The sequence below is a fragment of the Pyrus communis genome, chromosome 14 (assembly GCF_963583255.1).
Source record: "Pyrus communis chromosome 14, drPyrComm1.1, whole genome shotgun sequence".
In the NCBI taxonomy this organism is placed as follows: domain Eukaryota; kingdom Viridiplantae; phylum Streptophyta; class Magnoliopsida; order Rosales; family Rosaceae; genus Pyrus; species Pyrus communis.
The window spans coordinates 3755959-3900137 of NC_084816.1; the positions used below are offsets into that span (position 1 = coordinate 3755959).

The 144179-nt window shown below is 37.5% G+C and overlaps 9 protein-coding genes, 1 non-coding gene and 3 pseudogenes across 11 annotated transcripts; 6 read left to right on the forward strand and 7 right to left on the reverse strand.

The window, feature by feature from the left end:
- Positions 1-32125: 32125 nt before the first annotated feature.
- Positions 32126-35593, forward strand: LOC137714789 (cation/H(+) antiporter 24-like). The gene is made up of 3 exons (XM_068453925.1): positions 32126-32434; positions 32691-33698; positions 34219-35593. The coding sequence occupies exons 1-3, from the start codon at positions 32126-32128 to the stop codon at positions 35437-35439; spliced, it is 2538 nt and encodes an 845-aa protein (XP_068310026.1). The 3' UTR covers positions 35440-35593.
- A 1968-nt stretch (positions 35594-37561) lies between these two features.
- On the forward strand, positions 37562-39289 carry LOC137715961 (SWR1 complex subunit 6-like). Its single transcript, XM_068455330.1, has 4 exons — positions 37562-37969; positions 38064-38163; positions 38659-38765; positions 38853-39289. Exons 1-4 carry the CDS (start codon positions 37865-37867, stop codon positions 39054-39056), a joined length of 516 nt encoding a protein of 171 aa, XP_068311431.1. The 5' UTR covers positions 37562-37864; the 3' UTR covers positions 39057-39289.
- A 123-nt stretch (positions 39290-39412) lies between these two features.
- LOC137715960 (laccase-3-like) lies at positions 39413-42552 on the reverse strand. Of its 2 annotated transcripts, XM_068455329.1 has the most exons (5): positions 42221-42552; positions 41975-42126; positions 41354-41727; positions 40318-41271; positions 39413-40229 (listed from the first exon to the last, which is right to left on the reverse strand). In XM_068455329.1, the coding sequence occupies exons 1-5, from the start codon at positions 42317-42319 to the stop codon at positions 40099-40101; spliced, it is 1710 nt and encodes a 569-aa protein (XP_068311430.1). In that variant the 5' UTR covers positions 42320-42552; the 3' UTR covers positions 39413-40098. The 2 variants fall into 2 exon arrangements, with proteins under 2 accessions (XP_068311430.1, XP_068311429.1); XM_068455328.1 differs by having other exon boundaries at positions 39413-41271.
- Positions 42553-44579: 2027 nt separating this feature from the next.
- LOC137716344 (N-terminal acetyltransferase B complex auxiliary subunit NAA25-like) lies at positions 44580-53080 on the reverse strand. Its single transcript, XM_068455782.1, has 19 exons — positions 52783-53080; positions 52529-52685; positions 52288-52406; positions 52136-52210; positions 51809-51902; positions 51586-51704; positions 50591-50661; positions 49953-50094; positions 49620-49795; positions 49149-49351; positions 48156-48286; positions 47927-48003; positions 47467-47541; positions 47101-47293; positions 46819-46938; positions 46601-46739; positions 46236-46276; positions 45814-46068; positions 44580-45656 (listed from the first exon to the last, which is right to left on the reverse strand). Exons 1-19 carry the CDS (start codon positions 52927-52929, stop codon positions 44961-44963), a joined length of 3030 nt encoding a protein of 1009 aa, XP_068311883.1. The 5' UTR covers positions 52930-53080; the 3' UTR covers positions 44580-44960.
- A 3826-nt stretch (positions 53081-56906) lies between these two features.
- On the forward strand, positions 56907-60500 carry LOC137715430 (sorting nexin 2B-like). The gene is made up of 5 exons (XM_068454764.1): positions 56907-58080; positions 58164-58373; positions 58539-58799; positions 59869-59955; positions 60161-60500. Exons 1-5 carry the CDS (start codon positions 56962-56964, stop codon positions 60239-60241), a joined length of 1758 nt encoding a protein of 585 aa, XP_068310865.1. The 5' UTR covers positions 56907-56961; the 3' UTR covers positions 60242-60500.
- Positions 60501-61005: 505 nt separating this feature from the next.
- LOC137715431 (PRA1 family protein B2-like) lies at positions 61006-62228 on the reverse strand. Its single transcript, XM_068454765.1, has one exon. The coding sequence runs from the start codon at positions 62117-62119 to the stop codon at positions 61226-61228; it is 894 nt and encodes a 297-aa protein (XP_068310866.1). The 5' UTR covers positions 62120-62228; the 3' UTR covers positions 61006-61225.
- Positions 62229-63384: 1156 nt separating this feature from the next.
- On the forward strand, positions 63385-65703 carry LOC137715197 (exocyst complex component EXO70B1-like). Its single transcript, XM_068454438.1, has one exon. The coding sequence runs from the start codon at positions 63657-63659 to the stop codon at positions 65568-65570; it is 1914 nt and encodes a 637-aa protein (XP_068310539.1). The 5' UTR covers positions 63385-63656; the 3' UTR covers positions 65571-65703.
- Positions 65704-65837: 134 nt separating this feature from the next.
- Positions 65838-82268, reverse strand: LOC137715676 (GDSL esterase/lipase At1g58430-like; annotated as a pseudogene).
- A 6985-nt stretch (positions 82269-89253) lies between these two features.
- On the forward strand, positions 89254-89372 carry LOC137716635 (5S ribosomal RNA). The gene has a single exon (XR_011065702.1). It is a non-coding gene; the product is annotated as a 5S ribosomal RNA (ribosomal RNA).
- A 3878-nt stretch (positions 89373-93250) lies between these two features.
- On the reverse strand, positions 93251-98004 carry LOC137715097 (cation/H(+) antiporter 15-like; annotated as a pseudogene).
- A 12948-nt stretch (positions 98005-110952) lies between these two features.
- On the reverse strand, positions 110953-114762 carry LOC137715677 (cation/H(+) antiporter 4-like). Its single transcript, XM_068455011.1, has 3 exons — positions 114635-114762; positions 112366-113311; positions 110953-112065 (listed from the first exon to the last, which is right to left on the reverse strand). The coding sequence occupies exons 1-3, from the start codon at positions 114760-114762 to the stop codon at positions 110953-110955; spliced, it is 2187 nt and encodes a 728-aa protein (XP_068311112.1).
- A 4941-nt stretch (positions 114763-119703) lies between these two features.
- On the reverse strand, positions 119704-122672 carry LOC137715328 (probable WRKY transcription factor 26). Its single transcript, XM_068454615.1, has 5 exons — positions 122139-122672; positions 121638-121820; positions 120877-121463; positions 120511-120675; positions 119704-120363 (listed from the first exon to the last, which is right to left on the reverse strand). The coding sequence occupies exons 1-5, from the start codon at positions 122472-122474 to the stop codon at positions 119919-119921; spliced, it is 1716 nt and encodes a 571-aa protein (XP_068310716.1). The 5' UTR covers positions 122475-122672; the 3' UTR covers positions 119704-119918.
- An 18136-nt stretch (positions 122673-140808) lies between these two features.
- LOC137715678 (phenylalanine N-monooxygenase CYP79D16-like) overlaps positions 140809-144179 on the forward strand; it is a 5582-nt pseudogene continuing 2211 nt past the window's right edge.

Here is a 144179-nt window from a genome sequence, read left to right on the forward strand (position 1 = left end):
AGATAGGAAACAGAGAAGAAGACACAGGGAGGGAAACATGGGAGAGATGGAAGGAATGGGGGCGTGGGCCCCACTTGGTGCACAGCCCAAGGACAAAAGACAAAAACAATTTATCCCTATAAACGTGAGATTACTAAAACGCCCTTTACGAACATAAGTCCGTAAAATCTCCATCGTAACTCTGAATTCGAATATGCTTGTGCCTATATGTTCGTATCGTCGAGTACTTAGAGAATATGGTAAAATAGCAACTCGTACGCATCCCAAAAAGGCGGTCAACGAAAGTCAACAGTCTCGCCTCTAGGGACATTTTTGTTAATCCACTCTTTTAAAATTAATAAAATTGTAAAAGTATGGACGGGTTGTCACACAACAAGTCAACTTCTACTAACATAAGAGCATTTCCACTTGGGTTCAAATTGACATTTTTCAATTTGCTATATTTGCCCCCAAACCAACAAAATTGGCTCTAGCAGTGTAAAAAATGGAAGACAGTTGATGCGCTCCACCATGCCTGACTCCTTGCTTGGTGGATCTCAGCCTGACCAACTGCCAACGGACAGTGGTGACGTGGCTTGTTGGATTTCAAATGGTGTTAGTATCCAACAGTTTATATTACCATCTTGTGTACCAATCACACTGAAAAATCTCTCATGTAGCCTCTTTTTTCTCTCTTTCCTCATGAGACCTCTCTCTCCATGTTTTCTCTCTATCTCCTCTCTTTCTTTCTCTCATTTTTCAAGTGACCTCTTTTTTTCTTGGGAGTTTTAACAAAAAACCCATGATACTGTTCACTTTAACGAAAAACCACAATTTTACACTACAAAGTCAATCCTGGTACTATTCACTTTACCCTTTATTTTGTCCTTATTATTAAAACTCAAAATTTTCAAACTATTTTCATTAGTTTTCTTTTTTTTCTTCCCTTATCTAGGGGTGGGCACGGTGCGGTTCGGTGCGGTTCCACCCCTAAATTGGAACCGGAACCGAAATATATTAACGGTTCGATTCGGTGCGGTTCCACTTAAATTTATGACTAGAACATTACGGTTCGGTCTACACCGGTTCCGATTCGGTTCTTGCCGGTTTACGGTTCCTAATAATAAATTATTTGAACACCAAATCATTATGCATTCAAATACATCTTCTAAAACTGATTACATAAAGTTGCATACAACACATCTTTTTTAATGCAAATGTCTTTGGTAGTGGCACCAAGTCAACAAAAAGAGACAACTAAAATACATATGCACTGGTCAATCAGTCAACAAACAAAAAAATGATGAAACAAATTGCAAGTTTTCAGACTTCAGAGAGCAAGCAAGAAGCAGCAGCTCCTGTACACAATTTTTCAACCTATTTTTCAACCTATTATACCATGACATGTGTGTGTATATATAATTTATTTATTTATTATTAATAAAACGGTTCGGTTCGGTTCGGCCGGTTCTTGGTCATTCGAAACCAGAACCGGAACCGGTTTGAACGGTTTGGTTCGGTTTTTCACTCAAAGTTGACTTTTCCGGTCAACACAGTTTTTTTCGGTTTTTTTTCTTACGGTTCGATGCGATTTTGCGGTTTGGCGGTTTTTATGCCCACCCCTACCCTTATCAAATTTATCTCTCCTCTTTCACCTAGCCTTCTTAATTTCTCTCTCCACTCTCACATGTGAGTCAACTTTATTTTATAAAGCTTGACTAATTCTCAAATGTTAAATATTTTAGATACTGAAACCTCAACTAATATTTTAAAAAGAATGATTGTTTTCCAAAAAATATATAGAAATAGTGACTATTTCTCAATAAATATTTTTAAAATAGTGATTATTTCTCAACAAATATAAATATTTTTAAAATAATAATTTTTTCTCAATAAATATTTTTAAAATAGTGATTGTTTCTTAATAAATAAATAAAAAGTTTATGGAATGAAGATAAAAACAAACATACAATATATTGTTATGTACTTAACATGTAAATTATGTACTTAACATGTAAATAAAGGGAGGGTGATGTGATAAAAGAGAAAATTTTCATCACACATACCCAATTATTTATATAGTGACATGTGGTGTATCATCCCGTGTATTGGTCACACTGAAAAACCTCTCCTCACAATAAGCTAGCAATAATGTGGTTTAAATTCGTTTTTGACGAGAATCAATGTTCATTTTATCTTAACTATTAAATAAAGTTATTTGAATGCTTTAGGTTAAAAATTAAAGTTTCGAAGTTTTTTTATTATTTTTTCTTTATTTTTTATACAACAAGAATCCATCATTTTGTGTGAATAGTGTTTTTAATAAATATATTTACACAACTTTTAGGTTGTATTTTATTTTATTATGTATTAAAAAAATATTAGTGAATAATTGTCGCATCCCGGCCCGGGGCGGATCACTTCCTGGGCCCGCTCCACCATCGTAGCACGATATTGTCTGCTTTGGGCTTACCATTCCCTCACGGTTTTGTTTTTGAGAACTCATGAGCAACTTCCCAGTGGGTCACCCACCATGGGATTGCTTTAGCCCCCTTCTCGCTTAACTTCGGAGTTCCTACAGAACCCGAAGCCAGTGAGCTCCCAAAAGGCCTCGTGCTAGGTAGGGATGTGAATATACATTTAAGGATCACTCCCATGGGCGATGTGGGATGTCACAATCCACCCCCCTTAGGGGCCCGACGTCCTCGTCGGCACATTTCCGGCCAGGGATTGGCTTTGATACCAATTTGTCCCATCTCGGCCTAGGGCGGATCACTTCCCGGGCTCGCTCCACCACCGTAGCACGATATTGTCCGCTTTGGGCTTACCATTCCCTCACGGTTTTGTTTTTGGGAACTCACGAGCAACTTCCCAGTGGGTCACCCATCATGGGATTGCTCTAGCCCCCTTCTCGCTTAACTTCGGAGTTCCTACGGAATCCAAAGCCAGTGAGCTCCCAAAAGGCCTCGTGCTAGGTAGGGATGTGAATATACATTTAAGGATCACTCCCCTGGACGATACGGGATGTCACAATAATAATTGTCATGACAATGAAAAATGAGCGAAGTTACACAAAAGCAATTACTTTTCATAGTGAATAGTAACTAACATTGTTATCTCCTTGCCTGGACAATGGAAAACAGGTGGAAGTGCTGTAATGCATATTATTGGGTACGGAAATTTGGTCCTAACTAATTAGACCAGAAAATTATCGGTAAAAAAAATAGGACTTAAAACTCTCTAATATTTATTACATATAAATTATGTGTTGAATTTTCACATTCTAACGAAACAACTGATGTTGTCCTCATAGAAGATCCTCATTGAACTAGCCACTAAAAATGTGGATGTTGGCCTAGATTCCCAAATCATTATTGTTAGTTTCTTTCTTTCATTCGAAAAGAAGGAACTCAAAATTGTAACCGCTCTTCAACAAAGTATTGTAACAAAATATGACTAATTTAGTAATTATATAATATTAATTCTTTTTCTAAATAATTTTGGTTCAAAATAGTATTGTAATTAAATTAAAAACGATTGCAATTAACAAATTATTGGTTATGAGTCACATCAATCGAAAGTATACACTAGTGGGTGACAAATATAATCAAAGGAAAAAAAAGATATTGGTTTCAGCTATTGAGTGGGGTGAGGGCCATATTGGTGGTGGTGAATTACCCACACGTGGACTACTTAATATAGGTGAACAGATTTTTCAGTGTGATTAGCACACGAAATGTTACATCACGTGTTATTATACAAATAATAAGATATGTGTGTTAAAAAATTAATTACTTAAAAAATAAAATTACTCATAACTTACATAAAAATACGTGATATACCACTTATATTAATAAAAAATTTATGATATAACTGTGTTCTTTTGATATTCAAAATACTAGAAATATGCAGAATGGCTAGCTAGCTTTGATGTGACAAACGCAGACAATTACAAATGGGCGGGCTGCCAGGGTCTGCCGACTAAAGTTAGTCAAACCCTTTTTAAGAATAAAATGCTTTGTTAATCCTATACACTGCGCATGACGCCCTGCTACGTGTAAAGGTCCAGCCTCCAGCCAGACCTTTCCATATTTGCTGCCTATCTGCACCATGAACGATAGTTCGTCCAATCTTGAATCTAAAGTTGACGATGCTTCCATTTGTAAATAACCAAGATAAACTAATTCATATACACATTGACAACATGTGCCGATGTGGTAAGTGCGTCGTGCCATTTGTCAAAAAAGTGAAGTTTGACAATTATAACAAATTCATTGATAACTATTTCGTCTTATTTTTTTTTGGATATTGAGGAGAAATGCATGGATGAAAAGAAGGATATAGAGAGTGCGAGAGTGATCGATTTAAAATGTAGAAGAAATATATAAGGAAATACACACAAAATAAAAAAAAAGAAAAAGAAAAATTATTTTAAATTGTTTTTACTTTCAAAATTTTATTTTTTATTCATTCTTTGTTTATTTCTTCCTCTCTCTCTCGTTTTTCTTTATTTCTCATTTTTAATATACTTTTCTTATATATTAGGCACCCAAAAACTATATAAAAAGACTAAAACATAAAAAAATTATCAAACGAATGTTTAAAAAAATAAGAGATATAATACCAAAATTATTGCTTAAAAGACACCTCAAACCTCAGTAATGCTTGACACTATCCACACAATTTGAAGTTGCTTTCTATAGAAGGTTCTTAAACCACACTCAAACTATATATTCATGCACTCCGAGCCTGGCCTAAAATTTTAACTTATGTATACCAATCATAAAATAGTGTTCAAATTTTCTAGCACTTGAGAAATAAAGATCTCCATTACAATCAAAATTTCTAGCACACCGAGTAGAAGCCTAGAAGGTAGAGAGACAATTTGCTTCCCCACATGAGAGTAACACGTCAAAATGATTAGTTCAAGTAGTGATGCTCCATGTTTTTATAATCCATTTAGATCCAGAAGCTATGAGATAACTAATATGAGTATATGAAACAAAACCGAGGAATATTGCCGAATTAGAACGAATGTGACCTCTATACACACCCAAATTAAGGAGAATATAATTAGCTAACACATTTGATTTCAATAGGAGCTTTTCAAATTGACGCTATTTAAGTTGTGAGTTAATTGTCGTGGTGCAGTTGTCATACGTACACCATTTTTTTTTATTATATACAAGATATATAAAGAAATAAAGAATCAAACACCAAATCTCAAATGCTAGTGCGCGTAAATGCTCTTAATAAACTTGAACTACAAAACATCATTCGTATACCAGGTCTAATTTATAATTAGAATACAATTTCTATTAATGATAATTATGATATAAATTATTGTATGTGGTGAACATCTATAGATGTATATAGGTAAATTCAAATATATGAGTGCAACAACCGGATGTGTATGGCCAAGTGCAACGTCCATGCATTGTGGATCTTGTAGGCGTAGGTGGCGTCGTAGTAGAACTAATTAAACATGACAACATTTTATTGCCTCTGCACACATCACACACATCACATGCAAGTGAATCTGTCATACTGTTTCATGGGCTCATTAGATTTTACTTTCCCCCGAAATCCCTTTCCCTAGAGTGCTAATAATCGAGAGTTCCAATTTCTGTAAATAATTGTATTTGGCCACTTAAATATGAGATGAGTAGGAGTTTTTATTCAATTTTTTATAGTCAATTTATAGAACTTTATATTTATGTTTTATATTAGTTATATTATAAATTACTTTGCGAAGAAAGTTAAGCTTTCATTATTAACCAATTGGCAATATGGGAGAAACTGAACTCGTTATAAGCACATGCAAGGCCTCTTGTTTCTCCATTGAGCATATGCAAGGTCGCTCATTTCTCCATTAAGGGATTGATGTTGTCAATACGTTCCCTCAAAGTGGTAAATTTTCAGGTTTAGTACGTGGACAACACTAATCGGAGATTGATACTGTCAACATGCCCCCTCAAGTGTACGTGAACAACACAAATCGAATGACGTGGAACACGTGTGGCCGTTGGCTTCGCATGTGGGCAACATGTTCTGATACTATGAAGAGAGTTGAGGTTCCACCATAAAAACCAATTGGCCATTTGGGGAGTAATCAAACTACTTATAAGCACATGCAGTGTCTCTCATTTTTTTTGATGTGGGATTGATACTCTCCACATATTGTAAAGATTATTTTTATAATACATTAATTGAAACTAAGGTCATTTTATCAACCTACTATAGCAAATAGATAGATGATTCGTAATACTATAGTTCACTGCCTAAATGAATCTTTCATTTACTTGCTACAATTAATTGACTAAATAATCTTAATTGTAATTCATTTTTTACGCAAATAATTTTTATATAGTAATAACCTGCATAAAATTTAATTTGTAAATAGACTACAAATAATTTTGAGTAGGAACCTAAGTTGCCAAATATTCTTTTGTGAATGAAAACTGAATCGATCCGCATGCATGAGTGGGGTCATTAAGGTCATTGGCCAATCAGACTGCGCACAATTCGTCGAGGAGGAAAAAGAAGAACCAGAAACAGCTTTATAGTTCTTTACAAGAGAAGAATAAAGAAAACATAAAATTTCAGGTACAATTGAATGGCAATTGATTATGCAGGTCAGAGGGTATTAGGGCCAGTCATGTCCTTTTAGGCAGCAGAGAGCCAAGAAAGTTGAAAGAAATTCACTTTTGAGAAAGAAGCTAAAGAAAAAAAGGCTTGGGTTGATGGGTTCGCGAGCCAAGAGTGTTTAGGGTTTAGAGAATATGGGGGACCTGATTCTGTAACTGTCAAAATTGAGCAAATTAACCTGCAACAGGCACTGAAAAAGAAGAAAAAAGAAAGACAGAGATGAGAGAAGAACAACTAATTATATGATAAGGTACACTGTTATTGTGTCGTTTGATGTTATGTAAGTCATTCTCTAGTAATAGAGGGTTTATTGAGTACTCTTTTCTCTATAGTCTCTATTGAGTCTATTATTTACTCTACAAAATAGCTTAAATGACATAAATACACTGTTAATGACGTCTCATGTCAATAAAACTTTTTATGTGTTTTCATTTGATTGCCATGAGTTGTTACCTTAACAAACCCATTAAGTGCTTTTATACTTCCTGACCCAGTGGGGTTCATGTGGTGTGGTAGGTGTAGTGGTGGTGGCCTTCTGGGTGCAAGTGCCGGGACGTCCCACAGAGCCACAGATAGCAGATTTACAGAGGCAAAGAATAAACTGGCCCCATTGCAGTATGCACACCTCTCGTCTTATAATCCAATGTTTACCACAAGACTTGTCACATGGAAGTTTTCCCTCTTTTTTTCCCCTAACCTAAAGACTGTTCTTCCTCATGAGATGGGATGCAGAGCTTAGAATAATTGATTCATTTCCCGGAGGAATTTTCCCCAGCTCTTCAAGAAATATCAAATATAGATTATATACTAAAACAAAGTTAATGGGTAGACATATTATTGAGTAAATTACCTTATGATGGACAGAAGTAGGATGAAATATCTCTGCAAGTCTATTTTTAATAAAAAAAATATGGATTGTCGTAGCAAAACCATCTGGCCTTCTATTTTTTTCAAAAAAAAAAGAAAAAAAAAAAGAAGAAAAACATATTGTTGAGGGGGACGAATGCCCCTTTACTTGACCGAAACTAAATTAAGTGAAGACAATCGGTCGACCCATAACATTTATTTATACATATCTCATGCTCACTCTTATTTAAACACTATTATACTAATAACAATATATGTTAGATAATTAGAAAAACGAACACTATTTAATTGAATTTTTTTAACATGGTAGTGTTACGTTATGAATATATTGTGACATCACGCGAGTTAGAATCACACTAAATTTTTCAAGAGAAATGCTTCCCCCCCCTCCCCCTCCCCTCTCTCTCCACCCCAAGGATGAAGAGGAATTCATCTTCAAAACATTTTGTGCTCGATTCACATAATTTCATGCTTATGATTAAAATCGTTTATATTCTAAAACATCATGTAAAGATCATCCTTGTAAAAAAATAATTAAAACTAAGGTTGTTTAGTCAATCAATTATAACAAATAGATAGACAATTCGTAATACTTACCAATACTGACTATACTTTTATACAATTCGATGACTAAATGATTTCATTTTTTTACTGCAGGAATAAACTTTACATAATAGTTTATTATATAATGATTCAGATAACAAACGTAAAGTTTAGTGACTTGACTACAAAGTGTTTTGAAGCGAAAGGCTTTTTAGCCAAAATGGTCCATGAGATTTGCATAACTCATGGACCATTTTGGCTAAAAAGCCGAAACGAAATTCTTCCTTATCATTAACAAGCCTAACATTTCTCAAATTTGTATCCAACCCAACAGGATCCTCTCTAGATCCTTTTGGTGAGGATCTTAGGAATCTGTGAATCGCGTCCATTCATCGTATATCGTACAGTCAGTTTTTGTCAAGTATTGTTTATGTTTAGTTTTGGAATAAAAATATTTAAAATGATTTCTGACCGTACGATGTAATATGAACAGACACGATTTACGAATCCACAAGATCCTTCCAAAGAAGATCCGGCAAGGATAGAGACTCGTATCCAACTTAATCACCTAACCCTAATGATAAAATCCCTTTTGGGATCCTCTCCCTGATTCTGTGGTGCCATTGTTGCCAGGCTGCCACGCACATACAAAATTAAATATACAAATCCCCCTACAAAGGGTTCCTCAGTTCCCCTCCAATCCCCTAGCTCTTTTAAAAAGTGGAGAAAGTATTATTTCACAAATTTTATATGCATTATAAATATTATCCTTTCAAGGGGACATGCTCCACCAAATATAGTAATTTTTCTTTTTAGTAGTAAAAAACTTTGTGTTATATTTTGTCTCTAAGAGAAATGTGAAAAGAAAAGGAGTAAAGCAGAATCTTAGAATGGTAAAAGTCCCCTGAGATAATCATATCGATAGATCGCAATTTAAAACAGAAAAAAATGTCAATAAGGTGTTGAAGCACTTAAACTTGAGGTAATTGCTGGATTTTGAAAACGGGTCTTTCATTTTGGTAGCTCTTAGTGGGATGGAATATTTTTGCTCGTCATCACTGTTAAATGATGGTGATGCTCACTACTTTATATCACTGTTGGATGAGTTTAAATTTCAAGATCTATGTAGTATATACACACAAATCTCAAAATTTAAACTCATCAAATAATAATAAATAGGGTAATGAACAAAAATATGTCTTTAGTGGGACTGCAATGCAAGAGAATGACTTTATGTTGCCGACTTAGACTGTAGAGCTAATTGGGTTTATTAATTAACTCATGATGATTACGAGTAAGTAGGGGGTTCCAAAAGTATAAATTTTCTCACATGTGATGTTAGGATAGTGAAGTGCAGTCATTTGACCAGTTGATACAATGGTTGAACCCACTCACAAGTTAAATTAATTCTTAAGCTATCAAGTAATCAATCAATACCTCAATAATTCATATTTCTTTTTTTATAAAAGCGACAATTGGGAGGGGATATTGAATTTAAGTCCTCGAGTACATAAGTAAAGATTTTCTTAGTCAATTGAGTTATGCACAAGTTCCATGCTAATTTTATTTTCTTATTTACAGCTAAACCTTGTACAATTCATCCTTCTCAAACTAAACAAAATACCTAATCATAGCAAGTGGTCTAGTGGTAAGGGCATCGACTGCGGCTTCTCAATAACAAAAAAATATGGGAGGTCTCAAGTTTGATGTTCTGATGGTGAGTCTGCTTGACTGTGGCCACTGACATGGTGAAATTCCTCGTAGCTTCTCAAGGCCTGGAAGGGGTGGATAACCCCCATAGCTTCTCAAGGCCTGGAAGTGGTGGATAACCGTGGCTTGCCACCAATTGTCCATTTAAATAAAATAAAATAAATACCTAGTGAAATAAGTTAACTAGGAACTAGATTTTGAGTTATAATTTAAGACAAAGTACTCTTAAACATATACTTAGAAGAATCCTGAGAATCTTTATCCTTGGGGGAGGTAAGGGTTCTTGTAATGCATGAGTTATAATCCTAGATTTTAGGCCTTGAAGAGTGCTTGTAATATGATATATTTAATTTGTACAAAATTGATTTGAAGGAATAAAACTATTTGTACCCTTGCAAATAATCATGTATATATCATCTCACTAATAGCAAAAAGACATATCCACATGAGAGATGCAACTCAATCGGCTAGTCATTTTCAAAATATGTTACTCACTTATATTAGAGATGGAATACTAATGGTCAGTTGAGAGTGTACAAATATCGTATATTCATACACACACACACACACACACACATATGGGATGGTACTTGCTAGGTCTTGTCGCATTGCGACCTTCGCCAAGAGAATTGGAGTTTACTTAGGGCAAAGTTGCTAAACAAAGGTTAATTAGTATGTATTGTACCAGAACCTTATAACATCCCAGCATTGAGGATGAGTATAGTAGTCGGCAGCGTATAAAGTAACAACAAATAAAGCACTGTCATGTCAAACCAACAAAATTACACACAAAATAAAAATCATAATTATATATTAAAATAAACCGTCCCTCCACACAAACTCTCTCGTTTTACTTAGTCTAAGCTCTTCGTGTTCCAATAGAAGCAACTCTCAGGTCTCTACCCCTCTTATAAATACACCCTGTTTCCTCACTTTTCTAATACACCCACCAACAGATGAGCTCTCCCTCTCCATCTCTTGTTCAGATTTTGAAGGGATCTGGCCTTTGATTCCACTATAGCCTTGATTAGGGTTTCTTGAAATGAATGGAGGCTTTTAATTTGATGGTAGAATTATTAAAGTAAGGGAGGATCTGTAAAGCTCAGGAGGGATAGCGCCAGATGAATTAACCAAGATTCTAAGCAATTAAGCGTTTATTTCGTCATCATCTGGCGCTATCCATCCTGAGTTTCATGGCTTCTTCTTACTAATCTCTATCACTCGTGGCTGCTTTTTACTCACCTCTGCAGAGTACGTATAACTTTCCCTTGGTGTTTATCGTTATCTGTTCTCATTCTCTCTGCCATGGAAGGTTCTAGCTAGCTTTCATCCTTTGATTTAAGACTTGTTTAAGGATAAGGGATTTTGCGATTCTGGGATTTTATCCATCGATCTGAGAAAGAACTATATATATTAGTCGTGATTTTTTGTTTTCATTCTCCATCTTCCCCTCCTCACTTTCTTTCTTTTTTATTGATAATTATTTCTCTTTCTTCTGTTCTTGCTCTAGATTCATAGGTTTATTAGTTTCTTTGATGCTAAATTTCATTAAGTACTATCACTAATATTTCTTTGAACTCTGGGGGTTAGTTCGTCTAACTCTGATGTTCTCAAATCCCATCGAATATTATGATCTTATCATTTATGTTTCTCTGGCAGATTTGACCCGAACCCTAGCCATCTGTAAGAATAAGCTAACCTTTTTTAGATGTGGAACCTATATTGTTTAATTATAATCATTGATGCTTTGATATAAATCACTATGAAGGTTGCTCAATTTTCAACACGATTACGCCCTTTGGGGTCTGCCAACTTTTAGTGGTGCGTCTGAAACCCTAGTCTTCTCTAGAAGAAGCCTGGACGCCTTGTGAGTTGTGATGAGAACTAGGGTTTCGTGGTTTGACTGAAACTTTCTGCGAGGCAGCTTTTTCAACAACGGAGAGGTTAGTAAATAATAACTGCGAACGTTGACTCTCAACTTCCCTTGAGCCATTTTTTTTTTTATTCGAAACACAATATGTATTTATTAAAATACATCATTTGACAAGTTTTCAAGATGTAAACATATATTTCTCGAGAGTCACAATCTCGTCCCTTAACAAAGGGGAGAAAATTAGCAATTCATTGCTGTTGCTATTGCAAACGAGATGATGATGGTGAACTTGACTTCCTTCATACGTAATTCAAATTCTTTTATGTGAATTATTTGTTCCCTGTATTTCTCCTGTTCTATGTGCAATGTTAATCATCTGGTTGGCCATTAATAACCACGTGTACGGACGGGATGGATTGTTTTGGGGTTGCTGAGAAACTTGATATAACTTTAGGGTACAAAGTGTGTCCTGATATTTGGGGACAAAGGAACCAATTTACCAGCCATATTTTGATCTCCAATTGTTATTGCTTTTACAAATGATGACGGGAGATTTTCATCTTCGGAGAAGATAATATGTGATCAAGGATTGTGCTTCAACAGGACCCCAACCACCAGCTTTGTGCTACAGCCTGGACTGTTTACCTTTTTCTCCTCACCTCTTCGTAAAATATATATAATGGTTAATCAAGTAATTAAAAGATTTAAATGGTTAAAATATCCAGGATGTACCTTTGGTTCTTTAGCTTTACATGGTTAACTGGTGAAACCATCAAACTAGCTAGGGGTTTGTTTATTCAATTGGCCTAAAAATGTGTTTCAATAAAAGATAATCCTTGAAATATACAAGCGATATTACGTGCTACTTTAAGTTAGATTAAAAAGAAATAGGAGATTAGAAAGAAAGAGGATTTGAACTCAAAACCTAATATATTGAAGGGAAAAAAGAACTTATTTACCAAAGCAATCCAGCATTGACCCTTGAGATACGAGGAAGAAGAGAATGAGAAGACGCACTCTAACCGGGAAAATAAAATCCTCCACAACAGCAGCTGCAAAGATAAAAGCGACAGTATTTTTTAAATTTTTTCTAAGGTTAGATTCCCAAATAGTTATATATAATGGAGCCTAATCAAAATTATAAAAGGATGCTTTATGAATTATGAGACTCATCATTAACAAATCAAAGTATATATCTCCTTGCTAATCAGCAAGTCCATGACAAACAACAGCATTAGCTTCTTGCATGTTCAAGAGCAAATGTAAGATATGTAGTACTACTTGGACGAGTGAAGAATTACTTCTTGAGGTTTTAGGTTGTAAATATTTAAAAATGCCCAAACATATAAACAGAAGTAGTTCTAAATTAACCAAACAAACTATATAGCTATGTACTGGTGGTCCAATTTTGAGAGCAGAGTACTGGAACATATATTAATAGTAATTCGATTGATGGGCAGAATTTTTGTTCCTTTAATTTGTACCCTGATAATGCACCAATACACCTGCCATACATTAATAGTTCCTCTTCGGTTTATCAGTTTTCACGTGCAGGATGCAGCGTAGTAACATAAGAGATAAAACAGTGTCATGTAGTATTAATTCCTTCTTTCTGATGAAATCAGACAAAGTTAGCTGGGATAACTTATAGGTATTGTACATAGGTTTCACCGTTTCAGCTGCCCAGCAGCCATGCATATAGGTTATGGGTTGGGCCTCGATTTTGTGGTCTATTGCACTAATGGTTAACGACTTCGAATTAATCTCACCGTACTCGAGCTCGAACCCTCCATTCATATTAATTCCACTGCACTCAGGCTCATACACTCTCACATCACTCAATACAGTTTAGATTAGAATTCGATTTTGAAGTAAAAATAAATAAAATTGAATTCCAAAAGGAATTATATTTTCACGCGTCCAGTAATTTTTTTTGTTCTTGGAATTTAATATTGGGATGACTTCTCTCCTAATCGTTTCCTTCTTATAATGTTACTAAAGCATATAATATTGTCATTGATGAAGATCCTATGGTCATGATTTAGTGTTAGTTTTTTTCTTTGCAATTGAAATTAATATTTGTATTAAAAAAAGGTTTCTTTTAAATTAAGCTCTAACGATTTTTAGGGAATTTTAGTTTTAGGTCAATCAAAAATTACAATATTGATCATATTTATTATAATTAGAATAGGGTAATGTTAGGTAGACCAAATTTGTTAACCAAATTATATGGTTGTTGATGATTGAACTATTATTTAAATGTTGATTAACGTGCTTATTTCATATCGGTGACATATCATTTGATATTAATAAGAGGTCAATGGACTTCTCAAGTTTCCTAATGCACCTCAATTAAACACAAATTACATATTAATGCCAAGACTTGTACGCAACCCCTTTCTCATATTTTTGATATTTTGAAATAGGTCAACCCGAACTCAGTCACTGTCGTGCAATTTCTATTCTACAATTTTGTAGATTCATAATCTACGTTGCTCTGTTTTATTATAATCAAATTCATCACATATTATACTTTAATCATTTTGAGAATTTGTACTTTTATGTTTTTTTCTCATTCAGTTGTGTGGGTGGTGCATCATGTTTTACTAGTAACAACTAGAAGATGAGCACACACTCTGTGTATGTGAACAATTTGATGAGCGCAAATTGTATACTTATTTTATCCCGAAAATTACATTTACTTGTCATTTGTATTTTTATGGCTAAAATAACATGATGGAGAAATATGTCATAACTCTTTGATCTTTAAAGCTAGTCAAGTGAGACTGGTACTTATTTTAAATGGCCATTTATCTAGTGCTCTAATTATTTAACCATTTGTTCATTTGAAATATTAAAAGCCAAGACCACCATGTGCTAATTGATTTCAATGTGAATTGGATGCAAGATGAGAAATATAGAAGAACATGTGGCCACAAAACTCACGAAAGGTTGCTCTTATCGTTTCATCTACATAGAAGAGAGGAAAAAAAAAAAAAACACTGCTGCTATCTTATTAATTTCTAAGGAGCAATCAACAACAAGTAAAAGGCACGAGATTATGTATTTCTTCATTGAGAAATAAATAGAGGTGTGTAAATGCACAAAGTGGCCATCTAGGAATTCAATTGCCATCTCTTCCTTTACTGTTAACAATAAATTGATGTTAAGTATACGTTGGTTACGGAGAATGAAAGAAGGAAGTTAAGGGGAAAGACAAAAGAAACCAAAAGGAACAGCTGGAGTTCAATTGGCATTAATTTGGAGATAATTGGGGCTGCTCATTATGGAAGAAATGAATGAAAGAGGGAAGAAGAAAAGGAAGAATAAGACATGCAGAAGAAGGAAGCAAAAGTGGGCAAGACAAAGAAGGAAAAAACGGGTGATTAATATAGTTAATTGGCTTGTCGTTGTTCATTAAAGCAAGAGAAAAATAAGAGGAATTAAAGGGAGGCAAACTGATCATCATTCAGCAAGAAAAGAAAAGGAGAAAAAGGTTGCGGCAGGTAGAGATCAAGGGGAAGAAGGCAATGGCAAAGCAAGAGATTTTCAAGCTTTTGTAAACTTAATTTTCTTTTAATTTTATGAACTCAATAATATTTCCGATTATGTTCCGGAACTAATTTCTTTTCGCTAGGGCTACAATGTAGCCTAACTATGAATTCTTAATTTCTTAGTTTAATTATTTATGAAGTTTCATTCACTTTGAGTATCATTTTGTTGTGCTTATGAGCTTGATTTTAATCTTGGTAATTGGCCACCACTTTGGTTTGAGTTGAGTGTATTTGATGCGAGTCAACACAGATACCATGTTGTTAATTCGGTTTTAGCATCTTGCAAATGGTACCTTGAATTCCTTGATGTATATGCCATACACTAGGTTTCATGTCTCTTAAGTAGTTCTCAAATCGTTAATGAACTCGTGTGTGTTTAGTAATCTAGATGCCATAGATTGTTAGCACATATGAGTATACATAGTAATCTAGATGCTATGGATACTATATGAATTAGAAGAACTAGACCGTCAATTTGGATGATTACTCATTAATAATTAACTGTAGAAATTGAGTTGGATTGGTTATGGTAAATCGGATGCTCTACTGTCTTTCGCAATTGATTTATAATTTGATTTCTTTGTTGTTCTTGTCATTTATTTAAGCTCATTTGATTTTTGTTTACGTTTACAATTTCAAAGTTCTTTCTCAAATCATCAATTTTTCCATTTCAATCTTAGTTGGAACAATCTTGTGCTTGCCTACTATACTACTTAACGATTCGTACACTTGCGAGCATTAAAATTTGGACTTGATTGGGTTGATTTCGGTTAATCTAATTTTGGCAACATGTTTTTGGCGCCGTTGCTGGGGATTGAATTAATTCTATTTCTAACTTATTTTTATTGTTATTTGTTTTGATTTTAATTTTTGTTTTTGCTTTCTTTTCTTTTCAGGTACTTTTTGAAGTTTATGCACGGTCACCGTACTCGAAGTTTAGAGGTTGTACCGTACGATTCAGAAATTGAGAGAACCTTTCGACACCTACGGAGAGCACACACAATGCCACAAGGACCAACTGCGGAAATAGCTCTCCCTAATCTAAATGAGAACCAAATGTTGATATGCAAATTAGGATCTACGGTGACAACCTCTCTTTCATGCATAGTTCGTCCGCAAATTGTTGCCAACAATTTCGAGTTGAAGCCATCATTTATTCAAATGATGTTGTCATTTTATGGCTTGTCAACCGAAGATCCTAATTTGCATATCAATGAGTTTTTAGAGATTTGTGACACTCTTAACATCCATAATGTGATGGATGAAGTCATTAGATTACGTTTGTTCCTGTTCTCACTGAAAGACAAGGCGAAGACTTGGCTCCAATCCCTTCCATCCAACTCGATCACAACTTGGAATGACTTGGCAAGCAAATTTTTGCAAAAAATCTTCCCTCATTCCAAGACTGCTAAGTTAAGGAATGACATTATGACTTTTGCTCAATTCCATGGTGAGCCTTTTTATGAGAGTTTGGAGCAATTTAGAGATTTGTTGTTGAAGTGCCCACACCATGGTCTACCGGAATGGCTACAATTTCAGAATTTCTATCAAGGTTTAAGCACTGATAACAAGAGGATGATAGATGCTGCTAGTGGGGGTGCTCTAATGACAAAGACCGTTAATGAAGCTTCTGCACTATTCAGTACGTTGACGGCTAATTCTCAAAAGTTGGGGTACCGATAGAGAATTATCGAAGAAGGCCGAAGTACATGAGATTGACACCATGTCGGCTAAAAAGTTTGATAATTTGATGACTATTAAATTTGTGAAATCATTTAACGTTGTTTGTGAAATTTGTGCAGGTATACATTCAAGTATCATGTGTCCCATGAGCAATTATTTTCCAGAGTTTATTCAAGAACAAGCCAATCAAGTGAACAACTTCAATCGCCAATAGTTTGATCCATTTTCAGACAAATATAATTCTGGTTGGAATCATCATCCAAATTTTTCTTGGAAGAACAATCAACAGAATCACATGAACCCACCTATGCCATTCCAGAACAATGAAGCCAAAAAGAATTCCATGGAAGATATGATGGCTCAATTGGCTCAAACTACCAACACTCTTACTCAGAACACCAACAATTTCATGCAAGCAACTGAAACTTCTCTACAAAATCAACAAGCATCCATACACCAGCTAGAGAAGCAAGTTGGTCAAATTGCCAATGTGATGGTTGAAAGAGAGAGAAGGGCAAATTTCCAAGTCAAACTGAGATCAATCCCAAAAACCAAGAGCAAATCAAGGCCATCACACTCTGGAGTGGGAAAATTGTAGAGAAAAAGAGTGAAGGAAAAATGGACTCGGTTGAAAAATTGGTAACTGGCATCACTGAACCGCAAGAGGAAGAACGAGTACATGAGAAATTTTTTTCTCCACCTATTCTGTATCCTCAACGGTTACAAAAGGCTAAGAAAGATTAACACTTTTCTGATATATTTTATTTGTTTAAAAAAGTGAATATTAACATTCCTTTGCTTGATGCAGTGAAACAAATCTCGAGCTATGCAAAATTTTTTAAGGACGTATGCACCAAGAAGAGGAGATTCGCTAAACATGAGACGATGATGTTATTTGAAGAATGTAATGCGGTGTTACAAAAGAAATTGCCACCTAAGTTGAAAGATCCAGAGAGTTTCACTATTCCTTGCACAATTGGAAATACTTATTTTGATAAATCTTTGTGTGATTTGGGTGAAGTATTAATCTAATGCATTTCTCTATCTTTAAACAATTAGGTTTGGGAGAGATGAAACCAACATCAGTTTGTTTGCAACTTGCAGATCAATCTGTCACATACCCAAGAAGAATTATTGAAGATGTGTTGGTTCGGGTTGACAAGTTAATTCTCCCTGTAGATTTTGTGGTTCTTGATATGGAAGAAGATTGTGAAATCCCGATTATCCTAGTGGCCACTGTGGATACTGTAATTGAAGATCGAAAGGGCCGAGTCACATTGCGTGTACAAGGAGAGCATGTGGTGTTTAAAGTTTTTAAAGCTATTAAGTGTTTGAATGAGGCAGAGTGTTTTGAAGTCGATGTTTTGAACAAGGAGGTGAATGTGGATGTCAAATCCGATGCTACCAATTCTGCACCTCTACTCACTGATCTTGCTTAAACTGTTATGTAGTCCGGTTGAAGACTATAAATTTAGCGCTTTTTGGAGGCAACCCAAATTTTCTGTTCTTTTATTTTTCCTTTGTTTCCTTTTATTTTTTGTCATTTTATTTAGCTTTGAATTTTGTTTCTCTCTTGCTCGGCTACTGATCATTTCCTTTTACCCTTTGTTTTTGTGGGTTCATGTTGCTGCCATTCAACACAAGTTAGAACTCTGAAACATCGAAGTTTGGGGGTGATAATTTCTTTGGAAATTGCATTTACGAGTTGGAACACAATGACTGCCATGTGGGGCATAAACTAGGGAAGTGTCTTACTCCTAATGCTTTTCCTCGTTCATGTCATTTTCTTTTTATTATTTCATGTGTTGAAAGACATTAGGGACAATGTCTAGTTTAAGTTGGAGGGATAGCTTGTGATGCAAAGTTCATATTTTCCAATCGAAATTGAGATGGGATGCTACTGTTTTTGGCTTGCTCTAATGTATACTTTCTCAAAATTTTTGAATTCCATATCCTTTCTTTTAATAGCCAATAACCCTTATCCCCATTACAACCTGACAAAAGACCTTTTGATCCAAGGAATTACTTGAAATTGACACCGAACTAGGTTGATAAGCAAGCATATAGCGGCATGTTTAATGAGATCATTAGAGTGAAATACATAACCCAGAAATATGTGTGAATGAGTGTATGCCCTGTGAGAAGGTCACTTGTTTGCATATGATGATTTTAATAAGCTTGGAATTGCATTGGCATGGCTATTACACACACTACACTACAAGGATGATTGAAAGGTTTCGGCTAACACTTGGAATATGGTTGATTCACTTGCTTTGTGCTTACGAAAATTCTTGATTATTATGAACTCTTGATTGAGATTCTTTAAGATCATAGGAGGAAGCTAACATTTTCCATGCTATTACTTTTCATGTTTTTCATTCTTTTGCTTAGGGACTAGCAAAATGTAAGTTTGGGGGTATTTGATGAGCACAAATTGTATACTAATTTTATCCCGAATTACATTTACTTGTGATATATTGAATTTAAATGTAAGGAATTACATGTCATTTGTATTTTTATGGCTAAAATAACATGATGGAGAAATATATCATAACTCTTTTATCTTTAAAGCTAGTCAAGTAAGTTTGGTACGTATTTTAAATGGCCATTTATCTAGTGCTCTAACTATTTAACCATTTGTTCTTTTGAAATATTAAAAGCCAAGGCCACCATGTGCTAATTGATTTCAATGTGATTGGATGCAAGATGAGAAATATAGAAGAACATGTGGCCACAAAGCTCACGAAAGGTTGCTCTTATCGTTTCATCTGCATAGAAGAGAGAAAAAGAAAGAAAAAAAACTGATGCTATCTTATTAATTTCTAAGGAGCAATCATGTAATATCCCGAAAATATTAAGTGGATTTTGGTCCATTATGATCTTTTACTTGAGACCAACCTTTGGAAGAAAAAAAAAATATAACAGAACTTCCATTTCGTCTAGTTTCCCAAGTAATAAAATAATTTTTAAAGGATTGTGCCAATGTTTGTCGGATTAGGTAGATTTTTGTATCCTAATGTCACGGGCCATATGTTACAAACAAAGAAAACGCCCAAGACATCATATATCTAAGCCCATAAAGCCTTGTCTTCATAGAAGCTTCCGGAACCTCCCGGAAAAATCAAGAACATGGCGGAGCGTTCAAGATAATCTAGGGCATTCCGGAACAATCCACACAAGTGTACAAATTCAAGCCTCACCTAGAACAATCTAGATTAGGCAAGTTGTATCTAGAACTATTCTAGATATTTTTGGATGTAAGTAGGGAATTCTAGAACCCTCCATTGAGGAGGTTACTTAGGCCTATAAATAGGAGGCAAGGCCATTTGGCCAAAGCATCCAAGAATTGTAAGCAATTGTAAAGTTCTCCTAAGTTTCAATACAAAGCTTCCTTTCTCCCATCTTCTAAGTGATCTTAGCATTCTCCAAGCTATCTTAGCTTTCTTTGTGATTCAATCCGGGGAAGCGAGGCTTCAAAGGCTTACTTAGCTTGTTCATCGAGGTATTCAAGTCTAAGTGCCGCACGGGCGGAAGGCTTAAAGAGTCATCCCGTGACAGCTGGTATCAGAGCCTTGTTCGTGAATCACTTGAAGGAAAGTAGGATATGGCAAGTGGAGAGATGGTGTCCGGAGTCTCTGATCCAAGGGAGCGTACTGCCGAGGTCCAAGACGTTGCCAAGAGCAAGCCAAAGTTAAAGGACTTGCAAGCATCGATGGAGACCATGGAGGAGCGACTCGAGAAGGTGGAACGAACCATACTCGAGTTCGATACTCGACTTGATGAGGACGTTGTCGACAAGGAGGAAATCCAAACCATGGTGGACGATGGTAAGGATGAACTGCGTGGCTTGGTGGAAGGGCTACGAGATGAGCTCCTTGGTGCCCTCAATACCATGGCAGACAAGATGTGGAGGGAAGTCCAGGTTCACCTTGACAACATAGAGGCAAAGCTTGTGGCGCTTCAAGAAGAGATAAAAGACACAAGGGAACTTAAGGGAGATGTGGCATTTTGTAAAGAAGCAGTTGTGAAGCAATTCGTGCAAGGGCCGAGGGAAATCAAGGCGTTGGACTCCAAGGTAATCGACTCCTTTAAACCCAAATCCTATAATGGGAAAATGGAAGCAAAGGAGCTCGACACATTCGTGTGGAACGTGGAGCGATACTTCAAGTACCTGAAGCTTGAAGATGACGAGTCCAAAATCGCAACGACAACCATGTTCTTAGCTGACAATGCCCTTATGTGGTGGCGTCGCCGGAGCATGGAGATTGAACAAGGTACGTTCTCCCTCACCACTTGGGATGAATTTAAGAAAGATCTTATGTTGCACTTCTATCCCCAAAATGCCAAGTACGAAGCCAAGGAGAAACTAAGGTGGCTCAAGCAAACGGGGAGCATCAAAGACTATGTCAACACCTTCGTGAGTTTGTTATTCGAGGTGCCCAACATGTTGGAGGAAGACAAGCTCATGTACTTCATGAGTGGACTGCAAAATTGGGCAAAACTCGAACTACAAAGGAGACACGTGCAAACATTGTCTGATGCCATTGCCGCCGCCGAATCCTTGATTGAGTTCAGATCAAGCCACCAAGGTGATTCCAAGTCCACGGGGAAGAGGGGTAACCATGAGAAAAGTGGGGGAGCACATAAGCCGAAGGATAAGGCTGAGACAAGCAAAGGGGTTGAGACAAGCAAACCGAAGGAGAAGAAAGCCGATAAGCATGACAAAGGCAAGGGTAAGTCTTGGCAACCCACTTGTTACTTATGCAACGGCCCTCACATGATGCGAGATTGCCCACAAAAGAACGCCCTTAAGGCCATAGCTTTCAAGGAGGACAAGGCCGAGGAGAGTAACGATGCAAGGATGGGATGCATCCGTCTGCTGAATGCCATCAAAACAACCCTTCCACAACCTAAGGCTCAAGTTGAGGGAGGATCATTGTTCGTCGACGTCAAGACTGGTGACAAGACGACGCGTGTGTTGGTGGACACGGGAGCAACCCACAACTTCATGACGTCGGAGGAAGCCACAAGGCTTGGCCTCCGAGTCACGAAGGAGCCCGGTAGCGTGAAGACGGTAAATTCCGCTGCCACCCCCATTGTCGGAATTGCGCGCAATGTACAAGTAGACATTGGCGCATGGAAGGGAAAGATCGACTTCACCATAGTCAAGATGGACGACTATGGCGTAGTCATTGGGTTAGAGTTCATGGACAAGGTACGAGCCTTTCCCATTCACTTCTACAATATTTTCTGTATCTTGGACGACGGAAGACAACCTTGCCTGGTGCCATTGGAGAGGCAAGCCAAGAAGTGTACCCAGCACTTGTCGGCAATGCAATTTGCCAAGTCCTGGAAGAAAGGCGAGGCCACATTTCTTGCAACCCTAATGTTGAATGAAGGGGAGGAGAAGTACGGGCCTTTGCCGAAACAAGTGGAAGCCGTCCTTATGGAGTTTGCGGATGTGATGCCTAAGGAACTGCCAAAGAAGTTGCCACCAAGGAGAGAGGTCGACCATGCGATTGAGTTGAAGCCTGGTGCTAAGCCTCCATCCAAATCACCTTATAGGATGTCGCCACCCGAGTTGGAGGAATTGAGGAAGCAACTCAACGAGCTACTTGATGCTGGCTACATCCAACCCTCCAAGTCCCCATATGGTGCACCCGTCTTGTTCCAACGCAAGAAAGAAGGTAGCCTAAGGTTGTGCATCGACTATAGAGCATTGAACAAGATTACCATCAAGAACAAGTACCCACTTCCGTTGATCGCCGACTTATTCGATCAACTTGGTGAAGCAAGGTATTTCACAAAGTTAGATCTTCGATCGGGATACTACCAAGTGAGGATAGCCCTTGGAGATGAATCGAAGACGGCGATGGTGACCAGATATGGATCGTTCGAGTATAAAGTCATGTCATTTGGTCTGACCAATGCCCCTGCAACATTCTGCACATTGATGAACAAGGTATTCCATCCTTATCTTGACAAGTTTGTCGTGGTTTACATTGATGATATCGTTATCTATAGCAAGACATTGGAGGAGCACGTCAAGCACTTGCACATAGTGTTCAAGACCCTTCGGGAGCATGAACTCTATGTCAAGAAGGAGAAATGCTCCTTTGCCACAAAAGAAGTAGAATTTCTTGGCCATAAGATAAAGGAGGGGAAACTTATGATGGAAAAGGGCAAGATCAAGGCCATTCAAGAGTGGGAACCGCCGACCAAGGTACCAACACTACGATCCTTTCTGGGGCTAGCCAACTACTATCGGAGATTCATTAAAGGGTATTCAGCCATAGCGGCACCCTTAACAGACCTTCTTAAGAAGAACAAGGCATGGGAATGGACGGACCGGTGTCAAGAGGCCTTTGAGAGGTTGAAGAAGGCCCTAATGGAGGAGCCTGTACTAAGGTTACCCGACCTTAGTAAACCCTTCGAGTTGCACACCGATGCTTCCGACTTTGCCATAGGAGGAGTGTTGATGCAAGAGGGACATCCGATAGCCTATGAAAGTCGCAAGCTAAACAATGCCGAGAAGAGGTACACGACCCATGAAAAGGAAATGACCGCCATCGTCCATTGCCTTAGAGTTTGGAGGCATTACTTGCTTGGTACTCCCTTCATCATCAAGACGGACAACGTTGCCACTAGCTACTTTCAAACCCAACAAAAGCTCACACCTAAGCAAGCAAGGTGGCAAGAGTTCTTGGCGGAGTTTGATTACAAGCTAGAGTACAAGCAAGGAAAGGAGAACGTGGTGGCAGATGCTCTAAGTAGACGAGTAGAGTTAATGGCTACGGTACTCAAGCCGCAAAGCCATCTCTTGGGCCGTGTCCGAGAAGGTTTATCACATGACGTCCAAGCCAAGAACATTGTGGAATTTGTCAAGGATGGGAAGACAAGAAGGTTTTGGCTTGAGGACGGCTTGCTATACACCAAGGGCAAGCGGATCTACGTCCCAAAGTGGGGAAGCTTAAGGAAAGAAATCCTGAAGGAGTGCCATGACTCAATGTGGGCAGGACATCCTGGCACTCACCGCACGTTGGCTTTGGTGAGCGATGCTTATTATTGGCCACAAATGCGGGATGATGTAGATTCCTACGTGAAGACTTGTCTTGTGTGCCAACAAGACAAAGTGGAACAAAGGCAACCGGGAGGACTGTTGGAACCGCTTCCCACCCCATCAAGACCATGGGAGTGTTTAACCATGGATTTCATCACACATCTGCCCAAGTCTGATGGATGTGGATCTATCTTCGTCGTGGTCGATAGATTCACCAAGTATGCCACTTTCATACCCGCACCGGTGGAGTGCACAGCCGAAGTAGGTGCACGCTTGTTTCTAAAGCACGTGGTGAAGTATTGGGGTGTTCCGAGGAGCATAGTCAGTGATCGAGATGCTCGCTTCACGGGTGGATTTTGGAAGGAGCTCTTCAAGCTACTTGGCTCAAAATTAGACTTTTCCACCGCTTTTCATCCCCAAACTGATGGACAAACGGAGCGGGTTAATGCATTATTAGAGACTTATTTGCGGCACTATGTTAGTGCCAATCAACGAGATTGGGCTAAGTTACTTGATGTTGCCCAATTCTCTTATAACTTGCAACGTTCGGAGTCGACGGGGAAAAGTCCGTTCGAGTTGGCTATAGGGCAACAACCCTTGACCCCGAACACGGTCGTGACTGGCTACACGGGGAATAGTCCAGCCGCTTTCAAAACTGCTAAGGAGTGGCAATTAGCCCACGAACTTGCTCGAGCTCATTTGGAGAAGGCTTCAAAGAAGATGAAGAAATGGGCGGATCGTAAGCGAAGGAATGTGGAGTTCCAAACCGGCGACCAAGTCTTTGTGAAGCTTAATGCGTCTCAGCACAAGAGTACTCGTGGCTTGCACAAGAGCTTGTTGCGGAAATATGAGGGACCATTCCCTATCATCAAGAAGGTTGGCAAAGCCGCTTATGTCGTGGAACTCCCACCCCGTCTCAAGTTTCACCCGGTGTTCCATGTGAGCAACTTGAAGCCTTATCATGCAGACAATGAGGAACCAAGCCGAGGTGAGTCTCATCGAGCACCCCCTTTGATGACGGAGGCATTTGACAAAGAAGTGGAGAGCATTGAAGCCAAACGTGTCGTGGTGCGACCAAGACAACCAAAGCATGTGGAGTACTTTGTCAAATGGAAAGGGCTACCATACTCCGAAGCAACATGGGAGAAGGAGACGTCCTTATGGCAATATAAGGACCTGATTAATACATTCGAGAGGCAAGAGTCGACGAGGACGTCGACGGCTTAAGTGGGGGAGGATGTCACGGGCCATATGTTACAAACAAAGAAAACGCCCAAGACATCATATATCTAAGCCCATAAAGCCTTGTCTTCATAGAAGCTTCCGGAACCTCCCGGAAAAATCAAGAACATGGCGGAGCGTTCAAGATAATCTAGGGCATTCCGGAACAATCCACACAAGTGTACAAATTCAAGCCTCACCTAGAACAATCTAGATTAGGCAAGTTGTATCTAGAACTATTCTAGATATTTTTGGATGTAAGTAGGGAATTCTAGAACCCTCCATTGAGGAGGTTACTTAGGCCTATAAATAGGAGGCAAGGCCATTTGGCCAAAGCATCCAAGAATTGTAAGCAATTGTAAAGTTCTCCTAAGTTTCAATACAAAGCTTCCTTTCTCCCATCTTCTAAGTGATCTTAGCATTCTCCAAGCTATTTTAGCTTTCTTTGTGATTCAATCCGGGGAAGCGAGGCTTCAAAGGCTTACTTAGCTTGTTCATCGAGGTATTCAAGTCTAAGTGTCGCACGGGCGGAAGGCTTAAAGAGTCATCCCGTGACACTAAGAACATGTGGTGTATCCATAGAAAAAAAAAAAAGGAAAAAAAAAAAGGGATGCTTACGTGGGTAAGAAAGGATAAAAGGGGAATGAGGTTTCTAGAGAACTCTCTCTCTTCTTGCTCTTCTCCAGCTGAAGGAGATGAAGTGATTCATCTCTTTTAGCTCTTAATTTGCCAAAAAGAAAATTTGAGGAGGAATTAGTTTTCTTTTTCTCTATTTGTGAAGATTAGGTCAAGTGAGAATCCTTCCTTTGTCTCCATTAGAGGTATCTATTTCTTACCTCTATTTGATATTTGGTTTGATAACCCATGAATTAGTTTGGGTGGGAGTAGGAAACATGAAAGTATCATATTGCATGTTATAGTTTTAGAGATGAACACCAAGTGCTTGATTAAAGTCCCTAATTAACCTTGAATTAGGGTATGTTGTCTGGTATTTTGTATGAACAGTGTGTGATGATTTTTCTTACTTATAGATAAGGAAGAGAAGAACAAGGTGACTACTGAACAAGTCGACGAACACCATGGGAGTTGAATATCAAGAAATTGTGTCGAGGTAGGGGAATTTTCAACCATAAAAATATTTAGATTTTCCATTCTTACTTGATAAAGAATTGTTGGCATTTGAGCACTATTTCAACCTTACTTTAATGTTTTCCATTATTGATTATGTGAAAGAAGTGAAACAAATGTTTTTCTATGGGTTGATTTCTAATGATTTTAATTTTCTTCCTACAACTTTGGGGAAGTTTAAAATGATTTGAAGGGCTGTCAAGATTTCGTTATTAATGTGCATGCCTTTTATGTTACTCATTATGAGATTTTGAAGCATGTTGAGATGAATGTTTGATTTTGAAAGTAGATGGAAAGTGGTATAATACCTATGCTGTTGAGAATGTTGAGAAATGTATGAATGGGCACAATGACCCATGAAATTGTTAGATTATGAGCACAATGACCCAATGTTCCCTGGAGAAAGCTCCATGTGTGGGTTGTAAGAATGAGTTATCAATGTGACAAATATGTGTGGTATATATGTTGGCCAGGTATATTACGATTCTTTCCAATCTGCTAATCACTTGTTTGGGATAAAAGAGAAACTTTGTGATCAGTTGTGCTATTGTTTCTTTTAATGACAATGGCTCTATTGTCTTTATGATGAAAGAAATGTTTTTGAACTGTGTGTTGTACCGTGTTGTTATCAAAACTGCTTATGCCTTGAAACTTTGGTTTTCCTACCGTCTGTTACTTCCAAGCATTTTAGAGTATAATTCCATTGTCGGATTACATAGTGGTGGATATAAACTGCTTCGAATCACTGTTATCATTTTTCGGCATGCACTAGAAATTTTAAATGACTACGGACTTACCGAAAAACCCCTACTGGGCATTTTATGCTCACCCGTTTTTCTAAAAATGTATTTTTCAGGTGGTGTAGGGTTAACTAACTAGGTTTCGAGTTGCAGCTCTATTCTGGACTAGTAGAAGGGAGTCCAGACGTATCTTTTGGGTGAGTTGCCAAAGTATTTGTATAGTTAATCTTAGACTGTAAATGATCTTTTTGTGGCGTTGTAGACTAAGAAAGGGTAGGCCAAAACGGGTTAGTGTCTCTACTTACCTGGGCAATGAAAATCATGTGTATATATAATTACCTATCTTTTGGCTTGTATAAATTATGCTCATGTACATTTTCATCAAATGACTTGAACACGTTTTTCTTGTATGAAACCTTGAAGGTCTTTTGTGAACTTATTATAGTCTGTAAGGCTTAATGAATTGCCTTTGGAGAATCACTATGAACTGGGTTATGTTTAAAATTGTGGGTGATTATCTACTATCTAGGTGACATTTTGAAAATTTTAAATTTGTACCCTTTGGAACATATTCAGCTTTATTTCCAAAGTGACTTGGTGCTGCTAAAACTGTTTTTTAGAAAAACAGCAGCATGCTTGTTTTAGATTTAACTTTTTCCTAGACTTCCCCAACTCAAAAATCAATGAAATTTTAAAAAAACTTAGTTTTATGTGTCTATTTTGGATCTGGAAATTTTCACACTTTTTGGTTGAACGAGTTATTTTTGGTGAATTTTATGGTTCAGATCGTCTTTGCAGTTTGTATTACCACAAGAAGTCTTTAACTCTATTTCTTTAAGTTAGCTTTGTAGTTTTGGATTAATGTATTTGTTGAGTTTATATTTTCATTGACAAAATCTTAAGCTAATATTGTTTTACACCCTTAAACAACCACTTTGTTCTATTTATTTCTCTTAATCTCACACCTCAAGTTTTGGGGTGTGACAAATCAACAGCAAGTAAAAGGCACGAGATTATCTATTTCTTCATTGAGAAATAAATGGAGGTGTGTAAATCCACAAAGTGGCCATCAAGGAATTCAATTGTCATCTATTCCTTTACTATCAACAATAAATCGATGTCAAGTATTTGTCGGTTATGGAGAATGAAAGAAGGAAGTTAAGGGGAAAGACAAAAGAAACCAAAAGGAACAGATGGAGTTCAATTGGCATTAATTTGGAGATAATTCGGGCTGTTCATTATGGAAGAAATGAATGAAAGAGGGAAGAAGAAAAGGAAGAATAAGACAAGCAGAAGAAGGAAGCAAAAGTGGCAAGACAAAGAAGGAAAAAACTGCAGATTAATATAGTTAATTGGCTGGTCATTGTTCATTAAAGAAAGCGAAAAAGAAGAGGCATTAAAGGGAGGCAAACTGAACATCATTCAACAAGAAAAGAAAAGGAGAAAAAGGTTGCGGCAGGTAGAGATCAAGGGGAAGAAGGCAGCAGCAAAGCAAGAGATTTTCAAGCTTTTCTAAACTTAATTTTCTTTTAATTTTATGAATTCAATAATATTTCTGATTATGTTCCGAAACTGATTTCTTTTCGCTAGGGCTACGATGTAGCCTTACTATGAATTCTTAATTTCTCAGTTTAACTATTTATGAAGTTTCATTCACTTTGAGTATTATTTTGCTGTGCTTATGAGCTTGATTTTAATCTTGGTGATTGGCCACCACTTTGGTTTGAGTTGAGTGTATTTGATGCGAGTTAACACTGATGCCATGTTGTTAATTTGGTTTTATCGTATTGCAAATGGTACCATGAATTCCTTGATGTAAATGTCATACACTAGGTTTCATGTGGTCTCTTAAGTAGTTCTCAAATCGTTAATGAACTCGTGTGTGTCTAGTAATCTAGATGCCATAGATTGTTAGCACATATGAGTATACATATAGTAATCTAGATGCCATGGATACTATATGAATTAGAGGAACTAGACCATCAATTTGGATGATTACTCATTAATAATTAACTGTAGGAATTGAGTTGGATTGGTTATGGTAAATCGGATGCTCTACTGTCTTTCGCAATTGATTTATAATTTGATTTCTTTGTTGTTCTTGTCATTTATTTAAGCTCATTTGATTTTTGTTTATGTTTACAATTTCAAATTTCTTTCTCAAATCATCAATTTTTCCATTTCAATTCAAGTGCAATACAAATTAAGTTAGATAATTAGAATTATTTCAATCTTAGTTGGAACAATCTTGTGCTTGCCTACTATACTACTTAACGATTCGTACACTTACAAGCATTAAAATTTGGACTTAATTGGGTTGATTTCGGTTAATCTAATTTTGGCAACACAATTTCATTTAATTTTTTTGTTTTTGATTAAGGAGTGTGATTAGTTTTTAATTTTTTTAAAAAGAGTATGGGACAATAATGATGAGGCAGTTTCTCTTAATAAGGGCATATTTTTTTCTTAATATAGGGTAAAATAGGGATATGATTGTTATTTTCTCAAAAGGTACATAATTACTATTTTGTTCTCCTTATGTAAACGTTGTGTATCACATGTGACGATAAAATAGGAAAAATAGAAATATGATTGTCATTTTCTCAAAAGGTTGACAAAGAGAATTTTCTTAATAATAAAAAATAATTGATGTTTTGTCTTATGAGGGTAAAATAGGAATATGATTGTCATTTAAAAAAAATAAGGGTAAAATAGGAAAAATAGGGATATGATTGTCATTTTCTCAAAAGATACAAAATTACTGTTTTGCCCTCCTCATGTTAATATTGTGTATCAAAAGTGAGGGCAAAATAGAAACAAATGGGATAAAAATTTGACAAGAGGGGTTCTCTTAATAGAATAGATAGGAACAAACAACTGCCAAGAATGACAAATACTTTAAAAATAAAATAATCAATAAAAGTTATCCAACTTACCAAGCTAATAAAAACAAGAAGAAACAAATTCAATTTTCAATTTTTCATTAAACCAAATGTTCCATAAAAATTCATTCTATAATTCTATCAAATGACTAATTTAACCATGGAACTGCACTGCAGATTCTGCATTGGAAAATGGATACTGCAATGTAGAACGCATAAATTACAACAAAAGATTACTCCTGAACTGAGTGGGAGCCTAGCGGCTAGCAAGGACAACTTTAAAGCCAACCTCAACTCAAATCTGGGGTTGTCTCGCATACTTGAGAGAGAGAACCAAGCCGTCCCATCTCTCTCTCTCTTTCAGTTTTCTTCTACTCCAAATTTTCAAGTGGCAATTTCCAAATGCCCAATTCCAAGTTTCTTTACTAGTTTGAAAAACACAATCTTTCTTTCATATTGAAAATTCAATGACCAATTTACACCAATTAACACCAAACCCACAAAACCAAAACAAAAAGAAATCAAACTTTCTTGGGCATTGGTTCGCAAAATTTCCTAAAGAAAAAAAAAGTCAAATGGAAGCTGAAGACGGGCAGATACATACCGTAGGGAAGGTACGTGGGGGTCAGTGAGTGAAGAGTGTTTTTATTATTGGAAATCCTTTTCTTGAAGCTCATAGGAATCACGTGATCGTAACTGATCATCGTACACCGTACGATAAAAAATTATTTCAAAATTTAAAATTTAAAATTACATATAAATAGTACCTAACGAAAACTAACTGCACGATATACGATAAACGGTCACGATCACGAGATCCCTAGAATCCCCAGGAAAATGATCCCGCGAGAATCCTTTTCCTTTATTATTATTAAGGGGATGAGAGGATTCGAACCTATTATAATAATTTAGTAGAGGGAGAGTTTCGAACCTGTGATGCATGATTGGAAACCAACATCATATCGATTATGATATTGAACCACATGTGGCTGAAGAGTACGTAAACCTATGAAGCGCCGATACTTTAGTTTGGTCACGTATCCTGTATCCTATACTCTATCAAATAGATACTTGTTAAATTCTCATCGGGTACATATTATGGTCAACAAATACAAATTTGACTTCACTTTTGGGATACAAGTATATGGCTTTTAGCTAGGATCCTTTTTCAGATGAGAAACTAAGAGGAGAAAGTAATATAAAACAGAGATTTAATTGAAAGTTGATTAATCGAAGAGCGTGCCTCTATTTGAAACAATGAATATAACTCGCAATTCTTCTTTTGTATGTAAGGAAGTTTAGATTTCCAACTTTTCTTCTTCAACAAATCAAATGAACTAGAATTTGGATATTTTCATGTTAAAATATGTTTCAATTTATATATTTTTATTGTTGTATCCATGGCATATCGTATCCTTTAGAGATTTTTTATAGTACCGTGTTGTGTCATATCGTATCACCATCCATGCTTCATAGATGTGAATCATCACTTGGGGACGCCAAGTGTGGGGTTCCATCCAGAGCTTGGAACCCTAGAAAAGCTTCAGAAAATTGACGATGCCCCGCAAGGCTTTCTGGAACAACCGTTTCGATAAGCAGCGCAACTCTGACATACATGGATGGAAAACAGGTACCTTGAGGCTTGGCCAAAACCCTAATCTGAAACGTTAGGGGTGAAAAATCAAGAAATGTGCAATTGGTTATGGTGTACAGCTTTTAGATTAGGAGAGGCAAGTAAGGGCCTGAAAATATTTTGTTGATTAAAAAGAACTAAAATATGTTTTGACACATGCCTAATTATTAAAGTTTTCATTGATTTTTATGCTGAAAAATCGTAAAATGATTTTGTGATTGAAACAATTTTAGATATTAGGATTATTATTTTTTTGTTTGTTAAAATAAAACTACATAAAAAGGATTCTATTCTTTGCTCCGCTCATGTTTAAATGGTTTATTTCAACATTTTTATATCAATTTTTAAATAGAATTGTAGAGGTAACATTTGAACTAGTAAGGAAATGGATAATATTGTGTTCCCACAGGGAATGCACAAACTATCGACAACCTCACAAACTATATGTTTTTTGTTGGCAACCTCTCAAACTCATGAACTTCTATCCCTTATTAACGCATGTCCACACCCCTCTTTGCCTTTCCTCTCTCTCTCTCTCTCTCTCTCTCTCTCTCTCTCACTCTCTCAACATTTGCATGGTTAGGGTTTCCAGTCACTTCTTTTCATGGTTAGGGAATTCCCATTTTACCATCTCCCAACCCCTTGGGATGGAAGTTCAAACAGATTTCAGGCGTCCTTGAAAGCTCAGTCCGACAATGGATCCATAAATCTCAACAATGTTTACCCTTCAATTATTATTTCATGTGGAAAGGCTCGAGAGGCAGGCTCCTTCAGCTTACTTTATGGTCAAAATCCATTGAAAAATTCATTCACACTTTTGTTGTTAGAGTTTGCATTGGTCATCATCCTCACTCGTATCCTCCGTGTTCTTCTCAAGCCATTCAAACAACCCAGAATTGTCTCAGAAGTCATTGTACGTTCCTCTTGTCCCTAAGAGATCTTGCATATTAATTTGTTACTACATATATGCATATACAAAAATGTTCATGCACGCACTCTCTGAGCATTCAAAGCTTTGATTCGAATGCCCAAAGAGTCATCTGCAGTCTAACCTTCATGTATGTGTGCATATATACATATATATCATTCTAAAGTTCATATATTCTTAGCTAGGTTTGTATGGAATTCACCATTTTGGTATTACAATTGACTTGATTAAGTTTGTTTAGGGTGGTATATTCATTGGACCGTCAATTTTAGGCCGCAGCGAAAAATTTACCTCAATTATGTTCCCCAAAAATTCACAATTCATAGTGAAAAATATTGGAGCAATTGGATTCACTTACTATTTTTTCTTGTCCGGAGTGAAAATGGACATTTCCCTAGTGAAAAAGGCAAATAAGAAACAATTGTACATAGCATTTGCTGGAGTGCTCCTCCCTTTCATACTTATATCAATTGTTGCATTCACTTTGCGCAAGTCCATGGACAAAGAACTAGCTAGAATTTCTTCACTCGGATTCATTTCCTCCGGCTTGGCCCTACCATTGTTTCCAATCATCCACTCCATCCTCAAAGAGCTCAACCTTCTGAGCTCGGAGATCGGACGACTGGCATTGTCGATATCGGTGATAAGCGATGCAATGGGAGTTGGTGTAATGATTGTATTTGAGGCAGCTAAGCAAGGTGAGGGCAACCACCTGGCTGTGTTATGGTACTTGATTTCTTTGGTTGTTTATCTGGCCTTCATTGTGTTTGTGATAAGAAGAAGTTTGGTGAGAATTGCTGAGACCACCCCAGAGGGGCAGCCAGTGAACCAAGGGTATGTGGTGATGATTTTTTTGGGGGTTTTAGTGATGGGGGGTTTGGCTGACATAACCGGGATCGCGATCGCAAACGGTGCATTCTGGTTGGGTTTGGCGATCCCGGATGGCCCTCCGCTTGGATCAACAATTGTGGAGAGGAGTGAGATGGTTATAGTGGATGTTTTGATGCCATTTTCTTTTGCATTGGTTGGTCTTTCTGTGGATGTGAATGCCATGAGCTCTGCTGGTTGGTCAAGCTTGAGTCCCATGTTTGCCATCACTCTGACTGCCTATGTGGCTAAGTTGCTTGGAACCCTAATCACTTCTGCCTTCTTTGAGTTGCCACTCAGAGATGGTGTTACGCTCAGCTTCATGATGATCCTAAAAGGTCAAGTGGAGATAGTGGTTTTTCTCCATTGGATGGACAAAAAGGTAAACGTCATTGGCATACATATGAAAGAAATGTTAAATGGACTTATAGAAAGTATGAGGATCATGTTACATGGCAGTTAATTTGTACTTCTTGCAGTATACGACATTGTTAATAAACACAGTAACTGCTATAGTAGACGGTAAAAAAAATATGACTGTGATCTTCCATTAATTGCATAAAGTTTCTTAGATTTGTTGCCAAGACATTTTATACCTAATAAGTACGTGTGTGTGTAGTCTCTTGACAACTGTTAATGTTATTGAGAGACACTTCAAAAGAATCAAACTAGAGAAAACTTCTTACGTATCATTTTGGTGTTTTTAACTATAATCGAGTTTTGATGAGCTTATTTGTGAAGCGCCTACTATTTCTTCATGTACCGGCTTGTGCTTATATCTAAACTACATTGCTTTTGAATTTAGGGTGTAGCATTTTTACTTTTCCTAGAAATCATAAATGAAACATATTTCTCCTCATCCGAACTCATTTGCTAGCTGTTTTGTGTGTGTATATGCACAGATAATGGGGATTCCGGGGTTTACAATGATGGTGCTATCCCTCACTACAATGACTGCAATATCCACACCCTTGATCAGCATCCTCTATGATCCAACTAGGCCATACATGGTCCATAAACGGAGAACCATCCAGCACACTCCTCAGGCAGACGCAGAACTTCGCATAGTCCTATGTATATATGATGAAGATAGCACAGGTTCCCTCATCAACCTTCTTGAGATTTCCAATCCAACTCTAAGCACCCGGTTCATAATCTTTTCTCTCCGTCTCATCGATCTTGTTGGCCGGGCTTCACCTGTGCTTATAGACCACGAAAAGCAAGAAGAGCATGATTCAAAATATGCAGTTTGTCACACAATCCACAATGTCTTGCAGCAATACCAAGAAACCAAAGGTGAGTGTGTTAGGCTCCATCCCTTCACAGCTGTAGTGCCAAATAGAACAATGTACCAAGACATTTGTGACCTAGCTCTTGTGAAAAATGCCACAATCATAATCTTGCCTTTTCACAAGGAGTGTTTGGATACTGTTGGACAACAATTAACAGGAATTGTGAGGCATGGGGTTGGATCTGTCAATTCAAATGTGTTGGCCCATGCACCTTGCTCAGTTGGAGTTCTGGTTGACAAGGTTCGTGTTAGACATAACCAACTGGCAGTTAGGAACAGGGAGCTACATTTTGCCGTGCTATTTTTGGGCGGAGCGGATTCTAGGGAGGCATTGTGTTATGCAGATAGGATGGCCGGGAACTTAAACGTGTCGCTGACTGTGATTCGGTTTCTTTCGCATAATTTTGTAGGTGATGATGAGATGGAGAAGAAGTTGGATGATGGCGCTGTGACGTGGTTTTGGGTGAAGAATGAGAGGAATGAGAGGGTGATTTATAGAGAAATGACGGTTAGGAATGGGGAAGAGACAATCTCAGCCATTCAATCAGTGAATGATGATACTGAAAATAATTATGACCTTTGGATTGTGGGGAGGAAACAAGGGATCAATCCTGTGCTTGTATCTGGGCTCTCATATTGGAGGGAAAATGATGAGTTGGGAATAATTGGGGACTATATTTCCTCTCTTGATTTTTGTTGTACTGCTTCTGTGTTAGTGGTACAGCAGCAGATTTTGAGAGGGCAAGGGTCAGATGGTACAAGTGGAAGGTTTGCATGTAGCCCTAGCCCTACTCAGAAGGTGAAGGATTTGTTGATTTCATGGTGTAGTTAACCAGAGTTTGGTATTTCATAAACCAGTGTATGTATTGCTAGCTAGGTAAAGGCTTTGAAAAATGGCATTTGAAGAGAAATAGGGAATTGCAACGAGCTGAGGTAGAATTAATAGAGTTTAGGTGATTGAATAAAATCCCACATGATGCTGCATGTTTGAATCGTATAAAATATGTAGAAAATTCTAAATATATATACATATATAGGTAATACCATTTACATACATGTGATTCATGTAAAAGCTTAAAATTATGTCATATAAACTTCCATAAAAAATAAGAAACTTGTTATTGGCACTCCAAAATTCTCATCGTGCACACCAAAATTTCTATATTTAAAAAAAGAAAGTACACTTGTAAGAAGTGCAAAATGAATTTTTGGAAAGCCAATAACAATTCTAAAATTAAAGAGCAAATTAACTCCACATATTCAAAAGAAATTTGATAAACCCTGTGGACTAACAGCAGTAAAATGAAACTTAATTTTGTTGCATCAAGATGAGTGGACTCATGAATTATATTCTTCATGGTCAGAATATATATATGATTAAACAAAGTGCCCTGTTGGATAATTAGTAGAGCCATTCAAAGAAAAAAGCAATTAACTTCTTTGGTCCTAATTACAAATCTATTAGCATATGTAGGCTTTGATTAAAAGGTTAATAGTTACCCAAATGTTCCAGTTGCAATATATAATAATGCATGGAATATCTACGAAGTTTCTAATAAATCCAAAGTTCGTTTCTTTCTCTTCCTCCGTTTTCCTGCCCAAACACAGAAAAACGATAATCTTAATTAAACTCACGATCTCAAGAGGTCGAAACCATGTTGAATAACAGTTTCAAAAAGAAAGGATTTAGACGTAAATACTGATAGGAATAACAAAAGGATTAAGACGCAAATTTGCTGTCGAGAAGAGAGAACGACAACTCAGGAAACGCAATACTAGGTGACCCCACGAGTCTCAAAGGGGTATTTTTGTCTTTGTGTGAGCTGAAAAAAATAAGGGATAAGACCAGTAAAAATGGGGACAAAATTGTGAAAACACTATGTTTATGAACAGTAACTCTTTGATTGGGTTTTATGTAGAATGTGAAAAATTGAAAGCGCATAAAGAGAGAGAGAAAACACAATTGAGGGTAAAGTTAGGAAACTTACGAGAGGGATTTCAAAAGAGGTGCAAGGAGGAAGAAATCAGTGCGGCGGATTGAAGCTCGAAGCTTGGTTCATGTGCTGTTTTTTCTCAAGTCGAGGGCGTAGTGAAAGAGAAAGTTTGCACGTGAAAACAGTAGAGGAATAGAGAGGCTGATAAACAAATTTGATGTCGAGAAGAGAGAATGAAAGCTCAAGAAACGCAATACTAGTTGACCCTACAAGTCTCGAAGGGGTATTTTCGTCAATTCAATATGTGAGTTGAAAAAAAAAAATTGACGGAGAAGAACAAGAAAAATGGGGGCAAAATCATCAAAACACTGTGTTTATGAACAGTAACTCTTCGATTGGGTTTTAGTATGTATATAATTTGCATGTATACATAGTGATGTAACATACACTATTACATGTCCAGATACTTCATATCATGTACTCATTTTATATTCTACTTCAACTCAAAACATAAACATAATTAAGCATTTATTCTCGACTCTCTGACAAAGTTAATCATCTTCACTACAAAAGAAATTCTTATTAGCACTTCATAAAAGTCATATCTTATGTTCATTTCTAATGTTTCCATAGGGGAAGGGCTACACTTTAACAACTGCGCCATAAATTTTTTAAAGTACCAATAATTGTTAGTATAATTAAAAAGAGATTCAAATGAAACTATGAACTTTATGATGGAAGTCATCTTGTATTTTGTTTATTTTGCACCTACGTTGGGGATTAATGCTGGTAACCTCTTAAGCTATAACTACCTTGTAATGTCAAAAAGAAATTTTGATTCTGAGTGTGCTAATCAAATCTTTGGGTGAATAATTACTTGGATTTGCAAAATTGGGCTCATTTTACCAATTCCAAGGTCCATTTACAAATCAAAACAAAGAAATTACTTTCTATTGGAGTCCAAGCCCAAATCTCTCACTTCCTTCCACGCACTCTCCTCCTCCAGGACCCCCCACTCGCTACAAGTTCCTCCATTGTTGTGCTCTCTCTCTCCCTCTCTCTCTCTCTCTCTCTCATATTCTAGCTGATACAATTGTCTCTGTTTTATCTGATATGTTTCGCTAATTGAGCGACTACCCAAATCTTAATTTCATAAAAGACGACGACTTTTAGCTGAACCACTCGCAGTGAGCTCCAGATTAATCCGACCCAGAAAGGTTTTTCTCATTCCAACCTTGCTTTCTTGATCGAAAGCCATCGCTGTCGATTTTTCAGCACCAGAATTTTCGTAAAGAAAACTCCTTTCAACTTGTTCCTGCAGCAATGGACGACGATGGGTCCAACCCATTGCGCCGAATGTCGAGTCGAACTCGAAAGGTTGCTTCGAAAATGACTGCTGCCCTCCAGAGCAGTGACAACCGCACGCAGGTAACGTATATGTATTTTATAATATTTTGGTGATTTTTTTCTGTGAATTTGCATAAGTTTATTAGTGTTGATGGGTTATGCTGGTTGGTTTTAGGCTGCCCTTGCTCGGCTTGAAGCTTTGGAAAATGATAATGCTGGTTTGGAGACGGTAGAAGTTAACGACGATGATGAAGCTTCTCTTGACGATGATGATGGTAATTTTTTAATGCAACTTCTCTTTTTCCTCTCTGTTCTTGTTGGTTTTTTCATTTTCCTATTTGTTTTCGAAAAGAAGTTATTATCTTGTATTCGGCAGTGGGATTTAGACTCTCTTGAATGATTTTGCATCTGAAACCGAAGTGCATTGTGATTTCAATGTAGGCATTTTAAGATTATGTGGTTGGGAAATGCTTATTAAGTAATTAGTTATGGTGTATAAGTATGGCCATCAAATGGTATGTAAGGACGGAAGATATTTGTGATCAACCTCTCTCCCCCTCTCTCCCCCTCTCTCTCATCACTTGAAGTTATTTCAGTAAGTGGTCAATCAAAGGCAATTGTAGGTTAGGTAGTCTTACTGGGATTTTGTTGTTCTGTTCCAGTCGAATTTGGTTAAGGTAATAAGTTAATAACTAAACGTTTAGGAAATTCCTTCTGCAATTATTGATGGAATGAAGGATAAGAAGTAACAATTTGAACTGCTGCTGCAGTGTTTATAACAAAGAAGCAGTCTAAGGGTACCAAACGTAAAACCCGGCAGGCAAAAGCTCTTGAGGCCAAGAAGGCCCCAAGAACATTCCTTGAGCTTCTACATGAGGTAACAGGGATTTTGCTACACGTATTCTTTTAGGATTTGAACTGCCTTGATGTGTCTTTCGTTACATAATTTTTCTCATGGAAACAGGCAAATCTCGACTCCTTGCCTCCTCATGTTCCTTCCTATCTGAAGGCAGCAGTGGGACCACCAAGCTCTACCTCCCGCCGCCATTTCTGCACTGTTTGTGGTTCTGCTGCCACCTACACATGTGTGAGGTGTGGGGTGCGCTTCTGCTCGGGTCGTTGCCAGAATATACACAATGATACTCGATGTTTGAAGTTTGTTGCCTGATTGGTGAGTGGTTTTAACCAACACATGCAGCTTTAGTGAACTGGATGCTGATTCATGTTGATAATCCATAACTATCGTTTCTATGTTGTTAGTAGTTACCGTAATCTTGTTTACATTGACGTTTTGGTTTTAGTCTCCCTGAGAAGTAGGTGTACCATTGTTTACGCTAACATTTTGTTCTAAGGCAAGCGGTTCTGAAAAGAAAAAAAGAAAGAAAAAACCATATTTATCCAGTTGTGGTTAATTGAATTTTTTTCTCTTGCAATCGAAGAAATTGCATCTCCTCACTAAATACCATATGCTTTGCATATCATGCGTCTTTCCTGCTTTTTTCTTTTTATTGTTTGATAATAGATTATGGAGGATTAGTCAACTTGGTTGTGATCTTCATGTTAGGAGTTGAGTTTGCTGTAAGAGTTGCAGTAGTTTATTTCTATAACGGTTTTATGTAGACTGGACAGTGCACCCTTTGGGGAAGTTGGCACCATCTCACAACATATAAGCTAGGTTTATCTCAAGTCATGTTTCCTTCATATATTGAGCTATCAACTCATTATCTGAAAGCCGGTGTTGAGAGCATGAATCCCGCATCGGGAAAAGAAGGGACCTTGCATGTGCTCATAAGTAATTGGGCTACTCCCCATACTATCTTTTGGTTTTATGGTGGAACCTCAACTTCTTCAGCCGGACTGAATAAGATATGTATTCTAAACTGTTCAAATCTAATATTCCTTTACTTGAATTTGGGAACAAATCATAACATGACAACGTAGCTGCTTGTTGGAGCACTGTCCAACTCTTGACTCGATACTGGAAAAGAAATCATAATGGGAACTCATTGACAAATTCAACCTAATAAAACGACAACAACAAAGCCTTATCCCAGTAAGTGAGGTCGGCTGTATAAATCCTAGAACATCATTGCGCTTGGTTTTGCGCCAAATTCAACCTAATACTTAATAATCTAAGAATGCAAGAGAACAACAAATCTTTGAATTTCAATAGTGAAATCCAACTACTAGTGTGATCTTCTGCTGATAATTTAGCATCGTGGTAGATCTGCTGGAGGAGGAATTACAGACTGTAGTGGTCCGTTTCCGTTCTCGACTAGAAAAGCCATTGCCAAACCCAGGAAGAGATGTGCATCTAAGTGACAATGCATCAACCAGACACCTATTTGGATTAAGAAGTGAAAAAAACATCAAAATAGTGTACAAAAATAAGTTAGAAGAAAGCTTATGATACGAGATTAGCATCTTACCTGGATTATCAGCCTTAAATCGAATAGCTACCCATCCTCCTGGAGGTGTTCCAATGGTATTCCTCTGTGGCGGGTCAACGAGGTTGAATTTCGCTGGATCTGTTCTGGGGTTGTAGTTTCCAAATCCTGATCCAATCACGTAGAAATGGTACCCATGAAGATGCATAGGGTGGTCCTCAGTTGTCACAATACTGGTGTCCTGAAGCACTATTTGTACATTAGCGTCATACTTCAATTTGTAGAGCTTAGTTCCACGACGAGGTGACCATAGTCCCCGGGGCACATTTCCGGTATAGTTGAATTGCACAGGAGGAACAGGTGGAAAGTCTGTGGTGAAGACACCAGGTACACCACTGTAGGCGGCTTGCATTAAGGAGGTGCTTCTTGGGAATACAAAGGAAACATTGTTCATGCTAGCTGCAAAGCGGGTGTTATTTGGTCCTTGACACCGAGGGCTGTTAGGAACTGTGCAATTATTCAGTCCTAAACCCACAATGAAATACAGGTTCTCGTCAATCTGCATGGGGACTTTGACCTGGGATGGGCTCTTTAGCTGAGCAGTGAATGCAGTAGAAGTTGCTGTGTCGTTGTAAGCTGGCAATCTAGGCAATAGTGGTGCTAAAGGTTTGCCATTCTTTGAACAAGCAGCATTCTTGTACTCAAGGATAGCAGTGGTGGTGGTATTGTCGAAGGGTGCATTCTGGGCAGTCTGATAGGCACGAGCAGCCACGTAGTAGCGAGCTGGGGGCTGATCAGCAGTAACCAGAACATCGGTTGTTTGGCCAGGCCCTAGCATGATAACTCTGGTTGTGAAAGGTTTTGTGTAAGCTGCGTCAGCGCTCACAACAGTCAGTTGGTGGTTGGCAACAGTAAAGAAGAGTTCTTGATTGAGTGCAGAGTTGACGACTCTCAGGAGAAGTGACTCGCCCGATTCAACTGGAATTCGAATGGTTTCTGCATTGCCATGTTTCCTTATGTCAACACATTGTACATCATTTTATTTTTGCGTATTTAAGCAAAGTGGATTTTAGCAAACCTTGTTTGGAACATCTGTAAAGATCACCAGGCTGGCCATTAATGGTGTATGCATCAGAGACATTAGGTGCTCCTCCTGTGAAAGCCGCAAGCCTTTGGACATCAAGGGGGTTTCGATCAAACCATTCCCCAAGAAGAAGGGGAACTTCTTGTTTCGGCATTGAGAAGGGGTAGGGAGAACCCAATCTAGGGTAGATGATGAGGGCTCCGTAGACAGTGGCTCTAAGCCATCTGCTGTGAGCATGCCACCACAAAGTGCCCTCTTGGTCTGTGATTGTGAACCTGTATGTATAAGTAGCTCCTGGCTGGATAGGGCACTGTGTGACGTATTCAGGACCATCAGCCCATGGATTTCTCTGCTGCTTCAGTCCATGCCTGCAAGATATAGAACAATAAGCATTGTAAAAACTTGGGGCGAACACTAGACAGACATACAGACATTAAGCAGTGCATAAACCACGGTTTAGTGCCCTGTCTTGATACGATATTGATCGTTAGAGCATTGTTCTCCTGAGTTCTCTAAAACGCGCCAAACTCTCTTTGTTTGTCAGATATAGGTTGGACCAGAGCCTCATTAGCAGCGGAAAATTCAAAAGAATCGTAAACTATGATGAAAGAATACCAGTGGATGGTGATATTGTATTTTGCTCTGTTGGTAACTTGGACGGCAACGGAATCTCCATTTCTGACTTCCAAAGTTGGTCCCGGGAACTGACCATTCACTGTGATTGTGGTGTGGGTTCTGCACAGCCTCCTCACTGGCTTTGCTTCAACCTATTTCGAAATTTCCACACACAAATCGAAGGCGTTATGAATACGAATATACAAATATGAAGATGACTGTGTATACGAATGAATGAATACGTACTATGAATTCATGGAAGTGATCTTCTGCAGCAGAGAAAGAAGCTAAGAAAGTGAGGAAGGCAAGAAGGCCAAGCAGAAGGGTAAATGTGGAAGCCTCCATTGCTTTGTGAATTAACTTGTAGTAGCAGCAGTAGTGATGGTGTGAGCTTAGACTTGTGAGGGAGGACCTATTTATATATTTCTGGATTTAGCGGGAAAGGGAAAAACAAATTATCAATATAATTTTTTTTAATTTTATATTTGGAGGGATTGCCCATGTAAATTAGGTTTGTAGGTCAAATTGGACACTTAAGATCTTTGGGACATATTAGTCCAACCATAAAGGGAATTGGTTCACCCACTATGCCCTCTTCAACCAAGTTTGAAACAAATGGAGACTCTATGCTTTGAGCATGTCAATTCCTTGTGACTCTCAAGGGATAGAGAGTTATGCTTTACTTGATGTGAACAATCGAAAAGCTCGATGATCGGAAAATGTTAACTATTGACCGTCAAGTGTACCTTTATGCCATACCTTAAATTTAGACCATTTATTTAGATTGACGGAAACAAACAACGTAATATGCTAGACTGTATGTAATATGAGAAATGATCATTGTCGTTCCTGTTTCATCATCTCCATGCATGGAGAGTGAATCACACTACCACTTGTCCATCATCTATCTTGCCTTGTGGACCAAGACACTTTCAAGCATTCTAAATTTTCTCATTCACCCAATTTTTTTGTATTTTTCTTGTATTGTTCAAACCTATAAATTATATAGGGAGAGTTAAAGGGAGGGGTTGAATTTTGGGTTGATTTGGTAGGGAGGAAGAAGAAGAAAGGAATAATTTTTGTTGCATTAGTTGACTAATTTTTTAAGTTATGAAATTCATGCAACAAAATTCCACCTTTGGAATTCCATCCATGGACATAACAAGTTTCTTACCCTTATCACCTCCACCATCTTCGCTCAATAATTTCAATCCTCCTGCTTAATTATTCGAACCCATATTTCTTTTTTATTTTTAAATTATTATTATTAAGGAGAGTCACTTGAGGTGGTTTGGACACATGAATCGAAGACATACAGATGCTCCAGTTAGAAGATGCAGTTGTGAGATGAAGGCTCATGACAAAAGGGGTCGATGAAGTCCTAGGAAGACATTGAATGACATTTTAAGAAAAGATATAGAGTAATTGGAGCTAATGGACGACATCACCCTATCTATTAGGATATTGGACCACATGTGATTCGAATCCATATTTCGTATCTCCATAAAATTTCCCAAAATGTATTCTACGGATGATTACCGTACAAAACAAAAGGGTTGAACAAGATACCTCGAAGTGTCACTCATTAGCTGAAAACCCTTGTTCTTCTTGAGTAAACCATTGATTAGTGTGGCTAATCCCATGTTTATTAAAACTAAGATTTGTTACTTAACCCACAAGGATTAAAAGTAATCAGTTCCGAAAGCAAAGTAGGATCACAGTAACACCCTTGAACAGCTTCACGAAGTTTGGATATTTCTTTGATGATTTCTCTTTCAAAGTGTTTAGTGTTTGTTTAAACATTATTCAAGGCACTAATTAGCATGATGAGTAGTTAATCTTGTGTATTTCTTAATGATTTGAAATGAAGTAGGTTCTCTCCGGAGTTTATTGTAGCAGAGAGGATCTCCGTCTTGGATGCTCCCAGCCAATTAGAAAAATTTAGAAGAGATATATTAGGTAGCCTGCCAACTGACTTTGGAGCAATCAAATCATCTATGATTTTTTCGGTTCCTAATCCTAATCTTAGAAACTTAGACTATGACATGACAAATAATACATTTTACTCATGTTGCTATTCATTGTCGTTCATGGGATTTGAACTCACAGCCTCCAAAGTTTAAATCGGAATGCCGTTAGACTGAAGACATGTTTGAAAATGTTTTTATAATGGGAATTTTTATTAGCATATCAAAAATTTCGTTAGACAATCCAAACTTTCTATAATTATAAAAAAAAAATACACTTGTGAGGAATGTAGACTAAAATTTTTAGAGTGTTAATAACAATTCCCTTTATAATAACTAAAAACGCTTTCAAATCTTCAAAACGCTTCTAACCATGTTTGGCGTAAAAAGTTAAAAGTGCTTATGGGTTCAATAAAGCACTTGACAAGCGCTCGAACTGGAAGCACCTACTATACCTTCAAAGTGCTTTTTCAAGAAGCGCTTGCACTTATATTAAAAATTGCGATATACTTTTAATGGAAGCACTTTTACAGAAGTACGTCAAAGAATAAGTGCTTTTATAAAATAAAAAAATAAAAAATAAAAAAACAGTTCCAAACGAGCCCTAATCACATGGGGCAACATGAACCAAAGAACTAATACTTTGATCAAATCCATTTCACAAAAAAATTGACAAATTATGAGAGAAAAAAATACCAGACAACAAAAATTGGAAGATACAGTGTCCAAAATTTTGTGCCCAAAAAAATATTACTGAAGTTACAAGCCTGTGCCAACTCTCAAACACACTGAGGAACAAGTAAAGAAAAAACTGTTGTTGTACACTGCCGAACAAGAAAATAACGGCACAACTGTTAACAGAACCACCGCTGGCGTAAACAGCTAAAAAAAATATAAAAAAAACAGTATAAAAGTTTTACTGACAAGGGAAACGCGAGTCTCCTTCGATCTCTTGCCTTGCTGGATCACGAAAAATTGGACAGCACATGAATCATCATAGTAACTTTGACAATCGTTCTTCAGACTTGAGCTATCTGCTGTTTCAATGTCTGCAACACCTTTAGTTTGGATCCACAGATCCTTAGAAACTCAGACAGCACCGTACATTTCCCAGTTATTAGCTTCCGTGCAACATCAGGAGGACTCCAAGACTTCAATGCTCGGGAAATTCTATCACCGACCTCTGTGTCATCTACGGATGAGATATAAGTTTCTAGGATATGGAAAACCTGCCCAGGGCCTTCATTCTGTCCTTTATTCTGCAAAGAGGAGAGTAAAGTGTCTAAACTTTCATCCTCTGGCCTGTTGATCTGTTCTCTTAACCATTTCATAACTTTTTCCAGAGTATTACACAGAGACTGGACAGAATCCCGCATATGGGACAGACTAGAATGATCCACAACTCCAGTTTTCTTCTTCTTCTTTCCAGACGGATGAGATGACCGAGTACAAGATTGAATTACAAGAGCGTGCCAGGCCAAAGGTTCTGTAACCAACTGAACCAGAAGTGGAACATCAACCCAGGGAGAGCTAATTAGAGTCTCCATCGAGCTAACTTTCTCCGAAACATACTTCTCCAACAGCGAATCCACACAGTGCCATGCTAGAGACAGACCTGCATCACCATTTGCTTGCCCAATTTCATGGGAACTCAAGTTCCATGCATTCAGAAACACAGAAAAATTTATCCAGTCAATCAAGTCCGCACCAAAGACCTGCAATAAAAGTTAATTTATCGAGTCAATCAATGTCGTCTGATACATTGTTAACATATGGGTGCTCTCACCATTATGCATGTGGGTGTAAATCTTCGCAGGAAGAAGAACATAATGCCAAAATGAGTATAGAATAAAATTGGTGTCGCAATACTACCTCAAATGACTTTAGGCCACTAGAGACCCCCAAAACCGCTTCTATAGCATCATTTAGTGTGAATCCCAACATTTTTGCATAGCGCTCAAGCAAACCCTTAAGTTCTGAGGGGACTTTAGAGCCAGATGTCGTTCCATTGGCCTCGAGATTTTCTTTGAGTGAAGTTGAAGCATTCTGTATGGACAAATAAATCATCCGAGGGAGAAGAGACTTCCTCTCGATAACTCTCCTTACATTTGCTTCCCTTTCTTTCACCTAAATTTGGTACAATCAGAAAAAAAGATAAGAAAAAAAAAATTGTATTATAGAAGGCAAAGAAAAAACTCAAAAAAGTAAGTAGGGTGTCATTGACACAGGGTAACTTCATGGAATAAACTTCTCCAAATCACATAAAATCCATTGTACAAGACAGAATTTCATACCGAGTTCTCTTTTGGACAATAGGATACTCCTTCAAAAGGACCTGATACCATTGATAAATCTCAAGTCAGTTCTAGAAACTATTATCAGGCAAAGACAAGACCAAAAACAAGACCATGGTATCAAGAGCATGAACATATATATTGATAGATACTAATGCTCTACTCTTCAAAGATTGAACAAGAATCAGGCAATAGAATTAAGATTGGCGAAATAAAAATTGCCCTTAGTTCTGTGACTCCAACACTTAATACATTCCAGTTATGCAATGTATCAAAAGGCCAACAATTGTTGCTCAAATTTTTTTTGTAGCAAATTTGTAATGACTAATAAATAAAGCTGGAGACATGGCCCATGTGATACTGACCTAAAAGATAGTTTCTTTCTGCAGTTGGTGTCCACCATGGACGGGACTGCAAATCTTCATTGAAGGTCAACGATTTGGATCCAATCTCATTAGAGAGTTCAACAAAGTGAACACCGCATTTCAAGCTCTCAAGAACAGTCTACAAAAAATGAACACAAACATGTTAGCTATCATATGAAAGTACATGCATCCAATGAAAAATTGCAAACAAAAGTTACCTCTTCATCATCAATTGTATCTGCATTCTGCTTTAACTGTAGAATGGGTCCTTCAACCTTCGCCACTAGATACTGATTGGATTGTTGTAGTCTTTCTTTAAACTGGATAAATTCAATTACCTGGAATGAAAAATAGTTTATCATAATCAAAAGTCTAAATTTTGATAAGGCAGTATCTATAGAGAGAGAGAGAGAGAGAGAGAGGAGAGAGAAGTGTATCATGTGTTATTAAGAACAAGGTAGTGAAATAAAGAAATGCATAATGATAAATACATTACGTACTTTTGAGTAATTTCTATGACGATAGGCAAGAAATGTAAGGTCTGCTGATTCTCTTAAGTGGTCATCCATAAACTTGAGATAATCCTTTAGCAGATTATTTAGATCTGCCCATAGGGGAGACACCAACATCTGGGGTAAAATATGGTGTGAAACAGTTTCCATCAAGATATTTTTCACATCCAATGATCGGAACCTAAACAAGAACAAAACAGAAGGAGGCACTGACACAAATTTAGTAAATGTAACATAAACAATAAAGCCCAGTCATAGCCACTAATCAGCAAGTGATTGGCATGGCATAACTGGACCAACAACAACAATCTTCGGCATAATAAGTTCAAGGTTACAAGATTAATTGTTATTTACCACTCATAAGCTAACGAAAGGGCACCTAAGTGGGAATATAAGTGCAGCAACAATATCTTGTACTCCCATACATATCTGCAAAACAAACCAAATTAATAATGTTACATAAGCAGATAGAATAAAGATTCCTATGGATACAATAATGCAAAATATTCTCCACGGATAAAAAACCATGCACAATTCAATTAACAAGGTAATAAGATCTAAAGCAAATTATCGTGTTGATTAAGCACATTAAGCCATAAAGCTAAGAAAATGCATTAAGACTCCGTTTGCTCAACTGGAAACAAAATCTTGTACTGACATACACATTGGTACCATAGTGATTACGATGCTATATGTGACAGAAGATCAAGAAAAGAAGAAAATAAAAATTCGACTTGATGCCATGGTGCACAACATCAAGTTAAAAATAATAATACCCATAATAATGATACTAAAAATAACAGTGGACCCTCACTTCCGAATGGTTAAGCCGAATTCCAATACCATAATTGCTTCAAAATAGTAGCCGAAATTCCTTGTACGCCAAAATAACTATACCAAAACCAGAATGGGTGTGAGACCAGCCTCAATAAGAGTATATTAATAATAAAAAAACTTAAAAACTGAAAATTGGCTTTAGTAAAACAAGCCAAGAAATGCGTCAAGTCACTACAGAAGAATACGTTTGTAGATGTATGACATACCTGAATCAACGCATTGCATGCCATTGAGAGCAGCTCCTCACCATGCATACTCTCTTGTGAATCCAAGTCCTTCGAAAGTGGAAGGTTTTGACAATACATCTCCACCATCTGCAAAGCAGATCCCTCAAGTTCTGAAGAAAAATGGCCAAAATTAATATTGTATGACTCAAAGGACAGCTTAATAACATGTTTTTATTGTTACACTCATGGTAGATGCAACAAGTATACAAAAACTAAAGAAAAAAAGGACACCAAGCCAACATTCAAGAAGAGCTACACTTGACTAGGCACCACCAACCAACTGAAAACTAAATGATGTGCACACAGCCTGTGAAGATTAACACTTACTGAAAGCCTCCCACAAACTGCATCCCACTAAGGAAATAAACAACACTTAAGGGCTTAAGAATACCCTGTGGAAAGCCAACACTCTTGCCTCCTCTAAATTAACATCAAACATACAACTGCAACTCATCACCCATCCTGTCCTATCTACTACTTTTCATCTGTTACTGCTCACAGAAAAATAAGACCATTGAATGTGACAAATGGACTTGGTCATATAATATGCAAGCCCTACATCCATGCTATTTGCAATCTGGAAAAAGTTTGTGAAAAGAACACTCTACGAAGACTCCCCACATCATAAATCATCGCAAAACTTGGTCTAAGGCCCATAACCATCATAAATCATCGCAAAACTTGGTCTAAGGCCCATAAATCATCACAAATGGACTTGGTCATATAATATGCAAGCCCTACATCCATGCTATTTGCAATCTGGAAAAAGTTTGTGAAAAGAACACTCTACGAAGACTCCCCACATCATAAATCATCGCAAAACTTGGTCTAAGGCCCATAACCAATCTCATCGAACATCAACTTAGAGAAATAATACCACCACTTTCAGATACGACTTATAAGAGGTATTCCTTAGGCACGTCATAAAATGAAGTTGAAGAAAATCAACAGATACAAGATTAAGAGTCGCACCACCCACAGGAAGTTTGAATGTGTTCCCTATCAATTCTTGAAATTTAAAGAGTGTTATTGACTGCCCAAGAACTTTTGTTGGAACAGCTGAAATGGAGTGAGAGCTTTCCTTTAACTTCCCCAGCAATTGTGCCTTCTTATCAGGCGTTAAAACTTCAAGAAACATCTCGACATCATAAGTGAAGCAGGCCAAGTGACCACACCTGAGGTTGACAGTAAATCAAACAACCAATTTGAAACTGTAGTTTTATAAATTTGGTTACAATGAAGTACATATCATTATCAGCACCCCTACATTTGAAAACAAAATGACTGCAGCTTTATAAATTTTGCCAGGTCATTAAAGTTAATAAATTTTTCAGAAGTGAACAAACTTCATCCTTCTAACCACATAATGAACAACACAAGGAATACATAAATAGCACACTCAAAAGTGAAAACTGTAGAGAAGATGGGAAATTCGTAATATACCTTAGAAAGTACTGGACTAGAGACTCCATTAACTTCTCAGCATCCCCTTTGCCATGTAAGTGCCTCCTCCTTTCAATTTCAATATTTGCCAAGTATGGAGACCTTAGAAAATTATCACCGATGTTTTCTAGTAACTTCTGTACAAAATCCGATGCATTTGACATGCGAGAATCAAACTGCAATCCAATAAGCAAAAATCAAATTATAAAGAAAACATTGGCTCTGCTAGAAATATGGAACAGACAAAATATAACACAGAAATAGAAAGTCAAATTAACTAAGGACAAACATGAACCACTCAACTCTCTAATAGCAAAAAAAATAAGTTTGTACCACTTCATCTCCCAAGTTTAAAATCTTGCACTCAATGAATTTTGGAGGATGAAATGGATCTGTGTTGGCCATATTGCACCAATTGCTGTCATCCTCCAGCAAACAACCGAGGTAATGTAGGAAACAATCCCAATCATCAGGACTGCCAGATGAAAGAAACAATACTAATAGTCAAAATCTCTGTAATGAAAATAAAGTGAACCGAAAGACAGAAAAGGCACATCAAAGGCCCTGGATAAAAACAGGCAATCAATACTTGAATAACTTATCCTTCAGGATACTTAAGTTCACTGTGCAGATAATGTGCCAAATATCAATAAATACTACTGTGAAATATATATGGAAAAGGCTTTCTTAAAAGAAAATATGGACAGGGTACTGATCCAGAAGGCATAAAAATCAGAACAAATAAAAGGGAAGGGGTATTGCCTAGCATGTCTTGGATGCTGCTAAGAAGCATCACTAACTTGAATGGAGGGCATCAAAACCCCCTCAATTACTTGAAATAAAGACAACATCAATATGAAGTTATGAACATATCCCATATAGACCATACGATTAAAGGCAGTCAAGAACAAACTAGTCTTGCTAATACTTGAAGATTATTTTCATAATGAAAAAAGTTGTCACAAGCATACCATAATTCTAGGATTTTTTGAAATATGCTGGCAGCAGCAGTGTAGTCACCTGCCCGAGCATGAAGCCTTCCCTGTCAACTTAAAGTCAAAGTGGACAAGTTGATAAGAAAAGCAAACAAGTGGCAAAGAACCATTCAAGCTAGTAAATACAGGAGTTAAAAGTTTTGACCCAACAAAAGAGACTCAAACAAAGTAAAATAATTATATGCAGTCGTATATCCTATATCGAGGCTTTCATTTGTATGCAAATGAGTTATTTCTTTAGATAAAACTAATTTATTCATCTATTCATAACTAACCTTATTAACTAATTCCTAGGGAAAGCAAAACTTGTTTAGCAGTTTAATTTTCACAAGCATTATATATTATTTCAAAGCAATGTTATCCGTCTGTCTTCCTTGAAAAGAAACAAAGGACAAAGGGAAACAAAATGTGTTTTCCATAGAAGCTTCAATATCAACAAACAATAAGCTGATGAATTGCAAATCTCAGTACTGAAAAACAGCAAAAATAAACTCTAATCCAATCTAATCAGAATAAGATGACTGATACCATTGCAACAAACCAAAAGGATGCTTTTGGACGACTTTTTCCAGCACAACTTCTTATTCAAATTGAGTTTGATATCTTTTTGTATTTGCACGGAACATATCTTGTTTCAAGATTCATCCACTATAATTCTAATTTATTGGATAAATTGAATTCAATAATAGACGCAAGTTGGCAAACAGGCACACCGGTTCATCTTTGTTACCAATTTGATATGTGATCTCAACCTCTGAATTCTCAATGCGTTTTTCTAATCATTTTCAAATTGAGTCGTTTTACTTTTTTTATTTCTTTTTCTAGTTAAAACTATTCCTAAACAAAAGAAAAAAAAACTGACAAAGACACGTGGAAACATCTGTGAGTACATAACATAGACATTTAGATTCAAATCCGAGCAGTAGATTACTAATGGCAGAGCCTCAAGAAATGAAAGCTTTAGAAAGTACCTGTATGCGTAGCTTATCAACTTCAATCATCAAAAGCGATCCTAACTTTCCAGAGAGAATTTCCAGAGCATCCCCATATTTGGCTTGTTGTTCCAATATGGAAACATAGACCATAAGAGCTGAAGCCAAGTACAAACTTTTAGCACATGAATTTGAGTTGTCCACCAACATAAAATTACGATTCAACATAGACCATGACAAGTAGTGAAAAAAAAATGTGTACCTTCAGGCTCATGCAAGCTGTGGGAGGCAACGTGTTTCTTAATCAAACCTTCGGCTAAAGCTAATAGCTTCTCACTCCCATTGCCACAAAATACCTAACAAAAATTCAAGCCCATAACATAAGCAAATGCATAACGAATTTTTCTTTCATGTTTTCCCATTTGGTCAACGAGAATCAAATTTGTATACATGTAATGAGAATTCGAGTAGAAAGATCATAGTTTTAATAGGAAACAAAACAAATTATGCTCCGTGCTTGAAAAGGTTTGTCACACTGATAATCCTTTCTACAATACACAAAAAATGGCGCAAAGAAAGCCGGTGTTACCTGTAACTGGATGCTACACACTGCCCATAGCAAAAACCTCTCCTCCCCAACAAGCTTGTACATTTTTATAGCTGTCTGATACAAACATATATAATGATAAATTACACAAAAACAAAAGATACAACGACGAGGGTAAGTAGAGAAAAAGAAACCTGTTGCTGCTTTACAAACGAGTATTCGCGAACATAGCAGTTGAAGAGGCCCATCATGAGCTCCAAATTGTTGGAAATTTTTCCGCAAGCGTATTCGTAACAGCTCGTAGCCATTTCCACTGGTTTTACAAACAAAACAGATAAGAAATTCGGCAATGTGTGCATTCTGTGTTGCCACAAGAGATTCAAGAAAGGTAAAATGTGTATATATATATATATATATATATATATATATACTGACAGTGATCGAGCCGTTGGAAGACGATTTGCAAGGTGCTGAGAGTGAGATCGTCCATCAAAACGGAGTCGTTTGAGTGCAGAAGCTCCTTGGCGTTCAGGCAGACCGACAATGCCTCGTCGGATTTCCCCATCCTATCCAAGACGAGAGCTTTAAGCGCCTGCGAAGTGAAAAAGCCGCCGAGAAAGTTAGCGGATTTACGAAAATACAAAGAGCAAAACGACGTCGGATAAGAAGAGGGGGGAGCGAGAAATTACCAGGCAGTAGGGCGAATTGGGGTACTTGGAGAGGAGGCCGGTGACAAGCTTGAGAGCGGTCTTGAATTGGCGAGAATCGATGGCGTCCCAAATGGGTCGGACCCGGCGCTCCGGTATGCCTCCGGCCAACCCGAACTTGGACGCCATTGGAGGTCTGGCTTTTTGGGGTTAGTGAGATTGGATTGAAGAGAGGGAGAGAGGGAGAGGGAGAGAGAGAGAGAGAGTTTGGACACTTGTGCGCGCTACTTTGAAGCTTTGGAAACGCCCAACGAGTAAGACGCGAAGTATAGAAAGTAAACGAAAACCTAATCCGAGTGTTTGGATGCGGTGTTAGTGGAGTCAAAGGTCATAAAATTATCCGAATCGGATCCATCCTGCTTAGGATCCGAGTACTGTTCTCCCGTTTCGATGTTTTATTCTTAGGTAAATTACATTTTCATATCTCAAGTTTTGGTTCTATTTCAATTTCCTTACAACATTTTTAAAACATTTCACTTTCATACCTTAAGTACTATTTTATTTCAAAATAATACATCTGTTACATTTTTCATTCATTAATTCGTTAAATGCTGACGTGGATGCCACATATATGTCAAGTAGCTGTCAAATGTCTGTCACGTGGCAAAAATAATAATTTTTAAATTTAAAAAAAAAACCTGAATTTTTACCAAAAAAAAAATAAAAAATTGAAACACTAGCGACCCACATCTGCAAGAAGAAGAAGAGGGAGGAAGAAAGAAAGAAAGAAAAAACCCCCAAAATCCCACCCAAGCCACCCCTCCCAAAAATCCCCTATATCATCGCCGGCATAACCATAAAAAAGAAAATTAAAAAAGCGTGAGCCGTTATTAAAACATTATAAAGTTGATGATTACCACCAAGAATTTCCCTAAAAAGAAGACCCGGCTTCTTCTTCTTTCTTTTACGAATCCGGCAAGCGAAAATTGTCACATCCCGCCTTCCCTCGCAGTGATATTGTCCGCTTTGGCATTCTGGGCCTGGACTAGGTCGCAGACACCCAGCTACCGCACGGATTTGTTTTTGCAGGCCGCAGCCCCAAAAGGCCTCACTGAAAGGTACATGTGGGCATGGACATATAAGGCTCAAGATCGACCCTCGTGTGGCCGATGTGGGATACTACAATCCACCCCCCTTAGGGAGCCCGACGTCCTCGTCGGCACACACGAACCAACACGAGTCCGGCTCTGATACCAAATTGTCACATCCCGCCTTCCCTCGCAGTGATATTGTCCGCTTTGGCATTCTGGGCCTGGACTAGGTCGCAGACACCCAGCTACCGCACGGATTTGTTTTTGCAGGTCGCAGCCCCAAAAGGCCTCACTGAAAGGTACATGTGGGCATGGACATATAAGGCTCAAGATCGACCCTCGTGTGGCCGATGTGGGATACTACAATCCACCCCCCTTAGGGAGCCCGACGTCCTCGTCGGCACACACGAACCAACACGAGTCCGGCTCTGATACCAAATTGTCACATCCCGCCTTCCCTCGCAGTGATATTGTCCGCTTTGGCATTCTGGGCCTGGACTAGGTCGCAGACACCCAGCTACCGCACGGATTTGTTTTTGCAGGTCGCAGCCCCAAAAGGCCTCACTGAAAGGTACATGTGGGCATGGACATATAAGGCTCAAGATCGACCCTCGTGTGGCCGATGTGGGATACTACAATCCACCCCCCTTAGGGAGCCCGACGTCCTCGTCGGCACACACGAACCAACACGAGTCCGGCTCTGATACCAAATTGTCACATCCCGCCTTCCCTCGCAGTGATATTGTCCGCTTTGGCATTCTGGGCCTGGACTAGGTCGCAGACACCCAGCTACCGCACGGATTTGTTTTTGCAGGTCGCAGCCCCAAAAGGCCTCACTGAAAGGTACATGTGGGCATGGACATATAAGGCTCAAGATCGACCCTCGTGTGGCCGATGTGGGATACTACAATCCACCCCCCTTAGGGAGCCCGACGTCCTCGTCGGCACACACGAACCAACACGAGTCCGGCTCTGATACCAAATTGTCACATCCCGCCTTCCCTCGCAGTGATATTGTCCGCTTTGGCATTCTGGGCCTGGACTAGGTCGCAGACACCCAGCTACCGCACGGATTTGTTTTTGCAGGCCGCAGCCCCAAAAGGCCTCACTGAAAGGTACATGTGGGCATGGACATATAAGGCTCAAGATCGACCCTCGTGTGGCCGATGTGGGATACTACAAAAATCCTTTCTTCTCTTGGGTGATTGACCCCCGAAAATCTCACCCAAGATTAGGTGGATCTACTACAAAACCAGTACAAAAATCATCTCAAAGTCAAAGTATTTTCAAAATTCAACCGCACTGAAAATCACCAGATCGCAGAGGGAGGTGGGTCGCCCAGGGAGAGGGTCCTGGGGGGGTTGGTTTTTTTTTTTAGGAAAACGAATGAAAATGGCTTGAAAACTTTGAGTTTTAACGATAAAAACAAAATAAAGGATAAATTGAATAATACCATGCTTGACTTTTTAGTGTAAAAATGTGGTTTTTCGTTAAAGTGAACAGTACCGCGAGTTTTTTTGTTAAAACTCCTCTTTTTTTTTCCCTTCTTCTTCTTCTTCTTCTGCTTCTTCTTTGGGGGGGGGGGGGGGTTTGCTAGGGAATTGGTTTTTTATTTTTTTGTGTGTAAAAATTCAGGTTTTTTTTAAAAAAAAAAATTATTATTTTTGTGGCGTGGCGGACATTTGGCAGCCACGTCAACATTTAACGGATCAATGGATGGAAAATGTAACGGAGTTATTATTTTGAAATAAAATAGTATTTAAGGTATGAAAGTGAAATGTTTTAAAGATGTTGTAAGAAATTGAAATAGAGCCCAAACCTAAGGTATAAAAGTGTAATTTACCCTTTATTCTTTATTGGGCAAAATCCCTTTTTGATGTTTGGGTTCTGATAAAAGGAATTGGATCCGCTCAGGATCTTATTGTTTGGAACTTAATGATCAATTCATTTAGACCACACAAATTTAATCCAACAGTTTCTATTAACTCATTTTTCTAACCACCCTACAAATTCAACAACTCTAATTTCTTTTATACACCAATCAGCGGTCCAGATGATTTGATCCTTAGGCTTCGGACACTAAGGTCTAGAGCAGATACAATTCCCTGATAAAAGGAAGATTTTATTGTAACCTCAAATTAGTTGTCATTTAGTACTACGGTTTAGTGATATTTCTTTTTACTTGTAAGTAAGAGGTTTATGTTCGATTATCGGCAAAAACGAATTTGAACCACATTATTGGTGGCTATTGTAAGGCTAAGTCCACCCCCTCTCTTAATGTAGATACTATCGTTTGTTTAAAAAAAAAAAAAACATCTAGTCATTTGATATAGTTAGTTTTTTTTTTCTTCATAAAAAATGGATTAGTGTTGCGAAAATTAGATAACCAAAATTAACCTTATTAAGTCTCGAATTTTAGTGCTCGCAAGTATACGAATCAAATGATAGTATAGCTTTAAAGCACGAATATCGTCCCACAGAGATCAAATTGATTCTAAAAATCTTACTAACTAAATTGAAACAAATTATAATGGAGATTAACCGACACAAATAAAACTTGTTAATTTAATTATAATGAATATGCAATTGTGGAATATGTTCATAACATACAACTAATCTGAGACACTAAAAAGGAATAATATAAAATTGAATGAACAAGGAGGTGAGATTGTACGCCGAGAGAACTCGAAGATGCCGATGCGGGAATGTCTTGACGTCGGGATTGTACATCTTGATTCTAAGTCCTGAGGGAGCACAAAATAAAATATGAGTGAATCAAGTTGATGTATATATAAGTAATACTAAAACAGATAATCTTTAACGTACTAACCTCAGGTTTAGAAAACTCGTATAACATAATATGTAATAGGTTTTCGAAAACCCTAGCATGCCATAAAATTTCATTAAACTATATCGTATATAATGTGCTTAATAATAGCACAAAAGTATGTCAGCACGTGCCTATGTTAGTGTTTGAAGAATATTACGTGTCAAGCCACCTCTGCCAAATTCCAGTCAAGTTTCCCACTTCTGCAACTCCCCAAAATGCCCCTCAAATATAAGACTAATTACTTCCTCCTCCAACTCTTTGCTTTTCTCCTGTTGGTTTGGTTCTGGTGAAAGGAAGGAGATGATGGGCTCTGAGAACCGGGGCTCCGACGAAGCCCACCTCCACGCGCCGAAAGAAGAAATGGAAAATCTCGTCCTCGACGATCAATCGAACGGCAATAAATCGTACTTGAATTATCGCAGCGCCATGTCGTCGCTCTCCGATACGATACACCCTCTCTCGTCGTTGCCGTCCTCCTCCCAGATCGTATCCGAAGTCCCCGCCACCACCGCCAATACAACGCCACCTGCCGACGCCGATCCCCTGTTCGTTCCCGCACCGTACCGCGACCTCCGAAACCCTAGCTCGGCCCCGGACAACACCACTTACATCGACCCGCCTTCTTACGCCGACGTGATCTACAGCCCCTACGATGCCGAAACCGCCGCCGAAATCCACGGCATCGAGAGTCCTGGTAAGAGCTCCGACAACTCGAGCTCGTACTCTCTCTCGCGATCTCCGTCTTCCACATCCGAGTACATCAAAATCACGGTCTCGAATCCGCAGAAGGAGCCGGAAAGCGGGAATTCGATCGTTCCGGGAGCTAACAATTACGTCACGTACCTGATCACGACTCGGACGAACATTCCGGATTTCGGCGGATCGGAATTCGGAGTCCGGCGGCGGTTTCGGGACGTGGTAACGTTATCAGACCGGTTGGCGGAGTCGTACAGAGGGTTCTTTATACCGCCGAGGCCAGACAAGAGCGTGGTGGAGAGTCAGGTGATGCAGAAACAGGAGTTTGTGGAGCAGAGAAGAGTGGCATTGGAGAAGTACTTGAGGCGATTGGCTTCGCACCCGGTGATCAAGAGAAGCGACGAATTGAAGGTGTTTTTGCAGGTGCAGGGGAAGCTACCCCTGACATTGACCACTGATGTGGCGTCTAGGATGCTCGATGGGGCCGTGAAGCTTCCGAATCAGTTGTTTGGGGAGAGTGCTCCGCCACTGGCGCTTCACGAGGTGGTTCAGCCTGCGAAAGGGGGCAGGGATTTGTTGAGGTTGTTCAAGGAGTTGAAGCAGTCTGTGGCTAATGATTGGGGAGCTTCGAGGCCGCTGGTGGGGGAGGAGGATAAGGAGTTTTTAGAAAAGAAAGAGAAGATGAATGAGCTGGAGCAACATCTCATTCATGCATCTCAGCAGGTAATGTGTACTGAAGTTATCATATCTGTGTGGTTTGTGAGTATATGTTTCACTTTAGAGTGATTAATTGCTTTGATTTATAGGCCGAATCACTCGTGAAAGCTCAACAGGACATGGGAGAGACGATGGGAGAGTTAGGACTAGCGTTTATTAAGCTGACCAAGTTTGAGAACGAGGAGGCCTTGTTCAACTCTCAGAGAGTGCGGGCTGCCGACATGAAGAATGTGGCAACTGCTGCAGTCAAAGCCAGCAGATTCTATCGGGAGTTAAATGCTCAAACCGTCAAGCATTTCGTAATTTTGTCACCTTTTTGTTTTTCATTGCATTTTGAACTATAAGATTGGTTTGGTTAGTAATGTTTATGTATTTAGTACGTTTTCTTCAGCTGTTTTTCATTGTTACTTTAGAAGGAAACCCATCAATTGTATTAATGATTGTTCATACCATGCGTATTGCAGGATACATTTCATGAATATCTTGGGCTAATGTTAGCTGTCAACGGTGCATTCTCGGATAGGTCAAGTGCTCTATTGACAGTGCAGACTCTTCTATCAGAACTGGGTTCACTGCAATCACGGGCTGAAAAACTTGAAGTTCAATCCAATAAAATTTTTGGTGGTGACAAATCAAGGAATCGAAAACTAGAGGAGTTAAATGAAACCATAAGAGCCACCGAGGATGCTAAAAATGTAGCAATCAGAGAATATGAGCGGATCAAGGTACCATTGTACTTTTGAAATTATTTTTAATATGCTACTGACATCGGTAATCTTTCCAATTCACGGTAATTAAATATGTTAGTAGTTAAGAAATCTCGTAAACTTTGTATGAACTTTTATGTGAAGGGATTTGCATCCCAAATGCTCGAGTGTTTGGTCTTGTGGCTCCTGCCCCTGTTTTAGATCCACAAGGAGTCATTTCTTTTGTTAAATCACAGGTTTCATGTTTGTTTCCCTGTTTTTCTTCCATGTTATGTGTAGCTGTCCCTTTTTTATGCTTTGCATTAGTGACCTTAAAATGTGTCTAGCCTCACTCCTTTCAAGGAATTTACTCACTCTGATTGTAAATGTGATAATCTTGCAGCATTCAAGCTCACAACATTTTTTATGTGCATGATTCACTTAGTGTTTGATGATCATATTATTTGGCCATTTCGTTCACTAGTTGAGATGGGTTATAAAAAGCTGTGGGAGTGGAGTGCTCCTTATTCGTTTGTGGACTAATATTATGGCTGTCGAAATTGCATTTACGTAACTTTTAAATCCTTGCATCTCTTGGCTTGCCTCTCTGGTCTTGTAATGTGAGGTCTAGCCAGAGCTTTGCACCCCTATGAGGGCTTAGTTAATCTTGTGTGCCAATTCCATCAAAGCTTGCAAGTTGTGGCAGCCAAACTGGGTGTTTGAGGTGAACATTGATGTTAAGTAGTTTAGGTCTCGGATGTTATTCGTTGTTGCATGTACAGGAAGAACTATATGCTTATGGAAGCCTGAGTTTCTCTCTTTGAAAACCATGTTTTGGGAACATGAAACTGATCTTTGTGTTATTACACCATGTCATGATGTGTGTATATTTCAGTTTTCTATCATGAATTTTTGCATCTTTTTTCTCTCTTAAAATTGCCGTTTTCCCGTCTATGATAAAGGCTATTCAAAATTTCTCTTGTTTTGAGTTCTCTCTTCTAGTGAAACTTGAAATTGTAAACTTGTTTCCCTGTCCAGCTAAAATATATCTGCCCAGTTGTTAGTATCCTCACGAGAACTTAGAATAATTTGATTTTGATGAATGCAGGAAAATAACAGGAGTGAACTTGAAAGACTTGACAACGAGAGGCATGCTGACTTCTTAAACATGTTGAAGGGATTTGTGCATAATCAGGTACTTACTGCTTTGCGTTCTTGTTCACCTAGGATCATTATAGCTCTCTAGAAGAGTCTTCATGTAAACTAATTTCGTTCTTAGGTTGAGTTCATCTGGGTGTTATGAGATGGATAATCTGAAAAATGTTAGACATAATTGCGTCTACTAATGGCTTGTCATATGCAAGTCTTCGGTGTAACATATTGTTCTGTATCATGAACAGGTAGGATACGCTGAAAAGATAGCAAATGTGTGGTCGACTGTTGCAGAGGAGACCCGTTCGTATGCAAAAGAGAGCCTTTGAACCGTGTGTTTGTAAATGAAATTTTCACTCTCTTTCTTTCTTTACATTTTAATTGATACCCGCTTCAAAGTAAATTGCATTGCATTCATAAGAATAAAAGAAAAAAAAAAGAAAAAATGGAGCACCGGGTAGTTTACAAATTTAACTTTTCCGAAAGTTGTATGTATTAGATAGATAATCGCACGATTTTAGAGTTGATGCTGTAAATTGCTTGCTACTTGTTTGATGTGTGGAGCTTTTTAATCCATGAGTTTCTGAATGCGAGTCGGTATTCTGCTCTAAACGGTTGTGGGTTCAATTGTTTGTGTGCTCATTTGCTAATTCCTTAGACGTGACGTAAGATAATTTTGTGATATGAAACCTAACAAACTATGTATTTTCTTTAAGCGGAGGATGTTTATATTGTTTGCTATTTTGGTTTTTGCTTTTGGATTGATGTTTGAGCCTAGGATCAAGGATGTGCCCCTTGGATGATTGGGTTTGCTTGGATTCTTTTTTATGTATTTTTCCATCTAAAACTAGGTGCACGAGTCTGGCTCTGTGCATGACGTCTTGCTTTTAGCGTTTTTAAAACCTCGCTTGTATTCCCTCCACTCCCTTCGAGCTTGGAAAAAAATGAGAGAGGAGAGAATCTAGATCCGGAGAGATGCATCACTTTAGGTTTTAAGTGCTTAAAACCTAAAATGGATGCTCGAATTGATTGACCCTTTACTTTCTTTGGTGAAATTTGTTTCAAATGTTGAATTATAGTTAAGCAAAATAAGTAATCAAATTTCTGGCTCGTGGAATTAAAAGGAAAAATTCAAATACAAATTGCCAACAAACAAACAAATTAAATTGCAAATATCTCAAGTAATGAATAATATTCCTTATGTAACAAAAAATTCTCTTTCTTCTTCTTCTTCTTCTAAGCAAACCCGACCCGAGGGAGAGCGATACTGTGTAGCTAAGCGGTATGAACGCCTACGGACTTGCACCTACATGCTAGACACGTGACATCATGCTGGCACCTGCCGACGCAAACGAAGGGGCCCCGCCACCGAAAATCGAAGCGATGCCAGAACCCAACGGCTGCGTTTCGTCCAGGAACAGATCCTCAGGATCTCTGAATGCGCCGTGAACACACACGATCCCAACTCCCACCATCACCGCCGTTAGCAGCAGCGACAGCACGCTCGTCACCAAGATCGCGATTAGCGTCGCCACGCCCAGACCGAACAGCGCCTGGGTGTCGGAGAACGTGCGGCCGAGGATCACGAGCGGCTGCTCCGACGATCGGCGCGAGTAGAGGAAGATCCATGCTCCGGCGAGGGCGACGAGGGTGAGGAGGGAGAAGGGGTGGGAGATGAGGGAGTAGGCGAGTACGACTGCGAGTACGATGAGGTAGTTGACGCGGAAGTAGGCGGCGTTCTTGCGGATCCGGGAGGCGGCATCGGTGAGCGAGGTGGGTCTGGTGAAGGCAGTGCGGTCGATGAGCTCGGTCCAGGGGCGGCTGTTGGAGAGCGCGTGGCGGGATACGGCGGAGATGCGCGTGAGGAAGGGGCGGAGGAATGGGAGTGGGTTGGTGCCGGACGGTTGGGATTGCTGGTGAGAGGACTGTTGGGACGAAACTGGGATCGGGGAAGGCGAGGACATTGGTGTTAATACGATGGAAGTTCGGGGTAATATTGGAAATTCGGAAGAACAGAGAGGACTGAAAAGAGACTGTAACGACTTTTCTTTCTCAGAAGAGATATGAAGAAGGGAGGGCAGGTTTTTTGGGTGGATTTTGGTAAAAGGGATGGTTTTATAGGATTTGGGGCGAAGAATCTTTGGCCGTTGATTTAGGGATCGACGGTGGTTATTATATTGGATGGATGATTTGTGTGTTTTTGGCATGTGGCTTGCTTTGCTTGCTCAATCCGTTTAGGGAAGCAATCCAATAGGATACAACCACGTGGACAGACTAGGCCTTTGATCATGAACACATTGAGTGGTGCTGGTGCATCATCCGAGCAATAAAATATTATCACAATGACATTTTCGTAAGTTAGTTACCAAATGTGCCTAAATTAAATTTGACATTTTGCGTCGTGTATAGGGTACAATGGTCCTTTCAATCCATTTTATTGGTTTATGAGCGTACATCCAATATTGGTTTAAACTAAATGTTACCCTAATCCCAAATTTACTAGCTAAAAGACTCGTAGCACTGAAGCATTTCTTAAAAAACTCTCGAAAACTTTAAAAAGTTACTACATATAAAACAAAAACAGACTAAATTTGATTAAGCCAGAATTTGGAAGTGCTTTTAGTTTTTGTTATTTTTAAACTGTAAACGTGATTCTTATGAACGCAAAGGGTTTAGGAGGGCACACAATAAAAGCAAAACCCCATTTTTTTTTCTTTCCATGGGATTCAACGTCTTTTCTTTCACGGTACCAGCCGTCTCATTTATGCTTTTGACCAAAGCGGAAACCTCTTTTGTGGGCTTTTACTTTACTTCATTGTCCAAAACAAAATAAAGTCCATTCCTCCAAAAACCCATTCAACCTTCTCCTCTTTCTTTTCCATTCTATTTAACCAATCTAAATTTTGCGCTTAGACGTGAGTTAAGTCAGTATTTAAGTACAATGATATTATTAGTAAACTAGATAGTTTGATATTATTAGCAAGTTAGACGGTTAATTGTTAAGAAAAAGAGAAGTTAGTGAGAATTCGCATCATTGTGTAAAAAATGCATAATTATTATCCACCATTGCAATAAAAAGTCATCTACGTGAATTAGGTTAGTAGATCAAACTCGTTTTTTTTCCAATGTTTAAGCTTGAATTGCAATCCAATTATTCAAAATTAGAATGATTGTGATGAGAATAAAGCTCAACTCCCACTACATGAAATTAGAATAATTCAGAAATACTGCTTTGTAGGGAATGAAAAATAAGAAAAAGTTTGCAGTTCCAAAATTTAGACAAACGAAAAATGGGTAATCCTGAACAGATTAAATATGTAGACTAAATTTTATAAAATAAATGATATAAAAATTAATAATTAAATTATTACTTAAATCATAATTAACATGCTTATTTTTTATTAATTTAATTTATAAATTTAATCCAATTAGCATTATCCTAAAATATGGTTCAAAAAGTCTAAAGGCAAAAACTGCCTGACTCTTTCCCGTCTTCGGTCTTCATCCGTTCCCCACACGAACCGCGTGTTTTCCAGTCACCTTCCACGAACCCCCAAATAATATTATTCAACTGCTTCTGCTTTTAGCTTTTGGATTTTGGCTTACTGCTTATTACCCAAATCGAAATTCTGAAATCCAAAATATTAAAACCAATTTTCGTCTCAATTTCATAACCCTAAAAGTTTGTCTTCACTGAAGCACAAAATCAAGCACTTGGAGGGCACTCTCTGAGACTGCAGTACAATGGCTGAGAACGGCGAAGAGAAATTGTTAGCTATGGCGCGCCACATAGCCAAGACTCTGGGCCACAACGATAACATGGCCGACGATATTTTGCAGATTTTTTCCAACTTCGACGGCAGGTTCTCTCGCGAGAAATTGGCTTCCGACGACGAACGCACTCGCAGCTGCGCCGCCCTCGAGCTCTCGCTGAAGTCGCTGGACCGTCGGATCTCGCAGTATGTTGCTGCTGACCACCCAATCTGGTCCTACTCGGCCGATTCCGCGGCGTTTCTTGACTTGATCGACGACCTCATCGCCACCATCCGGGACTGGACTCCCATGGCCGACGACCAGTCCGTCGGGGTTTGCCTCGCGCGTGCTGAGGATCTTATGCAGCAGGCCATGTTCCGGCTCGAGAATGAGTTCAGATCCTTGGTCGAACGCGGCGGCGAGTCACGAAAACTCAATCGCGCGTTTCGTGGCGAGTCAAATGGCGCGTTGTCGTTTGACTCGGGAGACGACGAAGAAGAAGGGGAGGAGGAGGTAATCGGGGACGGTGAGGAGCACCAGATCCCTACTGCTCAGCCGATCGGCGACTACGACATCGTGATCGATGCGCTGCCTTCTGGAACCATCAACGACCTCCATGAGATTGCCAAGCGGATGGTGGCGGCGGGGTTCGGAAAGGAATGCTCGCACGTGTACAGCAGCTGCCGGAGAGAGTTCCTGGAAGAGAGCATGTCGAGGCTAGGCTTGCAGAAGCTGAGCATCGAAGAGGTTCAGAAGACGCCATGGCAGGACCTCGAGGACGAAATCGAGCGGTGGATCAAATCCGCAAACGTCGCGCTTCGGATTCTGTTCCCGAGCGAGCGTAGACTCTGCGATCGCATCTTCTACGGCCTCTCCTCCGCCGCAGACCTCTCGTTCATGGAGGTTTGCCGGCGCTCGACGATTCAGATACTGAACTTCGCCGACGCGGTAGCGATCGGAAGCCGATCGCCGGAGCGATTGTTCAGGATTCTCGATGTGTTCGAGACTCTGCGGGATTTGATGCCTGAATTCGAGTTAGTGTTTTCGGATCAGTACTGTTTGTTTCTCAGGAACGAAGCGAATACGATTTGGAAAAGGTTAGGGGAAGCGATCAGAGGCATTTTCATGGAGTTGGAAAATCTGATCAATCGCGACCCTCCGAAAACTCCAGTTCCTGGCGGCGGGTTGCATCCGATCACTCGATATGTGATGAATTATCTCCGTGCAGCATCCCGATCGCGCCAGACCCTCGAGCAGGTTTTCGAGGACAGTGCTGCAGTCTCTCATCAGCCCAAGGTTGATGATCGAGCTTCGTCTTCACCCATGTCGGTGCAAATGGCGTGGATTATGGAGCTTCTGGAGAGCAATTTGGAAACCAAGTCGAAGATTTATGGGGACTCTGCGTTGTGCTGTGTTTTCATGATGAACAATGGGAGGTACATTATGCAGAAAGTGAAGGACAGTGAGTTGGGATCGCTTTTGGGCGATGACTGGATCCGAAAACACACTGCAAAAATCCGACAGTACCTTGTGAATTATCAGAGAAGCTCATGGAACAAGGTGCTTGGAGTGTTGAAGCCCGAGAGCGGCTCATTGTCGCCAAGTGCTGCTGTGAAGTCCATGAAAGAGAAGCTCAAGTTGTTCAACATCTACTTCGACGAGATCTGTAAAACGCAGTCCAATTGGGTAGTTTTCGACGATCAACTCAGAGATGATTTGAGAATTTCGCTTGTCAAAATCTTGTTGCCAGCGTATCAGAGCTTCATCGGGAGGTTTCAGAATGTTCCGGAAATCGGGCGGCATCACAAGTACATTAAGTATGCTATTGAGGACATTCATGCTAAGATCAATGGCTTGTTCCGCGGCAGTAGAGGATCCGCTGGCACTGGTGGTGGCCGGAAGTGAAGACGCTAAAGCTGCTCGGGATGATTTGCCTTGTATGTAGTCGAAAGGAAGTTCACAGAAAGTTTTGTTTATGAATTGAAAGCTTTGTAATGTAGGTGTTTGTTTCTGTTTAGTAGAGTGTTATTTTTTGTTCCCTCTTTTTTTAGCTTTTGTGAATGGAAGCCATGTTCTAGTACTTTGATTAGAAACCATCTCTGGTAACTCGACGTCGAAGCCGAGATGTCGATCTGGAACCACTTTTTCCTGTTCGAAAATCTTCCCAAGCTAACAAGGCTTCGTGCTTTGCGAGGGTTAGGAGGAAGAACGTCTATAGTACGCAGTTTTAATTTTGCTTAGCAAAGAGATTGTTTTCATGATTCTAGCTCGTTTGACAAACAAATGAACCACCTTTCCTAGATAATTACATATAAATCAAGTGGAAGACTTTACAATGTATGTGGAAACTGAAATCATGAAGGTATAGGAAGTGGAACTTCTTTACCAGTATCGATCATCTGCCCGATAGGGATGGTCGGACCGAGTAATCAACGGCTGCGATTGATTACGATAAGCAAGCTTGGGAAGCACATTCTTCTCCAGGTACTTCGAGAGGTACTGGTAAGCTGCTTCCACAAACCCAGTACCACAGCAACCTCTTTTTGTTTCCACAAAACCTTTATAAGAAAGAAAATAAATAAATTTAATATCGATGTTAGCCGCATGTGTAGTCACATTGGTCAGAGCATACATTCTAATTTATGTGAAATGTGATTCGAACTTGGGTGCGCGCGGGTGAGCACATTGCCATGACTAACTGGACTTACCCATGTCCGCAATATCAATGTAATTCTAGACTAAGAATTTAGCATAAATTTTTCTTACCAAATTTTTGTGGATTGTTGATCATGTCAATCGATGGCTCATAGACATCTGCATACACAAACTTGCTCCCTGGAAGCAGTGACTGGATTTTGGGCAATAGTTTTGCAAGCTTTTGGTTGTATATCTGGGAATCTGAATTCTCATCATCTACACATCTTCTCTCATTTGTATTCCCAAATTTTACAGTCACTTGTATGGGAAGGCAAGGTAAGGATGCGTACGATAGACGTTTACTCCGACCCTCGTAAAGCGGAGAGCCTTGTTGGTTTGAGGTCGCTCGTTTTTTTATGGAAGGCAACCAATAGGAGGAAGCACTGCTATTACCATTTTTCTGCATCCAAGCTCATACAATTCCTACAACATATAGATCTACAAACACTTGAAGAAAGCATTCACCCGGAAGAAGTCATTCACTAAACAAACAAATCGTAGTTTGATATGTGTGCACAAAATGGTATTTTTCGTGATTTTGATGACTTATTTACGCATAAATGTCAACTATGATTTTCTACGAGGAATGACTACGCGAAGCTGCCGCAAACTGGTGTTCTTGTGACTATATGCTTCACATGTTTAAGATTTTTCTGAAAGCTCCAAACTGAAGCTATGAAAAAATACAGAATCCATGTGACAGGGATTGGAATTTACGTCAATAAATATATGCAGCTTATTCAGCAGAAAAATCTTGGTACCTGCACTTACTACAACCAATGAACTACTAATCAACTTCTTTGCCTCCTTTTCCCCTTAAATCCCTCAACTCTCACTACATATTTCTTGGACAACACAATCTGCTTCGAAAATGTTATGATCCCGGCTCCGGCAGCGGTTATATCATCGTACCCAGATCCAGCAGACGCCGGTGATGGGGTGGTTATCCGAAAGGTTGGGATCTAGAAAAGCAGGAACAGCTTGGTTGATGATTAAAGTGGATGCCAAAAAGTCAGGAACTAGTTTTCCACTAGAGAATCTGCCTGTGGGGATTTGGCCAGGAAAGTCTTTGCCATAAGGATAATGGTTGCCTTTGAACAATGTTTCGAGGTAATTGTTGTTGCCAGTGCGACTGTTGAATCACCAAATGTTAGAATTGCTGGGAATTTTGGTGCAGGTTTTGTGGCATTGCATGTGTTGGAATTGGAAATCTGCACTAGTAGAAGAAGAAAAGACGACGAAATATGTTGTATAAGAATGCAAAAATGCTACTGAGAGTACTTCCTACTCAAAAACTGCTCAAAGTTAAAGTGTGCGACTCCGTTTGAGGACCTCCTTCCCTTCTGCTCACACGGTTCTCAAAGCAGATGAGGAAGGGTGGGCAGCAGGCACCACGAGCCCTCTGTCTCACATATCTATCCAAAAGCAAGTGTAGTTCAACGGTTCCATCGAATGCTCATTTCTTTAAGCAAAGATCATGTGAGTGTGCAGTTATGCTTTGGATGAAGAAAAACATTATGAGACTTAATTTGTTTAACTCTTAGTACAAATTTAATTTCCAAATTAACTAGGCGACGAGCATCGCCATAATATTTCATTTTAAAAAATTCATTTCATTACTCTCTTGTCAATGCGCTCATTCTATATAAGATTTTTTTTACCAGTCACTTACCACCAATGAAATCAAAGAATCACATTTGAGACCTTGCCACCATTCCCTACTAAATTCATTGAAACTCGGTTTTTCGAAACCTAGAACTAAAATTGTTATCCACAAGATGTGTAGCTTTAAACGGCAAAGTAGTCCTTAAAAACAAGAGGGTTGGTTGAGGCCTGACCTTTGCTAACCTAATTCAACTCAAATGTTGGGTTGGACTTATGGAACAAGTCACCTCACGAACTTGGGCTCTATTGGGTTAGAATTGTGTACTCTTTAAAGATCAACTATGTCAAAGATCAAGAAGAAAATAAATAGTTCTGTAATTTTATTAGTTATCGAATAAATAAATAAACCATGTAATTCATTTAAACATTAAAATTTTGACAATATTAACAATATGATTAAGCGGTTTTCAATTTAGTTCATTTTTTGTATAATTGATCTTTAAAAGGTGAATTAAAATGTAAACGATTTTCATCGTCAACATTGTAAAGTGTAATTGAGAGTCAAAAAGATAGAACGAGAAAGTCCTATTGAAAAAGGTCGGTATTCAGGAGCATCTTATAGGAGGGGCTTATTTTGTTTTCTTGTAGCAAAGTAGTTGAACTAATTAAGGTGTAGTGGTATGCAATATTAAGGTGTAGTTGAACTAATTCAGGAGCAATATAAGTAGTTGAACTAATTATTGCTTTACTGTCATGTATCGTTACTAATTTACATTTCATTAGGAGTGTATGATAATACTATTTTGTAACATTGTATAACGATGTGACGGTTGCACCAAACTTATCATGTTGAAAAACATCTGAAGCCCCAATTATAGCAAAAGTTAACCCTCACCATAAGTGCGGAGATAAGTGTACTACTAACAGACAATTAAGGTTTCTGAGAAGAAAAGAAAAAAAAAAGAAGCCTTACAGAAACTGGAAAATGTTCACCTGCCCATTTCCAAGTTTCATTTTTAATCTTCGTATAGCATTTGCTCTCAATCCTTGAAGATCTTGTATATGGGAATTGCTGCCGGGCACCATATTATTGCAGGTCAATTCGCATCTCTGCTACTTAATTTTATGCTCAATAGTCAATATGTGAATCGTTTATGCGCTGTCCGGAAACATGAAGCATAGCTTACAACATATTTTAAAACTGGTAGTTGCAGTGACATGTTTCAATTCAAACTCAATAAAATTTCAGCATACATGCATCACGATACCGTGCATATATATATATGTACACACACACACACACACATACACACTATTTCACATGCACGGGATATACTGGCCTACTGCGGATTCATTAGGGATCAAAATGGTTTTATAACGATTTAATCTGCTGACAAAATCTTCAGTATCTAAAAACTATACTTCATAAGCAGTATGCATTGCTGATCTTGATGAAGTAAACAACTTCTTGTGGAGATATTTGAACCAACAGATATTCGCCGGATCAAAAAATTTTGGTTGGTTCAGACAAAAAACAAAAGTTCTGGTTGGTGAGACAAAATCTCAAGGTGAAGAGAATTTTCAATGTGACCGGCACATGAGATGGTACATCATGTGTCATTATACAAATGGTGGGATTTTTGTGTTGAAAAGTTAATAACTTAAAAAATAAAATTTCTCATCACTTATATAAAAACACATGATGTATCACTCGTGTTCTCGTCACAATGAAAATTTTCTCCTCAAGGTGTATGCCTAAAAGATCGAGCAGCCTTTTTCTAATTAGAAGGAAAAGGACAGCAGCTTATAGAGCACATCACTTTGGAAATTGGACTATGTAAGGATATTTTTTATTTACAAAATAATGTTCTTTCAGGATTTAGGATAAGCTTGAGTTTAGGGTTTATGTTAAAAACATGAACAACGATATATATATATATATATAAGTCTAAATAGTGTGAAAATAAGCCATTCTAAAGTTAAACCACTTTGTCATTCTAAAAAAATTTCGGTTCTATATAGCAATTATGCATCTCACGTACATAGAAATCTTTTAGCGTTAATGTAATATGAATGTACATGAATCAATAGTCAGAAATTATTCGGCTGCAACCGTAGCACAATTCAACAATTATTTATCAAAGTCATTGCACACTTATGACCCCGATAAAAGAAAAGGCCAAAGAAGATACATTTTGGTGTCAGTTGGTCATATGGTGTTTCTTAAGGTCTCCGTGGGTCTTCCATTACCACTTTCTCTAAGGCAGTCCCTTATCAACTCCTGTACAGCCTTTATGGATTGGCCTTTGCATTTAGAGGTTGCATCTTGTTTTAACTCTTGTTTTTTATGTTTTGGGTTGATATATCTTGATTAACTTTCATGTCCCTATCAACTGCAAAGTCTGCAATCTCTCTCATCTATTATGTTTTCGTAGTGCTTAATTAGAGCTGTGTTTGGTGTGCTTTACTGTTACACTATCACAAACTAGTGACCCCTCATGTCCATGTACCAAGGCTTCCATTTCTTCCTGCAGTTTGAGTGCTGCAGTTTTTGAGTGCTGCAGTTTGAGAGGTGCATGTTAAGAGATATTTGAAACTAAAATCAAACTAAAAATTTAAACGTCACACTGACTTGCTAGTTGTTTAGTAGTACTTCTTTTTCAATATTGGAAGAGGTCTCTGATATATTTGAATTTTTTCTCTATCAATTAAAAACCCTAACCAAACCCCGCCGTATCTAAAAGTTAGCCTTTTCTTTTCCCATCTTCTATTTAGGGTTACTAATTCTCTATGAGAACTCAAAATACAAATTGTTGAAATTAAACCTCAAGTTCCTGCTACGAGCCTCAGACCACAAATGTTGATGGGTCCTTAAAAAATATAAGGCATGCATGATGAAGATCTTAACAATCCTTCATGATATAGACAGTTCCAATAATCGAGCATTTACCTAATTCTCCTTAGAAATCATGCACATTACATGACTTGACATAACATGACATATATGCACCAAAAGCTATTCACCTAAGTTAATTTCCTAGATAGTGTGACACATTTTATTTGTGTGAAAATATAAACATCGACTAAAATTCAAACAAAAGCCTGTATTGTCAAGGATTCATATGTACATATTCAGCTATCAAATGTACAAAACTAGGTTTTAAACTTTGATTGAACTGCCAGACACTAGCAATTGATGGATTAGGTTTGACAATTAGATCAAATGTACGCACTTAATTTACATATAGGAAAATACAGAAATTAGGGTGTGTAATAGTGGCAAAAAGAACAAACAAGAAAAAAAATCAGCTAGTTCCACCCTTGTACAAGAATGTCCCATAAGATATTATTTCCTAGTTATTCGTATTGTAAACATAAGTACACCAACTTTATACGTAAATATGTGTACCGCTCTCTATGTATATTAGAGTATAAAAATTCATTTAGGCTATACTTTCGGTTACCAAAATTATGAATCTTGGCCTTTGCAATACGTTGTATATAAAATCCAAAATATTTCAATAAGATTAATCTTAATTAATCCATGAACAGAAATAAAAGGAACTGAAGAATCACTTTTTAGATTCTTGGCACTTCTGATTGGTCGATCGAGACTTGGATGCACTGAACTGAACTTGAATCCTACCCATCCCTAAGTTTTGTATGTGCATCAAATATTGTAGCTTTTGAGCAACAATCCCACAACAATGCCAGCTATCAAATGCGTGCCTAGAGATAATAACCACTAATTAACTAAAATTATATTAATGAAGCATTAGTTATATAAGTTTTTGGATATGTCTTGGAGGTGGTGGGAGCAAATACAAATGAGAAAATTTTCAGTGTGTCTTGGAACACGGCTTGATACACTAAGTGTTAAAATATAATTGGTTAATTTTTTTTTTTTTTTTTTAAGTTTCTAACTAATTACATTATTACACTTGATATACCGAGTCATGTTCTCGGCATATTAAATAATTTCTCAGTACAAAGAGAAGTTTAGGGTAGTAAAGTACTACGGTATCTGTTAGGAGCAGAGGCTTCAATGATACTCCAAAACCAATGATGATCATTTAACAACCATGCATTAAGTTGTGTTCTCGATACATTGAATAATTTCTCGATAAAAAGAGAAGTTTAGCATAGTAATTAAAGTACTACGGTATCTGTTAGGAGCAGAGGCTTCAATCGTACTCCAAAACCAATGATGATCATTTAGCAACTATGCATTAGTATATCAAACGATTATTAACCCTTGAATTATATATAAAACAAGTCTTTGATTATATAAATTGGACTTCCACGTTGGCTTCAGTGTAAGGATAGACTTGCCTCACGCTGTTCAATTATGAATAGCCATTTAATGTCAGTACTCTTTGTGTACATGTTGATCAAATTAGATTCAATCGGGACTGGAATTTCATGCCTCGTGCGTCCCTTATTTGCAAACCATTATTATTGTAAATTTTGATTAAGTTAAGGTCGGTGCCTAAATAAGACCTCAGTGCCATGAAGCTTCCTAGTCCAAGCTGTTTCAAGTGGCAGATAGAAAATGCCAATATATAAAAAAGACACAAAATTACAAATTATCCACACGAGCAAAGACAAATACTCTAATCAGTTGTCTTGTCATATATTTGGCTAGGGTTTAAGTACCTTACTGACTAGAATATATGGTCTTGTACTTACATATTGATCTGCAGCCACCAACAAAATATTTGATGGATTTGAGATCGCATTCTACGGGTGAGTCCATTTTGGCAATTGAACGATAAAAAAATTGATGGATTTGGCATATAATGTAGGAGTATTTTTAATGTGAGAAATAGTGTAAACGGCAACATGGAGAAACTGCGCATAATTTTTTTGGATCAAAACTCAAACGAAAAGCTAAAATTATAAGAAAAATGGCGGAGCTGTTCATAGATTGGATGATGCCTTGGCCCTGTTCTTATTCTTCAATTGCTTTAGAACATATAGAGTATAACCATATAATTTTAAACTCGGGGCAAAGATATAAATCCTACCTCTGCCATTGAGAAGAAACAAACATAGATGATGGGAGAGCGAGTAAAAATATGTGAAATATAATTATAGCTAGTAAAAATAGAAACCCATTTAGATTTTTTAATTACCATTATTTGAGATTTAGACCCAAAAAACATGTAGTTTGTTTACATTAGTAGTTGATTTAATATTTAATTGTAACATACCATGGATTTTGCAGTGTTCAAATATATTAAATTACTGTGAGTCACTCGAGGTGGACTTGCACTAAGTGACAAAGAAAAAATTAATATTGATCTTCGATGCTATAAATATTCCAAGATTGTGTTGATTGTATGAATCTGTGTTAAGCCTCCCATGAATTATGCATTTAATCATTCTTAATTAGTCATATAAACAAATGTATAGAACCTAGTTAATTAGGTTTTAGGCATCCCGCAACCCCATTGTGATAACTTAATGGGCTATTATCAACGTACGAGTTTTTGTTATGGTCGGTTTCTTATATTCAATCCAAATTATCAAAAACATAAAACCCAATTAAATTTGAAGGGATTGAAAGGATAGGTTGTCTTGCTTTGTTATTTCAACTTGTTCAATAATCCTTATTTGTGTAGTTTTTCTTGTAAAAAATTTGATGGATAGTGTCATGAGTGAAAATCTACCGGTAATCAATACAAGCTGTATGTGTTGCTGAGCTTAAACAAGATTTCGACCGAGCTTAAGACTCCACGTTAGTATTTTGTTCAACGATGAAACAATCAATTAGATTTAAATGGATTTAACCTTTGCAGATTAGGTCGTAATTTCACTAGAGATAATTCTCCATTAGAGCAGGAGTGATGTTCTTTTGGGTGAGCATACGCAAAAGTTAGCTAGTCCTAGTTCTGTCCCTAACCCTGGTTGTGACTGGTTTGATGTAGATTGAGTAGTCGATTGACCTATTTAAGTAAAGAGAATAAGCATAACCCTAATGCCTAGGTCATGGACATAGTATTTAAGATGTTAGAATGGCATACATCTTATATATAAAGCCAACACAAAAGCTAAACAGTGCATTTTGTCTTACCAAGCTTCAACAACCAACACAAAAGGTGAACGGTGATTTTGGTGTCATCAAGTTTCAACAAAAATATTTAGACAAAAATGCCCCCAAGATAAACAATTTCAAAGGCATCCCAAAATAATGCATCAAATAAGGCCAGAGCATTTTTGTCATTTTAACAGTGTTTTTTTTTAATAATTAATTTTGGGGTGTGATATATCCACATACCCTATTTTACTTCTCACACACATTTTTAATTTTCGACCGTCGGATCAAATGAATTAAAGAAGATCAACGGACATAAATTATTAAAAGGTGTGTGAAAAGTAAAATGGGGTGTGTGGATAGCACACCCCTTAATTTTTTGGTACTGTCACGCCCCGACCCGCGAATAAAGACTATTCACGAGTTAGGGTGTGAGCCATATCTTAGCTATAGAAATAAATTCTACAACCAAGATATGGTGGAAAATAAAATAAAATAATTACAATTACACCATACATGAACAAAATCTTACATAAAAATTTATTGAATGCTCAGCGGAATAACTATGGTGCACAAATTAATTCACAACAAAATGTACCAATAAAATAATAATTAAATTGTAACAATTCTTTCAAATACGTGAAATATATGCAAATGAGATGGATGAATGTACTCACTCCCTTCTAATCCCGTTAACACATACCTAAGGCACCCAAGCATGCACATCCCATACTATGCTTATACCACTTGGCTCTGGATATGTTAGAGTATGAGTTAACTCATGTTCATCCCTTAAACCCAATTTTTTAAATTAAACTCTCAGTTTCCACTTTATTATACAGGCACTACCTGTCACATCCCGGCCCGGTCCCCCACCACATCCCGAGCCCGACTCCACCGTAGCACTATATTGTTTGCTTTGGGCCCCTACCACACCCTCATGGTTTTGTTTCTAGGAACTCACACGAGAACTTCCTAGTGGTAGAGACGTTGGAACACCGAGGAAGGAGAATCGAAGTTCACCCATTTTAGGATTCCGGCGGGTTTGAGTGAAATTGGAGGCCAAATTGGACTTGGTCACATGTATAAAATTTTCTCTACTCTTTGAGATCTTCATTTCTATAAAATTTGAGAATTTTTGGAGATAGTTGAATTTTTCGGCGAATCAGGGTGGCCGACCGCCATGTGCGGCGGCGCGTGAGCCGAGTCACCCTTGACCTTTCTAAGCTAAGTTTGACACCCCAATTCCATAGGTGAAGTCCGATTGATGAAATCTCATCGTTTGAGCATAGTTTTGATAAAGACCACTACTTGAACATTATATGAATTGACGATCCGACCGTTGGATCGTCACCAAACTTTAATACATTATAGTATGTAATATTTGAGGATATTAGAAATTACAGATTGGGAATTTGACATACGGATCTTCTAGAATTGGATTTGTAAGTGCGTAAAATAAAACGTTGACCGCCACTTGAATTGAAAATTGGCGGAGATCCAACCGTTGGATCGTAATGAAACTTTAGTACGATGTTTTAGAAGAAAAATGTGAATTTTTGGAAGTTACGGATCGGAAGTCCAGGTGCGGATCTTTCGGATTGAGTTACGTAGGGTTGCGGACCCTATCGTTGATCTTTGACCGACGGTTAACTTTTGGTCAATGAGTCTCAAATCATTCTAGAACGTCATTGGGATGTGTTTTATGTTATGTGTTCTATTGATAAGATTTATGAGGCATGACTGAATAATTGTTCTAGGTGATGATTGTTCGTGACGTCTCAATATTCGTGCTAGGGAGTCGTAGCGCGGATCTCAGGTGAGTGAGTCTTTTCCTTTTATCGTATGTATATCATTGATAGTTCCAAAAAATACTTTTAAATTGATTTATGCATTTTATGCCATGTCATATAAATATTTGTATATTCTAAAATACTATGATATGGTTGAGTTTTAGATTGCATTACGGTATAACCATATACATATTTACCTACATATAATTGTTGTGAATGCCTTGAAGGGATATGGTGAATGCGGGATGTACAGGTAAGCTCAAGTGAGTTTATAGTATTATTTGAAATGATTGAGTTAGGACATGACTATATTAGTGTTTTGTGCAACTCCGACACTGTCGTACAAATTGATTTATGAGTCGTACAAGTTGCGTTAGGCAACTCCGACTCATGGGTTATCATGGATTGATTTATGAGTCGTACAGGTTGCGTAGGTAACTCCGACTCGTGGGTTACCATAGACTGATGAGCACTTGATTTATATTGTTGTTGCCGATATGTAATGATTTGGAATATTCTTGGATTTACTATTGATTTACATTTGATTTCATACTTATATGTAGTATGATTTCCTGGAACCTATACAGGTATTACAGTGAGGGGTTATATCGTTTAAAAGGTCTTTATTAAAGCTTTATATTCAAGCCCACTCACTTTTGTTTTTTTATCCCTCCAAGTTCTAGTAGCAGAGTTTTCGTATCGACGAGGATTTGTGGCAAGTCTTAGTATTGAAGATTACCTTCGATGGTATGATTTTCAATCCACTCTACTGTACTTTACTTATGCTCTGACGTCACGTGTGAAATGAGGTCATTCTCGCTCACAGCGCACTCTCGTGTTTAGACACTTTTAGGTTTAAATTTATTCACATATTCCACATCACCACATTTTATGGCTTGGTCACCTTCTAGGTGTCAGCCAACACATCTCAATTTGAGGTCCTAGTGGACAATCCAGGTCGAGATGTGTCACTTCCCCCGACGCCTAATTGTATACTCAAGCCCTGCACCCTACGCCTGACATATACAAGGTTCAATATTTTATATTCAAGGCAAACTTTAGCCCTTGAATATCCTCACAACTCAAACACTTTACAAAGCTTAACACAACTGAACTCTCTTTCTTGCTTTGCATGAATGTTTATGTATGTGCCATGTAACAAGGATATCAATAATCACATGCTCTATAATATATGCAACACTAATCAAATTGTTAGTAGCCAAAATTGTATTATATCTGCAACACTAATCAAATTGTTAGTAGCCAAAATTATATTATCAATAATATATAGTACGAATAACACACAACAATCTAATTGAGAAATATTACTTTACCATTTTACCCCATCTCTCTAGGTGATATTGATGCAAAAATCCATTTGAGTTCCATAGAGCAATTTTGTTGGGTAAGCTCTCATGCATTTTCTGGGATTTTTCTCTCCCCCCCCCCCCCCCCCCCTCCTTATTTTACAACATTCTCAAGGGAAGTAAATGGATATTTTCGATGGTTTAGTGGAGTGCTTCTCATGGCAATGATCTCAAAATTTAAATGCATAAACAACACAACATTTAAGTGGTTCGCCAAATCGATTACATCCACTGAGGTTTGCTTTCATTGTATTTCACTATATATGAGGGACTTACAAGAACAATGAAAGATGGCTTAAAGCCTTTACATAATGTAAAGTAAATGGGAAAAACGAGAAAAATGATCTGGGAAGGAGATAGGGATTTTTTATTCTTGTTTCCCCATGTGTTGTTGTTGGTGGTGTGTTGTTCTCCTCCCCCGTTCCTCTCCTCCCTCTGCTTTTATAGATGAAGAAATGGAATCCTCCATTAAGCCTTAAGGATACGTTTCACTTTGTTTTGCAACACTTGGACATCTTGTAATTGGAAGCAATCATTCCCATGCATGTGGACAAATACTCAAAAGTCACGTTTAAAGTCTAAGGGATATGAATCCCACCTCTTCAAATTTTGAAGGGATGAATCATCACCAAACATTTAACTCTTAGATTCCTAATCAATACAAACTTGCCAACTCACCCTTAAGTAGACTTCCACCTTCACATTTAGAGTGGTGAGTAATCACCAAATCATTAACTCCTAATGTTACAAACTCTCCACCTCATCTTTGAGAGAAAATATCAAGACAAAATTACTCATTTAGTCAAACCTCAAACTCTCAGCCTTTTGTGGGGAAAATCAAACCAAACTCATTTAATCTCCCTTCTCCAATTCAAACTAAAAATATCTCTAATTACATATGAACATGAAATAGCTAGTTTTTGAAATAATTTGTAGCAAAAAGGATTTTACATTGAGACTATTTTACATATCGAAAGTAGGTTCTTGCACATAAAAATAGTTACACACACACACACACACACACATATAACCATTTTTTTTTTAAATACGGAGTATTACAGGTACATTTTTTTTAATTTTTTAATTTTTAAATTTAGTGCCTCACAATAGGCTGGTAATAATGTAATTCAATTTCTCTATTTTTAAATACGTTCAAAACATCTTAAGAGGCGTGTAATGCAGGTTATAAAAAAAGGTCTTTCAGACGGGGATAATAATGTGATTAAATTAATTGTCAAATGATTTTTTTTTTTTTAATTTAACCAAATGGTCTTATCTACACTAAGGTGGAGGGGGGTGGGCTTAGCCTCACAATGTGCTAGCAATAATATGATTCAATCAATTGTTTATTAAATATTATTTTCTCTATTCTTAATGTAAATTCTATATAGACCTATTTTATTATGTGAATCCAGCTGCTTTAATTGGTTTATGAGGGGTTTCTTCTAGTATAATCTAAAATTATTCATTTACTTCAAATATTTGACTTTCCTTTTGTCAATTTACGTATATAAATACATTTAAAGCATGTCAGTCGTGCATAGCACGCCATGATTTAAAAAATACCTTATGCACGAGCGTGAGCGCGTGCATGAAGGCTAGTGAAGCATAATATAACCGTAAACGGAAAGATTAACCACAAACATGACTTTTATCTAATTTACTTCAGGTAGTGTTATGTAAACATTCAATTCATTTGATCGAACAATAAAAAAATTTAAAAATATGTGAAAGCTAAAAAAAGTGTGTAACTAAAAAGACACATGTTCTTGACGACAGCTAGATTCTCTGGACTTTGTTAGCATAAGGTCTGAGTATGACTCTGAGATGCAATAAGTTCCTCACCAGCGTGCTGTTAACAATGTCACTGACCAATAAAATCTCAGCGATTCCAAAGCACATCGAGGCAAAGAAGTGTGCTACTTTCGGCTGAGGCCAACTGGACCAATGATTTGTCGCTGTGAGCTTGTGAAATTGCTCACCCGAGGGGAAGATAACCATTTTCTCATAAAATAAAAAGCTTGGTACTCTGCAATTTTCATTCCGTACCTAATCACTTATAATTTCAGCATAAGCCAAAAGCCATTATTTAAATCTGTCGTTTCCAGTACTAATGCCTATATTCGCGATGGACTCGTCAAGTTGTGGGAGCCACATCCAACTCCTCTTTGTATTTTTACAATTCTAAATATGCCCTCGAATGTATTTTATACGGTTTTGCTCGACGGTATACAGTGGTTTATAGGACAAGTAGAAGATTGGGAACCAAGCATGTCTTTGTGTGTTTTATCTCGGTGTCAAAATGTTAGAATTAGTTCTAGTACCACTCATTAATTTGTCCCAAATAGTATGAAAAATCAACGGTCAAAATTAAATTATAAACCTCATTAAGTACCCTAAATACTAGTAACTTAAGAGTTTTGTTTACTTGTCAACATAATGAATAAAAAGTGAGGCCACTAGTAGTCCGGACTATTAAAGATTTATGACAATATTTAATTATAAACCTCACTAAGTACCCTAAATACCAGTAACTTCAGAGTTTTGACATAACTATTAATTACTCATATCATAATCATATGGATTTATACTACAAAAATAGTAACAATACACCCAAATTATTGATTAACTTTGGCGTCCCCTTTGAAACAAAGAAACCCTAGCTATCTTACGCATTCCCCAAAAGGCTCATTATCTCATAAGCACTTCCAAAAAAAACATATATGCAAGTAACCCCCCATCACTAATTGTTTAGAAGGCGGCTTAAGTTAATTAGCTCATGGAAGCAAGACCCACACACAAAAGATCATACCAAAACAGAAAAAAAACCAAATAAATAAAAACAAATCAAAAGTCACCAACAAAGGACAATTTGGTCATTTCAAAACCAATCAATGCATACAATAATATTATGCACCTCTGTTATGTTCTTATGAGTACCAATTATTCCTATTTATATAACACAAGCTAGTCCAAACCTTCCATAGCATTCAAGCCTTCAACCCCAGGACCCCAAAGAAGCACAAAAGAAAACCAAAAAACAAATCAAAATCCACCGGGAGAGCTCAAAAACCAGAGATGGGCAACAGTCTAAGGTGCTGTTTGGCTTGCGTACTACCGTGTGGAGCCCACTAGTAGGAAAAACACTTTGCGCGACGTAGGTACCTTCGTCGCGCAAAGTAAAAAATCGTTGCCTAAGCGTTTGCGCGACGCAACTTCGTCGCGCGATAACCGTCGCGCCAAGGCAGTGACAGTAGGGTTTGCGCGACGAAGAAGTAACGTGCGTCGCGCAAAGTGGCTTTGCGCAACGAAGTACTGGGTCGCCCAAAGCCACTTTGCGCGACGCACGTTACTTCTTCGTCGCGCAAAGCCACTTTGCGCGACGCAGTACTTCGTTGCGCAAAGTGGCATGGGTGGCTTTGCACGACATAGGATATGCGTCGCGCAAAGTGGCTTAGTGTCTTTGTGCGACGTGGGCATGCGTCGCGCAAACCCTTTTTCTTTGTTTTCATCAAAAATAATTTTTTTTAATTTTTAATAAATATTGTAATTAAATTCTAAACAATAATGAATTAACCAAGCAAAAGTATTTAATTATAAAATATATAAAATGTACATACAAGATGTTCGAACAAAAAAGAAAAAACTACAAGTAGTCTTCTAGGTTTAATACATCAAGCTACTGAGTATCGGCAAGGTGAGGTGGCTCTGAGGTCGATGGTGGAGCAAGATTAAGTGCTAGTAGCGAGATTTGGAGGCTGGACATGGCTCATACAAGGTCTCTCACTGTCCCCGTATAGGTCCTCATCCCTTCGCCCTGGGCCTTCATCTGCTCACCCTAGACCTACATAGTCAAATAAATACAACAGTCTAGGAGATGAAGAATCATCAAATTCATAACATAGTCAACTAAATTCGGTCCAGTCGCAGACGTGATAGAAACAAGAGGCGCAGCAACATCTTTTATGACTTCACTTTGTAATATCGTCGCTTGAGGGACCCTGTAAAATAAGAGAGGCTTTCAAGAATTTAAAAAGCAACGTGATCGAAAAACACCAACCTTAACAGTATTGAAATGAATCTATACGTGGTGGAGTTCATGTAGGACTTGACCACATTTAGCCCAGGAAATGGGAGAACTTGCGAAAAAGTTTTGTTCATAAAATTAACAAAAACTATCCCAACTGCCCCAGATCTGTAAGCCCCAAGAATTCCAGTGTTCTTCTCACATACAAATATCTTTCCCTTAACTAAATCAGGGTCCAGGCAACCTTCCCAACATATACTAAAATGCAACAAGAAGTAGTCAGTACTATAGTTTCATTTTTATTCCTTTCTATTGTATGCAGTAAAAGTGAAACGGGGACAAGAATTACCTAGCTAGCATTTGAGAGCAATTTGTTCTTGAAGCATCTTTTCCATATATGAGAGGAAAATTTGTTCCATTTAATGTGAACGTGTTCGTAGAGTGCCCCTGTTTGTGATAAGAACATTAAAATGTATTGAAATGAAAACAATCTGAGCCACAGTATGTACAAGTATTCATAAAATATTTTTATTTTGTTGAAAAAGGAAGCAGATGAGACATACGACTAGTTTCTTTCCATTTGCAAGAACAGTGCTGTTAATCCGGCGATATGTGGTACTAGCTGCAACTGTGAATATCCATGGTGCTACACTTGACACAGAACCAACCTTATAACTATTAAATATGGTTCTGGCAGACTGTGAAGTTAGTATCCCTTTCTTGATGGCACGAAGGGCACCAATTGCAATCCGGTCAATATAAAAATGAGGCTCAGAACGAAAAAATCCATTAAGTGAAATTGAAATGATGTCAACTACATCAGCAATTGCATCGTCAAAAGCAGCCAAGATACCATCTGAACTACACCCGAAACCAAGATCACAGACTTTATATGCTGCGATTCTCGCAGCAGGTACACCTCCTCTTGCAATACCATTTGCTAGTCCGTAAAAGCTTGCACCCTTTACAGTACTCCTGGCTACAATTGATGCACAGTGAGTTCCATGACCCTGGAAATCCCTTGCAGAGTCTGTTAAGTAATATCAAGCACCAACAATCTTTCTGTAAAACAAACATTTCTTGATGTAAAGGCAAAACCATTACAAAAGTAGTTTAATTATGAAATTTTGAAATGAATAAACTCAACCAAAAGTTTTAATTCGTATAATTGATAACTTTATGCATGTAAATATTGAGAGACATACTTGTTGCAGGTGAAATTTTTGCCGCCTTCACAAACACCTTTCCACTTCTTAGGAGGAGGACCAAAACCTTCATCCTTAAAGCTCTCGGCTTCAGGCCAAATTCGAGTGTCCATCACACCAACAATGATATCACTTTCAGTTGCAGCATATAAAGCAGATTCAAAACTAGCAATCATCAAATTCAATCAATTATCCACTACACGACCTACAAAGTCATATGAATACAACAGTCTAGGAGATGAAGAATCAAGAGCATTCACTAACATGGAAAAACAATATAGAACTTGCTGAGGTCCTGAAATTCCCAATAGCATTATAACTACCTTTACTATTTGACCAACGGTAGGCAACAACTAGTCTAAAATGCCTTTGGTTATGGAAATCTCAACTCGGTTCAAAAGTCATAGGATGTAGTTAACTATGATTTACAGCTACTAAGTCAAGTTCATTAGTTTTGACCTTAAATATTTCTTAGATTCATACATATCATAACTCAAATGCAGAAAAATGAAACGGTGGTTGGACGGTATCAACCATATCATTTCATTTTATATAGCAGCAAAGAAAAGAAAAGGGTCGGATGGAAATTGTGGAATTGAAATCATGATGTTGACAAATGAAATTGGGCCAAACGACAAATGGAAAAATGATTTTTTCCCTAAAACATTATCACAGTCGCATGAAATTTAAACCAATCATCTATAAACATACAGAACACCAGCCATCAATCATCAATCACTAATCTACGAATGCAATTCAAATTTTAGGAAACCCCAAAATCAAAATTACCTAAATTTTAGAGGGATGACGACGGGGGTGATGGGGTGATGGCCTGGGTTCTCTGGGATGTCATCGAGAAGGATGATGGGTGGTGCCGTTGTGTTGGTCGACGGCGGTGATGGCTGGTGAGCACTATGAGGAGGAGGACGATTGAGAGTTGGAGAATCGAGGGAAGGGTGTCGAGGGAGAGGGAGTCGAGGGACTGAGAGTCTGAGAGTGATTCTGGAACTCGAGTGGAATTGGTTGAGGAGGATAGTCGGCTGGAGTTAGGAGAAGGATTTGGGTTTGGTTTGGGAAGAGAGACAGATAAAGAGCGGAAGGCTTTTGGTTTGGAAAATTTGCGAAATTTTTTGAAAATTTTTTACTATTGCCCCGCCAAATTTATTACAAATGGCGCGACGCAGGTATACATTTCAACGTCGCGCAAAGTGCTTTTGTGCAATGACAGGTTTTTTTTAAAAAAAAATTGTAAATTTTACTCATAATTTACTTAATAAATATATATACCTTTGAACGTGATGGGATACACATTGTACGAAACTAATTTTAACGATCCAACCGTCAAACTTGTTTTTATATATTTCGAGATCGCATACGCCAAAAATTGGAAAAAAAAATCCAAATATCAAGTAACGGGACAAAACCTTTCGACAGTTATAAACGAAAAGTCACAATTTAATGGTTATTTTAACTCCGATTATGATGATTTTTTACAGTTACATTCCTTGAGCCTATATGAATACAATGAACTAATTCGATCGTCAATTTAAAATATTTACACAAGTGGATACCACAAAATGTTATATTAAACTTAATGATAGTATAGATAAACTCTAAGTGTTAGGGAATCTATCGTTTTGATGGGATACTATTATACGAAACTAATTTCAACGATCCAACCGTCAAACTTGTTTGTATATGCTTCGAGATCGCATACCCCAAAAATTGAAAAAAAACAAACATTCAGATATCAAGCAACATGACAAACATTTTCGACAGGTATAAACGAAAAATCACAATTTAACGGTTATTTTAACTCCGATTTTGATGATTTTTTACACGTACACTCCTTCATCATATATGAATATAGTAAACTAATTTGATTGTCAATTTAAAATAAGTGAATCTGAATGTTAATCTATTATTTCGAGATTAGTTAATCTATTATTTTGATGGGAAACGCATTGTAGGAAACTAGTTTCAACGATCTAACCGTCAAACTTGTTTGTATATGCTTCGAGATCGCATACGCCAAAAATCGCAAAAAAACAATATTCAGAGATTATGTAACGGGACAAACCTTTTCAACGGGTATAAACGAAAAATCACGATTTAACGGTCATTTTAACTTTGATTTTGATGATTTTTTACAGCTACACTCTTTAAACCTATATGAATACAATGAACTAATTCGATCGTTAATTTAAAACATTCACACAAGTGGATACCACAAAAGAAAAATGCAATGGAAGAAACCCAAAAGCAAAGCAAAAGGAAAAAAAAAAACACAACTTTGCGCGACGTAGGTACAACTACGTCGCGCAAAGCTGTTTTGCGCGACGCAGTTGAACCTACGTCGCGCAAAGTTGTGTTTTTTTTTTAAGTACAAAATAAATAAATTAAAAATAGGAAACACATTGTACGAAATTAGTTTTCACAATCCAACCGTCAAATTTGTTAGGCTATACTTCGAGATCGTACACGCCAAAAATCACAAAAAAAAAACATTCAAAGATCAAGTAACAAGATAAAACTTTTCGACGGGTATAAACGAAAAATCACGATTTAACGGTTATTTTAACTCCAATTTTGATGATTTTTTACAACACACTCCTTGACCCTATATGAATACAACGGATGAATTCGATCATCAGTTTAAAATATTTACACAAGTGGATACTAGAAAATCTTATGTTATATTTAATGAAAGTATAAATAAATTCTTAAGTGTTAGTGAATCTATCGTTTTGATGGGAAACGCATTGTACGAAACTAGTTTCAACGATCTAACCGTCAAACTTGTTTGTATATGCTTCGAGATCGCATACGCCAAAAATCGCAAAAAACAAATATTCAGAGATTATGTAACGGGACAAACCTTTTCGACGGGTATAAACGAAAAATCACGATTTAACGGTCATTTTAACTTTGATTTTGATGATTTTTTACAACTACACTCTTTAAACCTATATGAATACAATGAACTAATTCGATTGTTAATTTAAAACATTCACACAAGTGGATACCACAAAAGAAAAATGCAATGGAAGAAACCCAAAAGAAAAGCAAAAGGGCAGGAAAAAAAAAACACAACTTTGCGCGACGTAGGTACAACTACGTCGCGCAAAGCTGTTTTGCGCGACGCAGTTGAACCTACGTCGCGCAAAGTTGTGTTTTTTTTTTTCCTACCCTTTTGCTTATGAGTACAAAATAAATAAATTAAAAATAGGAAACACATTGTACGAAATTATTTTTCACAATCCAACCGTCAAATTTGTTAGGATATACTTCGAGATCGTACACGCCAAAAATCACAAAAAAAAAAACATTCAAAGATCAAGTAACAAGATAAAACTTTTCGACGGGTATAAACGAAAAATCACGATTTAACGGTTATTTTAACTCCAATTTTGATGATTTTTTACAACACACTCCTTGACCCTATATGAATACAACGGATGAATTCGATCGTCAGTTTAAAATATTTACACATGTGGATACTAGAAAATCTTATGTTATATTTAATGAAAGTATAAATAAATTCTTAAGTGTTAGTGAATCTATCGTTTTGATGGGAAACGCATTGTACGAAACTAGTTTCAACGATCTAACCGTCAAACTTGTTTGTATATGCTTCGAGATCGCATACGCCAAAAATCGCAAAAAAAAAATATTCAGAGATTATGTAACGGGACAAACCTTTTCGACGGGTATAAACGAAAAATCACGATTTAACGGTCATTTTAACTTTGATTTTGATGATTTTTTACAACTACACTCTTTAAATCTATATGAATACAATGAACTAATTCGATCGTTAATTTAAAACATTCACACAAGTGGATACCACAAAAGAAAAATGCAATGGAAGAAACCCAAAAGAAAAGCAAAAGGGCAGGAAAAAAAAAAACACAACTTTGCGCGACGTAGGTACAACTACGTCGCGCAAAGCTGTTTTGCGCGACGCAGTTGAACCTACGTCGCGCAAAGTTGTGTTTTTTTTTTTCCTGCCCTTTTGCTTATGAGTACAAGATAAATAAATTAAAAATAGGAAACACATTGTACGAAATTAGTTTCCACAATCCAACCGTCAAATTTGTTAGGATATACTTCGAGATCGTACACGCCAAAAATCACAAAAAAAAAAAACATTCAAAGATCAAGTAATAAGATAAAACTTTTCGACGGGTATAAACGAAAAATCACGATTTAACGGTTATTTTAACTCCAATTTTGATGATTTTTTACAACACACTCCTTGACCCTATATGAATACAACGGATGAATTCGATCGTCAGTTTAAAATATTTACACAAGTGGATACTACAAAATCTTATGTTATATTTAATGAAAGTATAAATAAATTCTTAAGTGTTAGTGAATCTATCGTTTTGATGGGAAACTCATTGTACGAAACTAGTTTCAACGATCTAACCGTCAAACTTGTTTGTATATGCTTCGAGATCGCATACGCCAAAAATTGCAAAAAAAAAACATTCAGATATCAAGTAACGGGGCAAACCTTTTCGACGGGTATAAACAAAAAATCACGATTTAACGGTTATTTTAACTCCGATTTTGATGATTTTTTACACGTACACTCCTTGATCCTATATGAATACAATAAACTAATTTGATCATCAATTTAAAATATTTAAACAAATGGATACTACAAAATCTTATGTTATACTTAATGAAAGTATAAATAAACTCCAAGTGTTGGTGAATCTATTGTTTTGATGGGATACGCATTGTATGAAACTAGTTTCAACGATCCAACCGTAAAACTTGTTTGTATATGCTTCGAGATCGCATACGCCAAAAATCGCAAAAAACAAATATTCAGAGATTATGTAATGGGACAAACTTTTTCGACGGGTATAAACGAAAAATCATGATTTAACGGTCATTTTAACTTTGATTTTGATGATTTTTTACAGCTACACTCTTTAAACCTACATGAATACAATGAACTAATTCGATCGTCAATTTAAAACATTTACACAAGTGGATACCACAAGAGAAAAATGCAATGGAAGAAACCCAAAAGAAAAGCAAAGGAAAAAAAAAAAAAAAGTGTGTGTGTGTGTGTTTTTTTTCTCTTGTTGCCCTTTTGCTTATGAGTACAAAATAAATAAATTAAAAATAGGAAAAAAGTGGTAAAACATTCATGTTTTGCCGCCAAAATCTTGCGTGACGCATAAAACGTCGCGCAAAAGACCTTTGCGCGACGGCACTTTGCGCGACGAAAGTTGGCGTCTCGCAAAGATGTTTTGAGCGACCCAAATGTATCTGCGTCGCGCAAAGCTATTTTGCGCGACGTCAACCTTCGTCGCGCAAAGTTTGGTCGCGCAAAGGTCTTTTGCGCGACGTTTTGTGTTTTGCGTCGCGCAAACATACTTTGCGCGACCAAATTTGCTTCGTCGCGCAAGTTTCCGTCGCGCAAACATATTTTTCTACTAGTGCCTAGACTTGATACGGATCGTCCATTTGAATGGCTACGTAGAAGAAATCTCACATCCTGTCACCGCTGGCGAGATCTTGGAAGCAAACCCTAATCACGTTCTCAGCAAACCCAGCTCCCAAGGCGTCGTACGCAAAATTTTGATACTCTCGCCGGAGTCGGAGCTCAAGCGAGGCAGCATCTATTTCTTGATTCCGTCTTCTTCTGTGCCGGAGAAGAGGAAAAAGAGTAAGAGCAACGGCATTAAGAAACCCTCAAAAAAGAGCAGCAAGAGCCAAAGCGATAGTACTGACCGTTACTTGACGGAGATTGTGACGGAAAAAAAGTTTACGTCTCGCCGGGATCGGAGGGCTGGCCGTGTCGCAGTATGGCGGCCTAATCTCGAAAGCATCACCGAAGACTAATATTTTATTTTTCCGGTGATGGGGACTTTTTTTGGGAGGGGTACATGGGTTCGTATTGCTTCTTGTGGATATTTTTGTTTGTTTTTTTTTTTTTTTTTTCAGGTCTGCGTAGTATAACGGCAGATTCTGAGTTAAATTCAGTATTCATGAGGTCATGATCTGTTTGGTTCTCAAGAAAATCAAAGAAAGAAAATCATGGCTATATTGACAGAGCGAGAGAGAAAAAGGAAATGTTCGTAGAAATACAATTGTATTTACACCAAGTTTGTAAGTAAATATGCTGCTTCTTTTATTCTCTCTTTGTGATCTCATGATTTGTGTGGAAAAAAATAACTGGGCAGCCTATCTAGTGCCCAAAAGTGGGAAAAAAATTCCATCAGTTGAAGTGGTGTGTTTAATTTCAGCAATTTTGAGATTTGAAATAAATTAGAGTTTTTGAAATAGATAAGAGATCATGTCTTAACATATATAGTCGAATTTCATGTAGTCCATATAATTCCATATACTTTCTTTAAAAGTCAGCACAAGATGGAACTGCTTTCCATGATTGTCCAAATGAAATTTTTTTATTTTTTAAACAAACGATATTATTTACAGTAAAGAGTGGAGGAGTGAGTTAGCTAAGTCTCACAGTGGACTAGTAATAATATGGTTCAAATTCATCTTTGACGAAAATTAAACCTAAGATCTTACAAATAAAAAAATATACCACTGAACCGTCGTACTAATTGGCTATCCAAATGAGCAAGTAACTTGCTCAATAACATTAAAGGCCTGGTGTACACTTATTATTAAGAAAAGAGAACGCTAGAAAGGTCATTTTTTTAATTAGGTCATTTTCTAAAATAGTAATTTTACATATTAAAATTATGAAAGTTTTACACATTTCTCTCCATATGCATAGCATGTGTGAGATTGCTAGTTGCCCTTTATATTAAGAGAAATACTAAACACACACCCATGTTTAATACTAAACACACACCCATGATGGATGCGATCATACCAACTCACATGCACCGGATCCCATCAGAACTCCGAAGTTAAGCGAGTTTGGGCGAGAGTAGTACTAGGATGGGTGACCTCCTGGGAAGTCCTCGTGTTGCATCCCCCAATCTTTTGTTCAAAAAAAAAAAAAAAAAAAAAAAAACACACACACCCATGCTCTTTATTCAATCCGTTTTAATTTTCAACTTTTTAAGGTTTCTTTTTTTTTTTTCATGGAGAGGAAAAGAAAGAATAACTAGTTATAGCTAGCCATGATACCATACTTCTAAGAGCATCTCAACCTGTTAGTAGAAGGCAACGGAAAGGGCAAGGACAAGTGCATGTAAGTTGTCTTTGTTATTTACTCTGAATAGTACTTGCCCTTGGCCTTGCCCTTTCAAAACGGGTAGAGTTGCACAAAGATAATTACTATTCAGAGTGAATAGCAAGGGCAACTTACATGCCCTTGCCCTTATTTTTGTCTTCCACCAACTAGTGAAGATGCTTTTAGATTTAGAATTTAGGGCATACCATAACAAAGTCCATTGTCAATTAGTTTATGGAAGCACTGCCATATAAGTCATTATATATTATTGTAACAGTTGGCATACTAGTTCATCTACGCGGTATTGTAGTGCAGCTATATATACATACATTACTATATACTATATGCAATAATTGACATGTAGTCTTGCTGAATTTAGAAAAATGTTTTAATCCTTACCTAATAAGGTTAAGAGACGTGCATTCTAGCTTATGAGAGCGTTTAATTGGCCAACGAATGGAGGGAATATCGGGTAACAACTTTTGTAATACATATGAAATGCAATAGATTATACATTTTCTTGAAGTATAATGATTGTGAACACTACATTTATTCTTAAACCAAGCTAATGGATTGGCTTTCAAAAACCCTTAAATTAATCACAATAATACGTCATCCCACATCTTCTTCTTATTCCCAACTTATAACATGGTGCTTGCCTCTTATGGGAGGCCTCCATTCTCAGTTGACAAAATTAGAACTCCTAATAGGCAATGGTAGAAACTTCATTAGTCGTGTAAATAAAAAATGATGTGTGAAAATTATCTGAAATGCATACACATGAGAGAGAGACGCGGGGGGGGGGGGCTTGGTGTTTGATGAAGGACATGAGCTCCAGCCCATATATTATTAATGGCATATTATCTTATTAGCATAAAGCCAAAAGTTTTGAAGGGCTCCATCTTGAAGCTACATATTTATAAATGCAAAACAACCTGGCAAATCTTCTTTGCTAAACCTATTTCGTATAACTCAGTCCTCACATGGATTCCCTCTTCCCATCTCTCCCATATAATATTATTCTTATTACACATCCATTTCTCAAACTCCATCCCATGATATATGTTTATATTAATGTTCTGGACCACAAACTTGTAGATCAAAGATTTCAGTTTAACCAGTTGAATTTGGAATATTTTTTGGGAAATTTCATGGGGAAGCATGTGAGTTGTGGGTTTGGACCAAAGAGAGAATGCCGTGCATTTAATCAAACACATTATATGGATTTGATTATTAACTGATGAATTCTAGTAGAAAAATGGGGAGATCCCAAGGAACATAGGCCCTTCGATTAATTGTAGCATTGGTTAAGACAAAAAGGATATGAGTTCACGGGTCTAGTCGCCAGTTCCCGGAGGAGAACTTGGGTGAATCCCTCTGGATGGGAGACATCGAAGTAAAATACTGTAATGGCTTTCTCTATGTATGTGGGGGTGAGTTTCAATATCATTAGTCAATGGAAAGTCAATTTTGCATTGTCCCAAACCTTAGTTGTTCATGTTTTAAACTGTAAGAATCTCAAATTAATTGACCAATATGAATGATATTGACCAATTTAAACTGCTAGATTCCCCAATATGAATGTTATTGATCGGGAGGTACTCCGTCTCTATATTTTTTGTGCTAAGTTGTTTTGGACTGCCTTTCTGAGCTTTCCCTAATTTACCTTGTATTAGATTTTGTTTTTCTTTAATGAATGTTATTCGGATTGACCAAAAACAAACTAAAACTTCTGTTCTTGGTATTGATGGCAGTATCTTATTGTTTAGAAATTTAGAATAAATGAAAGTAAATAGACTTAAATATCAACATGAAATAAAAGTGATTAGGGATCCCAAATTTGAACTTGTTTTTGTTGTGGAACATAACTCAATTTTACACGGTTTTGGGGAATCTAGCACATCCTATCTGTCCTGTCCCCATGAGTTGTTAAGGCCTCGACATCAAAATGTTCATGGGCCAATGGTATCAAGTCAAGCCAGTGGTTTATTTGCTTATTGCTTGCTTGTCCCTATTTTCTTATGTATTACCCCATAATGTTATCAGTTATTGTTTTGTCATGAATGATATATATTCGAGTTTTCTATGTCACCTTTTTTTTTCTTTTCTTCTTGTGGGTAGCAATATTCCATTTATTTGCTTGTTTGGTGGTGGCTGTATGAATATGTGGGATTCTGGTTCTCAACTCGTGCTTGCATTGCACTACATATAATTTGACAATCATCTTTCAATTGGCATTTTGCTCGATCTTGTCTTTGGTATAAAGTTTCTGTAGTCCATCTTTGCACACAGCCAAAGGGGTAAGATCACAATTTTAAACTTTATTTTATATATATTTTGACAAGTATTTTGACACTTTATTTATACCTATATTTAGTTTCAAGGTTTTGTCTCAACTTTGTGGATGTGGTTTCTTAGAATAAGTATGGAACATTCGATGTTTATGAAGACAACAAATACACCAACTAGCAATTGTGTGTATTAGTTGTGCAGCATGCATGTCCTAGAGAACATCGATTTGTACATGTTGTGTAAACGATTACTGAAACAACGGGATGAATGATAGAAGGATTACATACGTCAAATTCGTGAATATGAATTGAAAATTCAGGATTGGCTACGATACTTACATGTATTTAGTATAATCACCATCTGACAGTCATATATAATTCATGTAAAAATATGTATTTAATACAATCACCATCTGATCGTCAAGATGGTGATTGTATTATTTAGATACATGTACATATTGTAACCAAATGGAATCATTAATTCAAAATTTACCAGAAAATAGATTAAACTGTAAAGTTTCAACAATAATATGAATAAAATTAACTGATAAATTCTTTAAACCCATTTTAATTATGGGTTGCAAAATGACATACCAGACCAAAGTCATGTTAACTTGTGTTTGGGCTATAAATAAAAATAAGGCATGCTATGTGGCCAATATATTTTCATATACGCAAAATTGCACGACTTTGACCCATCAAATTCTAATCTAATCCAGGCTCAGACGATTAACGCACATCACTCCACAGCCATCCAAGGTCTTGACTGAACGTCGCATCATTTTTTTTATTTTATTGCATTTGAATAACTTATTTTTTGGTTTACATCAGTCTCTTCTACTTGTAAAAAATAGACCTCGGGTTAATATTGAAAAGAACTAAAGTTGACGTGAATCTTGATGAATAAATAAATTCTTCAATAAAAAAACCAATATTCTTGATATGCAATTGGAATCACTGAGAAACTAATACCATACAACAAAAAATTAGAACATGCAATTTGATAATCTAGCCTCTTATTGGTTGCATCTTCTTGCACTCGAAGTTTACTAGATTGATTAACTATGGTCTTTAATTTCTCCCTCCTGATTTGAGGGTCTTCCAAATTGGCTTGACCCCCAATGGTAATTTCAGTCACCATACTATTGTAGCTACTTCAGTACTTAAAAGCATGTTGTCATCTTAGTATCTACAAAAATTGATATAATTTAAGAAGTTTATACAATTTAAGAAATAGAAAAAATAAATATAGTTTACAAGAAAATGGTCTCTATCTAGCTCATATTCACCAACCCTGCATAAGCAGAATTCGTGTACAAAGCTATTCTAATTAAGCAAAAGTGAGAAATTAGTAAACAAAGAAATTTCTCTACTGTGTTTGTTTTGCTAATAACAAAGTGGGTGCACTCAATCATCACGAGGTATATCCACGACAGAAAATGAGGGGGTTCCATAGGACTTAAAGCTGTTGTGGTCTACCATCTGTTGATCATTTCCAAGCATTTGTTGCTCCACCACCAACACCGAGACCTCACAATAGGAATCTGAAGATGCCAACATATCTCCAATGAACCCAAGTTCCGGAAACTCATTCCATTCTTTGAGTCCCATTAACAATGGTGAATCACAATCATGGCGTCTCCCCACCAGAATTAGGTCATAAAATTTTTGCATGGACCTAATCACATTGATCATGTCCACGCTATCTTTAACACGTTCCCCCTTGTAAACATGTTGTTTTCTCCCAGCAATTGCTATCTTACACTTGCTGAGTAGCTCCGAATCATGTTCTCTATGCACATTAAATTTCCTATTGTCCACCAATCTAACGACCGTGAGGCTGACATTAGGGTGCTCTGTCATGCGCATTGCATATGCTAATGCCTCACGGTCATCGGGTCCTACAAAGATAATCCCAATACTGTACACAATTTTGCATGATAGAGATGTGTTGGTGTTCAAGGTACCATGATCTAGGAGAATCCCAACTGAGCATGGGGAATTTCGAAGAATGTTTCGATTCACATAGCTTATAGGTTTGGATAATTCCTCCATGCAACTTAGTGAATTGAATTGCCTGTGAAATGGGATTAGGACCATGGAAGTCCTTTTTTCCAATGCTAATGTGCAAACATCATCATGCATTGTGGCATAGGGTGAAATGGCTGTGAATGCATTCATTATAAAGCCACCGGAGCTATGTTCTTCGTATAATCTGAAGGCATTGACTATCTGATCTGAATCACCGGAATGAAATGTCCTAGCACTCTTTTTTCCAAATCGATGTGTTATGAAGACTGGGGCAGTTCTGCCTGATAGACTCACAAGGTGGACAACATAAAAGCATACGGGGGTTTGGGGGGTTGGATTATTGGTGACCTCAAGAAGGTTGATGATGGAAGGGGTGCTGTCTTCTTGGTATATGCATGCAAGAATGCGAAGCTCGGCATTGGGCAAGGCATGCTCAATTGTCCTTCTTCTCTTGGTGGACATGTATCTCTTGGATGGATTATACAGATATTTCAATATGGGGTTGATTATTGCAGTTAAGACGAATGCTGCCAGAACCATAATGCTATAGGCTTCTTCGTCAATCAGCTGGAATAGATAAGCACAAGTGAACAAAATTTAGAGGACACATAATATTTTATACAGAGAACTAGATCATAAGAAAAATTCACTTAAAAGTTTACACCAATATTAATTACCAAATTGTTGTAAATAAGAGAATGAGAGTATGAAAGTATCTCATCTGTTCGAAACAAACAAGGTTAAGAGTGTATGTGCTTATCTATGAACAAATGACACACAAAATCTGTTTTGGTGTTCTGCATTCCCCCGATTAAAAAGATCAATTTTCAGTTTTTCTTTTTATATAAAATATCATGCAATAGGAATGGGTAAGCATAGTGCAGAAGTAATAAGAAAAAAGATGCGAGTGGAGATAATTACGAAGAGCAACAATTCATGATTCAAAGTTAGAACGTCAATGATGCCTTAAGCACTCATGATAAGCCCTAGTGAAAATGAATCGACAGGAGACATTTTGCAATAGAGAGAAGGAACCATAGTTCCCATAAGTTTACCACAGAAGCTACTCAAAACCAAGAGCTCCAAAATCCAGAGTCTTCATCTTTATCATAGAGAAATTAATCCTTGCACCAGCGACCACAAAGTAGCTTGGCAACAGAATCAATGAGAAGTAGGAGTCTAGTTTCTCAACCAAAGCTGATCCCAGTGGTGGGCCATCTGGCACTGCCAACCATAAAATCATGGCCCCAGTATACAATGCTGGCCCATAACCTCACCAAGAAGAGAACACACCATGATCATGATAAATATTGAAAAAAGGGTTAAACTCTGTTTACTACCCTCATGTTTCGTGGTTTTCAACATTTAGTACATCAAGTTTTTTTCATCCCAGAGTCATACCTGAAGTGTTAATTTTGGGACAGTCTCATACATCCGTTAGTCAAACTGTTAATTCTTCCATTAAGTGATGACGTGGCACCTAGGTGGACAATGCCTGGGTGCCACGTGTCATTAAAAATATTAAATTAATTAATAAAATAAAAGTTAAAAAAAAAAACCCATCCCTTTATTTGAGTCAGTTTAGAGTGTTTAGCAATCCCTCCTAATCCCCGGTGTAAGAACGATCCCTACTTATTTATATGCTACAATTGTCAAAAGAGGGTTAATTTGTGTGTTAAGCTAATTTTCACATCAAATTTCTCCCCCGCCCCTAATGCAGAAGAAGAACAACAACAAGAACAAGAAACCAGAAGAAGAAGAAGAAGGAAAAAGAAAAAAAAAAAAACAAAAAAACAAAAAAAAAAAAACCCATCCCTTCTCTCCCGCCCTAATGCAGAAGAAGAACAACAACAAGAACAAGAAACCAGAAGAAGAAGAAGAAGAAGAAGGAAAAAGAAAGAAAAAATAAAAACAAAGAAGAAGAAGAAGAAGGAAAAAGTAAAAAAAAAAAACAAAAACAAAAAAAAAACCCAGTCCCGCCCCCAACCCAGAAGAAGAAAAAGAAGAACCCAGAAGAAGAAGAAGAAGAAGAAGGAAAAAAAAAAAATTCCAATTCGTCATTTCCACATCAATGGAGATCTACCACAAAACCAGTCCAAAAATCATCTCAAACTTAAACTCCCCATCTCAAAGTATTTTCGAAATTCACCCACATTGAAAATCCCAAAAATACGGAGTTCATGGTCTGGGTTCGCGTTCACAGTTGCGGGGTTGGGGTGGGGGGGGGGGGGGGGGGGGGGAGGGGACGAACTGGGTTTGGGCTGCTGTTTTTTTTTTTTTCTTCTTCTTCTTCTTCTTCTTCCTCCTTCTTCTGGGTTGCAGATTCGAATTTTTTTTTTCTTCTTCTTCTTCTTCCTTCTTTTGGGTTGCAGATTCGATTTTTCTTCTTCTTCTTCTTCTTCCTCCTTCTTCTGGGTTGCAGATTCGATTTTTTTTTTCTTTTCTTCTTCTTCTTCCTCCTTCTGGGTTGTAGATTTGATGTTTTTTTTCTTTTCTTATTCTTCTTCTTTTTCTTCCTCCTTCTTCTGGGTTGCAGATTCGATTTTTTTTTTCTTTTCTTCTTCTTCTTCCTCCTTCTTCTGGGTTGCAGATTCGGTTTTTTTTTTTCTTCTTCTTCTTCTTCTTCTGGGTTGCAGATTTGGTTTTTTTTCCCCCCTTCTTCTTCTGCGTTTGGGGGGGGGGGGGGGGAAGGAATGGGTTTTTTTTTTTTTAAAAACTTTTATTTAATTAATTATTTTAATATTTTTAATGACACGTGGTGCCCAATCATTGTCCACCTGGGCGCCACGTCATCACTTAACCGGAGAATTAACAATTTGACTAACGGATGTATGAGACTATCCCAAAATTAACACTTTAGGTATGACTTTGGGACGAAAAAAACTTGATGTACTAAATGTTGAAAACCACGAAACATGAGGGTAGTAAACAGAGTTTAACCCTTGAAAAAATGTAGCTCTCTTTCACCGATTTTTCTTTATCCGTAAGTTGTGCAACCATCCACAACATTATAGGCCTCAAAATGTAGACTATGAGGATGAACATGCAAAATAAGCTCAACCCCATAAAGGGTAGACTAAGATCCTTTTTTGAAATCCTGCTTTGCCTTATTGTAAAGGCCAAAACGACTCAAATCAAAGATAGCACCCCACTGACTATTGAGGAAGACACAGCCAATCTCCCAATCTCCGAGTTGAGGAGGTTCAAATCAGCCAAAGGCACGCGATGACGTGGAACGAGCTTAGGCATTGAAACACTGCGATGATGATGATCGACTTGTGTAGGCTTGCTTCCATCGCCGCCGTCTTCCGTAGGACTAAAGCGAAGCCAATGTTGAGGATCAAAGGGACGAAGAAAGCCGAGAGGCCTATGACCACGGCTTTCCTTCCTGACTGTTTGACCAAACTTATGTTCATTCTCACTCCGACTAGGAAGACAAACAGCATGACACCAAATAACGCGTAGGTTTCGCTGATGCAAAAGCTTTTCAGTGGGAAAACTATATCTGCAAAGGCATTGCCTGATCCTAATACTGATGGCCCCAATATAATACCCACCTCATGCATAACATACAAATTACGTTGATAGAAAAAGAGTGCTTAATGGTTACTAATTTACAATATTCGGTGCTTTGTCAATATCGTGTTGATATGTATATACACACACAATATACAATGTACCAAGCACTGTAATCAATTGGTACAGGTCGCTTCTACATTTTTAAGCTAACAAAATCAAAACAGAGAAAAAGGGAAACGCGTGTTTTTCCCACCCTCAATTTGTCATCATGCACTATTTTGTGAGATCAAAATAGTGTTTTTGAAGTGGGAATAGCGGCTCCCAGAAAATGGCAAAAAAAAAAGGAGAAAGAGAGACAAAAAGCGTAGGCAGAAACGCACAAGCATTTGTGATATGAAAGCAGTCTGGCCAAGAGGGTTGAGAATTAATTGGAAGAAAGCGGTGAGTAGCGCAGATATGGAAAGCTGTACGTGAAGGATGGGAGTAGGAAAGTTTAAAGGGCTATCACCGAAAGAGTAGCCTTTTGGTCTTGATGATTTCTGATCCTGGCATACCCAAGTCTGATTACTGAATGCATTTGCCTTACGCATTCCGACGAATCACCCAGAAGCTCAGGCTTGCAGCCTCACCAAAATGTTGTACTGAGAAAGAGAGAGAGAAAGAGAGAGAGGGAGAGAGATGCACGTAGGGTTGCATGCCTGCATGGATGGGAGACACGGAGCAAAAGCTTGGAGGAAGCAAGTATGGAGGTGATGGATAGGAGGATGATGCGGGTTGGTCAAACCTTTAAGCTGGCTCTTTATTGAGCGTTGGCCTTTATTTGAAGGCCATATTTCATATTGACTGTTCACCACAAAATTTGGCAAGCACACCATTGGGCTATAGAGGTGGGAAACATTCCAATATATTAGGTGTAACACCAACTGCATTTGATTGGTTTTATATCAGATATTGCAGATTACATATTATAACAAAATTAATGTTCAAAAGTTTTGATCAAATTGATGTGCGTGGAGTCTTCTCTAGGTTTTAGGTAGGTTGGAGCATATTTTCAAGCCATATGTTTGTGGTGTTTTGTATAAATTTGTTTTTTTTTTTTTTTTATGTCTTTCTTGGGATATTGATTGAGTTGTGTAAATCTCTTTCTATTGTTTCAGTTCTTCCGCATGCTTCTTTTTATCTTTGGGCCAAAGTAAATAAGGATGGGCTGACTAAGGGTTAGCTACAACACGTGATCGGAGTTTTTTGAGACTTTCACAATAAGAAAGTTGAGATTCTACCATAATTAATTAACAATATAAGAAGTAGCCTAACTATTTATAATATAATGTAAGTTTCCTTCTTCTTTTAATGTGGAATTCATTCTCAACACGCCCCTCTCGTGTGACAAATTTTCAAGCTTAACACGTGGCCAACACAAATCGGGTGGCGTGAAACACATGTGATGATAGATTGAACAAGAAAGTTATCCATCAAAATAATTCAACACTTGCTAACACTATATTCTTTTAATCTACAACTATGGCTCTTTTTTTTTTCCTTATTTTGACCCTTAAAATGAGTATATATTAAGGCTCTGCATACTTATCTTATTAGGCCTCTTATAGTAGTTTGAGTGAGTGTAATACATATACATAAGAATCAGGTAGCCTAAGTATGATATCTTTAACATTATTGCTATACTAGTGTTAGTTCAATTAATAAATGTGAGAGTCATACTTTTTTACAAATTAGATTATGCATAATTTCTATTATGTGGTGTTAAATCATATTTTTATTGGTTTACTATGCATGAAAATTATATCATCGAATTCATTTTAATAAGATCTTTAATATAGTCCAGATTATCTTTACCCAGTTTTATTTTAGTCCTTAAGGGAAACCACAAGTATGAACCATAGCAATACACGATGAAAAAGCTAAAAAAGTTGCATTGATCTGACTAATTAATTTAGGCTGCCCATTTGACTTAAAAAATTGATCCCTTAACAAGTTGAAAGAGTGAATCATTGGATTCTTGAAAAACATAACAAAAAAACAGCGGGTCTCAGTTACTTTCATCTTTAGTTTGACATCATCTCTTTTTTCTCCTTCTCTCTCAATGACAGAACTACTAAAGGCCCTAAAATGCCCCTGGCTCCCCCAAAAATTTCCAACTCCCTGTTTTACTTTGCCACTATCCAGCCCACTTACCCTAACAATTTACATAAATAAGAAGCCAAATAAATAGTAGAAAAAACATGCTAAACCTTTTTTTCTTGGAGTAATTCAAAATTATAATAATATTGATAATTTTTTTAGGGGCACTTTGATTTAGGTCCAAAAATTTGAGCCGTTATTAGATTTAGTCCAATGTCCTATTTTTCTACTTTAATAATATATCTCCTTAATTGAATTTCTTGATTTATACATTTTTAATTTGAATATTTAAGTATGAAGATCTAACTACTCTCCTTGAAAAAAGTTAAAAGAAACTTTATGATACCTACACCACATATTGATTAAATACATCCAACATATGATGGAGGAAGAATATAGAAAAATAAATAAAACTTAATCTATCTATCATTCATGAAAATAGTTCAAAGAAATGTCATCTTCATACACATCAGCTTATTTAGTACACTTTGTTGAAACGGGGAACCCTCTCCTTAGTTCAAAGAAATTTCCTTCATTAAAAGAAATCAGACGATTGCCCTAATTATCCGCATCTTTTGGCTGAAATGAGGATCCCTCCCCTTAAAGAGCATGTATATGTATATAGTACCTATAACATAAATTAGTTAACATAATTAATCTATGATAAAAGTAGAAAAACATTAAGATACGAATTTGGAGCAGGAAGGAAGGAGAAAGAATATTTAATTCTTATATTTAATATTAAAATTAAGTAAAAAAATAATCTAATAAATAATATATAACATATATCACAATTTAATTAAAGGATAATAAAAATAAGCTGACGTGAATAATCAACGAATGAACCTGACCCAACAAAGTGTAATAAACCCAATATCGATTTACAAAATTGGACTTATATCTAGTTCACTTTTTTATTTTTTATTTTTTTTATCCTTTTGTTCAATATTTTGCCCCCACCACCACACCATCTCCCCCCCCCCCACCCCCCCAAAAAAAAAAGGGTTAAACTCTTTTTACTACCCTAAAGTTTTGTGGTTTTCAACATTTAGTACATCAAGTTTTTTTCGTTCTAGAGTCATACCTAAAGTGTAAATTTTGGGACAGTCTCATACATCTATTAACTCTCCAGTTAACTGATGATGTGGCGCCCATTTGGACAATGATTGGGCGCCACGTGTCATTAAGGGTCCACGTGGAAATTAAAAATTCAAAAAAATTTTAAAAATAAAATACAAACCTAAAGGCTTCCGGTATTCTACCTCCCCTATTTCTTTACTCTGCAATGCCAACCACCACCACACCCCCCCCCCCGGCGGTGCACCCTCTCCCTTCCTTTTCTATTCTGCAATCCGCACCCTTCGCCTTCCTTCTCTCCTCCATCCTCTTCTGCAATTCGTCCGCCAAGTCTCCCTCCCGCCGTCGTGACCTCGGTTCCCCCCTTCTTCTCAGGTAATTGTTATCTGGGTTCTCTTTTCTTTCCCCAATTCTAGAAGTGGTTCAATTTGTTCCTGATCAAAAGTTTGAAATTCTCAATTGGGTTTGGTTTTCGATCTCCGATCTTTTTTTTTTTTTTTTTTTTCCCTTCTTCTTCTTCTTCTTCTAGGTTGGGGATGGAACTGGTTTTGGGTTAGGGGGGGGGGGAGAAGGACGAACTGGCTTTTGTTTTTTTTCCTTCATCTTCTTCTGGGTTAGGGGGGAGGGGTGGGAAGGACGAACTGGGTTTGTGTTTTTTTTTTTTTTTTTTTCCTTCTACTTCTGGGTTGGGTGCGGGACTGGGGTTTTTTTTTTTTCTTCTTCTTCTTCTTCTTCTGGGTTAGGTGCATGACTGGGTTTTTTTTTCTTTTTTTCCTTCTTCTTTTTCTAGGTTGGGGGCGGGACTGGGGTTTTTTTTTTTTTTTTCTTCTTCTTCTTCTAGGTTGGGGGCAGGGGGTGAAGGGATGGGTTTTTTTTTATTTTTTATAACTTCTATTTAATTAATTATTTTAATATTTTTTTTAATGACAAGTAACGTCCAGTCATTGTCTACATGGGCGCCACGTCATCACTTAACGGGAGAATTAACAATTTGACTAACGGATGTATGAAACTGTCCCAAAATTTACACTTTAGGAATGGCTCTGGGACGAAAAAAACTTGATGTACTAAATGTTGAAAACCACGAAACATGAGAGTAGTAAACAGTCTTTTGCCCAAAAAAAAAAAACAACAATTTTTGGCTTTGCCCCTGCTTTCACTTGTAGAACTCACTAGTTTATAGGTTATTAGACTCATGAGTTCAATATATTTTTCTCACACTTAATATTTTTTTTTGTACTGTTGTAGGATTGTAATTCGTATATGAGTTCAATATATTTTCAAAAGAAGATTAACAAATTGAACAGTTTCAACTATAGAATTTATATGGTGAAGAGATAGTATTCTCAAGGGGGATAATTCCCATAGGGGATGAAAGTATTCTCTATTATTTATTGACTTAAGCCAAATTTCTCAAGGAAAATACTTGTGTACAGCCCAAGGGAAACCTACTTGTCCACTCACTTGTGATTAATAATATGTATCTTCACTATACAATCGATTCATTTTCTTTACCACCACCTAAATATTATCTCCACAAAAATTCTTAAATTTGGAGTTCGCTTAGCTATTCATATAAATCAAATAAATAAACGATTCATCATATGGATGCTATTTGTTACCAAATTCGTTGATTTGTTTGACACATATAGATGGCTAAATGATCTCCTAAGTGAATGATTTTTTCTCCATACATGATAATAAAGAGACTCAACGATTTCAATTATGGTATTTGTATGGTCAAAATACGTCATTTGTAGTGACTGGACAAGTAGGCTTCGATAGGGTGGACACTAGTATAATCTATTTTGTAATATCATGTATTTTCAAAGTTTGAACTCTCTCTCTCTCACTCTTTTGGTTTTTTTTTTTTTTACCACAATCGATATTGTAAACTAAATTTATCTAAAATATGGGGGACGGATTCATACTTGGGTGTAGGGGAAGTATACTGCTCTTGTTAACTTGACAAAGCCCAAGTTTGCGTGGATACATTTTTTTCTAATTCTTATTAATACTTATCTTGTACAAATATTCAAAGCACGATCTTTTTATTAAGCACAAGCATATGCCTCCACTCTTTGTGTGTATGAACACTTTTTATTTATTTATTTTTTAAATGAGAAGGGCTCAAGTCTGCCTCTGCCTGAATACCTTTTTTTCTAACTCTTATTAGTACTTATCTTGTACAAATATTGAAAGCACGAGCTTTTTATTAAGCACAAGCATATGTCTTCATTTTTTGTGTGTATGAACACTTTTTATTTATTTATTTTCAAATGGGAAGGAGAGGGAGAGTGAGGGAGAGACATAATGTAGGTGGGAGTGCGAGTGGGAGGTTTTTGTCTTTTTTTTTTTTTTGTTTAATATTAAATGTATCTTAACATCACCTGTAGCTGATGCTTCAATAAAAATAGTAAAATTTAGATATGAGAAATTACATTTATTGCCCATTATTTTTTTTCTTTTTTTTTTGTGATAGAAGACTAGATAATCTTTTCATACTCTTTGTGTGTATGAACACTTTTTATTTTTTTTAATTTTTTTATACTGGGAACGGCCCAAGTTTGTTTGAATACCTTTTTTTTCTAATTCTTATTAAAACTTATCATGTACAAATATTCAAGGCACGATCTTTTTATTAAGCACAAGCATATGCCTCCATTCTTTGTGTGTATGAACGCTTTTTATTTATTTATTTTGGGTTAATCTCGGTTTACTACCCTGAAGTTTTTGTGTTTTCAACATTTGATACATCATGTTTTTTTTCATCCTAGAGTGGTACCTAAAGTCATAATTCTGGGACATTTTCATACATTCGTTAAATTTTCTGTTAAAATCTCCGTTAACCGATGACATGGTGCTCACATGGACAATGACTAGGTGCCATGTGGATATTAAAAAAAATAAAAAAAATAAAAACATTAAAAAAAAAAAAAAAAAAAAAAATATGGGCCTATCCTTACCAACCCACGCACCCACCCAGCCATCCTTCCCTTCTCTGTTCTCTCTTCTGCGCCCACCCACCTAAACCTTCCTCATCTCTCTTTCTATGTCCGCTACCCACCCCACTTAAGCATCACCCACCCGCTTCTCAAAACTATCTCCTCGATTTCCAACCGTCCTGATTCACACCCAAACCCATATCCGAATTCACCACATCTGCCTCCGCCATTGTCATCACTCCCTGCATCACTTTCAGCCTCGCCTGCTCCATCGCCGGTAGTTTGTTCCATTCTAGCTTCCATGTGCACGACAACACGATCTATCTCAGTCGTTCCGTATCCGTAACCCACCACAAACCCTGGGTTTCATCTCTGCAAAGTATATACCTTGTTTTCTACAAAAATAAAATTGGGGAAGAAGCATATCTTTGTCCAACTGTTTTAGGAATCGAAAGGGAAAAAACAAATTGAATTTGTATAAAATTGAAGAAATCATTTTGGGATTTTGGTTTAGTGGGAGCAGAATCAGGCGAATGTGTGGTTGCCTTCTGTAGAAAAAGGTATGTAGGCTAAAAATTATATTTGTTATTGATACGTGAATGTGGAGAAATGGAAGAGAATGCTTTTTTTCTCATTGTGTTTCTCTACAAGATTACAAGGATATATATACATGATACAAGTGTGTAGGTAGGACAAGGTAGGACGGTTGTAGAGGACAAGGTAGCCGTCCTAGTGTGTAGGTAGGACAAGGTAGGACGGCTGTAGGACGGCTAGTGTGTAGGTAGGACAAGGTAGGACGGCTGTAGGACGGCTTATTCTTCCAATAATAATATTATATACAATTACACAATGACTCCAACCATATTCCTTATTTGTCTAACACTCCCCCTCAAGTTGGAGAGTGGATGTCAAGAACTCCCAACTTGCATAACATACCTGAAAACTTTTCTTTCCCAAGAGGTTTGGTAAACAAGTCTGCCAACTGTTGTGCCGTACCCACATGCTTGGTCTCTATTGTGCCATCTACAATCTTATCTCGTATAAAGTGACAATCCATCTCAATGTGACTAGTTCGTTCATGAAAAACAGGATTGGCAGCTATATGTAACGCTGCTTGATTATCACAAAATAAAATGGAATGACCATCCAAAGGAATGTTCAAATCCTTCAACAAAAAACGAAGCCAAACTATCTCGCAACAAGCACCTGCCATGGCCCTATATTCCGCCTCTGCTGAAGAGAGCGAAACGGTTTTCTGTCGTTTTGTCCGCCAAGAAATCAAAGAACCGCCCAAGAATACACAATACCCAGTAGTCGAACGGCGAGTGATAGGGCAACCTGCCCAATCAGAATCACAAAACGCAGTTAACTTGGTCTGGTTGTCAGAACGAAATAATAAACCTTGACCTGGAGTAGCCTTCAAATAACGAACAATACGAAGCGCAGCATCCATATGAGATATCCTTGGCTCGTGCATAAAACGGCTTAGAACATGCACAGAATAGGTGATATCCGGCCGAGTGATAGTGAGATATATTAACCGACCTACTAATCGTCGATACTTTTCAGGATCCTTGAGAAGTTCTCCTTTATCAGATAATTTTGTGTCATCCATAGGAAAAGCAATGGGTCGTGCTCCCAAAAAACCATAGTCCTTGAGAATCTCTAATGTATACTTGCGTTGAGAAATATAAATCCCTTGTTTGGAACGAGAAACCTCAATACCCAAAAAATATTTTAAATCACCAAGGTCTTTTATCCGAAAATGATCACGGAGAAAAGACTTCAGAGAATTAATGGCACTAGCATCATTGCCTGTAATCACAATATCATCCACATAAATGAGCAAAGTTGTGAAAGAAATACCAGACTTTTTAGTGAACAATGAATAGTCAGCTTTGGATTGTTGAAAACCGGCAGAAATGATGGCATTAGTGAATTTGGCAAACCATTGGCGAGAAGCCTGCTTAAGACCATAAAGTGACTTGTGAAGGCGACACACAAGATTCTCCCCCTGTCGCCGAAGACCAGGAGGAGGAGACATATAGATTTCTTCATGTAAGTCACCATGTAAGAAAGCATTATTAACATCAAGCTGATGAAAAGACCAAGACTGACTAGCAGCAAGAGCAAGAAGACAACGCACCGTAATCATCTTAGCAGTAGGAGAAAAAGTGTCATGATAATCAATACCTTCAGCCTGAGGGAAGCCTTTAGCAACCAAACGAGCTTTGTAGCGGTCAATAGAGCCGTCAGAATTGTGCTTGAGTTGGTACACCCACTTACAACCAATGGGAATTTTGCCAGGGGGCAAGGAAGTTAAAGTCCAAGTACCATTAGCATGTAAAGCTTGAAGCTCCTCAGTCATAGCACGTTGCCAATTGGGGTCAGTGGCAGCCTCGGCAAAGGAGGAAGGCTCCACAGTCCGACTGATAGAGTTAATGTAAGAAAAATGCCTGGGAGAGTAACGGTGATTAGAGAGAAAATTACAAAGTGGATATCGCGTACCTTGTGTAGAACCGGGTTGCGAAGTCGAAGATGGGTGGGATGGCAGAATCACCTGTGAGCAAACGTAGTCTTTTAAATAGGATGGAGGTTTATGGGCACGGGAAGAGGTGCGGGGAAGGGGAGGATTGGTAGGTAGTGGGGGGTAGGGATGTCCGTGGGTAAAAGGGTGAGAGGTGGAGGAGGGTGAGGCGTCGAGGCAAGAAGGGGTGGGTTATATGTAAAGTCCAGAGGGGGTGGGATGGGTAGGGTAGGCGAAGAGGATGGGATAGGAGGGTGAGAAACGGCATAAGGGAAAGTAGTTTCGTGAAAGATGACGTCTCGACTAGGGAAAATGCGGTGATTGTCGAGATCGTAAAGGGTATAGGCCTTTTGTCCATGAGGATAACCGAGAAAAATGCAACGATGAGCCCGAGGGGAAAATTTGGTGGTAGGAGTGACAGAGGTGGCATATGCCAGACAACCAAAGACGCGGAAGTGGTCATAAGATGGGATTTTCGAAAAGAGAACCTCAAATGGGGATTTATGATGGAGAAGACGGGTAGGGAGACGATTGATGAGATAAGTAGCGGTAATAACACATTCCCCCCAAAACTTGATAGGAAGATGGGATTGAAAACGAAGGGCGCGAGCGGTTTCAAGAAGATGACGATGTTTTCTTTCAACAATGCCATTTTGTTGGGGGGTATAAACACAAGAAGTTTGTAAAAGCACCCCATGATCAGAGAAAAAACTACGAAGAGATAAAAATTCACCACCATTGTCAGTACGAATGCATTGGATGGTAGTGCGGAATTGGGTAGTGACATAAGCAAAAAAATCCTTAATTAATTGTTGAGTGTCGGATTTATGTTTCATGAGGAAGACCCACGTAAAGCGAGAAAAATCATCCACAATGGTTAAGAAATAATGAGCACCAGAAAGAGAAGATTGACGATTCGGGCCCCAAATATCACAATGAATTAAAGCAAAAGGGAAAGTTGATGAAATTGAACTCAAAAGAAAAGGTTGACGAGTTTGTTTTGCCAACGGACAAACATCACAAATATGACTAGAATCAAAAGGACAATTAAGAGAGCTAGATGCTAAAGCTTGCAAACGAGTGGAGGAGGGGTGACCAAGACGCCTATGCCAGAGGGAGGAGGGGATGGTAATGATGTTGCAGAGAGGTTGACGGGTGGGGAAAGAAGAGGTAAGGGCCACAAGGTAATACAGATCGCCACGTCGCTTACCCACACCAATCATCGCCTTTGAAACCAAGTCCTGCAAAACACACCAAGAAGGAAATAAGGGTTATGGAACACGATAATCCATCTGTAAGTTTACCAACCGATAAAAGGTCCACTCGGAAATTAGGGACACATAAAACATCCTTCAAAGTAACTGATGAATTTAAAGGAAGAGTGCCGGTAAAAGTAATGGGAGCGGAAACACCACTAGGCAAAGAAACAGGCGGCAAATGTGAAGGAGAACGATTAACCAAACATGAAGCGGAAGAAGTAATATGATCCGTAGCACCACTGTCAAGAATCCATTGACCATGACGAAAGGTGACAGGTAACAAACCTTGGGCAAAATCAGTAGTGAGCACGGCATTGGCCTGAGGAGGGGTGGTGGTGTCACGTAGAGCAGCTAGAACACGGGAGTGCTGCTCGGTAGAGAGGTCAGGCATGGCAAGCTGCAAGTCATGCAAAGTGGGCTGGGCCCCGTGCACTTGGTGGGTCGCTGGAGTAGAAGAGGAGGCGGGGGCCTGGGTGCCTTGCACGTGATGGGCCTGGGTGAAATTATGGGGCCGGGAAGTAGAAAACCGTGGCTGCCGGGGAGGACTGGAAGGTGCATGGCTGCGGGAAGAACTGGAAGCAGTGGCACGGCGCGGTGGTCGCCACGGTTGGCCATGAAGGGGATGGCCAACGGGATAGCCATGAAGTTTATGGCAGGTGTCTCGGGTATGATAATCAAAATTGCAGTAGGTGCAGTGGAGGGGAGGACGAGCAGATGAGGGACGGGACGGGCCACGAACAGCCATGACAGCAGGTTGATCGACAGAGCGGATGACGCCCAGGGAGCGTTGTTTTTCAGCTTGAGACATCGAGGAACAGGCCTGACGAACAGTGGGAAGGGGATTCATTAAAAGAATCTGGTCACGAACAGCAGCAAAGGATTCGTTGAGGCCCATTAAAAATTGCATGAGTTGTTGACGGTCATGCTTGGCGGTGCAAGAGCACGTGCAGCCATCATTATAAGAAGCAAGCTCATCCCAGAGAGCTTTCAGGCAAGTAAAATAGGCAGAGATAGAAGAAGAACCTTGAGAAATTGTAGCAAGTTCCCAGTTGAGTTGGAAGATGCGTGGAGCATTACTCTGAGAGAAGCGTTCGCGAAGATCATCCCATATAGCTTGGACAGAGGTGGAAAAAAGCACAGATTCTTGAAGGTCAGGTTCCAAGGAATGTAGAAGCCAAGAGAGAATCATGTCATTGAGAATCATGTCATTGCAACGACGCCAAGCCGCGTGAGCATCAGGGTCGTCGGAGGAAGAAGGTTCTTGGATATCGCCAGTGATGAAACCAAGTTTATTCTTGGCACTCAAGGAAAGCTGCATGCCACGGGCCCAGGATGTGTAGTTATCACCATTCAACTTCTTGGATACAAGGACAAGATTCGGGTGGTCGGAATGATGAAGGGAAAAAACACCATCGGAAGAAGAAGAGTCAGCCATGGGAACGGCAGAGAAAGCTGCCGAAAAAAAAATTAGGGCTAGGGTTATAAACCTGCTCTGTATACCATGTAGAAAAAGGTATGTAGGCTAAAAATTATATTTGTTATTGATACGTGAATGTGGAGAAATGGAAGAGAATGCTTTTTTTCTCATTGTGTTTCTCTACAAGATTACAAGGATATATATACATGATACAAGTGTGTAGGTAGGACAAGGTAGGACGGCTGTAGAGGACAAAGTAGCCGTCCTAGTGTGTAGGTAGGACGGCTGTAGGACGGCTAGTGTGTAGGTAGGACGGCTGTAGGACGGCTTATTCTTCCAATAATAATATTATATACAATTACACAATGACTCCAACCATATTCCTTATTTGTCTAACAGATGAGGACTGGTGGTTTTAAAAAGGAGTTGCAGATCTGGGAGTTTGAGGCGAGGGAGAGCCAAGAAGGAAGCTCTTATTTGATATGACTGAGTTTGGGTTGGGCGCAGAGGAGATAAGAGAGAAGGGAGGGAGGGCTGGGTGGGAGTGGGGTTGGGTAGAATAATCCCCAGATTTTTTTTAAAATTTTTAATATCCACATGGCGCCTAGTCATTATCCATGTGGGTGCCACGTCATCAATTAACAGAGATTTTAACAGAAAATTTAACGGATGTATGAAAGTGTCCTAGAATTATGACTTTAGGAACCACTCTGGGATGAAAAAAACATGATGTATCAAATGTTGAAAGCCAAAATACTTCAAGATAGTAAACTGAGATTAACCCATTTATTTTAAATGGGAAGAGGAGGGGAAGAGAGGGAGAGACAAAACGTGGGTGGGAATGGGAGTGGGTGGTTTTTGTCTTTATTTTTTATTTTTTTTAATTTAGATATATCTTAACATCACTTGTAGCTGATGTTTCAATAAAAAATAATAAATTTTAGATCTAAGAAATTATATTATTGCCTATCATTTTTTATTTTGTGATAAAAGACTAAATAATCTTTTCACCATTTTTTGGTTGATAAGGAGTGTTATATTAGGTAGTTTAAATAAGGTCTTCCACAATTTGCCAAAAAAAAGTGATTATGATACCAATATATTGAACTTATATAAGAATTACACTCCTACAATGCTCCGGAAAAAATGAGTGTGATGTCAAGATCATCTCTACACACACACACACACACACAAAACATTCAAATATGAGATTTCATCCTAAGATCACTGAGACATTTTATGATAAAACTCGACGCTTAGCAATAAGTAATCAATTAAGTTGGGACAATACAAGTGATATTGGTGGTGAATTATGTTAGGCTTAAAAAGTTTATCAGTACTTTTCCAATAGGAAATGCAAGTTTTCTAAACAAATTTCATATTTCGGATAGGTCAATAATCATTTATTTTTTTTGGTATAAGTCAATTGAAACAACTCTCTTCCCTAGTTAAATTAACAAAAACAATTTTTTTGGTCAGTACTGACACAGCGAATGTTATAAGAAAATGGATTACGAACAGTCACCCTTGAGTAAAATCTGGAACACCACAAGCGTGATAGAATTATTGACACAAATATCAAAAGTCCCCCAAACAGAACACCAAGAAGGTGTATTTATAGTCCAACAATAAACCAAACCCGTCTAAAAAGGAAAAGAAAACAAAAAACAAAAGTATCAAAATGGTCCTTTAAACTTAAACTGTTGTTTTGTGACGCTCTAGTTGCTTTTCTATCCTTTCTGCTAGCTGCTCTCTACATCAAATACCCCTCTCTAATATTTCTCTTACTTGACTTCTCCTAAATCGTCAAAATATTGATTGACCTAAAACAAAATATTGATGGATGTGAACACTAAACTTAAATTGAATATAATCTTTCTTTTCCAATAATGAAATTGCATTCGAGTGCTGAATAATGCATTTTTTTAATCAAATTATATTTTATATCAAATTCATCTAAACTACGGAGAGGAAAATTTAAACTTGAATGCATGAGAAAAGTACATTGTACCAATCAACTTGATTAAATCCAAATTTGCAATTATGAAAAATATTGCGTTCAACATTTATATGTGCATTTTGTTCACCCAAAAAAGCAAAAATAAAAAAAAAAATAAAAAAAAAAAACATTTATATGTGCATAACTCTTCCGCTTGGCCAACCAGGGGAAGGCGTCATGTCATCATCCTTTGCTGCTGTACCACCAGAATTGAAGCTCTACAATTGATGTCCGGGGATGCAAGCAAGTCCCCTACGGTCCCTAGCTCCGGAAATTCACTCCATTCCGAAAGCCCCGCAGTCTGCTGGGACTGCTCCATATGCCTTCTCCCAACTATAATTAGGTCATACTCATCTACCATAGACCGAAGCACTAAAGCCGTCTGAGGGCCATCTTTCACAACCTCCTCCAAGTATATCACAAAACCCTCACCCACATCGTTATATCTAAAACCCTTCATTTCCTCGGCATCAAGAACACTATCCCAATCCGTACCGGCTTCAGAGTTTGCGGCAACAAGTCGGATCACGGTCAGGCTTATTGTGGAGTCGTTTGCCATTCTCTTGGCAAATGACAATGCTTCCCTATCGTCCTTCCCTCCCAAGAAGAATATAGCCACGGAGAAGGATGACTCGGGTGCTACAGCGGAGGTGGACCGTCCCAAATGGCCGTGGTCTACTAGGATTCCAACCGAACATGGGGCTCTTTCTAGGACACTGCAATTTAGGTTCCTTACGCTATTGTCTTCTGATTCCACTGACCCGTCCATCGACCATCTTCGGTGAAATGGGAGCACAATTAGGGAACAGAGTTTGTCCAATGCTAGGGTGCATATGTCTTCATGCATGTATTTTGGTGGAGAGATTGCTGTGAAGATGCTTAAAGATACAGCACCAAGATTTTCTCTAACAAAGTGATTGAAGTAAAGAATGACATTGTCTGAGTATGAAGTACTGGAAGTAGATTTTTTCTGCATTTGGTGGGAGATGAAAAGAGGAGAGGCTCTGCCCACTAATTCAATAAGGTGAAGAACATGAACAGCAATCGGGTTGTCTCTAGATGGACATGCTGCATCAAGTAGATTGATGAGTGCAGGCATGTTAGCTGACCTATGAATGCAAGCAAGTATTCTGAGCTCAGAATTGGGTTTCAAATGCATCATATTCCTTCTTTGGTAACCGGCATATTTTCTAGAAGGATCATACAGGCAATTCACCAGGATTGGCATAAGAGTTGCAGTCACGATGACGCTAGTCATCGCCAAAGCGAATGCTGATTCACTGATGGTCTGCATAGAAAGAAAATGAGAGACAATTGTTCACAATGGTAGAGCGAGAAAAAAAAAGTATCGGAGTTGCATATATATTTTTAGGCCTATTTTTTACTGCATTAGCTCATCACATGATATGATGAGTAAATTATTTCATTTGACACTCATCACATCAATTATCGTGTCTAATTATTAACAGATATAGCAACTGAATGTCACGACATCACGTGGTTAGCTAATGTGATAATATGTCCCTCTATCCTACTTTTAACTTAAGAGACAAAAGGGTCTGGGTAGAGAGAGAGACGGGCTACGTACCTGACTGTCTCTTAAGTCGGTATAGGAGGCAAGATTGACAATGCCTTTGCAGCACAAAATGAAAGCAATTGATAAGGCATCGACGAAGGGCATGTTGCAATACAAGGGAACAATCAGACTGGCTATAAATTTGGTCACAAGAGCGACAAGGATGAGGATTCCATTGATTTGTGCAAAAGAGTCAGTTAAGATATGTTCCAGGGACCAGAAATTTGTCCTCATTGCACTTGTAGTCACAAAGATGGGAAGCATCACATCAGAAACGAATATGTTGAGCTTTTCTTCAATAGCTGATCCCAATGGTGGTCCGGCTGGGACAGCCAAACCAAATATAAATGGGCCGAAATAAAAACCCTGACCGTAAAGATGCGAAAGCAGGCCGGATAGTAGCACAAGGATGATGGTCATATTGACATAGCCTTTCTTGACGGGCCTATTTTCCGGGGTCTGCCTGATAATCCGCAACATTACCGGTCGAACTATGATGATCACAACAATAATATAGCCAACGGCTGCTGCTAGTGCTTTTATCATACCCCTTGTATCATGAGTCTCATTTCCCATTCTAGGAATTTGCCCCACTAATTGAAGGAACACACTGATTATGTCACTGACTAATGCGGCAGACATGCCTAATCGACCAATCTCCGAATTCAGAATTTTCAGCTCCTCAAGAAGGCAAGCCACAACCGGAAATGGAGTCATTGAATGTAACAGAGTCATGAATGGAAGTTCAAATTGTTCGTGTTTGGTTAGGCTGAACATTTTAGCGTTGAGCGTGGCTTGGACAGCCATAGTGACTACTAAAGGCGCCACGACGCATGCAACACCAGTGTACAAGCCTTTTTTACCTGTCCTTTTTATCATTCCCAAATCCATTTTCACTCCAATTAGAAACATGAAGAGCCCATAACCCAACTCAGACAGAAGACCGAGTGATTCTTGGCTGTTTACATTAAACAAGAAGTTCTTGTAGAATTCGTAGTGCCCAAGGAGTGTAGGGCTGAGGATTATGCCGGTCTACTTCACAAGAAACCATCTTAAGGGATCAGTAACAATTAAAGTAAACTTCGAGAGTGCTAACTCTCCTCATATATTAGAGCACAAAAAAATATTCATACAAAGCAATGTTCTCTTGCCATTCTATTTGGCCATACTGTGAATCTGAATTAATAACTAGCTTGGATTTGTTTGATTGTGTAATCAAGATTTCCAAAAGAATTTTACTCTATTATATATTATACCGTCCCTTTCCGTCAAGGTATCCCTCGAATAAGCTTATTAGACAGATCATTTATAGGGCCCGTTCACAAAGTATTGAAACGATCAACCGTCCATCTTTTAAGTTTTCACTCAGAGTATTCCAACCAAAAAATCACCACAATCCAAAACCATTTGATCGTTCCATTAAATGGTAGTCATAATAGTATTTCTTTGGATTTGTCTAATTTTTTGTAAGGATGATTTATGAATGATATACTTAAATATAGATGGTTTGGATAGTTGAAAAAAGTTACGAAATGAGCACCAGAATGTGTCCCTCAAATAAAATTATTTGAGAGATCCTTCAACTGAAGATGATATGTGTACATATATCACCACAATCCAAAACTATTTGACCGTTCCATTAAATGTAGACATAATAGTGTTTCTTTGAAAAATTGTATCGTCTATTTTCTTCACTACAATTGAATGTCTTAATGATTTTGGGTTTGTCCAATTTTTTTGTAAGGATGATATCTACTTAAATATGGATGATTTGGATTGTCGAAAAAAGTTACGAAATAAGCATCACAAGGTGTCTCTCAAATAAAATTATTTTAGAGATTCCTCAACGGAAGATGATATGTGTACATATATATATATATATATATCGTTTTTTTTATTCAATAATTTTCATGCGTAATTTTAAACTTAAAATATTCTTCAGCAGAGTAAAAACTAAGTTTACTAAACCAAATCATCATTGGCTTAAATATATACATGAATACATGCTAGAAGAGTAAAACCATATGCATGTGCATTGCTATCCATTCTCACATATACGTGGAATCCCTACCTTTATTTTTTTTGGATAGAGAATCCCTACCTAATGATTAAAGCAATGTAATATAAATAGTTATATCAAAATAAGAGAGGTAAAAAAACAGTACTTACTATAATTTGGCACGTGAACCTTGGAACTCCAAAATAGCGAAAAACGAAATAGAAGGCTTGTGTGATGATAAAAATTAAAACCATCTGTATCTCCAGATTTGGAAGGGTATACAGCTGATCATCACTATCTGTGTAGTTTCTCGAGTACAGGCCAGGTGAATGCACGTTAGGAGGGAACTCGGTACACTCAGTAACTCTCGTTTCCGAACTGGTTAGGTTGGCCGCCGTGTGAGTCGCCATTGTTTCGTGGCTTGAAGCCTCCCTCGTGTTCTCTCTTTTTTGATCAGAAAGGCAAAGGAAGGAAAGAAAGTTTGGGTTTCCCTTCTGCAAAGTTTAAGATCGATACTATTGTTATATATAATACTAGGGATATGTAACAGTAATGAAACTAATTAACCTTCCAGCATAGACTCTGAATGTCTAGAAGCCAAAGTTGTTTAAATTCAAAGCTATTGGATGGACAGATGAATAGAAGAACGAATTCCAAGGCAACAAAAGTCAGTTATATGCAGGCTTGATATTAGGGTTTATTCGCAAGTTAGTCAATAATAATAAAAAAGAAGATTACATTCACACACCCCAAATTACTTATCTCACACTTTTTTAATTTTTTTAATATTTTTCTATCAAGGGTTAATGATGTGTAGAAAATATTAAAAATTTAAAAGGAGGTGGAAGAAGTAATTTGAGGTGTGTGAATATAATATCTCCAATAAAAACCACTAGCGGTGGATATTGGTGGTTAAGTAGTTGACAATTTGTGTTTAATTTTTTGTATTTATATTTTATGGGGCTTTAGTAAGACCGAATCTGTGACGTCGGATTCTTCATCAAGGTTGCTAACATGTTAGTTTGACTGGCATTGACTTTTCTATAGAAAGTGGGTCATACAGAATGTATGAGTTGGCTAAGAAAGATAGATCATCATCTAAGGAAAGAAGCATATTTCTATAATTATACAAGAGACACCTTGTAAAACCATATAAAACCTTACTTAGTACAAGAGTTGAGATAAAATTGATTGTGCAAATAACACCTTTGACTTTATTAAGTTCATGCAGATTGAAATTGTTGGTGCCAAAACTCGATGGCGCTTGGCACGAGGTTCAACAGGTATATATTTCGGGTGTTGCTTTCCCTTGGTGTCACGGGATGACTTGAGAGAAAGAGAGAATAAGAGTGTTATTGTTGGAGGCTGCCAATAAACAATGTTTGAATGTGTGTAAATTTGTGCGCAAATTTAACTTCTTAACAAAATGATTGTGCACCAAGTGTGACTCTAGTTCGGTTAAGTTCTTTTTTTGTGCCTCGAGCCAACGAGGACTTCAAATTTAGTGTAACTTTGTGTATGCTTGACTAAAAATTAAATAAAAGCAAAATAGAAACTAAAGTGAGAAACATAATGTAATCATTTCATGATGGAGTCATGACTACAAACCTTCGCATAAGTAAAATCTAAGCAGATGTGCCGAGCTACATAACTTGAAATGTAAATTGAGCGAAAATGTAAAGAAACCAATTAAACTTTAGCAAGATTCAATCCATGAAGAGCAAGATAATGATAGAGGAGTCCACTAAGATCAATGGTGTTAGATTGGACTTAGTACAAAACATGCACTTCATAGAGGAAATCAGGGTGGTTGGAATTGCACATCAACCGAATCATACTATGGGTGACAGAGTTGTAAGACTTTTAGATCCTAGGGATTGCGATTGCACATAAACCGAATCACACATCTTCGCCGCCTCAGAGTCTGAGGTTGTCGGGGAAGAAGCAGAAGTTGTTGTTATAGTCGTAGGATTCGCCGGCGAGCGTGATGATGCAGGCGGATCGGAGGGCGAGGATTATGATGCCGAAGGTGAGGAGGCGTACCAGGATGTTCCATTGAGGGGTGTGTTTCGGTGCGGGCGACTCCATGGAGAATTTTTACGCCAGCGAATTAAGAAATCAAAAGTGACAAGCTTGAAGACTATTTTAGGGTTTTGAAAAGGGGAAGGAGGTGGGTTTTGAAAACAGGGAGGGAAAGGCAATTTATGGAAAGTAACGATGGTGTACACTTGTCGAGTTATTATTGGCTGGTCCCTTCGAACGAGTCAATGGGCATCGTTGTTAGGGTTATAAATTTTGTCCACACATTTAATCTCCCTAACATTACTCTAGGGTGTTTGCCGGCTTTCTTTTGAGTCTGAGTGCAAATAAAACGATTTATTATTTTTTCCTGCTCAAGTATATTTTCTGCTTTGAACTAACTCTTCTAGAATATGCATTAAGCTTCCCCTAATTATGTCTGATTTATGTAATTCTTTTAGTGTTTTGGTTACATTTCCTTGGAGTGTTGTACTTACACTAGCTAGCTTAAACTGCATAACAATAGTGTTGTTTTCAAATAGATAGGGTTACATATATATTTTACAATTTCATCACTTAGAGTTTGCTAGTGAGTTCTATAAATATTCTAGTATACAACAAATCTAAAATACAATACTATAGGATCAATAAAAATAGAAATGTTCCTTGAACACTCGGGGAAATCTTGCATGTGAGAGAATGAAGAATTGATTTCAGTATCTAAAATTTCAAATTTAATAGACCATTCTCATGTAACAAGTACAGCGATCTTAAGAACATTGATCGATGCGAGTGAGTAACTGTCAATCGTTAATATAAATGAATAACGCAATGCATCAACGACTGATAATCACTCTGCACACATTATTAAGTCAACCGTTGTCAACACCCAGGAGATGGAGAGGGGAGTGGAACACAAACGGAGCTCCTAAGTCCTAACCTTCCTCTAGTGTTATGATTTGTCAACCTATATAGCTCGGAGAGGCTGGGGAGTGAGATGGAGGCTAGAGCGCATGGAGGATTTGGAGACGTAGCTCATGCCGAGAAAGCATAGAAAATCCAGCTCAACCTAAGTCTCTTAACCCTAAACATCAGAATTCCCATGCCGGCACCGACGAAGTGCAGGAGGCTCGTAAAGAACTGGTGGCGAAATATGTTACTTGTAGATTGCAAAAAGTGCACTATTAATTCCCAATGATACTACATATATGTTTGATAATGCTTAGATTATGATAAATGTTAAGAAAAATTTCTCAAAGTGATATTCTCTATGAATTCTTTGTCACCTCATAATTTAACGTCAATTCTCGTGCCAATTTTATAAAACATTATGCAAAAAAATATAATGTTGCAGAAAGTCCATAAAAAATCCTACTTTTAAAAGAATCTCCTAGCATTTCTCTGTTAATAAACTCCATGTATTTATTTCTGGGATACCTTTGTTCCCATCTATCCAACATTTTCACCTACAAGTAATACCAACTTGTCTGGTTTTCCACATGCAATTCATGTCAAAAATCGAACACCATTTAAGGATAACCCACACTCCCATGTATCGTACACGTAAACAACAAACATCGGATGCGTGAGCTGCTTGTACTCTTAACGGATCATGGAACCCTAAAAAGAACCCTAACTTTTGGCGCCATCTACAACTCACCAAACGACAAGTTGACAATCGCAGCATAAAACCGGGTTCACCAATAGATAAAGAGGATTAAGGAATAATTAAAAGGGAACAAAGATCAGTAAAATGAATTAATATAAAAATGGATTAAGGAATACAACCCATGTAATTAGATAAGCTATTTGCTTGGTCGGTCGGTGGGTGTGTGTGAACACTGATCGGACAGGCCTCAGCATCCCATTGGGTGTGTGGACGCACCGTGTGGCTCACGCAAGTGTCCTGCTCTTATGATCTGATCGCATCCCACCCACTAAGGATAACTTTTTTTTATTTATTTCTTGGGGAATTACAAATTTTCCACTCAAACTTTCGGTTTTCCCACTTTGGTTTCTAAATTTTTCTTTCATCTCAATTAGTCCTTGGACTTCCGAAAGGTGTGTTTTTTTTTTTTTTTTTTTTTGAATCATATTTAGAATTGTTTTGTGGTGTGTTTACTATTCTTTTGTACTCTCTTCTCTTTACCACAAGATAGGTCAATAAAGTGCGAATGGGTGCGGAGAAGGAAACGACAAACACTCATGAAGAGGCAAAACACCAATGCCCAAATAAAACTACAAAATAGCACAAGACTTAAAAGCACATAGTAAATGGTCATCTAAAAATTCTTAATACAACCAGGAAGGTCACAAAAGACAATAAGTCCCAACCCAAGATTGCTTTTTCAGATTATCAAGAAATTTAGACATGTCGTCATTTGTTATTTTTTTTTTATCACAAACGATACTATTATTTCAAAGTACATTAAAGAAATAAGGGGTTTGAACTAAAAAAGCAATAGGTTAAACACTCTTAACAACCAGGACAATTCCTTACAAAGTCTATCATTTGTTCTCAATAAACACACTTGAAAGTGTTTTAGGAAAACGCGACAAAAATGTTTGTAGAGGAAATGAGATATTCCCACAATTCAGAGGGCTTATTTGTAATAAACAAATAGTTAGAAAATAGACCATTCATGACTACTACAATTCATGACCCAATACTATGAACGCGGCTTAATATGAGCTGGACCCACCAAAGGGACCAATCCAGAAATGTCCATGTGGGAAAGTAACAAATAAAAGGAAATATACAAAATGGACCTTGACCAACTTGTGCACTAAGTAATGCAAAATCTACAGCTCAACATATTTGACCAATTCAAACCTCAGCTTAAGATGTAACTGATGACGATTGCAAATCTGACTGCCGGTTGTGTTATTTGCACTCACTTTTACTTTTACATATATCTCAATTCTCAGCAATCAGATAAAATGGTTCTAGATGATCGAAATGTAAAAATTAACAAACAAAAACGTATGAGAAGTAAATAGACGTGGGTGAATAACATCACTTCTAATTAAAAGACATCATCTTATGAGTTCCACATCTTCTAAATGTTGTTGGCTTATAGAGAACAAAATCGTATGTAACTTAAGTAATTAAGAGCCATTTATTTTTATATAACGATTTTGAGTTTCAGTTGGATCATTTGAAACTGCATGTGAATTTTTCAACATTTTTCAAGTTAATGAGGGGGAAAAGAAACCACATTTCAAATGGTATAATATTGAACTAAAATAAACATATGTGGGATACAAAAAAAAAAAATTGATTCGAGGCTCTTTAGCTGAGATAGCAAAGAAAACCCTCAAAACAAAAAAGAAAAAAAAATGAAAAGTCATTGACAAACTTTCTTCCTACGTGCCCATACAATTATGAATATACATAAAACAATCCCTGTAATTGTAAAAAAAATATACACAACACAATAAACAAACAATAAAAGAAACGAATGGAAAGAACCCGACTGTGTGCGTGTGTGAATATCCTATCGGTTTAATCCCTTTCCCGAAATATAAGACTTCAAAAAAAACCCTATCAGCACAGCAATGATTCAAAAAATGCATCATCCCTTGGCTCTTCCTTGGCTTTAGAAAATATGTCACTAAGCTGTGTTTGGTTCATGTATGATCCCATGGAGTTTCCGTCGAACCCCACGAATCCGTAACTTCCCGGGCTCTGCAACATCTCTAGGCTAAAGGGAGCATGCCCTTCTGATGTTGGTTGCCTCAAGTTTTGAAGAGAGTTGGTATTAGCAGAATTGTTAGTGTAGTGAGTTATAGGCCTCATTGCTGAAGCTACATTGTTGTTGTTGTTTGGTATAGGCCTATTGACAGCAGCATGGCTGCTGCTGCCACGAGCGGCAGGGACGTCGTGGTTGTGCTTCCCTTCATAGGTCGTGATCACTGCTCTAAGATCGTGAGAAGCTCTCTCAACATGCTTTCTCACTGGACATCCTGGATTTGTGCACTTGTAGTAGCTCCTGCAATTTCACAAAAATAAATAAACCTTTTGCAAAAAAAAAAAATACAAAAATACATGCATTCCCATCAAAAGCAATTCATATTTCAAAAGTTTGAAAAAGTAAATATCAAAATCGTGATTACGGGGGAGGGTTTTAACTTTTTACCTTGGATTTGGGTTGCCTTTTACCACTTTCTGACCGTACTTCCTCCATCTGTATCCATCATCTAGAATATCAATGTCACTAGTTGTCTGAACTACAACTCTAGGCTCTCTCACTGTTCTACTCCCAGGTGCTGAAATTCCTTCATTGCGATCAGCTTCATTTTTCCTGTACAGTCATGGGAAAAAGAAAAGTCCAATTAATCTCACAAATAATGGCACCAAACACACAAATAATGTACACATAAATCAAGGCTATAAATTTTAACACTTCTCCGGAGAATCGATGTAAAATTATAAAATAATCAATTTGTAGCGCAGATGGTTAAAACGAGTGTCAAAACCGATACCCTTAAGTAATCAAACTTACCATCTTTTTGCATTAGGTTCATCTTCATCAAACTCCTCCCCTCCTCCTGACTTGCTCCTCTGAGAGCTCTGCTCAAAATCATCGTCCCCGATCGATATCGATGAATGCTCAGGAGTTCCAATGGAATCCATTTGTGAATTGCCATGATTAGCATAAGTTTGATCTGGGATTTCATTGGTGTTGGTGGGATTGAAAGCATGAATTGCATGAGAATTTGATGATGATCTTCTAGGGTTCTGTGGCTTGGGATGGTTGTGATTGCCCTTGTAAACAATCTCAGTGATTTGTCCATCCAACGACCTCTCTACTTTTTTCTTAGTTGGGCAATTAGGGTAAGTGCACTTGTAATAGCTTCTGGGATTTTCACTTCCCTTCACTTGTTTTTGACCATATTTTCTCCAATTGAAACCATCATCCGACTTCCTGCTCAAGGTCTGAGATTGCTGGTTGAAACCGCCATTCGCCGGAGCATTACTTTGGAGAGTTTTGGTGGTCAATTCAGATGACAAGGTCTGAACAGAACCATATTCTTGCTTTGGGAGTTCTTGAGCCGGAAAGTAATTGTTGTTGCATGCCTGCTCTTGTGTCTGAAAGATAGAAATAGTAATCGATTAGTTGCTAAACAATCAATCGTGTCGATAAAGGAGATCAAATTTGAAGAAAATTGAGTACTTGGTTTTAATAAAGACAGGACGCCCTGCACAGAGACGGACCGTGTGACAAAATACGACATTAAGGAAGTGAAAAAACAGATTACGTACAGTTTGAATTGAGGTGTTTGAGGATTGAAACATTGACGATGATGAAGAAATGGGAGGTCTTGCTTGGGTTTGGAAAGAGAAGTCTGAGTGGTTCTTGCTCTCCTGCTTTACGTTCTGTTGGTTGTTCTTCCAATTGAAGGCCCCACGAGCTGCAAAGCTTCCAGTAGTTGGAGATGGAAGAATCTGGTAAAAAATAACACAAAACAAGAGAAACACAATGAGTAAAACTATCAAAACAAAACAGTATTACAACTAACAAAACATTACCCAATAATTAAACAGAAAAATTAACAAACCCCAGAAAAGTAAAGTTCAGAAAATCAGAAGACTTTGACTTCAGAAATGAAAAATATCACACAAATATCCTCTTTTTCAATTATTATTTTTTAATATATCTTAATTTCTTCATAATCCTAACTGGGAAAACTGCAGAACCCAAGAAAACAGAAATCCAAAATATACAAACATAATATATATACACACACATATACATATACATACGTTTGAAGCGTTTAGGAGAACAGGAGAGTCAAGAAGCTCAGCTGGGCTCAACCCAGGTGGGATAGCAAAGTAGGAAGATGGAGATATAGAGGGAGGAGAAATGGGAAGTGAGGGCGGCGGTAGGGACTTGAATTTGGGTACGCCGGACCCAGTACGCTCTGCAATTCGATCCGATAGCCCGCCCTGGCCGATGTATCTAGGTGGGTTCGAGTACTCATCTGTGCCGGCTTCTAAGAGGTCGGAGAAGGAGTTGGTCATGAATGGGTGCGTTGAGAAAGTGAAGGCTGCTGGGTGTGAGTTTGCTGAGGTTTCTAAGCTCCCTGAAGAGGAGGCCATCAATCAAGAGAGAGAAAAACAGAGAAGAGAGAGAGAGAGAGAGATCAGTTTTGAGTCAAAAAATGGAAACTGGCTTTAAGAGATTACTGTGGAAGAAGAGAAGAGGAGAGAGAGAGAGATCAGTTTTGAGTCAAAAAATGGAAACTGGCTTTAAGAGATTACTGTGGAAGAAGAGAAGAGGATGGTCACGTATTGCACAAGGCTCTCTGTTCTTTCTTCTCTATGTCTTTTAGGGAGGTTTCTGAGAAACTCAGGGGATGTTTGACCGTTGAATAATTTTTTGTAACTTTTTTCGTTACCAAAATAATAATAATAATAATCGTTTTTATTTGGAATTTTTTTGTGGTCAAAGCTCGTGGGTTTGACTGGTTGGCGGCCTTAAGCTCTACTAGTTGTATTTATATATTTATTTTAAGAAATATCAATTTGGAGATTTAATTTGTAAACAAAAATAATTAATATCAACTGAATAAAATACATTATGAATAATGTATCTGATCTAACAGTTCAAATTCAAGTTATCAACTAATACATACCGATCTCATTCCCTTAATATTTTTCATTTTCTCTTATTCGTTACCAATTATATAAATCTGAATTTGATATGGGTAATTAACTTATTAGAATATACTTATGTTGTAAGTCTGTTGTTGGAACTTTTTGTAATTATTCAGTATTACGATTCACATTATTCGTAATTTTTCATTCAACGAGTAAAGTCCAATAATTTAGTTTAAGATAGTTTTGTATGTTTTTTTTTTTAAAAACTTTTTATAACAAACGATAAACTTTGTAGTAGTTTTTAGTACAATTTTTTTTTTTTTATGTTTATATTATAAAGAAATTATTAGGAGCCAATCTATGATAGGTTGTTTTGACTCCCTAAAGATTTATGAAAGAAAATTGAGGTTTCATTCTTAAACGAACTATAGTAATATAAAGAGTGATCCAACTCTCTATAAGCCTTTAATAAAAAATAAAAAAAAATAAAAAACTCTATAAGTCTATGAGATTATCTAATTTCTAACGTGAGATTCATACTTTCAATAAGATTCATCCACCCGCGCTTGAGTTGGTATCTACCATACCAAACCTTGAGTAATGAAGACATAATCATGTTTAGTCTAGTGATTTTTCGATTCAAACCATCACGTGAAACATTAAAAATATACTTTTGGGTGCCTTTCTTGCTTCCTTTTAGTTTCTTCTTAATTATAGTCTTCGAATTTATCTAAAAGCATGTATTCTCCAATTACTTTTACCCTTTTCATAGCATTTTTTCTTTACATTTTCTTCTTCATGTAATATTGAACTATGTGTTCAAAAAGAACTCTTCTTAATCTCCAGGCCATGATTGCTTTTGGACGTTTACGAAAAATCAAAGATGTTAAGAGAAGAGTTAGATAAGCTACATTAAGCTAATGCTAAAATAATATTTGAAATCCATTAATTTGAAACTTGTATGATACTCTAAAAGGAAATGAGGGGATTTCAGTTAGAACTTGAAAGTAACATGACCGTTGGATATTAAAATTCAGGAAAAACCAATGTGATTTGTGGATTAGCACAACCAATTAGCTAAGATGGTGCTTTTTGGTTATTAGATGCACCTAATATGAACTGTTTAATTCCAAATTGAAAAGGCTAAAATGGACTATTAACTATTAACAAACATGTGTGATTATCATAAGGTTGACTACATTTCACATCCTTTCAGTTTTGGATGATTTTTAAGATACACCACGAAGTTTCAATTTTCTCATATCAAACCTTGAGATATTGAAATGATAACTCATTAAAATTGATGATGTGATGATTTTGAGACCCTTATGTAAGCTAATGTGTAAGCCAAAATTAAATTTTAGCTGTAAATTGAGCTAGTTCGTGGTGCCTCACTCGAGCTGTATCTTTCAAGCTGGCAAGTGGCAAGGATCCTACGTGAGATATTTCCAGAAGTCGTGCAATCTAGAAGATGCATGACATATATATCTCCTACCGTGTCAAAAGGGGCATTATCCACTGGCCATGCAATCTAGAAGTAAAGCATCTCAAATCTCTGTGAAAAAAGAAAAAGCTAGGATAGAACTTATAACGACACCACCTAGTTTATTCTCCTTTTACGAATGAAAATTATTATTGTTAATTCAAAAATTTTATTTTACACTCTAAATTTTCTATATTTAGAAAGAAAAATATACTTATAAAAAATGTAGAACGAGATTTTTGAAATGTTAATAACAATTTCTTTAAGAAAAATCTTTAGTAATTACGTATAATTGCATTCTACAAAAATCAAACAGTCTGTATTGATGAATGTTGAATCTAACGGTTGACAAAAATTCTGAAGTTGCAAGGGCCACTTGGTTTAACTCATCAATAAAAAAAGATTAGTTAGCCCACCAACTTTCATTATTCTCCTCTCTCTCTCTCTCTCTCTTTACTTTCTCTTTGCTTCTCTGAATCCCTCTTTAAAGACGAGTCACAAACCACCACCATCAGCCCTGCTCCGACATTGTTTTCATGTCGCAAACCACCACCGCCGCCTCAAACCCAGACCAATAGCATAGTTTAACACCACCACGACCCAATGAAGCATATTCGATGCCACCTCACCACCACAGGCACCCATATCAAATGGAACCCCCATCACCACCCAAGCGAATTACTAATTTCTCCGTCTAAAGCAACCACTTGGGAATATTTTTTGGAGTATTCTAAACTCAAATATTTTTAATATTCATTAGATTTTTGATTAAAAAATTAATGATCGAAATATTACATTTGAAAACTTAAAAGCATAAAATATTCCGGAGGACCATAAAATTTTCATCTTCCAGAAAGCGTCATATATGCTTTGATCACATAAAGGCTTCTTTGTTGGTTTGGCCTTTTTATTAGTAAGATACATCATATGATTCTACTAAGTGGGTACACTAAAATTTTTAAGTCATTTTTTGCAAAGACAAAAACAAGAGAGTACTTTCAAATACAGTAATCCACCTCGTGGGTTTTCATATGCAAGGTTTTTTAGGATTACTTTTCTTATTTACACAATTCTACCTTCTTCATCTTTGACCCTCTATTCCTCTTCAAACCATATGAAAATGTGAAGTATTGAGTTCAACCGAATCAGATGAAGTCTTCAGTCTTGTATCTCATGATTATTGATTCCTTCGATAGTGTTTTTTTGGTTAATTATTCGTTTGATACAGTACAATCTCTTTAAAGTAATATTTTATAATTAGAATAATTTCCTTAAAATTATAAAAAAAAATATATCTCAACTTGAGACCAGTTACTTATAAAAATAAAATCCCCATGTAATAATTGTATTTTTTTTTTCCAACACATGTAACAATTGTTAATGAGTACAAAATATGCAATGTCACATACAAAAGTTTGTGAATTAAAATATTTCTTTGAAGTTGTTTAGGACAATGCATTAATTTTTAAAGTTGATGTCAAATCATTGAACTTGGATTACATAATGCTTCGTAATATGAACACCTTCTTCTTAAAGCCAAAATATTTATAACTTCTCAAGCATATTTATAGCTTCTTGGCATAGAACTTTTGGTATTCCTATATGACATCCCCATGAATTCTACTTAATAAGTCAATAAATAACACCTTTTTATCTACACTTTTATAAAGTAATAATCACTTTAAAATTATAAAATTGATTTGGTCTCAACTTTATAACGTTATAAAAGTTTTAATATTATACTTTTTGACAAAACAAAACAAATCAAATCAAAAAGATGAAAAAATAAAAACAAATAAAATTATATATAGTCAAAGCATAATTTTTGCATGGACTGATTGTCCATCACTAATTTAGAGTTGTCTCTGACATTTTGTGGGCCCTGTACGAATTTAAAAAAAATGCCCTCCTTATTTAAAAACATAATAATGTTGTTGGACAATTTATTCTTAGAAATTTCAATAATCAATATTCTAACTTAATGAAATCAGCATCTCACTTTTACGAATTGAGTAATGTCCAATTGCCATCGATCATGATTTAAGGTTCATTCATGAATAATGTCCAAAATGTATGGAAGAAGATGGCTGTAAACAATGTGAGGTGACGACTGTCGCCATACCAGCAGTGGTTCAGGCGCGGCGGGAGCAACTTGCACATGAAACCTGTGTGGATTGTGAGTCCTTTTTAGATTTCTCATGCGTTTTGCTCCACTCGTATAGGTTTTTGGTAAGTTGTTGCATTCTCCTTCTTTTGCAAATCATGAAGTTTTACCGCAGTTGTGAAAAATGATAATGCATATACATCCTGATGCTGGTTTATCTTCACCAACTCTCCTTTTGCAAATCATGACATTTTACCGCAGAGACATCTCATTCTCTAACATAAGTCAATTAAATAGTTCTCTTTTTCAATAACTTAGGTCAAAAATAATTTTTCTCAACAATTCCTCAAAAATAAAAAATTTCCTCGCCAACTTAAGGTTAACCTTCTTCATCAATCTATCCTAAAAAGCACAAAATGTTGATTGACAAAATTCTAATAGTAATAAACATTTTATGAGTCCACATTGATGAGAGGAGGGACCTTACATGAGATTATAAGAGGTTGAGCGACCTCCCATATTGCCAATTGGTTTTATGGTGGAACCTCAACGTTCTTCATGGTATCAGGGCATATTGTCTCACGTGTGAAGCCAAACGGCCACATGTGCTCCAAGTCACCCCGTTGTGTTGTCCACGTGTTAGGCTCGAAAATTCGCCACACGTGAGGGGGTGTTAACAATAAGTCCTAGATTGATGGGAGGAGAGATCTTGCATGGGCTTATAAGAGGTTAAGCTACTCTTCATATTGTCAATTGATTTTATAGTGAAACCTCAACTTTCTTTACTAGGTTGCATGGATACTCCATAACACTCCAACAAGGTACTTTTCTCTTTGTTTGTGAGAGCCTTTCTCCCCGTCTGTGAGAGTCATTCTCACCTTTGTGTGAGTGCAACCAGTCTTTGAAGATTCACGTCGCCGCCATCTCTAGCTGTGGCGAGGGTCGATGGCAGTCCCATGGCTCTCCTTTGTTTCTTTCTTTTCCTTTTCTTCCTGTTGTTTGCTTGCTTATCTTCCATGTTTCCATCCAGTTCTTTTCCTCCTGCCATCATCACTATGTTGCCCTATTTTCCTTTTGATCCTACCATCTTTAACCCCATTTCCACATAACCCGTTTCCTCCACATCCCTTTCCATCATCTTCATTAATGGGTTCCATCATCTTTCCAACCATCTACAATTTCGATCCACTGCCGTCTATTTTCTTCACGATTTGTCGCGAAATCTTGGGAGGGTGTGTAGAGCTTAAGCTCTGGTGTTTGCACCACCACCTTGGGTGACCCTTGTTGGTCGTTCCACCTGTTCGCCCTCGTTGGCAATGTTGGCTGTGAGATTTGTCTTTCTGCGGTCTTCCTTTAGCTACAAAGACTATAGCTTCTTTAATATGTGGTGGCGATTGTTGTTGGGGTGGTCTCGGAAGGATGATGCAACCTTTCTCTTAATCGGATTTAGGGTTTGTGTTGGTGTGATTGTAGGCAATTGAAGGGGGCAACTAATCGGCTTGCTCATGGCATGGAGCGAGAAGTATACAGCAGCAGCAATGGCTACAAGGACTGTAGCTCTATTAGGGTTTTTCTGTTTGCATTTTTCTGTATTTTTCTGTTTTATGGTCCATCTTCTTTCTATACTTATTTTCTATTTGGACCTTTTGTTTGTAATTATTGTTGTTGGCAATAAATTTATCCTTTTTCAAAAAAAAAAAAAAAAAAAAACACTCCAACAAGCCAACACACCTCGGACACAGGTTGGACATAAATTTATCCTTTGTCAAAAAAAAAAAAAAAAAAAAAAAACACTCCAACAAGCCAACACACCTCGGACACAGGTTGGACATGGTCAACGACTTGGACATGGTCAACGACTTGGGCACGGTCAAGATACAACTTGGGCACGGTTAAGACATGGCTTGGACATAGTCAAGACACGACATGGGCCATTTTGTAATTTAAAAAAAAACATTTTGGGACATTTTTGGAAATATCGAAACTAAAACCTAAAAGAGCCACATACCTCAACCTAACTTCAGTCCTCTCTCTCTAATCTGTGCCTCCCTTTTCAGTTCCTTAACTACTTGGTTCCACATTCTATGTGCATCATCATCTAGCGACTAGTTGATTGGGCATTGCAATAGAGCAGGACATGACTCCTCCTGGACTCCAAAATTTAGAGATAATAGATGTTGATTAATTTGATTGGGTGTGCATAATTTGAATTTGTTGCTTAATTTTGTTTAGGAAAAATAAGTAGTACTTTGTTATATTATGAATTCGAAGCTTTGTTTTTAATATATGTAATATTTTTATATTTTAATCCCAATGTCCTAGCCATGTCACATTTCTTTGTTTTTAATTTGAGATTTGTTGTGTCGCCATATTCGTGTCTGTGTTTATGCAACATAAGCTATATGAGATAACTGCACCCAGGTTATTTTTTAGGCTTATACTTTGAGAGGATTCGGGGCCACCTTAGCCACACCCCGTATTTGTAATGATGCGTTGGGTTATCTATTTGGGAAAAATAGAGGGCACAAAAGCTAAAATAAGATGAGTGGAGGAGGTGACTGAAATAGGAGGCTAGATTTACTCAAAAAAAGAACGAAGAGAAAATTGAAGATGGATGGGAAAAGAACCACCACATAGGGTGGAAAATCCATCACTACTACGGATGGAAGAGCCGTAAAAAACGATGGAACAAAGAAGAAATAATAGGCAGCGCCCTACGGGGAGAAAAAGAAGGAGGCAGATTCTCTGCCCTTCCACTTTCCGTGCCCTCCTGTTTGTGTGGTCACGGTTAAGCCACATCAACATTTTATATTACTATTTTTTTTTGTCTTATTATCTCTATAAAAAAAACATATAAAATGTTGATGTGGCTTAACCGTGATCACACAAAACAGGAAGACATGAGAGAACACGGGAAGTGGGAGGATAGAGAATCTACCTCCGAAAAAGAAACCAGAGTAAGTTTTAGCGCTTTTTGAAAGGAGAGCTTTTTCATTTAGCATTTTAGCCTATGGCATGAGGAGCCAAAACTCTTACCATTGCCCACCTTCCATGTATGCAAAATTAGACTAATGGATTATGAGGATCTGCAAACTTCAACATTTGAGCCCTTCACAAGCCCAAAAAGGCAATAGCCAATTAAAAAAAACAAGAGGATATTTAACAAGCTCCACTTCCTATTGGACTAACTCAGTTAGAAAGCCCAATAGAAGGCAAACCAATATTTAACAATTTCTAAAATAATAAGAAAATTATAGACTTGGGTGTACTCAAGTTGATTAGAGCAACACGCTTTAGTGTTTGGATCCAGGTTTGAACCTTCCTCTACGTAGTTTTGATTAATATAGTGTAATTATTCTATCATTTTAAAAAATACAAAAATTATAATAAATCATCTGAAACATTTCTAAATTCTTAAAAGAGAACAATTCAAACCAAGCCAAACCTGTGCAAAATGTGAACCACAAGAAGGAATGCTTAAACTTAGCACCAACAATCGTGGTCAACAAACTTATTAATGGGGCTGTTCTCAGATACCAGTTTTTGAACAAGAAAAATATTATGGAGACCAGTTTTTGAAGAAGAAAAATATTATGGAGACCATCTTTTTAGATCACATTTTATAAACTACATGATGTGACAACAAAGTAAGATTTCATGATTTAAAATAAAAAATAAAAATAAAAATAATAAAAAAAATGACAACAATCATATCCTGTGACTTAAAAAGGCAGTCTCTCGAGCATTACCCTTTAAAGAATGATCTCTACGTTAGCTACAATATCTATCATGATGAACCTCCAAGATACTAGCAATTTGGCTATCATAATTAATGAACCTCCTGTTGGTTTACATCAACCCCAAAATAACTTATATGTTCATCTATCTATAATAAACACATTATATGTAGTAGACTTCCTTTTATCTAAATTATCTAGCTAATAATTCTAAGATATTTATACAGTAGAAAACAAACAAAGGTTTAGAACTTTCAACTCGAGTTTGAACTTTCACGGATTCACTCATTGAGGGCAGCAACTCTGCTTTGGTATATTGTTTCACCCGGAGTCCAAAATTAAGTACATTGTCACCTCTTGTATTACCACTGCATGGGAAGAGAGATTAGTCCACCCAATGGGTTGTAGAATATCTCCTAATTTATAAAAAAAAAAAAAAAAAAAAAACGGATATAACCAAAATCGACATAGACATTTCAATGTCAGAATTAATACTCCAAAACAAACATCTCTACAATGAAGATACCTCAATATTTGCCCATGTTATTTACCAGAATTATGCATATAACGACTCACTGAACCAACATCATCATGAGAAATATATGGTCTAGAGCATAGTATTGCATACATTAAACACCACCCAAATTAGCACATGACATATTTTCCATATGCGGCCCCTCTTCGCTAGTTTTAGGATATAATAAAGAACTAAATTTAAAATGATGACCTAAAGAGGTACTTACCAGTTTGGTTGAATCATTAACTCTTAATTTCAACAGAAATTTTACAGGTATTGCTTATGATGAGTCAAGGACACCATACCCTTTCCTCTCCCTCAATTGATCTCCATGCCAAGGATCTTCTTTGCTTCACCAAGATCTTTCATCTCACACTCATTCTTCATTTTGACATTTCATAAAGTCATCCAATCTCAAATACAATTGTCTTGGAGATAATTTAAGCCATAAGGATATTTCTTCAAATTGCATACCAAATTCTCTCTCCACTTCACCTTATATCCATCTGGTTGAGACATGTATATCTCTTCATCTAAATCACTATGTAGAAAAGACGTCTTAACATCATGTTGGAGAAGCTCAAGTTCAAACTGTCACAAAAATTAACATAACACAAACTGATGAGTACTAGAAGTGAAAAATATTTAATGCCCTCTTGTCGTGCATACCCTTTAGCAACTAATCTTACTTTAAATCATACATTATTTTTCCCATCAACACTTTCCTTCTTGGTATATATCCTAGTTGCAACCAATAGCTCTCTTACGTACCCTTGTGCAATTGAGCTAACTCCCCACTTCTCCTTTTATTCACTCTCCATGGCTTCCTAGAATTTAGATGAAATTTGAACGGTGATCATAGAAATAGAAAAGGCGATATAGTCACTGCACCTAGTTGGCTTGAATATATTCCTCATAAATCTGTTCTTTCAAATAGATTCTTTGAGACAAAGCTTGTTCTTCATCTTCTAGAGAATTCTCAAGTTCAACTTCGTCATCATCTTTTGCTTCTTCTTCACTTATAACGAGGAAAGTCGGAGTTTGATATGAGGGTTAGTGGAACAATTTCTGGAATCATGACTGGTGTTATTTTGGCTTCCATTGTTCTTATGTACTTAAAGGAAAGAAAAAGGACATGGTGGGGGGAATATAAATGAGGGCAGTCGATGAAATTTATGGACCTCATATATAATTACTGAAGTATTATAGCTTAACAGGATTGAGCTACAATATTAGAACAGAAATAATTAAAATACGTGGAATGCTTTGTCCCTCCAGTGAAACACACTATCACGGGCTTCCATGCACTCAACAATATATTTCGGAAGTAATGGTTTCAAGAATGTGTGAAGCTTGACTTTGTCACCCCTTCACATGCCAATAAGGCAGCAGCACAAGGCCATTTCGTTAAGTACTGGCAAGAGATAGCTTATCTGTAACTGAACAATAGCAACAACAAGAACCGAAACCCTGGTATTTACGGCCTCAAATACTGACGTCTTTCATTAAAGGAAACTTTTTGGATGTAGCGAGTAATAGCTCTCGTCGTTCATTATTCAAGAATTCTTGTATTTTAGGTATTTCATACCATTCATTCATAATGTTTTGATATAAGATTTCAATTCTTCCATGTAGTGGTGGCACTGATTTTGATACGGAGCAGGACAAATGTGCTGACTATGAAATGCCGGAAATAGTCCCATTTTTATCACCCTTCATTTTTATAAGCAAATGCAACGTCTCTCCTCGCATAATATGGATTCCAAAAGTAGCCCAGAACTTCTAGTTGCCGACATGCCCTAGCCACTAATGGCTGAAAAACACCAATGTTGAGACGCAAGGCATCCTCGAATTTCAAGTATCGTTACCTAACACTGAAAATGATATGAATACAGAATTTGATGATGGTGGTGGAAAAAAGTAAAGTCTTCACCTTCAGAACCAGCCCCTCTTTCCCGGTTGTTTCACAACCTCTTACATCTGCAAACTTCGATTTGAAATCCCGGATAACAAACACTTCCGCAAGCAATTTTTTTCAATGCAGGCATCTGATATTCCTAAGGATCTAATTAAGGGAAGAAAATAGGAGAAGAAAGGACCCCGATAAGATTACTGTCAGAAGAAAAATTTATGACAGTTGCATAAAATTTGACGTAGCAATATTGTTGTACAGCGACTGAGTTCATCTGCAAACAAAATATCCTTTCCTGCTTTAGCTTCAGAAAGTCACAAATAAACTTTTTTGTTTAATATCTGTTTCTATATGAAACCATTTGATTACTACTAACACATTTCTGCACAATAGTAGATCATCGACTCCGTATCAATCATGATATTTCTGAACATCATATATGCATGGATTTGCATGTATCTCATGAAATGACTCAGATATGGAAAACGCTAAGAGAATGATATAAATATATATAGTACGTGATCATAGACCGAGCTATTGGACTAGAAAAAACATAGAGAAGTGAAGAGTGTATAATTCTCCTGCATTTGCTAAATTGTGAGAGAGGAGATACAACCCTACCCTATATATCATCACACACACACACACACACACTAAGATTAACTATATATATAAAAATTATCAACCCAGCTAATGACTTTACTGCATGCCAGCAGCAAATTGCGGTGAGCGCTACATTGATTGTGTAGAGACAGAGAGGTTTGAAGAGCCGCACCACATGTAATGTTGACCTATATTGCCTTACAAAATATGAAATGCCATGTCATCAAAAAGGTTGTTAGAATCTGTTAAATAGTTAGGATCTGTTGGGATAAGGTTAGTCCAGTCAACTAAGATTGTAGGAGTGGGGTTACTCTTGTATAAAAGAAGAGAATGTGAGAATATGAGCAGTTAGTTAAGCAATAAAAAGAATATTCAGATTTTCCTTAAGACTTTATTGTATCTTCGTTCTTCTTCTTCCTTTCTTTCGTCTCTGTATTTTCTTGGTGGTTGTGATACAACCAATACTGTTAATATGGTATCATCGCCGAGCGTCGATTCTTGGTGATTCTGTCCGCTGTGCTAATCTTGGTTCGCTGCTCGTTTGTGTTACGTTGCTGATTTGACGTTGGGGTCTTGCAAATTGTCAGGTTGGCTCTTTTATTTGTCTTCGTTTGTATGCATATATGGTGTTTGTGGAAATGTCCCTGAAGGAAACGGGTGAAATTTTATACATGATCGATAGTGAAGGCTATTACTAAGGGTTGAAGTTTGATGAAATATATTGTTTTCTTGAGCTGTTGCTGAGGTATTGTGATAATTGAGTGTAAAAAGGCTGATGCTATTGTTGATGATCTGTGAGTTAAAGTTGTGAGTTGTGTTGTTTTTTGGAAAAGTTCTTGAAATTTGGGGTTATCTGTTTGATTAAAGAAATTGATTCAGTTGAGGATTGTTAAAGTTGAAGTTTAGAATCTTAATCAAGAATGTCGGATAAGGCTGTGAGAATTGAAAGTTTGCTTGGGATGTTGACTGTAAAACTCCAAGATGATAATTTTGTGAAATGGTGTTACCAATTTCAATCTGTGTTACGAGGGTACGATTTCTTTGATTTCTTTACTGGAGAGTCTCAATGTCCACCTAAGTTTGTGATTGATCCTGAAGTGGGTGTTACTAAAGAAGTTACCGAGGCTTATAAATCATAGGTTAAACAAGATATGGCACTTTGAGTTTGTTGATTGCCACTTTATCTGATGATGCCATGGAGTATGTCATTGGGTGTAAAACTTCTTGTGAAGCTTGGAATTGTTTACAAGAGAGGTATGCGTCTCTGTCAATGGCCAGAGTTAATCAACTTAAGACTGAATTTCATACACTTCAGAAGGGGGGTGATTCTATAGACAAGTATTTGTTGCGATTGAAGGCAATTAGAGATCAGTTAATGTCTACTGGAGAAAGGGTTACAGATAATGATGAAGTTATTGCAACTCTATCTGGTTTGCCTCCTGAGTTTGAAGTGGTCAAGACTGTCATTTTGGGCAGGGATACACCCATTAATTTGAAGGATTTTCGAGCACAGTTGCTTAGTGCTGAAGCTACTGTTAAGTCCAGAATTACATCTTTGACTGCAGGTATGGTTGCAATGTATGTTCAAGGGGAACACTCTGAGAATTCAGGTGGAAGACATAAGAGGAGATATCAAGGTGATAATTACTCACAAGGAGACAGTTCTAACAGTAGTCAGAGAAGTGGAGGTCCTCAAGGGTATCGAGGTAGTTCTAGTTATGGAGGAAATGGGAACAGGTTTCAAAACAGGAACTTTGGGAATTCTTCAAATTTTTATCCTTCGAACAGAAATGGGAATGGCTTCTGGAACAATTCTCGGCCTTACTACAATAACAGACAGAGAGGGGGGCCTTTCTTTGGACACTCTTACTCAAATACTGGTTCTCGAAATGGTTGGAATGGCAATACAAATGTTAGTGCTCCGGTAGTAATTGAGTGTCAGATTTGTTCCAAGAGGGGGCATACTGCTCCAAACTGTTTGAGCAGAGGTGATTATGGCTCATCGTCGCAGACTTATCAGATTCTTATGTGTCAAATTTGTGGCAAGAAAGGTCATAGTGCACTAGAATGCAGGCACATGACCAATTTTTCTTATCAAGGACCACCACCACCTTCTTCCCTTACAGCTTTTACTGCACAGAATTAGTCAGCAACTGAATTTGGCCAGAATGTACAAGGGGTTTCTGCAGCTGATACTTTGGTTCTAGACACAGGAGCTTCACATCATATGACATCAAATCTGGAGAATTTGAATCAGCCTGCTCCATATAATGGTGATCATAAAATTACCATTGGCAATGGTGAAGGTTTGGCGGTTAAACATATTGGTTCATCTATCATTTCTACTTCTAATCATTCATTACTTCTAAAGAATATATTACATGTTCCCACCATTACAGTCAATATTCTGTCTGTTAAACAGTTATTTAAGGACAATGGTTGCTGGTTTACATGTGATGATCGTGTGTTTGTCATACAGGACAAGGCAACAGGGGTGATGTTGTACCACGGCATGAGTAGAGGAGAGTTATATGAGATTCCTGTGAGTGTGTTTTCCAGAAGATTTGCTGCTCGGTCATGTAAAGGTGCTGCTTTTCTTGGCAAAGCTGTTCGAATTTCAACTTGGCATAAGAGACTTGGCCACCCATCAGAGGAAGTTTTGTCTCTAATGCTCAAAGGGTTCAATGAGTCTGTTAGTATTGATTCTAGTCCTTTTGTGTGTACTTCCTGTTTGTCTAGAAAAATGTGTAGACAACCATTTGTAGTAAGAGATACTCGAGCTAGTTTCATGTTTGAAAAAGTCCATTCGGATGTATGGGGTCCATCTCCTATTAAGTCATTGGAAGGATATAGATATTATGTAAGTTTCATAGATGAGTATTCAAGATTTCTCTGGTTATTCCCTGTTATGAATAAATCAGATGTTTTCCAAGTGTTCATCAAGTTCCATTCCTTTATTGCAACTCAATTTAATTGTGCTATTAAATGTCTACAAACTGATGGTGGGGGTGAGTACATGAGTCACATATTCACCAAGTTTTTGGACACTAAAGGGATTATTCATTCTATCTCCTGTCCATATACCCCTCAGCAGAATGGTATTGCAGAGAGGAAACACAGACATTTAATAGAGACAACTATTTCCTTATTGACAGAAGTTCATGTTCCATTGCTGTTTTGGAATTATGCATGTTTACATGCTGCCTTTCTCATTAACAGAATGCCTTGTAAGACTTTAGACATGAAATCACCCTATCAAGTTCTGTTTGCTCAAGAACCAACACTTCATAATCTGAAGATCTTTGGTACTGCTGTTTATCCATTCTTGAGACCATATAACCAGCATAAATTACAATCCAGGACTAAACCGTGTGTTTTTCTGGGGTTTGCTTCTGGATACAAGGGAGTAGTATGTTATGATTTGTCAACAAGAAAGCTAGTGTTGTCAAGGCATGTGCTTCATGATGAGACGGTTTTTCCATTTATGTTGCCCTCATTATCTCAAGCTGGGAATGTGAATGGTCCTTCAAAATCGAAAGTCTCTCCAGTGGTTATTCAAGTGCATGATTATAGAAGTCAAGCTCATCACACTTCTCAGGTCCCTGCTACAGTTCCATCTGGAAATCCACAGGTTGTTGAAGACAGTACTGAGCATAGTTCCCAGCATTTGCGAATGCCAAGTAACACTGCACATGATCTCATTACTACTCATACAGGTTTTGTCTCCTCTACTCCAACAATGTCTCAACATACAATGTCACTGTTGCCTGTCCATAGTCCATCACAGTTAGAGGTACATCTTCCTATCTTTACTTCAATATCTGATACCGTGCCTCCTGAACCATCTGGCCATCCAATGGTTACACGATTGAAGTCTGGTACTATAACTCAAAAATCCTATGCTGCATTTATTACTTCATGTCCTGAGCTTCACTCTTTAATGCTGGATGCTAATCACACATTTAGTGGAGGTTTTTCTTTTGTTGCTTTTATTACTGATTCAACTGAGCCGTCTAGTTTTCGAAAAGCATATGCTATACCTCAATGGCAATCTGCAATGCAAGAAGAGTATAATGCTCTTAAATCTCAAGGAACTTGGCGATTAGTACCTCCTCCTCATGACAGATCGATCATTGGCAGTAAATGGGTCTATAAACTCAAGAAAAATCATGATGGCAGCGTGTCTCGGTACAAAGCTCGCCTTGTAGCTCAAGGGTTTTCTCAAGAACAAGGTATCGACTACTCAGAAACCTTCAGTCCAGTGGTACGACACACAACTGTGAGGCTCATTTTGTCCTTGGCAGCAGTTCACAAATAGGAATTAAGGCAGTTAGACATCAAAAATGCTTTTTTACATGGGGAGTTGCAAGATGAGGTTTATATGAAACAACCTCAGGGCTTTGTTGATCCATCTCATCCGAATTATGTTTGTCAATTAATCAAGTCCCTGTATGGTCTCAAACAAGCACCAAGGGCCTGGAACTCCAAGTTTACTAGTTATATGCCAACGTTGGGATTCAGTGCATCTTCTTCTGACACTAGTTTATTTGTGAAACTTGATGAGACTGATGTACTTGTTTTGCTATTATATGTGGATGATATCATCCTTACTGGATCCAATGGTACCAAACTCAATGCTGTGATTCAGGATTTGGCAGGAGTGTTTGATTTAAAGGACATGGGCAGACTTACATATTTTCTGGGCTTACAGATTCATTACAAAGCTAATGGTGACATATTTGTTAATCAATCCAAGTATGTCAAGGATCTCATTCATAAAGCTGGTATGAAGTCTTGTAAACTTGCCACTACACCATGTAAACCTCACTGTCAGATGTTACTCATTGAGGGTACACTGTTGAAAGATGCTACATTGTATAGGAGCTTAGTTGGATCATTAGAATACTTAACATTTACTCGACCAGATATAGCATTTGCTGTCAACTCTATGTGTCAATTCATGACAGCACCAACATATGTTCATTTCAATTCTGTTAAGAGGATTTTGAGGTATCTTCAAGGAACTTCAGAGTGTGGCATTACATATACATCTGATACTGCTATTAAGTTGACTGCATACTCAGACTCGGATTGGGCTGCTGATTTGAATACCAGAAGGTCAGTGACTGGATATGTTGTCTATCTTGGTAATAACCCTATATCCTGGCAGTCCAAGAAACAAACCTTAGTATCTTGGAGTTCCACAAAAGCTGAGTACAAAGCACTGGCACATACGGCTGCTGATGTGGCCTGGATCAGGTTGTTATTTAAAGATATCGGGATTGAGTTATCTGAGCCACCAACCATTTACTGTGATAACATGTCCGCTATTACTTTAAGTGCCAATCCGGTGTTTCATTCTCGCATTAAGCATCTAGATACGGATTATCACTTCATTCGGGAAAGAGTTCACAAGGGAGACTTGTTAGTTCAGTATTTGTCCACTGATGACCAAACTGCTGATGTGTTAACCAAAGGCCTTCACAGTTCTTCCTTTACTCGGCATTGCTTCAATCTCAAGCTAGGTTACTCTAGTTGAGATTGAGGGGGGATGTTGACCTATATTGCCTTACAAAATATGAAATGCCATGTCATCAAAAAGGTTGTTAGAATCTGTTAAATAGTTAGGATATGTTGGGATAAGGTTAGTCCAGTCAGCTAAGATTGTAGGAGTGGGGTTACTCTTGTATAAAAGAAGAGAATGTGAGAATATGAGCAGTTAGTTAAGCAATAAAAAGAATATTCAGATTTTCCTTAAGACTTTACTGTATCTTCGTTCTTCTTCTTCCTTTCTTTCGTCTCTGTATTTTCTTGGTGGTTGTGATACAACCAATACTGTTAATAAGCTAGTGATGTGAAACGATCGATGATTGTTATTAGCTTTAACAAAGTGAATGCTTGGAAATGTGAGATCAATAATATGTATTTTGAAATCCGATCTGAAGTATCCCTGTTCTTAAGTAGAGAAAGATATCACGAGTCATATACGGACACATTTTATCAGATGTCATTTAGTCGTGTTAGTAATTTCCATTATATAGTGTTTTCAAAGTTCAATGAAAATAGTTATTTAGTACTACGGTCTAATGTTATTTCTCTTCACTTTTAAGTGAGAGGTCTTAGGTTCGATTTTTGCCAAAGACGATTTCGAACCATATTATTACTAGCTCATTGTGAGGCTTAACCCACTCCCCACCTCTCTTGGTATAAATAATATCATTTGTTCAAAAAAAAAAATGCAATGAAAATAAGTTAAAAGACTGCTGGAAATTATGCAGTGGGAATTTTACAAGCCCATGGATATACTGTCCTCGAATTTGTCTTTGTCCATGTTTTCCTTTAATAATTTGATACCGAAAGGACCCTATAAAAATATTACCCTAAAGCAAGTGACCTATTACCAAAGTGGTGGAAAGGTGTTGAGTCATTGCATGACTACGTGGGTTCGAACCCCATTCATGACTAATCTAACAAAATCTATCATTTGACCAAAAAAAAAAACTATCCTAAAATGTCAAGAGACCGGAACCAAAAGTACCCCAAAAAAAATGTGTATCAATTGGCTGATGTAGGGTAATTTATTGTTTTAAAACCGTCGTTGCCCCTTAGTACAGTAGGGTGACGATTTCTAGTCTCTATAATTTGACAACTTACTCTTAGAAAAGAAAAGAAAAGAAAAAAAAAAAAAACTCTCAATATTTAGTTGAGTCAAACTTGTTAAAATAAATATCACATTAATAGGGAGATAGACTTTATATGGACTTATAAGTAAGTTCGGTTATTTTCTATATTGCCAATTGGTTTTATAGTAGAACCTTAACTTATTCATAGTATTAAAACAAATTGTCCCCATGTGTGAAGTCAAACGGCTACATGGGCTCTACGTCACCCCGTTATGTTGTTCACGTGTTATACTTAAAATTCGACACATGTGAGGGGCATGTTAAGAATGAATCTCACATTAATAGGAGGAGGGACCTTGTATGGGCTTATAAATAAGTTGGACTATTTGTTATATTGCCAATTGATTTTATGCTGTAAACTTAACTTTTTCAAAACTTTACTACGCACAAATAAGTATGTGGACGATTAAGAATATAATAAGTTATACTTGATTCAAAAACAGTTATATTAAATTTGATGAATGGTGAGTCAATGAACCTAATATATATTTAGTTCATCATTTCATTCTGCCATATGTTTCACGAGCCACAATAATGTGAATGAGTGGATTTGTTATCATGATTTTGAAGAAAATGATTATCGTTTTTCTCTTTTCGGTTCGCCATAAATTAAATCAGCTCTCCCAGATAATTGTTTCTTAGGGCACGATGAATGTACTTACCAGTTTAATTCCACACCACATAAAGGAAAGAAACATATGGGAGCTGCATGTATATTTTTAGTTATATCCAAGAAATGTGCAGTTCCTGCTCATTTTCGTAGCAGTGAACAATATTTAATCACATCCGTGCCCATGAAACATATGGGAACCGACCGAAAAGCAAAGCAAACATATGGGGAGCAGAAGAGGGAAAATGTGAAACATATGGGAAGCATATTTTTGCAGCACGTAGTTGTATGCATAACATGTATAAAAGCATGCTGGCGATGCATGAACAACACGTTGCAGCAGTTTCTGAACATGAAAAATCAATTTTGTTCAATTTCTGAAATATGGCAAGGTAGTTGGATAGTATTTTACAAGGCAGGAACTGCAGCCGGGCACTTGGCATATCCATCTGCATCTAGGAGACGGAGGAGAACGAAGAAGATGGGACAGAAAGTGCAACAAATTACGGATAGTATTTTACAAGGCAGGAACTGCAGCCGGGCACTTGGCATATCCATCTGCATCTAGGAGACGGAGGAGAACGAAGAAGATGGGACAGAAAGTGCAACAAATTATCATACCAATCATACCCTTTTTATATTGTATTAAAAAGGAAAAATATTCAAGGTATATAATTGATTTTTTCTCGTAAAATATATAAAGAGTCTTAGTATAATACAATAATATACCAGAAGAGTCTATAAAACCTATTTAAACATGTGTTACTGGAAATCATTGCCGTGTTAATTACAAGTTACGAACAAAATAGCAATAGGATTAGTCAGAAAAAAAAAATAGCAATAGGTTAGGATCAAGATAAAAGGTTGTGTGAAAGAAAGTGTCCACCGAAAGTAAAAAAAAAAAACACAAAAAAGCTCAATTATGTTAACTTTTTTTAATTCTTAACTTTAAACTTTTAAACTTTTAAACTTTTATTATATTTAGTTATTTTATAAGATGTAGATGATTGGCATCCCACATATATAACTTTTTTTATTTAAGAAACCAATACAAAAGTGTATCTTATGCTGACAAAGCGGCTCTCCTTAAAATATGTCTTACTAGTGTTTTCTTTTTAATAGTTTATTTAAATTTTATAGCTCAATTGGTTTATAGTGTTGTCTGAAATCTTAAATTCAAATCTCCTAATGTATCAAAAGGAAAAATTGCAAATATTCAGTTCAATATAAATATTTGGGTCAGATGATTTAAGTGAATGCACGCGAAATCTTAAACAATCAAGATACAATCTTCACGTCGCGTCCAGTTAGCATTTCCACTTTTCGTATCACCAAGGGGTACAAAACTGCGGTTATGGTGCCCTTTGGAGAACAATGGAGGAAAATGAGGAAGGTGATCACAAGTGAATTGCTTTCTCCAATGAGGCACAAGTAGGGTTGAAGAGGCCGATCAAATCGTCAAGTATGTGTACAACCAGTGCAACAACAATGAAGGTGGTGGCATTGTAAATTTGAGACTTGCCACTCAACATTATTGTGCAAATGTGATTAAGAAAATGGTTCTCAACAAGAGGTACTTTGGGGAGGAAATGGAGGATGGTGGGCCTGGTTTGGAGGAACAAAAGTATTTAGAAAAATGTATTTACAATGCTTAACTACATCTATTCATTTTCTCCATCCGATTACATCCCATGCTTGAGAGGGCTTGATTTGGATGGCCATGAGAAGATTATCAAGGGTGCCATAAAAAATACAAGGAAACACCAAGACCCATTAATTGAAGAGAGGTTTCGTCAATATCAGAAACTTGGCGGTAACAAGGAATCACAAGACCTGCTTGACATTCTTATTTCTCTGAAAGACAAGAATGGTGAACCCTTGCTTTCATTAGAAGAAATCAAAGCTCAAGTAAATGTAAGTCTCTCTCTGTGTTTTTACATGTGATTTAGGTATATATATCATGCACAAATGCAAAAGTAAGGTGTTATTGAGACATACAAAATTAATACATTTTCAGTAAAGTAAAATTCACATATTATTAATAGCAGGATCATCATAATTAATAATGTATTAACAAGTGTTTTATTTTTGCGTGTTCAAATAATTTTATTGGTTTACATATATATTAAGAGTTGATGCGAAGGAATCTCGATACTATTGACAACTGTAAGAAGAGCAAAAAAATTAGGGTTTTGAGCAATTTTATTTGGACATGCAAATCATTCTTCCCGTTCTTCAAAAATTTATTTATGAATAAACCGAGTCACGTGACATTTTGGGCAATTTCGTACCAATATTTTAGAGCTAGTACCAATAAGTCGCATCAGTAGTTTGTACAATTTCCTTTTTCAAAGATATCCAAATATTCTAAGGATCCCGGTTATACAACAAGATCATCGGAAAAGTATGATTCATTTTGTAGAGATTTTAAGGATTTTTATATCTTAATCGTTTATCGGACATTGTGCGATTAATTTTCATCAGGTAATATTTGTGTTTAATTTTAAATAGAAAAAAAATCAAATGATTTCTAACCGCACAATGTATAATAAATGACTAAGATGTGAAGATCCCAAAGATTCCAACAATTTAAATCCGGGATCCAAATCAGAAATCATCTCCTCATATTGTCATACATTTTGATCGTGCTAGTGACTGAAAGCAACTGCATTATCTACTAATTGATCAAGAAATTAACGTGTATATTTGTTGTGTGGATATAGGAACTAATAATGGCAGCAGTGGATAATCCCTCAAATGCTGCTGAATGGGCAATTGCAGAGATGATAAATCAACCCGAACTCTTTGAGAAAGCAACTCAAGAACTTGATGCTGTGGTCGGAAGGAACAGACAAGTTCAAGAGTCGGATTTGTCGCAGCTCAACTTCGTAAAGGCCTGCGCCAGAGAAGCCTTCCGCCTCCACCCAGTGGCACCGTTCAATGTTCCCCACGTATCCATGGCCGACACCACCGTCGGAGACTACTTCATCCCCAAGGGTAGCCACGTGATTCACAGCCGAGTCGGACTTGGCTGTAACCCTACAGTTTGAGACGAGCCCTTCCAGTTCAAGCCCGAGCGGCACCTCAAGGACGACGGGTCCGGGGTGGTGCTCACCGAATCGGAGCTGCGGTTCATTTCGTTCAGCACGGGGATGCGAGGCTGCTTAGCGAGTACACTCGGCACTGCCATGACCGTCATGCTGTTTGCTAGGCTTCTTCATGGGTTTACATGGCACGTGCCGCCCACTGAGTCGAGGATCGAACTCACCGAGTCAAATAACGATCTCTTACTCGCGAAGCCACTGCTTGCATACGCAAAGCCACGTTTGCCTGCTCATGTTTACCAAACAAAATGAGTTGAATCGGGTCAGGAGAATCTGTCTTCTTCGGCTGCAAGATATTTTTTTTCCCTAAATTCGGCATGCATGATTTGATTAGGCTTAAATAAGTGGAAGAAATCTTATAACATCTTGTATTAAACTAAACAATGTTCAGTATATATGTAATGAGGCAGTTTGCACAATTACCCACCAAAGTACTTATAGGGGTGTGCAA

Coding starts and splice junctions, on each gene's coding strand:
- LOC137714789 (XM_068453925.1), top strand. CDS start 32,126: ATGGTTAGGGAATTCCCATTTTACCATCTCCCAACCCCTTGGGATGGA. Junction 32,435..32,690: donor GAATTGTCTCAGAAGTCATT/GTACGTTCCTCT, acceptor AAGTTTGTTTAG/GGTGGTATATTCATTGGACC. Junction 33,699..34,218: donor TCCATTGGATGGACAAAAAG/GTAAACGTCATT, acceptor GTATATGCACAG/ATAATGGGGATTCCGGGGTT.
- LOC137715961 (XM_068455330.1), top strand. CDS start 37,865: ATGGACGACGATGGGTCCAACCCATTGCGCCGAATGTCGAGTCGAACT. Junction 38,164..38,658: donor TTCTCTTGACGATGATGATG/GTAATTTTTTAA, acceptor CTGCTGCTGCAG/TGTTTATAACAAAGAAGCAG. Junction 38,766..38,852: donor TCCTTGAGCTTCTACATGAG/GTAACAGGGATT, acceptor TCATGGAAACAG/GCAAATCTCGACTCCTTGCC.
- LOC137715960 (XM_068455328.1), bottom strand. CDS start 42,319: ATGGAGGCTTCCACATTTACCCTTCTGCTTGGCCTTCTTGCCTTCCTC. Junction 42,127..42,220: donor ATCACTTCCATGAATTCATA/GTACGTATTCAT, acceptor ATTTCGAAATAG/GTTGAAGCAAAGCCAGTGAG. Junction 41,728..41,974: donor TACAATATCACCATCCACTG/GTATTCTTTCAT, acceptor TATATCTTGCAG/GCATGGACTGAAGCAGCAGA.
- LOC137716344 (XM_068455782.1), bottom strand. CDS start 52,929: ATGGCGTCCAAGTTCGGGTTGGCCGGAGGCATACCGGAGCGCCGGGTC. Junction 48,287..49,148: donor ATTCAAACTTCCTGTGGGTG/GTGCGACTCTTA, acceptor ATTTTTCTTCAG/AACTTGAGGGATCTGCTTTG. Junction 47,294..47,466: donor CTTTCGTTAGCTTATGAGTG/GTAAATAACAAT, acceptor GTTCTTGTTTAG/GTTCCGATCATTGGATGTGA.
- LOC137715430 (XM_068454764.1), top strand. CDS start 56,962: ATGATGGGCTCTGAGAACCGGGGCTCCGACGAAGCCCACCTCCACGCG. Junction 58,081..58,163: donor TCATTCATGCATCTCAGCAG/GTAATGTGTACT, acceptor TTTGATTTATAG/GCCGAATCACTCGTGAAAGC. Junction 58,374..58,538: donor CTCAAACCGTCAAGCATTTC/GTAATTTTGTCA, acceptor TGCGTATTGCAG/GATACATTTCATGAATATCT.
- LOC137715431 (XM_068454765.1), bottom strand. CDS start 62,119: ATGCCAAAAACACACAAATCATCCATCCAATATAATAACCACCGTCGA.
- LOC137715197 (XM_068454438.1), top strand. CDS start 63,657: ATGGCTGAGAACGGCGAAGAGAAATTGTTAGCTATGGCGCGCCACATA.
- LOC137715677 (XM_068455011.1), bottom strand. CDS start 114,762: ATGGCGACTCACACGGCGGCCAACCTAACCAGTTCGGAAACGAGAGTT. Junction 113,312..114,634: donor ACAGATAGTGATGATCAGCT/GTATACCCTTCC, acceptor TAATGTAAACAG/CCAAGAATCACTCGGTCTTC. Junction 112,066..112,365: donor CCGACTTAAGAGACAGTCAG/GTACGTAGCCCG, acceptor CTTTCTATGCAG/ACCATCAGTGAATCAGCATT.
- LOC137715328 (XM_068454615.1), bottom strand. CDS start 122,474: ATGGCCTCCTCTTCAGGGAGCTTAGAAACCTCAGCAAACTCACACCCA. Junction 121,821..122,138: donor TTCTCCTAAACGCTTCAAAC/GTATGTATATGT, acceptor ATTTTTTACCAG/ATTCTTCCATCTCCAACTAC. Junction 121,464..121,637: donor CAAACACCTCAATTCAAACT/GTACGTAATCTG, acceptor TCTATCTTTCAG/ACACAAGAGCAGGCATGCAA.